This window comes from Cibotium barometz, chromosome 57, assembly GCF_041138505.1.
Source record: "Cibotium barometz isolate CiBa-2024 chromosome 57, ASM4113850v1, whole genome shotgun sequence".
In the NCBI taxonomy this organism is placed as follows: Eukaryota; Viridiplantae; Streptophyta; class Polypodiopsida; order Cyatheales; family Cibotiaceae; genus Cibotium; species Cibotium barometz.
The window spans coordinates 1,923,438-2,067,616 of record NC_141102.1 but is presented as its reverse complement, the minus strand read 5'-3'; the positions used below and the strand labels follow the sequence as shown (position 1 = coordinate 2,067,616).

The 144,179-nt window shown below is 41.1% G+C and overlaps 1 protein-coding gene across 1 annotated transcript; it reads right to left on the bottom strand.

Annotated features, from left to right (window-relative positions):
- Window positions 1–93,854: 93,854 nt before the first annotated feature.
- Window positions 93,855–141,945, bottom strand: LOC147606319 (uncharacterized). The gene is made up of 4 exons (XM_086791738.1): window positions 141,636–141,945; window positions 141,231–141,549; window positions 140,832–140,991; window positions 93,855–94,395 (listed from the first exon to the last, which is right to left on the bottom strand). The coding sequence occupies exons 1-4, from the start codon at window positions 141,891–141,893 to the stop codon at window positions 93,942–93,944; spliced, it is 1,191 nt and encodes a 396-aa protein (XP_086647864.1). The 5' UTR covers window positions 141,894–141,945; the 3' UTR covers window positions 93,855–93,941.
- Window positions 141,946–144,179: the final 2,234 nt, after the last annotated feature.

The window sequence follows — 144,179 nt, the reverse complement described above, 5'->3', positions numbered from 1 at the left end:
CTTTGCCATTTGCAACATTCCACAATCCTTTCTTCATTTTATTTTAGTTTACCAAGTGTAGAAATTAAAGTGAATTTTATTTTAGTTTACCAAGTGTAGAAATTCTGGCCTTCAAACTTATCTATCTTCATTGAATAAGCCATTTAGGGAAGGTCTTACCTTTGGGATGTATACCCAAAAAGTAGTGTCTAGTCCCTTTACAGATTTAATGGGTGGCAAAAATAAACTAGAATGCACCTTCACCATACATATGGATCTTACTGTTAAAAAATTCACTTAAACCCATAGCTCTTGTATAACCATAGTAGTGTGGCTTATTTTTTATCTTTGTGATCTTCTTTTTAATGTAATTATTATTTGATGACTCACTTGAGCTTGGTATTTTGAGGATGCAATGAAAGAAGAGTGTAAATGAGCTACCAAGTTAAAGAGCAAATGTAATGTGAGCTGATAGAAGAATGTAACAACTCCCTAATGGCATGAATGTTTGAACTACCAATGTTTCCAATTAGATGAGATTAGGCTCTATTTAGCCTTGATTAGTAATTTTAATCCTTTGTTATAAATTAGAAAACAGAGCCACTTTAGAGGATCCAATTGATGAGGTTAGAGGAGGGAGCTGAAAGCTTCTAGGGTATTGAGTAGCAACAATGAGTTAATCTTGGTTTGAGTCCATTAAACAAGACATTGAGCAATTGCAACAAGGATTAAAGTGATTTTTATCAAAGCTTCTCCCTGACTGTAATAGCACTATCTAGCGATGTTTTTACTAAGATCTGACCACACATGCATGTTTATTATGTGCCAAAACCCCCAAGGCTACCTTGAATTAGAAAAAATGATGTGTAGCCTCTGATTTTAGGGTTTTCCCAAATCTGCAAGTTGCTTGTGCGCAGACTTTCCCACCGTGATGCACCATGCCTTTTGTTGATTCCTCTAGTTCGTCTGTGCAGCTTTGAGTTAGGAACAAGGTGAGTCAAGTGATTTCTCAAGTGGTGGTGTGTAGAGGGAGTGATTAAGCCTCCACTGTAATAGATGGGTATGGCACAAAGAGGAAATAAGGTAAAAACTTGATTAAACCAATGATGATGTTACTTGAGATAATGATAAGAATAATGTAGGTAGGATTCATGATCCTAATGGATCTAATACCAAATGATGAATTCATGGAGGCTCATAGTGATCAAGGAGCAACATTATAAAGTATAATGATCTTGATGGCTCTAATACCAAATGATGAATTCATGGAGGCTCACAGTGATCAAGGAACAACATTATAAAGTATAATGATGAGCTTAAGCTAGAGATATTAAGACATGGATTAATTTACTCACAAGAGTGATTAGCATAATTATGCACACATTGTATTAATCAACTTGCCTCTTAAATAGGCTTCAAGTGTACATAGATTCATAATCATGCACACATTGTATTAATCAACTTGCCTCTTAACAAGTGTACATAGATTCATAAAGAGAACTCGTACACATGATCTAAGGAAGCATCTCCTACATCTTCTCCTAAACCTCCTCCGTAAATCCTAGAATCTCTCCACCTCTTCATAACTTATGAGCTTTATTATTTCACTCATCTACTGGTGCATTTACATGGATTAAATAGTGTTGAACCTTAGTCCCTTGTCCCCTAATGTCATATAGGATATTTTGGTGTATTTAATCCAACAGAGTGAAGTGTGCAAAGGTAATTCAATCAAAAGGGAGCTAGCCTTAAAGCCATGCCAAGCTTGAGTAGGATGTAGTCATAGAGATGTAGATTCAAACTTAAAGCATTTTAGCTTAAGGAGGCTTGAACCATGGAGAGTGAGTAGACAACACTTATGGTTGATACACATAGTTCAACATGAGAAAAAGGAGTCAGCTTGAAGCTCCATAAAACATTGATGTTGGAAAGTAAGCACATTCACAAAATAGTAGAAAGAGCTACTGTCAAAAGAACAAGAGCTAAAGGCTATGAGTAGTAGAAGTAGGCAGACTATGGAGACAAGATGGCTAGCAGAAGGTAATGTAGTTGGTCGTAGAAGATCTGAAGTAAAGAAGAGAGGTGACAATGGCTCGTTGATGTAACATGCCCAACTTCACTAATAATATATGTCCATTTAATATATGAAATTATGGTCCTTTTTATAGTATAAAATTAACATTTTACTAATTGAGCTATTTCTACTTGGAATCTTAAAATTATGAGTGCAAATTTGAAATCTACGTGCAACTTTACCCCAATATAGGATTTATAGCACTCAAAATGGACATCGAAATAAGCCTCTACATAATTTTTTAGTTAAATTATGATAAACTTCCAACCTTAATAAATGCATGTTCGGGTGTCCGATTGACAAACAAATTGCATCCCTACGACCAGGAAAACACCTCGGACAATTTCAATGAAAATTTTTTTGGCAACCGTTAGACGCGCTCGCACGAATATCGAGGTCGGTGTCCCAAAAAAGGGATCCTTGAGCCAAAAAGATGCTTCCTTGGGAAACGTGTATCAAAGGACCTTACCCTAGACTATACACATACCAAGGTGCCCACACATGGACCAAAAACAAGCTGCCCTAGCGTATCTCCACTGGCCCATCGCCATGTGGACACCCATGTAACCATTGCCCTGGAAGGTACATGCTTACCCCACCTTTGGCCCATGTGGACACCCATGTGGACACCCATGTAACCATTGCCCTGGAAGGTACATGCTTACCCCACCTTTGGCCCACTTGCAAGCACCACTCTTTCTACAACCCATGCAACCATAGACTGACACACGTTCACCGTACACCATCCTTCCCACCCCTCTTTGCTCTCTCTCGTACCCATACCAGACCCTATATAAGCCCTAGCTCCCTTCTCTATGCCCAATAGCCACCTCCGACAGCTCTCTACAGTCAAGCTCTGTACCCAACATCCCTCTCCAAGCAAGCTCTCTTTGAGCATTCCTCTCCAGCTAAGCTCGCATAGCCAACCCTCCTACACTCCTCTCCCCCCCGTCATGTGAATAGACTTAAGGGGAGAACCCTTTTCCTCCCCCCAACCCTCTGGTTTAGTTTCCAACCTTGCTCTTAACTTAAGGACACTCTACTTTTTGCCTCCCCATATAAAGATACTTAAGCAAGCACACAACGGGTGAGTTTTTTTACTCATAAAGTGAGCAAACGGACTCCAAATTGCAATCTATGTGGAGCGTTGTGTTCGTAATTGTGCGAGCCACGAGAGAGTGGATAGTATGGTTCCTCTTCGAGGATGCCAAAATGCTTCCTCGAGAAGTGTGCACGTCAACGACACAAAGGGAATACTCTGAACGTGGCCCCAACTCTTTCCTTGGGAGTCCCTCATGGAGGAAATGGCCACGTTAGCTTAAAAATCATTTAAAAAGAGGTTTTTGGATTAATCCTTGATGTTAGCATTAATTAAGAAAGATAAAGGATGCTACATTTTTTCCTTGTTTTTAAAATATTAAATTTCTTGTAGAATTGTTACTTTCTCGAAAAGATAATGTGGTTTCTCATATCTTATGAGATTAGGTTAAACTATTGTATTGCTATCTTGCTTAAATTAAAGTACAGGTACATCTTCTCCCCACCTTGATGCTAACCGTGTTCCTATGCTTTTGTAACCAGGCGTCACCCTAAATAAAACCCTAAGGAGCAATCTTACAAGAAGCCCTAGCTAAATAATCCCAACTACAGCCAAGGTCGGCCGACCAACCTCTTTGTTCCCCACACATATATTGCCTTTACTAGAGAGGCCCTTGCGTGCTTCCATTGCAATGATTGCGGGGTAGTATCCATTCATTTCTTTCTCGAAGGTGTTTACGAAAATTAAACTTGGATTAAAAACCAACTAGGAAAATGGTTGTAGAGCTAGCTAATGAGAAGGAAGTAGTATCTCACCACACTGTAGAAAACCTTAATTTTGAATTGGGTAGTAAACAAACTCATGGGCATTTTAGAGTCCTGCCACTAGGCATTTAGGATGGGATCCTTGGGATGGACTGGTTAGTCGCAAACAATGCTAGTATTCAATGTAACCAGGGGAGTATCACTTTTAAAAATGCGCACAATCAAGTATTACTAGTTCAGGGGAAGACATGTAAACCCAAGTCTAGGGTAGTCAAAGCAAAACATCTTCTCAAGGGGGCACATAAGGGACAACAAGTTTTCCTTGGTGGCAAGCTCAACAAAGCTGCTGAACCCAGTAAAGAATTAGATCCCTCTTGGCTTTGACATCTTTCCTTAATGAGATTATAGGACTACCACCCCCTCGAGAAGTCGACCATGAGATCGAGCTAATTCCTGGTGCTCAACCTATATCCAAAAGACCCTATAAGATATCTCTCCTTGAAGCCATTGAGCTCAAGGAGCAAATTTTCCAACTCATTGAGCAAGTATTTGTATGCCCCAGTAGCTCTCCTTGGGGAGCATCCATTCTTTTCCAAAAGAAGAAGGACAGCACTCTTTGTCTCTGCATAGATTATCAAGGGCTCAATCAAGTCACTATCAAGAACAAGTAAAGTACCCTATCCCTTGCATTGACGAGCTTCTTGATAGGCTTCATGGAGCCAAGGTTTTCTCTAAGATAGATTTAAGGTCTTTCTACTATTAGATCAGAGTCAAGGAAGCAGATATATCTAAGATAGCTTTTAATACCCGTTATGGCTACTATGAGTTTACTATGATGTCATTCCGGTTAACCAATGCTCTTTCCAACTTTCAACAGCCTAATGCAAGATATATTCCATCCCTACTTGGGACGAGTTTGTTCTTGTCTTTTTTGATGACATTCTAATCTACTTCAAGTCAGTGGAAGAGCATGAGGAGCATGTGTGTAGAGTTCTGCAAATTGTTACATAGACATAAATTCTATGCCAAGAAAAGTAAATGTACCTTCTTTACTCACTAGATTGAGTATCTAGGATTCATTATCTCCCAAGATGGTATCTCAATAGATCTCAACAAGGTCAAAGATATACTAGAATGGCCACCCCCTAATTCAATCTGCAAAGTTCATAGATTTTGGGAATCATAGATTACTCCCGGGTAGCTGCACCCTTGATCGATCTTCTTTAAGAGGGATTGCAAAGTATGGTTGCCAATCCATCAAGTCAGCTTTGATCAGCTCAGAGCCATCATTACCTCAACACCAGTCCTAAAACTTCCTGTTTTCACCAAGGAATTTGAGGTGATTACTAATGCCAGTAGTCTAGCAATTGGTGGTTTCTTAGCCCAAGAAGGAAGATCGTGGCTTATACTTCAAGCTAAAGCAACATGAGGCCAACTATGCCACCCATGATTCGGAACTCTTATCGTTTGTTCATTGCCTCAAGTTATTCCGACATTACCTCTTGGGGCTCAAGTTCCAACTTGTAACTAACCACCCACAAGAGTCTAAAGTGGATCTTCACCCAGCCTAACCTCAATATGAGGTAGAGAAGACGGGTTGAAATCCTACAAGAATATGATTTCAACATCAAATTCTGCCCTAGGAAGGATAATGTGGTAGCAAACACACTTAGCCGTCGTCGCAAATCTTTCTTGAGTGAAATTTATATAAGAAGTCTCATTTTTTTATCCTAACTACCGAAGGATGATGAACTTAGTCGAAGAAGGGGGGCATTTAGAGAAAGAGAAAAATCTAATCAAGGGTTACTTCACCCACGATGGGTGCATCTACTTTAATCACAGGCTATGTATTCCTACGAAACCTTCTCTAAAGAAGTTAATTCTCCACGGAGCTCATGATAGCCCCATCATAGGACACCTAGGCTATGCAAAGACCTTGAATGCTCTAAGGAGGAGCTATCATTAGGCATGCTTGAAGAATGATATCCTTCGATACTTGAAGCAATGTCTCTCATGTCACAAGATAAAAACTGAAAGATTCATGATGCCTGGAAAGCTTCAACCCTTGGATATTCCTCAAATGAAGTGGGAATGCATTAGTATGAATTTTGTCACAAGTCTCCCCACTATACAAGGAGGATATGATTCCATTTTGGTAGTGGTGGACTTACTCACCAAAGTAGCTCATCTTATACCAGCAAAGAAAACCTTCAAAGCTTTTGATGTTGCTCGACTATTCATCAAGGAGGTCTTCAAGCTTTATGGTTTATTGAAAAGGATAGTTAGCGCGATCGGGACTTTGACTTCACTTTAAAATTCTGGAAGTCCTTATTTCAGGCCTTGGGTACTCAACTTTGCTTCAATACAACTTGCCATCCAGATTGATGGCCAGACTGAGAGAGTCAACCAAGTAATTGAGGACATTCTCAGAGCATACTGCACGTGAGAGCCAAGAAGATGGATTTAATACCTTTCTCTAGTAAAATTTACCTATAATATATCTTATCATCAGAGCATAGGGATGTTACCATTTATGGCACTCTATGAGCAGGAATGTTTATCTCCACTAAATTTCTCTGATCCAACCTTAAGAGTTGAAGCCTCTAGAAAAATGCTCAAGGAGATGGAAGATCAAACCAAGGTAGATCTAAAAAGATCCAAAAAGATATTAAAGCTGCTCAAGAATGACAAAAACATTACGCCAACACAAGGAGGTCTAAAAGGATCTTCACGGAAGGAGAAAAAATTCTTCTGCAACAAGTACGACGACCCAAGTGTAGCTCTTTATCACTTGGGAAATATAAGAAACTCAACCCAATATATTGTGGGCCCTATAACATCATCAAAAGTGTCTGTGGTGCAGAAGTGCCTATAAGTTACAGCTCCCAGCCCATGTTAAGGTCCACAATGTATTTCATGTAAGCTTGTTGAAGCCTTATACCCAGTCTCGATCATATTCTTGATGATGAGCAAGTTGTAATCCCAACTCAAGGAGTCCTTGAGTTGCAACCTAGTAGAATCATAGATTCTAGAGAAAGGCAGCTTCATAATCGAGCCCTTATAGAACATTTAGTGCAATGGAAAGACTATGAAGAGGATGCAACTTGGAAAGATGAAGCCACACTCTTAAGAGAATCACCCCAAATTCATGACGAGATGAGAACATGTCAATTTCTTTAAGGGAGAAAGGATGTAGCATGCCCATCTTCTAATAATATATGTCCATTTAATAAATGAAATTATGGTCCTTTTTATAATGTTAAAATCATCATTTTAATAATTGAACTTTTTGTACTTTGAATCTTAAAATTTTGAGTCTAAATTTGAAATCTACATGCAGTTTTACCCTAATATAATACAGCACTAAAAACGGATACCAAATTAAGCCTCTACATAAATTTTTTAGTTAAATTATGGTAAGCTTCCGACCTTAATAAATGCCTGTCCGGGTGTCTGATTGACAAACGGATTGCTCCCTTGCTACAACCAAGAATACACCTTGGATAATTTTACCGAAAATGAATTCAGCAACCCGCCATCGGATGTGCCGACGTGCATATCAAGACTGGTGTCCCAAAAAAAGGAGTCCCTATCCCAAAAAGATGCATCCTTGGGAAACGTGCATCAAAGGACCTTACCTTGGACCGTACGCATACCAAGGCACCCACACATGGACCAAAAACTGGCTGGCCTAGCATATGGTCTCTATTGGCCACGTGGGGCACTGCCCTAGAAGGTACATGCGTACCCCTTTCCACCCTCTTTTCTCTCTCCCATACCCGTACTACCAGGCCGCCCTATATGAGCCCCCCTAGCCCCAGCACCCCATGCCCACAACAAGTGCCTCTGTGTGTGGAGGCTCTCCCCAACAGCTCTCTACACCCAAGCTCTATCCATCAGCCCTCTCCAACCAAGATCTGTCTAGCAGCCCTCTCGAAGCAAGCTCTCACAAAACCAGCCCTCTTGCCTTGTGGAGGGTGTTCTACACTGCTCTCCCCCTTGTGTAAATAGACTTAAGGGGAGAACCCTTCTCCTCCCCCTCTACTTCCCCCCCCCCCATTATAAAGAGACTTAAGCAAGCATGCTTCTACTCTAAGGGATGGTTCCATGAGTGAGTTTTTTGCTTATAAAGTGAGCAAACAGACTCCTAATTGCAATCTGTCTCTGGAGTGTTGAGTTTGTAATTGCACAAGGTATGAGAGAGTGGACAATATGGTTCCTCCTCGAAGATGCCAAATGCTACCTCGGGAAGCATGCACATGACAATGACTTAAGAGGGAATGCTACCTCGGGAAGCATGCACATGACAATGACTTAAGAGGGAATGCTCCGAATGCGACCCCAACCCTGCCCTTGGGAGTCCCTCATGGAGGAAACATGTAACATACGTGTCTTAATTGGTTACATGTAAGAAGAACATTTTATATGTTAGAAGGAGTTGTTTGGAGATAAGTCATAGTGAGTTTGAGCACAACATTGCAATTATTAGCCTCATCATAGAAAGAGTGACTAAAATTGAGATGTCTCCCTCCTTGAAATTGCCAAAGCACTAGGAGGATTCTCTGAAAAAAAATTAATTCTCTGTAAAAATTATTAGCCTCCTCGGAAAAAGAGCAAGACTAAAATTGAGATTCTTCCTTGAATTCCCCAAATCACTAGGAGGATTCTCTATTAAAAAAATTAATTCTATAACATAGTTATAAAAGTTCTAAATTATTGCCTTATGTTATTGATTATAGGACCGGATTTATTATAAATTCCCATATTGGATCTATTTTCTTTTATTATTAGTTGCAAGACCCATACATGTATATAGGCATGCTTTTTCTTTTATTACTAATTACTAGATTTGTACATGTATGCAAGCATGTTTTTAATTGCATGTGCCTGTGGAAATCATATTACGATTTTGTCATCAACTCTAACATCATTCTACTATATCTCACAAACCTTGCTTGTTGTGTTTGATTTTGATATTTATGGGCTCTTGAGATGGATCTTAAATGAAATGGATCATCTAGGCTTGGGGGTTGATTCTTACTCTTGCAATGGTTTCAAGAAAAAAAAGGATAGGTGTATATGTGAGCACGTTAATCAACATAATGATTTATCCCAAATCTTAGCTTCTTATGGTTACTCCATTTCAATTGGTATCAGAGCCCATGTGTTTTGATCCATGGTTCCATTGATTTTTGCCAATTTTTTGTTAAGACTATGGTTCTTGGACCAAATCTGAGCACAAGACCAAACCTTTTAGTGCTGTGGACCAAATTGAACTAATTAGGAGTGATTAGTGTTAATTTTTTAATAATTACATTTTTAGTGCTGTGGACCAAATTGAACTAATTAGAAGTGATTAGTGTTAATTTTTTAATAATTACATTTTTAGTGCTGTGGACCAAATTGAACTAATTAGAAGTGATTAGTGTTAATTTTTTAATAATTAAATTTTTACCTTCTCTTCTACTTTTTCTCAAGCTTTCCATGGCTAGGGTTCATCATACAGTAGCCGTTTCCACACACAACCTTGGCGCTTTGGTTGGGCACACTTTTGGCAACACATAGAGTACCATTTTGAGCTATTTTTGGGGTAGTAATTTTTTGATTTCTCTCCCTCTTCCCAAATGCTCAAGAAACCCTAGAAATTGCAACATCAAGCTTCCATAGCCAACATTGGACATCATACACATCATATACAAGTCTTGGAGCATACTTTGGGGTTTCATATGTCTACACCACCATTGTAGCAGGCGGCCATTTCAGGCTACAAAGGGTTCTGTAATCATCAAAAACTTACTTAAAATATAGCAATGGAGTTTCTCTAGCCTCTACCAACATCAAGGAACTCTGGGGAGTGTTTTAGACTTGTGAAACCTCTCCAAAACACCATGAAGGCTGAAGGTGATTTCTACCTGTAGGGGAATTCGTTTTCATCAACAACATGTCTAATGCATGTAATCACACATTCTCAAGCTTAGCAATGGTTGTTGAAGGTCAAAGTAAGTGTTCTTGGTACATTTCTTAGTGATTTTGGGGGTTTTTGGAGCTTTCTTGAAGTGGACCAAACCAGAGATTAAGCTTCACAAATCTACTCAAAGAAGAGGCTTTTTCTTCATCAACACACAAGTTTGAGGCTCTATGGTAATCATTAATTAATCTTGCTACACATTTTATTGTTGAAAATACAAGTGAATAGGGTGTGTGTGGGAACAAGCTCTTGGATAGAGGCTGTAAAAGAGAAGATGTAATTGTGAAAGAACCTGTGAAAAGGTTAGAAGAATCTACTGGGAGAGAATAATGGGTAGCATGAGGGAATTTAGGAGTGTGGAGTTATTCTGGGAGATATTCAGGGAAAAGAGAAGAGGTGGAGAGAATCAGGCAAGAGGTGGAGATATTCTGGGAGTGAATCATGGAGAAATCAATGGGATTTGATGCTTGATGTAAACTCTATAAATTGAGGCATAGCCCTAATGAGAATTTGCTGGTTTTTGAGTATCCATGCCTACATTAATCTATTTGCTAATTATTCACTAATTATGTCTTAATTATTTTTTAATCACTTTGTTAATTATGTTGATTCTAATGTTTGATCCACCATAGCTCATCATTATGCTCAAATTTCAACATGGTATGAGAGCCATGCCTAGAATCAACCAGGTTTATGAGCCCATTAGTTAATTAATTAGGATCAATTTTTAGTGAGTTTTCACTTCTCCCCTTCACCCCCAGCCAGTGGAGGATCTCTAACACCTTGCACACTCACAATTAGGGCACAAGCTTCTAGCATATCATAGCTAACCTCCTTGGCTTCAAGCCCATGAAGAAAACGCAGCAAACCGCCAACGGACGAAGGAGAATTTGACGTTTTTTCCAGCGTGTTTTTCTGAAGGGAACTGCAGATCTCTCCTTGCTCAAATCAAATCCTTCTAATTCCTCTTAGCCCAAGGGGTAATCAAGCATTCTCTACAAGCTGGTGAAGACAAAATTCAATTTCATCAAGTCTACATTGAGATCAAAGCTCTTCATCAAATCTACAGGTGACTTTGGTAAAGATTAAGCTTTCATTATTTGGTCAAATCTTGTGTTTCTTGGCTTAATCCTCTACTAGACTCATTGCTATCGATGCCTTTGAAAGCATTTGAGCTCATTTGAAGTGGAAGGCACCAGATCTAGACTCCTCGCATACTCTGTTTTCTGCACACAAACCAGAGCATTAATTTGCTAATCAGTGATTAATCAATGCTAATCACTGTATTTTGGTGCAATTGAGGGTTCAAATTAACCATTAGGTATCTGATACAGATCCCTAAAGCTTTAGATTGCAAATCGGAGTTGGTTTGATACTCCAACCATCCCGTACAAATTGGTTACCCTTAATTTAATGTAATTTCTGGTGACTTTATGCTAATAAAATTGTTGTAATCATCTATTAAATACCAGATTGAGTTGTAAAAGAGTAGACACTGCCCTTGAATCTTGAATTTGGATCAAGAGGTAAGACCTCCTTCACATCACCATGAGTTCAACACAGGAAATAGCCAAATTTAATGGGGAACAGTTTTATACATGGGCAGACAAAAACCATGTATTTGCTGATGAGGAAAAATCTGTGGGGATTAGTTGAAGGGAGAGATGAATGCCCAGAGAGAGGAGAAAATGAGTGGAAGAGTAGGAATGAAAAAGCATTGGGACTTATTGCACTCAGTTTAAATGATGAAATCATTCATCATATCACAGGGATACAGTGGGCAAAAGATGCATGGGATGAACTCAATAAATTATTTGGTACACAAGCAAAAAATTCCAAGATAAATCTGTTAATGCAATTCTACAAATTGGACATGAAGGAAAGTGAACCTTTAATCACACACTTGAACAAATATAAAAGCATTAAGCAACAGCTGGCAGCTATTGGCAAAAAGGTAGAAGATGATGAAGCATTAGTTGTACTTCTGAAGAGTGTGGACAAAGGAGATTATGAAAACATTGTAGCAACACTAAAGAATGTACCTGAATTGAAGATACATGAGATATAATGTACCTGAATTGAAGATACATGAGATAGAAGCAGCTCTACTAGAGCAAGAGAGCAGAGGCAAAGAGAAGAAAGGGCTCGACTCAACAGCAGGAGAGGAAAAAGCATTCTTCACCCGAGGAGGATTCTCTCGAGGACGAGGACGAGGAAGAGACAGAGTAGGAGGGAGGACCTTCACTTGCCACAAATGTGGAAAGCCAGGACACATGGCGAGAGACTGCTACAGCAAACCCAGTGAAGAAGGAACGACATCGGCAAACTTCATGGAGGCTCCAAGGGAAGTGGAGTCGGATCATCTTTTCTGAGAGAGAGAGAGAGAGAGAGAGAGAGAGAGAGAGAGAGAGAGACCCCAAAACCCAATGTAACCTGCCCCAATAAAGTAAAACCACCTCTGAGCCACCGATGATGTAGGCCAAGTGGTAGATGTATGTGTGAGCACTTTAGTCAAGGTCGCGGGCACTTATAGTAGCCTTGGACACATAGAGAGAGAGAGAGTGTCAAGGACTATGGAGTTTAGGGACTTGAGGCACTGGTCGCGGGCTATCAAGTAAGAGGGAAACTTGATACAGGGTCCGTTGAAAATACAAGTGAATAGGGTGTGTGTGGGAACAAGCTCTTGGATAGAGGCTGTAAAAGAGAAGATGTAATTGTGAAAGAACCTGTGAAAAGGTTAGAAGAATCTACTGGGAGAGAATAATGGGTAGCATGAGGGAATTTAGGAGTGTGGAGTTATTCTAGGAGATATTCAGGGAAAAGAGAAGAGGTGGAGAGAATCAGGCAAGAGGTGGAGATATTCTGGGAGTGAATCATGGAGAAATCAATGGCATTTGATGCTTGATGTAAACTCTATAAATTGAGGCATAGCCCTAATGAGAATTTGCTGGTTTTTGAGTATCCATGTCTACATTAATCTATTTGCTAATTATTCACTAATTACATCTTAATCATTTCTTAATCACTTTGTTAATTATGTTGATTCTAGTATTTGATCCACCATAGCTCATCATTATGCTCAAATTTTAACATTTATTGCATTAGTTGATTGATTTCTTGAGTTACTTGAATCCATTATCAAGATTTAGGGTTTCCCTTAAAGAAATCTTAATCTCATGGATATTAATCTTAATCCAAAAAAATCATGGAAGCCACATCATGGACCTTATGCATGTGAAATGGCTTCAATTTGCTATTGATCAAGCCATAGATAAATAGGTTATAGTTTTTTTAGAGATATTACAATCTGTTATCAAGTATTGGATGGTTTCAATGATTCCATACATGCCATTGTAAATGCTACATGCATGATTTCAAGCTAATGGGATGTGTTGCCGCGATCATTAGCTATCATTAGAGAAGAGTATATAATTATTGATGCTTCTTGAATTTGTTATGCCTTGGTGAGGAACTTGTTTGATTCTCTTTGGTGAGGAACTTGTTTGATTCTCTTTGGTTGGATGACTATTGCAAGCCTTGGAGCAAAGGGTTTTGATGAAGAAAGGGTCCAAGGAGCATAATACAAACATGATTACATGCTAAAGTTGTAATGTACATGAGCATGAGTATATGCTTGGAATTGTAAGCCATCAAACACTCTACTCTCTTTACATTGTTAGATTCTCAATCAAATTGTATAAGTTCATTCTAAACAAGCACTAGAATGGAGAGGCCAAGGGGGAGCATGGCTTGAACTCTCCTTGTTCATGAGTGCTTTTGGAAAAGTGGCAAGGAGAGGGATTAGGTACTTGGTGATCAAGACATAGCCTCAACCCTTGCCATTGGATTTCAAACTCTGGTAAGGGAGTGAGAAGGCTTGGCCAGGAGATTAGCGCCACAAGCAAAAGCTCTCCATAGACTTGCTACATCGAATCAAATGGGAAATGGTCTTTTGCATACAAGTGACAATGATTTGAAATGCAATTGACAATCAATGGGATTTTGCAAGGATGCATAGTTGGAATTATTGGGCACATTGGTATTGATATAGTGATTGAGATTGGCTCATAAATGCACCAAGGTCGTGCAAAATTTTGGTCAAAATTCCTTGGATGGATGCTAATTGGATGCATATTGATGCTAATTGGATGCATATTGATGCTTTAGATACACCGAGATGCAAACATACATTGATTTGCAAGTTGGTTGGTTGCACGGTTGACAATTTGACATAATCTACAGTTTTAAGAAAAGTGTGATTCAAGATGAGAGGTTTTGAATTGAACCTAAATTAAATATTAGGGGTTATTCCACACCATTAGGGCTTCCCAGAGAGGCCTAGAACACCATTAGGGCTTCCCAGAGAGGCCTAGAACACCCCGTTTGGTTTTCGGGTTAAGGAGTTACGCCCATTTCTCTACCGCATACGCTATTTAGACAGAATTTGAACCAAGTCTCGAATCATAAATTTGGCTTCACCATTGTGTTTCCCACTTGCCAAATACCTCAACTACCAAGTTTCAACTCATTTGGGGCATTGGAGTGCAAGCGGTGGACCAAACTATCACTATTTGACTTGTAGAAAAAAGTCAAAAATAGAGGCATATAGAGGGTTGAGTGAACCAAAATTGACATGGTAGGCTTACCCCTTATCCTAAGAATACCCAAATTCGACACTCCTATGTCACCCTATTGAAAATTTACCAAAACAGCTCCATTATGGCACCGGTAAGCCGAGAGGTAGACCTAGAAAGCTAACATTGACAATGGAGGATATGGAAGGAGAGGAATTGATGGAGCAAGGCACTATGGACACAATGGAAGAGCTTGAAGACCAAATGGTTGGGGGAAGCACTTATAAAAATGCCTCTTAATCTATGGGTTAAACAAGGGAGTTGAAGCGGATACTAATGTGGGAAGTGCCCATAAGTACACCTCTCAAAGTTCACAAGCCATTTCAAATCATACTCTCTTGGAATTGCTTGTGAATAAACTTGATTTTAAGCCACTCTCATGGATAGATTGGATATCAAACCTTGAATTTAAAGTTTGAGTCTATGACACTACCAAAATGGGAGCCATTGTGAAGAGCAATTGGGTCAATCCATGAATCAACACCATGAAGAAGCTATTTTGAGCATAGAATTGGTGGGGTTCATGAGGGCAAGCAACCTATGCATGAAGTTCTTTATCAAGGGAGGTAAACAAGCTATGCAAGAGGCTTCTATGTGAAGACCCCTTCATTTGGATTTATGATGGATGCTAGGAGACCTCTCATAAAAGATTTATGACCTTCTTAACTAGAGGATCTTGGTTAGTTGGCCAAACCATATAGAAAAGCCTTGTAACTATGTTTTGGGTATTGTGGGTCACTTACTCCCAAGCGACCTAGTGTGGAAAAAGGGTAAGAACTATAAAAGCCAATTTCTCTTATTTGTAACTCATTCTCCCACTTGTGCAATAGAAGCAGAGTGTTCTCTCTCCCTCTTGCAACTCTAATCTAGCATGTGTGGTGTGCTTAGGGTTGTTGAGATTCAAGCTCGATGTCAGTGTGAGCCAGCTATGCTATGTGCTGGCAGATTAGGTAGGAACATGTGTGAGACATAAATGACCGCGTTCCAGCTGGTCATAGTGTGTGGACATTAGCTAGGGTTAGTAGAGTGTGGACATAAATGACCGCGTTCCAGCTGGTCATAGTGTGTGGACATTAGCTAGGGTTAGTAGAGTGTGGACACAACTCATTGTGTGTTGTGTGGATTATGGATTAGTGCATTATGCTTTGTGTGAGAGTGGACATGGCTTCCCTCTATGGTTAGGGTTTGCAATATACATTAGGGTTTGCTCCTGTGTGTGTGTGTCCTCCCCCTCTACCGTTCTTTCAACATGGTATCAGAGCCTTGTGCTGTTTATTAGGGTTTATGAGTGAGTGAGTGAAGAGGGAGAAGAAGCTGTGAAGAGAAGCTGTGAAGCTTGCCATTGGAGCTGTGAAGCTTGGAGCACACCAAATACTATCAGATCTGAGAGCTTGGCCTACTACCGGGTAAGGTCTTCTAAATATCCTTGGGTCTCCTCGGTGGCAAAAAATAAAAAAACTACACTGTTTCCTCTGTTCTGGCTGCGCCGCCTGCAAATGAGGGGTTTGGGAGTGGTGGTGATGCTAATTGATGATGACTATGTGGTGGCCACTATGGTGGAAATTATGCACAACATGGTGGAAACTATGCATCAAGCAGTAATGATGGCACTGCAAATCATTTGTTTGCCATGAAGCATGTTGTGGATTCTATGACGACAAATGCTGAGAATGATGACACATGGTATACGGACTCAGGAGCATCAAACCATATGACATGTCATGGTGAATGGTTTGAGCATATGAAGCCTATGGATGTGAAAGGCTATGTGGAAACAAGTGATGATACCCAGCATGTCATTACACATATTGGAAGTGTACCATTGGTCATGCATAATGGTCAAACAAAGTCTATGTCTGATGTGCTATACGTGCCTTCTATCACAAAGAGCTTGGCCTCAGTTGGTCAAATGGTGGAACAGGGATTACAGGTTTGTTTCAACGAGCATGGATGCTTCGTTGAAGATTTTAAACATAGATGTAGAGTCATTGCTAAAGGAAAGAAAGAAGGCAGATTGTTTAAGCTGTGGATGCTGGAATTCTTGAGCTAAAATCAGCCATGTTCTCAAAGAGCAGGAATGTGGTACAGGACATTGATATGTGGCATAAGAGGATTGGACATGTCAATATACAGAGATTAAAGAACAAGCAAACAAGAGGCATTGTCAATGGATTGCCTAGGTTCAAATATGATGGACATATGCATGTTTGTGAAGCCTGTCAGTTTGCAAAGCAGGCAAGGTTGAGGTTTCCTAGAGAAGGAAATATGAGTAACAGGCCACTTGAGATAGTACACAGTGATGTATGGGGTCCTGCACAAAACCCATCTATCAAAGGCAGTTTATACTATGTTACATTCATAAATGATTTCAGCAGGATGACATGGATATACTTTCTCAAAGAGAAGAGTGAAGTGTTGGAAAAGTTCATGGATTTCAAAGCTTTTGTAGAAAAGCAATATGGCTGTTGGATTAAATGTCTGAGGACAGATGGAGGTGGTGAATACACCTCAAAGGCTTTTGAGCATTTCTTGAGGAAGCATGGAATAAGAAGACAATTGACTTGCAGGTATACACCTCAGCAGAATGGTGTGGCTGAGAGAAAGAATAGAGTCATATGTGAAGTGGCTAGGGCGATGCTCAATGAAAAGAGCATGCCAGATTACTATTGGGCAGAAGCATGTGCTACTGCAGTGTATATATTGAACAAAACACCTACAGCAGCCATTCATGGAAGCATGCCAGAGATGTGGCTTACAGGTTACAGGCCAGACATTGGACACCTCAAAGTTTTTGGATGCATAGCTTATGTACATGTGCGTGATGAAAGAAGAAGGAAGTTGGATCCTAAGGCAGAGAAATGTGTATTTGTTGGATATGCACAGGATCGAAAGGCATACAAATGTTATAATCCACAAACTAGACAAGTGGTCATCTCACGAGATGTGGTCTTTGATGAGCTTACTAGTTGGTACAAAGCAAAAGATGAGGGAGTCATTGAGTCACTTGAGGCTGATGTGCCTGTGAACTTGCCACCACAAGCAAGTTCTAGTTCTACTACTATGTCTGGGCCAGCAGAGCAGAAGCTGAGAGTAGCAGTGTACGTCCATGGTCAGAACGTTTGAGGCATGAGAGTGTGAGCACTGGGAGTAGTGCTATGGACAAAGGAAAGAAGAAGGTCGAAGGAATTGGAATCACAGGTTATGAGTCATCTAGTTCAGAGAGTTTGGATGAGGAGCTTGGCATACCTGTTTTACACACACCTGGTGCTAGGCAGGATAGATATGTGCCACCACATGCTAGAGTTACAGGTGTACAGAGTGACCCGCATGCATTGCACGGAGATCCCAGAGAGTTAGATATCCTGTTGACAGGTTGACATATAGAGATTTTGCTATGCACTATGCATATATGACATCTATGGTGAAGCATGTGGAACCTACATACTATACAGAGGCTATTGGAGAGCATGTATGGGAGAAAGCAATGGATGTAGAGATGGATGCATTGGTCCATAATGATACATGGGATTTGGTTGCATTACCAAAGGACAAGAATGCTATTGGATGTAAATGGGTTTACAAAGTGAAGTGCAAATCTGATGGTTCTATTGAAAGACATAAAGCAAGATTGGTAGCAAAGGGTTATGCACAGACCCAAGGATTGGACTATGATGAGACGTTTAGTCCAGTGGCTAAGATGGGCACAGTGAGAGCAGTCATTGCTATGGCTGCAGCTAATGGCTGGGAAATGCATCAGATGGATGTCAAGAATGCATTTCTAAATGGAGAACTACAAGAGGAAGTGTATATGGCACAGCCAGAAGGGTATGTACACCCTAGATATCCCACTCACGTATGCACAGCCAGAACGGTATGTACACCCTAGATACCCACTCACGTATGCAGATATCCCACTCACGTATGCAGATTGAAAAAGGCATTGTATGGTCTAGATATCCCACTCACGTATGCAGATTGAAAAAGGCATTGTATGGTCTAAAGCAAGCACCTCGTGCTTGGAGTGATAAGATGAGCAGATATCTTATCTCACTTGGTTTTCAGATTTCTACAGCAGATTCTTCACTCTATGTGAAGAAGACAGAGCATGGGATTGTTTTACTAGGATGACTTGATTATCACAGGTGATCATGGTGCAGATGTGATGCATGTCAAGAAAGCTTTGAGTGGGCAATTTGACATGAAAGATCTTGGTGAGTTGAGATACTTCCTTGGAATTGAAGTGGTAAAAGATCATGCAGGTACATTGTTAGTACAGCGCCAATATGCATTGGATATGTTGGCAAAGTATGGCATGACAGGGTGTAAGCCTATGAGTACACCTTTGGAGCAAAATGTGAAGTTGCGGGCTGATTATGGCGAGGAATTGGATGATCCTTCTATGTACAGGAAGATGGTTGGTAGTCTCATATACATGACTATCACACGCCTGGATTTGAGTTATGCTGTGGGGCTAGTAAGCCAGTTTATGCAGAGCCCCAGGAAACCACATTTGGATGCAGTGAGACGCATCATGAGATATGTGAAGACCACAGCACATTATGGTCTATTTTATGAGAGTGGTAAAAGCTTGGACATACATGGCTACACAGATGCTAATTGGGCAGGTAGCGCATATGACAAGAGGTCTACTAGTGGATATGCTTTTACACTTGGAAGTGCCATGGTGAGTTGGAGTAGCAACTTGCAAGAAGCAACCTACAGTTGCTTTATCCAGTATAGAGGCTGAGTAGAGGGGTGCAGCCATTGCTACTTGTGAGGCTATATGGTTAAAGAGTCTCTTGACAGATTTATGTGAGCCTATTGATGGCAAAGTTGTCATTCATTGTGACAACATGAGCAGTATACAATTGGCAAAGAATCCAGTGTTTCATGCGAGGACCAAACACATAGAGGTCCATTATCACTTTGTCAGAGAGAAGGTGCTGGATGGTACAGTTGATCTTCAGTATGTGAAGACTGGCAAAGTTGTCATTCATTGTGACAATATGAGCAGTATACAATTGGCAAAGAATCCAGTGTTTCATGCGAGGACCAAACACATAGAGGTCCATTATCACTTTGTCAGAGAGAAGGTGCTGGATGGTACAGTTGATCTTCAGTATGTGAAGACTGATGAGCAGGTGGCTAATATCTTCACAAAGCCACTTAGTAGGGAGAAGTTTGAGTACTTCCGGACTATGTTGGGAGTGCATGGGATGAGCTTGAGGGGGAGTGTTGAGAGTCTTGATATCCCAAGCTCATCTACATCTTCATCGACAGTACATCATGAGCTTGAGAGGGGCTGTTGAGATTCAAGCTCGATGTCAGTGTGAGCCAGCTATGCTATGTGCTGGCAGATTAGGTAGGAACATGTGTGAGACATAAATGACCGCGTTCCAGCTGGTCATAGTGTGTGGACATTAGCTAGGGTTAGTAGAGTGTGGACACAACTCATTTGTGTGTTGTGTGGATTATGGATTAGTGCATTATGCTTTGTGTGAGAGTGGACATGGCTTCCCTCTATGGTTAGGGTTTGCAATATACATTAGGGTTTGCTCCTGTGTGTGTGTCTCCTCCCCCTCTACCGTTCTTTCAACAAGGGTTAGGGTTTGGGAGTGATTAGTGCTAATCACTTGTTCTCTCTTGCTTCCCTCTTGCTTGAGTGATTAGGCTACCAACGCAATTATCTTTCGTGGAGATCCGACATGATCTTCACAAGAGAGGTTGCATCACCCATTAGATAAGAGCAACTGCCTCAGTGTGACAACAAGTGTGGGAGGATGGTGGTGAGTGACGAGCGGCTACGGTGGAGCTCTTGAGCCTAGCTCAAGCTCGGTGGATAGGCAACTTCCCATGACATGTTAGGGTAGGGTTTCTTTAACATCTTTGGCATAGCTACCAGGGAGCGCCAATCCACTACTTGTCACAACCATCTTTGATTTGAATCCGACAGAGTCTTCATAGCCCGATGCTAGGTAAGCTCTTTGGTATAGGGTTTTTTAATGTATTTTGATGTTTTGTATGGTTGTTTTTGTTGTTATTTATGCATAGTTTTGTGGTAGGATTACTATAAGTTTGAGTGAAAAAACTTGAGATTTGGGTGATTGGAGAGCCTAATCACACGAGGGTTTTTACTTAAACCTAGATTATTTTTCTTAGTTTTTAGCTTAATCTTATTTCTTTTTCTTAATTACTTTGCATAGGTAGGTTAACATTGTTAGATAGAACCCTAATCCATCAAAAAATAAAAAAAGCCATAAACTATGTCTTACTTTTTACTAATTATCACTAATCTACTAGTTAGTGGGATTATTAAACTTAAAGAGAGCAAAAAATTAAAAAATTGAGCCTAGTTTCTTGTAATTTGAATAATTGGAGTGGCATTAATATTCTAAACACTTGCCTTGATCCAAATCCATGTTTAGTCCACTCCCATTAGGTCTTAATTAGCAAGAATTAGCATTAATTAGGTCTCATTTGCCTAATTTTCTCTCTTTTGAGTGCATTAATTAGAGACCTAATTAGTGAGATTAATTAGAGATGATCACATCATTAGATTAGCCTAAACATTGCTAATACATTTATCAAATCCTCGTCTCTAAACTCCTCACCATTAAGGAGTAATTAGAGAGCAAAGAAGAGGGTTAAAATGTGATTAATAGTGAGATTAAGAAGAATTAATCTTTAGTTAAGTTAGAGTGCCTCTAAATTAGTCAAAAGCCACTAATTTAGAGGTAGCCTCTAACTTTCGCCTTTTCCACTTACCTTGCATTAATGAGGGGATCTTAGTTGTCTCCCACTCACTTCCCTTCAAATTTGAAATTCAAATTTTAAGCTTGCCCACGATCGTTCACACCTAAGGCCAAAAGCGTACGCTCCTAAGCATACGAACGTATTGTCCCAAAAAAGAAAAAAAATTACCACGGTTGTACCTTCCTAAGTGTACGACCGTACCCAACCTAAAGCATACGGGCGTACCGTCCTAAGCATACGAGCATACCTTCCCCCAAAAGTTTTAAGCATGTGGCCGTATACAAACCTAAAGTGTACGGCCATATCTTCCTAAGTGTACGTGCATACCTTCCCCCAAAAAACTTTTTTCTAAATTTTTATTGCCACGATCGTACCTTCCTTAAGCGTATGGCCATACCAACCTAAAGCGTACGATCGTACCTTCCTAAGCGTACGGATGTACCATCCAAAAAAACTTATTAAAAAATTTACCACCATGGGCATACCTTCTTAAGCGTATGGTCAACATAAACCTGAAGCATACGGCCGTACCCACCTAAAGCGTACGTGCGTACCTTCCTAAGCTTATGGACATACCTTTCTTGAAAAAAAATCAAATTTTTTTTCAAAATTTCCAAATCTTTAGTGGTGCTTATGGTCTACCTCCCTGCGTTCATGGGTCCGCGTGTGCACTGTTAAAGCTTTTCTAAGCTTCTTCGCACACCATGGACACCTTTAGGTCATGGTTACATACCCCCAGTGCCTCCATTCCATTCGGCAGCACCTCGATCACCATTGCACATTCACATGTGGTCGCCACGCCAAACATGTTTAGCCGTGAGGGCAAAACGATTTATAAAGAGCCCTCATCTATTGGGGCTCCTTCATATATACACCTCGATGTAGATAGATGCCTCGAGCATGCTCACGTACCTTCTTCTCTATCCACGGATCTATTTCCACCCCCACCCTTGCGCCACCTCCCCTTGAACCACAACTCGACATTTCAAGCTTAGCACAAGCTCTAGGAAGGGGAGTGGCACAACACTTACACCCACAATTTTTAAACTTCTGTCGAAATTCCATGGAGTTGGATACCCCGTATTCGACATAGAGGTCTTTAACCAAAATTTTTAGGCATTTGAAATTTGAAATCCATCTCCTTAGACTCAGCCTGAAAGCAAGGGCGGTGCAATGGTTCCAATCCTTGGACCCTCAGCACAAAAGCGCTTTCAAAGTAGTGCGAGAGGCCTTCATTCTTGGCTTTGTACCCTATGGGCCCAAATGGAGCCCCATCATCCAATTGTTTCGATTGGAATAAAAACCAGAGGAAACCTCACGTGACTATATCACACACATCAAGCACCTTGATTTGCGTTGCGAAGAAAGGAAAAATTTGAGTGACAAGAACTTAATGGATCGTTTTCTCTTGGGCTTGCACACCAAAGGAAACCTTATGTGACTACATCACACACATCAAGTACCCATATTCGCATTGCGCGAAGAAAGGAAAAAATTGAGTGACAAGAACTTAATGGATCGTTTCCTCTTGGGCTTCAACAATCCAAGACTTCATGACCACATGTTGATCAAGGATCCCTCTAGCTTTGATCATGCCTACAAATGGGCGATTTTTCTTGATGACAACATGCGAGAAGCTATTCTGTGCACACAATTGGCCACCGCGCAATGACAACCCAAAGCTCATTTGTAACATTACCTTCATCTCCTCCCGGGCACCACCCCCAACTAGCCACTCACACATAGCACCACCGTGACCTTCTCTAGTGCTCATATTTCCATTCCAACCATTGCCTCTCCCAACAAACCCCATTGCTCATGGAAAGATTCAAACCAGGTCCATTGTTAAACCTCTCGAGCCCACACGCTCTGCCACCCCTATGGCACCCATAACACATCATCTCCCTTTTCCAGTGCCTCATATAGACCCTAAACCAATCGTGCACACTATAGGTGCGCACACCCACACACGGAAACCACCTCTTCTGTGTTTCCTTTGCCAAGGACCCCATAAAGTGGCTGAATTTCCTCAAAAGAAATGCCTGCCCGTGACACCACAATGTCAAGGATTTCTCTTTGCAATCAGTTTCTCACTCTATAGTCGAAGGCATGCCATCCCTCAACGTGTTTAGCGTTCAACATGGGAAGATCTCCACCATTGTCCCATTGAATGTCATCACATGGTGCAGGCCAAGCTAAAGAAGGCCACATCCCAAAAGAAACAACACTCTAAGCACATCAGCCAAGGTGACAATCGGGTTAGCATCTACAATGGCTCAACAAAGACCACATCCTCCTCCTCTAGGAGCGATGATCATGCCAAAATGCCACTCCCCCATGCAGCCCCACAAAAACTCACCAAACAAAAAAAATAATTAGCCATATATCCCAATGCCATCCTCGAGAAACGTATTCACGAGGACCATGCACTAGTAGAGAATTACCAGGCTCAAATACAATCGCCCCTTGTTTTTGCGACCTTTGACCCAGTACCTAAGTGCACACCGTCCCCCATAGAACTTGAACTTTCACACCAGGTAAGGTAAGAGACCTCTCTTATTCTCAAAGCTAAGGAACTCGGAGCACAAGTAGTTCCATGCGTGTTGCCTCCTTATCCCTCCAGAATTCCACCCTCACCACTTGCTAACTAACACCATTATTTGACTAACCCTTCTTCATCATACCACCTACTTGGATACTAGTCATTAAGTATTCCATGCTAGTCTACTCATTCAAGTACTCTAACTCCTCTAATGAGGATGTCCAACTGCAAAGGCGACAAAAAAGATAAACACCAAAAACAAAATAAAGTGTACTATTGGGCACATACAAGAAAGAAAACTCATAAGAGCCCATCTGACTAGCGCCAGTACTCCACTAACTTCTTTCCATCTTACTGATTCCCCCACCCGCCCTCATTTTCGGAGAGGCAGGAGAACCAACCAAGTGCAACACTTCCCCGCGTGCCTTGACAACCTCTTATTGATCATGAGGACACAATTGAGTTCAGGAAGCGGAGTATGTTAACCACATATTGGTTAACAAAATTCCTATGACAACTATGTCGGTACACTTATGTAATGGGCGCCGGTATTATATTGTAAATCCCATCATTTGATGAGGAAAACACCCTAAAGACTCTCCCAAGTATTAAGCTTTGATGGATAGACAAGAGGATCTTGGTCAGTTGGATAAACAATAGAGAAAAGCCTTGTAAATATGTTTTGGGTGCCCCGCACTTACACTCATCACACGACCTAGTGGGAAAAGGCTTAGAACTATAAAAGCCAATTTCTCTTGTTTGTAACTCATTCTCCCATTTGTACAATAAAAGTGGAGTGTTCTCTCTCCCTCTCTCTTGCAACTCTGATCTAGCATGTGTGGTATGCTTAGGGTTAGGGTTTGGGAGTGATTAGTGCTAAACACTTGTTCTCTCTTGCTTGCCTAGTGTTTCCTCTCTCCCTCTTTCTTGAGTGATTAGGCTACCAATGCGATCATCTTCCGCGGAGATCCCACATGATCTTTGCAAGAGAGGTTACATCACCCGTTGGATTAGAGCAACTGCCTCAGTGTGACAACAAGTGTGGGAGGATAGCAGAATGAGCGGCGATGACGAGTGGCTACGGTGGAGCTCCTAAGCCTAGCTCGAGCTTGGCGAATAGGCAACTTCCCATGACACGCTAGCGTAGGGTTTCCTTAACAAAGGGTCTATGTTTCAAATGCAAAGAAAGGTGGTCACATGGGAACAAATGCAAGTCAAAGAAGGTTGTGGCCACTATGATCCTCATGGATGAGGATGAAGATGCCAACGAGGATTACTCCTTCATACAAAAAGATGGGGAATTTTCTTTTGATCCCGGTAGAGGAGACAAAAGGAATGTGTTAAATGCATTAATTTCAGCAAGTATATGCTCTATTTCTCAAGGGCTAATGGCAAGTTGCAGGAGCCCAAATGCTCTATGTTTGGTTGGATCCCAGTGGAGGAGACAAAGGGAATATGTTAAATGTAGAAATTTCAGCAAGTATATGCTCTATTTCTCAAGATTTAATGGTAGGTTGTTGCAAGAGCCCAAATACTCTATGTTTGGTTAGATCCATCAATAGGAGAGTTATGCATATATTAATGGATTTTGGAAGAACCCACCATAGCTTCATCAATTCTAAATCCATTAACTCTCTCAAGCTTGCTCCAGTGGAACTACCCACTATAACCTTTCAAGTGTAAGTAGCCAATGGAGAAAATGTTAAGACTAGTTTGGCATGTCCTTCTATTGAGATGGTGTTATCTCCATCATATACTGGGAAGGGTGGCTTGGTAGTGTTGGAGATGGGTCCTATCGATTGATTGTGGGGTGTGGATTGGTTATTATCGCTTGGGGATTTCCACATGAACCTTCAAACAAGGGATTATGTGTTTCATGCATCATGGACATTAAGTGTTGTTGGTTGGAAATCATTCACAAAGAAGCTCTCTTTGATCACCCCAAAGCAACTTAAGAGGGAAATTAAGACTCTTGGCACTATTTATGTGTTGCATCTTGCTCAAGAAGGGATGGAAAGCAGTGGTGGGGACAATATGTGGACAAAGATATGGCAACCCTTCTTAAGGACTTTGAAGATATTTTTCAAGTGCCAAAGAGTTTGCCTCCTAAGAGAGAGATTGATCATACCATTGTTCTTGAACTAAATGCAAAGGCCATCACAAGCCTCCCTATCTTTTGTCCAAGGTGGAAAGAGAGGAAGTGGCAAAGAAAGTGCAAGATTTGCTTTCTATGGGTCTTATTCAACCCTCACAGTCTCCATTTGCTTCTCTCGTTCTATTGGTAAAGAAGAAGGATGGGTCCTTTCGTATGTGCATTGATTATCGTGACTTGAATAAAGTCAGTATCAACAATAGGTACCCCATTCCACATATTGATGATCTCTTGGATGAGCTCAAGGGAGCAAGATTTTTTGCCAAGGTTAATTTAAGATTGGGATACCATAGAGGAGGGTGATGAAGAGAAGACCGCATTTAGACCAAAAGAGGGTTGTCTCACTTTATATAATGGCATGCCCTTTGGTCTTACAAATTCACCAGCCACTTTCCAAGCATTGATGAATAGGGTATTTGGCTCCTTTCTTGTTCAAGTTTGTGCTAGTGTTCTTCGACGATATATTGATTTATAGTAAGAGAAAACAAGAGCACATATCTCATGTGAAGCAAGTGCTTGAAGTGATAAGGGAGCACAAAGTATTTTCAAAAGAGAGAAAATGTTCATTCATGGTCAATGAAGTGGAATATCTTGGGCATTTGGTGGGAGAGAATGGCATAAGAGCCGATCCAAAGAACGTGGCATGTGTAAAAGATTGGCCAACACCAAGTAACTCAACTCAATTGAGAGGATTTTTGGGGTTATCTTCTTTCTATTGAAGATTCATGGAGCATTATACATCTATAGTAGCACCACTCACCAATCTTCTCAAGAGGAACACTTTCTTTTGGGATGCCTTTGCCGACAAAAGCTTCAATGAGCTCAAAGCCTTGCTTACTTTGGCCCCCATTCTTGTTTGTTCTGATTTTTCCAAGACTAGCGAATGCAAGTGGAAGAGAACTTGGGGCTGATTTGTATCAAGAGCATGGAGTCCTTACTTTGAGAGAGTATAAAGCTTACCAAAAAAGAGATGGCATTACATGTTTATGAGCAAGAGATGCTTGCTATCCTTCATGCTATTAAGAAGTGGCATCACTACTTGTATGGTTCCCACTTCAAAGTGAGAAGTGATCATAGTGTGCTGATTTTTTTTTTTGTCTCGACCAACTCTCTCTCCCAAGCAAAAGAGGTGGTTGGTCACTCTTCAAAGTTATGATTTTGAGATATCATACACTTTGGGAAAGGACAATGTAGGAAGCGGATGCATTGTCAAGAATGTGGGCTTGCACTATGGCATCAGTTATGGAGGTTTATAGTGATTGGATTAAGGGAATTCAAGCGAAATACCACCTAAATGGGATTGACGTCCACATTTATAGGAAATTATAGAAAGGTAATCATGAAGATATTCCTCATTAGCTTCAACAACCTCTTATGGTACAAGGATCAAGTGTATCTTGTTTCCTACCTCATCCTACATACCAAAGGTGCTTCATCACATGAGATCCATTCTCCACTTGTGAGTCATCTTGGTGTGTTGAAGACATATGACAAAGTGAGTAAGAGTTTCTTTTGGAAAGGCATGTGGAGGGATGTTAAGAAGTTTGTGATGGAGTGTCCTTCATGTCAAAGAAACAAGGATAGCCATCAATGACCCAGTGGTTTACTTCATGTCAAAGAAACAAGGATAGCCATCAATGACCTAGTGGTTTACTTCATCCTTTACCCATTTTGGATGGGAAATGGTGGACTCACATATCAATGGATTTCATTACAGGTCTTCCCATGCTTAATGGGTCTTCCCAAGACTAAGCATGGGTGGGATCAAATATTTGTGGTGGTTGATCGGCTTGCCAAATTAGCCTATTTTATTGCTTCCAAGGTCATATATGGAGCATTTCAAATTGCCAAGAAATTCATGAAGCATGTATTTAAGTTACATGAGTGTGTGAGTGATAGAGACACCAAGTTCATGGGGACTTTTTGGAGATCTTTATATGAGAATATGGGCACACAAATCACTCCATCTATAGCCTATCATCCTCAAGCAGATGGGCAAGCAGAGTGTACTAATAACAAGTGGCTTGAGGGGTACTTGAGACACTATTGTCATGACATACAAGCTTCATGGGATGAATGGTTGCATCTTGCTGAATTTTGTCATAATTCAAGCAAGCATTTGAGAATTGGGATGTCTCCTTTTGAGGCTTTATGGGTATCAAGTGCATATGCCATCCATAGCTTTTCAAGAAGGACAAGTTGGTTAATCCTTTAGCCAAAGATGAATTGGAAAGGATGAGATAGCTTATTCAACTTTGTAAGGACAACATGAAGAAGGTTCAAGATGTCATGAACGAGGCTAATGCAGATGAGCATAGAAGTAATGTGAAGTTTCAAGAGGGTGACTATGTGTTGTTGAAGCTTCCAAAGAGCCATCATAACATTGTCAAAAGCTCCACCAACCAAAGTTTGCTCATAGATATTATGGGCCATGTTTGGTACTCAAGAAGGTTGGTGACTTGGCCTACAAGCTTGATTTGCCCACTTCTACAAGAATCCATAATGTATTTCATGTATCCAATCTTAAGAAATTTGTGGGGCCTATACCTTAAGGGATGGAGGAGCTTCCACCCATGGATGAAGAAGGGAAGATCATATATGAGCCGAAGAGGATTGTTGGGAGGAGAACAAGAGAATTGAGGAATAGCAGCATTGAAGAATTCCTCATCAAATGGAAGCATTTACTCTTGGATAGGGCTATATGATGGCAACCACTTTCTTACGTGCAACAATGAGGTTTATCTATGGAGGGTGTTTCTTAACCATGTGGCATGCTTTTCTTTGGATTTATAAGGGTTTCATGAAGGAAGTATACATGCTAGAATTTCTTGGATAGATTTTGCAGAAGTTCATTTGAGAGCTTCTTCTCATTGATATTGGACTTCAATGGTCATCATGATGACTGTATACATTGAGGAGAATGTTGGCTACTTGATTGATGCATTTGCAGCCTATTATGAGCTCACTGAAAATTTACCAATTTATTTATTTATGGTGGCGATAAGTCAAATTTTGTTATTCATATTGTCTACTCATTTGTATAGCTTAAGCATGGTTTATATGTGCACATGCTATGTTTATTTATTTTTGAGTGTGGCAAAGGTTTGCACATTCTTTAGAGAATAACTAAATGTATTAAGAACATATTAGGGAGTTTGGGAAAATCCTATTACTTTGGAAGAAAATATTAATATACTTTTTAGTGTATCTTCAGCATACCAAATCGAAAGTTATCAATGTGGATTTAGAACCTACTCTTCAAGAGCTTTTCTAATGATATATGTTAGATGAGTTGGTTTTGACAAAAGTATATGTTACAAAATGGGAATTGGGATTTTTCTAAACCCCCTAATATGGTCTTATTGCACAAAGGTGCAAAGATATGCCTATCTATTTTTTGTAGTAAAGAATCACTAATGCAAAATGAAGCAAGATTAAGAAGCCTTAGATATGAGAAATCACCATCGATTATTACAAGATTAAGGAGATAATCTCATACAAAAGCCATGATGCCTACGTGAGTTAACCTCTCACTAAGAGGATGAAAATAGCCTTCTATAAGCCAAACTAAGAAAGACAAAGGCTCCACGAGTCCAAATGATCAAATGTCTAAAAAAATGCAATAGTGGCCCATGAGCCCCTTTTATACTTGAGCCCATGACCATAATCCCTAAATCTAACTAATCAAGTTGCTACTTCATTACAAACCATCCCTTCCCAAAAGATTTTGTCCTTAAAATCTATCATATATATACAATTATGCATCCATGAGAAGTGAAGGTTCCATCATGCCCATAAGACCATAAAAGTAATGGAAAGATCCCAAAAATAGCCATGTTGATAGCATTGTCATTGTAGAACTATATCCTCCAAGTATAAGAAACAAAATGTCCTTGGTCTTCCATATGGTCCCATCAATAAAGTCTCTAAGGAAATGATTAAGTAAGCCTTCAATCAATCTTAAAAAACTTCAACCTGCAAGCTTTAACTATCTAATGAAGAATAGCCATTATTTATCTAAATGAGCATTCTCCTTGTATGAGAGAGAAAGAGGAGAAGAGAAGAGAGAAGATGCAAGGGTTCGGTTTGGGAATATGCACTTAGTCAACCCTAAGAGGGTTAACTCCTCAATATGAAGCCACTAGGGGCTCACTCCACCACCGCTTGTGTCACCCAAGTGGAGCCTTCCTTGAGATAGGTAGAGAGAAATGAGAGAAGGAGCTATGGAAATCTCAACTCCTATCTCAATGCCTTCGTGTGTGCAAGAGAGAGAGAGAGAGAGAGAGAGAGAGAGAGAGAGAGAGAGAGAGAGAGAGAGAGAGAGAGAGAGAGAAGAGAAAGAAGAAGAAGAAGAAGAAGAATAGAAGATGGGAAGCATCACCTACAAGCACACATACACAATCAAGCAAGCATGCATCAACACACAAGCTTACCACCATAGCCACAAGTGAGCAAGAGGGGAGAAGAAGAAGACTCAATTGTGATAATGGGATTGTATCCTTTTCATATTTCATTAAGTCACTTATATACATGAGCTCTCTTTTTACAACAATGGTCACCTGCCCATTAAGGAGGGGGGATTCATTAAGCTCCCATCCCTGCGGTACAACCTATTTGTTCTCTGAAGACGTTGCGTGCAATTTATAAAGACCTCTAGCCTTGGCATGCTTTCCCGTTGATTATTGATGGCTCTAGCTCAAGATCCTGTCAGGAAAGGGATGGATGTCTGAACGGTTTAAAGAGTCAGTCTTGAAAACCGAAGTATTCGAAAAAATACCAGGGGTTTGAATCCCTCTCCATCTGTGAGTATGGTCATAAGTTAGCATTCCCACGTGGTGCGTTTTCCACCACCCTAACTTGATTTGGAGAGCGTTTTTTGAGGGCCGAGCCTGAGGGGTTGAAAGGGATCGTCGTAATTTATGATGCGTCTGGTCCAATAGGCTCCATTTCATTGAGCGAGTCATGCTTTTGGGAGAATCAAAATATACGGTGGTGTTTTAGCTTCCCCTAATTGCTACGCCATCTGAGCTTTGCTTTGCTGGAGTTCTTGTCTCTATCTAATTAACAATGAAAAAGGGTTTCTCTATCCCATTAACAATTGGAGGCCCAAAACTAGTTCTCTAGCTCTATGTATATCTAGGCTATGTAGTTCATGGCATTACACATGTGACATAAGCTCGATCATCCCATATTTTTTACAAGAAGCAATTAGCATGGTTTCGCATAAAAATAAATTACATGAAGTGTAACTGCACTTTAAGTAATGTTAACCATTATGATTAACATAGCCCCTCCCTAATTCAGGTCCGTCCTCAAAACTGGCAAAGAAAGCTCAGTTAACGGTAGTAGAGGAAGTACATGCAAGCAAAATCATACCGTGATTTGGGGTTTTGGGGGGAGCGATGGTGGAAAGCTTTGTAGCTTATCCAGAAGGCTATCTCCATCATGTCTTCCAAGCTTTGGAGGTGCCAGACATGCATCCATTGTATATATTCGTAGTAACCAAATAGTTACTTGAGTGTGGGGCCTTTGTTGATGTGGCTTCTTCATCATAGTGGTGCAAAAAGTAGGAAATTTGGCCAAGAGTGTGATGATCAGGTGGAAGAATCGGATGGTGGTGATGATGATGGTAGTGAAGTTTGGCACCTGTTCATGCCTTGGTGTTGAACATAGTTATTCAGGCGATCATGCTTCAGGCCTAAACCAAGGAAAGTTAAACCAAAGATTCAAGTTCTGCTATTGTTCATTGCGGAACAAGTCCCATGCCCATTGTCGCGATGGTAGATGGGAAGATATGCTGGGTTGATGTGGAGGTGGCATGGGGCCTTGCAATATTCTATCACAAAAGTGGGAGGCCTAAACCAAGGAAAGTTAAACCAGAGCTTCGGGTTCTGCTATTGTTCATTGCAGAACAAGTCCCATGCCCATTGTCGCGATGGTGGCAGATGGGAAGATATGCTGGGTTGATGTGAAGGTGGCATGGGGCCTTGCAGTATTCTTCCCAAATGTGAGGCTTGAGGAGAAAGGGATGCCACCAGATAGGCTATTCGCCCATAAGATTGAATGTGATGGGTCGGACGTCTGGGTTGTGCTGCATGTAGCCATATGTAGCCTCTGCATTGCCAAGGTGGGTGCTATCTTTTCCAGGCATCCTACTTGGCATCAATGTAAAGTCGAAGGACATGAATATCCATGTGGTCGGTGACCATCGTCAATGGTGCTTGTTGGAGTTGACGGCCAAGCAGGATTTGGATGCCTTATTTGAATTCTGTGCAATCTAGAGGGTCACTCCAGTTGAGGGGATTGAGTGGAGGATTTACCTCATCCTTTTTCTATGAAGCCTGGGGAGGAATTTTGCCTTCTTCCAGGGGGGGTAGGGAGGGCTGAGGATTGGGATTCTTGGTGGGGAGTGGTTTTCAATGTAGTGGGTGTGGTGCCGAGCAAGGCATTAAGAAGGGTAGGTGGGCATGCCGACGACGACGAAGGTTGATCAGGAGGAGCAGCGGGCACCCGCTAAGATAGAGGAAGGGATGTGGCAAGGGTGGCATCAGTGAAGGGGGTGGGGGTGGAAAGGGTACATGAGGTGGGGTGGTATGTGGTGAGGGAAATACGGGAAGGGTAGTTGGGAAGGAGGTTGGAGGGGGAAGCTCGTACCGAAGAGGAGGGTGGGGGAAGGGATGTTTGTGGGCACTAGTTGGGGGGTAGATTGGGTGGTGGTTGAGAGGGGAAGCCTTTGTGGTCATGGGAGCAAGGGCCGTGAGAGGTTGCTAGGGGCGAATTTGTGGGGCATGTGGGTTTCCAGAGGTGGGGGAATCTTTATTGTCATCGTCATCATTCTCTTCGTTATCATCTCCCACAAGGGCTACAACAATAGGTCTTTTGGAGAAGAAGAAGGCTTCAGCTTGTCAAGGCTCTTCGAGGTGAAATCTTGGGTGAAAGCCACATGTGAGTCATCAAGTTAGATTATGGTCATCAAGTTAGATTATGGTCATGTTGTATACTACAAGGAGACCTTGGGTGGAGTATGGTTTGATGGTGCGACAAAGAAGGGCTTTGTAGGGCATGTAAATATCTATCCATCCTTGTCGATCTAGGTAGCTAAGGGGAGTAAAGGATTTGGAGGAAGCATATATGGGTAGTACGAATAGAGGTCAGGGAGTACAGTAAGCTCAATAGAGGTGTTGGCATCTGCGTAGTCTAGGAGATGAGCCCAATTGGGAAGATTGGCAATAGTGAGAGGATGGATAGGGAGGGTAAATAGGATTGTGGGGTTGTAACATGCTCATCTTCAATAATAATATATGCCCATGAATTTATGGTCTTTTTGTGGGGTTGTAACATGCTCATCTTCAATAATAATATATGTCCATGAATTTATGGTCTTTGTGGTGTAAAAATCAACAATTTTAACAAATGAGTTGTATCCACTTAGAATCTTAGAATTTTAAGTCCAAATTCAGAATTTGCACGTAATTTACCCTAATATAGGATTTTATAGCATCCAAAACGGACGCTGGATCGAGCATATACGTAAATTTTTTAGTTATTTTCAGTTAAAATATGGTAAACTTAAACCTTAATAAATGCATGATCGGGTGTCCGATTGACAAACGGTCAACACCCCTACGACCAAGGAGACACCCCGGATATTTTCGCCAAATTTTTTTTTTCACACTGCGGGCGCTCTGACACATATCGAGGTCGATGTCCCAAATTAGGGATCCCTGTCCCAAAAAGATGTCGTACACACACTCGAGCACCCGTACAATGCCCGCGCAAGACCAAAGGCCGACCACCCTAGTGTATGGTCCACACAAACCGCCACGTGGATGCCCATGCTGCCTCTGACCCGGAAGGTACATGCGTACCATAGCTTCTGCCCATGCACAAGCACCATTCCTTTCCCCAGGCCCATGCAAGCCACAGTTCGGTGTACTTTCACCGTACACTATCCTGTGCACCCACGCTTTGCTCCCTTTCCCTGCACCCATACCCGCACCTATATACCCCCTACTCGTGTCGAGATACCCCAGCACCCTGCTCTGCCCGTACTACTCGATACTTTGCACAGTGCCCGTATCCGACAGTCTACACTCGGCACTCTGTGCAGGACTATACCCGACAACCCTTTGCACCCCTCTTCCAACAAGCCATTTTTGCCCATCTCTAAGTAAGCCCTCTGCATAATATTTCTTGCCTCCCCTCATCCTTGAGAGTAGAGTGTCCTTAGCTACTATCCCCCCCTGTGTGAATAGACTTAAGGGAGAACTCCCCCTCCTCTCCCTCTAGCTGCAACCTTCTCCCTGCAAATCCAATTTAAGGACACCTTCCCTCCCCCATTAGCAGTGACTTTAGTAAGGGCTTTTAGACTCTTTAGAGGTGGTTCACACCTAGGAGTTTTTTGCTCATAACTTGAGCAAAACGAGCTCTGATTTGTGATCCGACTAAAGTGTTAGATTCGTGGCATCATGGGCTACAAGAAGGCGGGCATAATGGCTCCTTCACAAAAGCATAAAAATATCACCTCGAGAGACGTGCACAACAATGAGTCTAGAGAGGTTGCTCCAGATGTCGCCCCATCTCTCCCCTTGGGAGCCCCAAAAAGAATTAATGACCAGGTTAGCTTGGTCATCGTCGTTTAAAAGGAAATTTAAAAAAAAAATCTTTAATGTTAATTTTAAAGAAATTAAGAAAGAAGATGCCACTTTTCTTTATACCAAATTTTTTGTGAAATTGTTGTTTTCTCAAGGAAAAGTGATGAAATCTATCATATTCTAAAGTTTAGTTTGTAAATTGATTGAGTTAAGAAGTACAAGTGTATCTTCTCCCCGCCTCGACGCTAACCTCATTTCCGTGCTTGTGTAGCCGGGCGACAACGTTATAGCGAGGCCCGAGTCGACCCAAGGTATCCCTCATACCATTGGGAGAATAAGATTTTGCTAATGGAGGTAAATATTATGATGTTGCCTAGGTCTACGGGCCCAAGCTAGTGCAGTGAATAAGCCCTCCCTAGCGCGTAGACATCCCTCTAAGGGGCGGGAGGATCAAGCGATGGAGCTTGAGAGGGCGATAGGTCGGCTTGAGTCCTCGCCAGCAGCACAGCTGGTCGACAATGAGGTGTATGGTCCCATAGGGATTGACCAGTCTATAGAGGCTGGAAGGCTGAATTCTAGATCATTGTTGGCAGAATAAAATAAAGAGCCTGGATTTGGCTATGATAAATTTTAAACATTGTATCTATTTTTTAAATCCTTTGTTGTTTGTAAACATTGTGTATCATTGATAAAGACTGTTTAAATGAACGATGTGTAAGGCCTTTAATTAAGGAACTTGTTTGTTTATGTCAAACAGTGTGGTAGGATTAATTAGAAAATAAATTGACACGTGAGTTGGGTGGAAAGTGGGAGGATGGAATTCCCTAATGGGAACATCCTATGGACGGGTGGACCCGATTAGTCGGGTGGCTTTCTAATAAATTAATTAAAGGTCTACGTTAGATAACTAAATCCCTAGGCAACCCTACTCTAGAGGACTAGGTCAGTGATGACTGTGCCTTGCTGCATAGATGAGGAAAAAAGTGTTGTTTCTAGAAGTCAAGAATAGAGTTTGCCCGAGTTAAAGTCAATCATTCTATGAGAGGTTTGATTTTAGAAATCATTTAAAAAGACCACGCTCCCCCTGCGAGATAGAACTAGGGCATACCTACAAATTGTATCCTTGTATCTTACATGGTCAAGGTGTCCACGAGTAGGAAATTATCCCAGTTAGACTTAGTAGACTATCTTAAAGGTTTCCCCTATTTAGGAAGGGGGGAACCTTACAAGGGTTGTCGAAAGAGATTTGACTCTGGAGGAAGAGATTTTGGTGATGAGGTAGAAGAGGTTAGATGCAGTGATATAGGCTCATCTCGAGAAAGATATTATGTTGGGGGGAGGTTTAGGTGGATGACTTGAAAGTTGAGTTCAATGATGTGGGCGGGATTTTGGGGTGGATACAAAGGAGTGAGCAACTTGATGGTAGCATCCATCAAGGTTTCAACCTTCCTTTTTGTTCCAATGGATGCCTGCCCTGGGGCTATTGGCTACGCTTGACTGTCTCATTCCTCAGTTACCTACAGCTGTGCATCCTTTTTCACCATGGTCTTCTCCATGACGTGTTTGTAGGCCTCAAAGGATGTTCAGATTTGATTGTAGTCATCCCAGGTGATTTGGGTGATGCGGCACATCTCTTGTGCTTTGCGTCGGGCGAGGGAGAAGTTGTTGTGGGCTAACGGCTTCTTCTTGGGCTGTGTGAAGCTTTTTGCCTCTAGATTGTCGATAACATGCAGGGCTTTGGCAAGGCTTTGCTCTCGGTCCACGAGCAAGGCTTGCATTTGGGAATTGGCATGTACAGTGGCCTAGAGGTCTTGCTGGCTTTGGATACAATCTAACCTGGCCAAGAGCATGGCCGACTGCGAGGCCATTACCTACTCATGTTGGTGCTACATGTAATTCGTCTCATGGAAGTAAGAAGCTCCCTAGCTAGGTTGGAGAAGCTACTTTGCAAAATTTGGGAGAGTGCCCTGGATACCCTTGAAAAAGGTCTGCTAGGAGCAAAAGCATCTAGCATGTACCCAATAGAATGTATCCATGGTATGGCATTGAGATGCACAAAGTGAGGTAGAGGGGCCTTCATCATCGGGGTGAGCTGGTGAGGGTGAAAGGAGGGGTTGGGCACTTGGAGTGGTGGGTGTGGAGTGGAGTAGGGTCGCTCCTCCTCTTCGGCAACTTTGCGGCATGCCTCTTCCTCTTGAGTGTCGAAGTGTTGGTGCTTAGATGGAGGAAGATTGGGGCTCATGGATCAGGTGAGGGATAGTGGTGTCTCTCTGTAAAACAGATGGACTTGGGCAACTTATCCCAACCTACTACATGGCATAAAACTTTGGTGAGTAGGGAGAAGGCTGCTCCATGCCTTGTGGGTTCGAGCATACGGCATGGAGCTCTTTGTGCAGGTACTAGACCCAATTGATGGACACACCTTGATGAACTCAGGCGAGGGTGGAGAGGTTGAAGAGCGATCTACCCAATGTGTGGTGAGGAGGAAGGAAAGAGCTTGTGTTGGCATCACCAAGTCCTGGCAGGTGATGTGCCATTCCATGTCATCTTTGGTCATGGGGCCCTGGAAAGTGTTGCACACATGCTATATGACATGGCTATAGCGCACATAGGGTTACTTAATTTTGGGGTGTTGGAGGACATCTCGGACCAAATCTAGATGAAGGTGCACTATGAGAGGAGCTTCGTTCGAGTCTAGTACCTACCCAGTTACCTGGTCGGCATTGTAAGTCTCCGATGAAGTAGAGGCAGTTGAGGAGGTCACGTCCCTAGGGCTCCATCGTGTTGGGCAAACCACTGAGCCCAATTTTCTCTATGTGTGACCCTTGCCTAGATGGGAGAGTTGGGTGGAGTGTTTGCCATATTCCTCGAATTGATGGCCGAATTGCCGTCTCTTCTTCTAGGGAGTGTGGGCGAAAACCTTGAGAGAGGAGTCAGAGTGCTCAATAGTGGCCATTGCAATAGGTGAGGAAGAGGTGACAAGAGAGCAAGGAGTCACCTGATGATGACAAGTGGGGTTGCCGAGGTAGAGGGTATATCACTGTGATGAAATCAGTTCTTATAGTAGTCATGTCCTTGGTTCCTTTCTGCACTTTCCCTTTGCCCTTATCTAGTAGAGTAGTAGTGGTAACAATTGTGCCTATCATTGGCCATTGGAAGTGTTGTGGTGCAATGGGCAAATGTGGGGTAAGATGATGTGCGTCAGTAGCTTTGGTAGCCATACCTGCCTATTGCCTTCATAGAACATATGGGCTGTCAAGAGATCCTTAGGTACCTAGTTGTGGCTTAAGGATGAGGTGGGATTTTTTGATGTCTTTGCTTTGGTGGTGGCTTTCTTCATATGTTATCATTGACCTTGTGGGTTTGTGGTTACCTTGGTAGAGGTCAACATGAGGTTTTAGTAGTTTATTTATATGTCGGAGCCTTTAAGGTCGTCGAGGGTTGAAAGGTAAGTTGGGATCTCTTGGGAATCCACATGGTAGTAGCACCCTCGTAGAGTAACCTTGTGAAATGAGGACCTTCTTGGGTACCCACCAATGAGTGTTGGTGGGTACCCACCAATGAGGACCTTCTTGGGTACCCACCAATGAGTGTTGGTGCATTGAGTAGATACCTTTGGTGCTGGGGTTTGTGCAAAGATGGTTCAGGGTAGGACCTAGTGGCAGTAGTGTTAGTCGAGTTAGCAATGTAAAAGGTATCATTAGTGTGGCTTGGTGGGTTATGGTGTTTGTCATTTTCTATGAGGCTTTGTTGGAGAGGGGATCTTGATAAAGGATTGGCCTCTTTTTTGGTGGTATGTTTTTATCTTTTTCAATGATCATGGGTGTTGGGAGTGGTGAAGAGACAGATGTATGCCTTGTGGGCGCACGAGATCCATGGCTTCGGCTGGAGCAAAAGGCGAAGATTTGACATCTCAAAATAGATTGATGACATCTCAAAATTCGAGGCAAGGTCAACCTTGAAGATTGGAATGAAATCCTTATTGGTGTCTGGTCTCACTAGCATGTCATCTACATAAAGAATGACAAGAAGTAAATCTTGTTGTCCTTTTCAACATATAAAGGTGCTTTTCATAGGACTATTTTGAAATCCCTATCGAATTAAATAAGCATGAATCTTCTGGTGCCAAGCTCTGGAAGCTTGTTTCAAACCATATAAGCTTTATCAAGCTTACATACCTTCAATTCTTGACCAAGCTGGGCAAATCCAACTAGTTGACTCACATAAACTTCTTCTTTTCGCAAGTCACCATTCTAGAACATTGTTTCGAAATCCAATTGGTGCACTTTTCATCCATGATGAGTTGCCAAAGCAATAACAAATCAGATAGTAGTCATTTGGGAAGTGGGAGCAAAAGTTTCATCATGATCAATTCTTTTTTACTGGGCATAACCTTTTTGCAACAAGTCTGGCCTAGAATCTGTCAATTAATCAATCTGCCTTTCTCTTAACTTTGAAAACCCACTTAGTAACAATAGCTTTCTTACCAAGTGGTAGATCCACTAAATCCCAAGTACTATTTTTTTTAATGGAATAAATTTCATCTTGCATGAATTTCATCCAATTTGGATTTCCTTGAGTCTCTTCAAAAGACTCGGGTTTATCTACATTTTGTAGAGAACTAAGAAGCAATATCTGTTGAAGAAATGGTTTGAGTACCAGATCTTGTTGTGCTTAGCAAAGGAGCAAACAATTTGCTATCTTGCAAGGTGCTTCTAATCTATCTAGGCATAATTCTAGATTCATTGATTGTTGATCTTTTAGCATTTAGTGTATCTTTCAGTTGATCTGAAGTTGGTATATTAATTCCTTTCCTTCTTGCAACAAACAAGGATTAATAGGCAAAATCTGTTGAGAATCAACAGAAATTGACACTAGTAATAATCCATCAAATACATTAGGAGAATTTGCATAAGCATGCTTATTGAGTTCCATCATTGGATAGACAAAATCCTATGCAAAAACGATATCCCTATTGATAATAATCTTCTTAGTAGGAGGATTGTAGAGGCAAAAACCTTTGCTTTCAGCTTTCAGTACTATAACCAATAAAAATGCATTTCACTGCCTTGTCATCAAGCTTGGTTCTGCTTTGTGTTGAGATGTGTGTACGCCAAAAAAACCAAAAACACGCATGTATTCAGACTTGGTTTTCAATTGAACCAAGCCTCATAAGGAGTGATTGTCTCATCAGGAGTGATTGAACCAAGCCTCATAAGGAGTGATTGTCTCATCACAGGAGTGATTGAACCAAGCCTCATAAGGAGTGATTGTCTTCAAAGCTTTAGTGGGGCACCTCTTCAGCACATAGGTTGCATAAAGAACTGCTTCCATCCAAAACTTATGGAAGTTGTTAACCTTTAACCATGCATCTAACCAGCTCCATAAGAATCTAACCAGCTCCATGAGAATCTTGTTGACCTTTAACCATGCATCTAACCAGCTCCATGAGAATCTTGTTGACCTTTAACCATGCATCTAACCAGCTCCATGAGAATCTTGTTTCATCTCTCAGTAACACCATTTTGTTTTAGTGTATAAAGAGTTGTATATTAATGCTTAATGCCTTTTTGTGCTAAAAAATCTTTGAATACATTGGACATATATTCTCTCCCTCTGTCTAAATGGAGAGTTTGAATTTTTATGCCAGTTTCATTTTTAACCGTAGCAACAAAGTGTTGAAAATGAGAAAATACCTCTGATTTTTCCTTCATAGAGTAAGACCAATCGTATTTACTGTAATCATCAAATGAATGAATAAAATAAAAAATTCGTGTCAAAGAAGTAGTCCTTATTGGACCACACACATCACTGTGTATGAGCTTAAATTTCTTTGAGAAAAGTTGATGAGCAAGTTTGCCAAGGATGCATCCTTCACAAACATATCTTGGTGATGGATTGAGTTGAGGAAGATCCTCTTAACATCCGATGTTGTTGCAAATGCATCAAACCACCAATAGAAGTGTGGCCAAACCTAGCATGCCACAACTTGACAACTTTCATTGTAATAGAAGTATCTGCCAAACAAGCAACATCACACTTGTCATATATGTCCAATTTGTACAAACTACTGGTGGTTAAAGATCTAGTAAGCACAATCCGTTTGTACTGTTCTTTGTCATGGACAATGCATTTATCATTATCCAATTCAAAATTAAGACTCCTCCTTGCAAGAGTGGGCACATAAAGCAAATTCTTTTTAGTACGTGGAACAAAAAGTACATTTTGAAGATAGATCCTCACCACTTGCAGTAGTGAGAACTCTCTCACTAATACCTTTGACAAGGTATGAGTCATTGTTGGCACACGTAACAGTGTGACCACTTTACGCAGTTTCCATATGTTTGACCAAATTTCTTTGAGAAATCGTGCGCTTAGAAGTATCTTTGTCAAGAAACCAACTGCGAAGACATGCATCCTATTCAAGATTATAACTATAAATAGCCATTAGCGAGAAGTCTTAATGGACAACGACATTAGCAAAGTCCTCGTTCTTGGAACTCTAATTGTCAGAGGCAGAATTGATGGAACCTTTGTTGGATTCCTTCTGCTTCTTTTCTTTATTTTGAACTTTAAAAAAGCAATTTTCAATCGCATGGTTGGGCTTTTTGCAATACCACCTTCTTTGGATGTTCGGAATCACCCTTAGTCTCCTCATAAGTTTTGTTGGAATTGGTCTTCCATTGAAATTTCTTGCCCTTATCCTTGATTGCTAAAGCTTGATCTCATTTCTAGAACTCTCAAAGACATTCTTTCTAGAGAATGTTCCTCCTATAACAATAAGCTAACAAGCTTTTGATAGGTAAGAGGGGTTGTGTTGCCTCTCAAAGAAAGCCAGAGGGAAGTATTAAAATCTAGATAGTATTCAAGCAAAGAATTAAGGGTGATGTTAATCATGTTCTTTTCAGGAATGACCTTATCAAATTGAGAAGTTCTCTCAAGTCTTGTAATTTTGTTAAATGTTCATTCATAAATCCCTTTTCTTGCATATTTTCATTATAAAGTTACCCTCAGAAGGCAATTCTTGCATCATTTTTAGCATGATACATAATTTCTAGAGAGTTCCAAGCAAGCATGAATGTTTCACAAGAGTGAATGTGCGAAAAAATAGATTGTTTAACTATCAAGGCAATCAATGCCAAAGCTTGAGCATCATGTGAATCCCATCTTCTTTGGTCAGCAGTACTTTGAAGAGCTTGTTACTAGGTCTGTTGGCCTTGACCCCTTTGAGGAGTAGCAGGAGCAATTGTGCGAGGGTAGAGGTCATCACCACTAACATGACCTTGTAAGCCTTTAGCAACAAAGAAATTTCTGACCATAAAACACTATAGGAAGTAATTCATCCCATTTAATTCATCCTCTTTGGAAAGAATACCAAACAAATCGTTTACAGAGTTGTTGGGGTCCTACCTGACTGCTAGAGAATTTGAGAAGGAAAGATGCTAAAATAAAGTCTAAAGTGATGTCAATAGCTGTTGTGGAAAGCTGCTAGAAATCATCAGTTTGGAGGCTCCGGAGACTTTGATCAGACGATAAGAGACAAAGAATCGTTGATTGGACTGCGAGAGAAATCATTGATTGGAGAAAGTGAAATCCGATGATTGTAGAAATGGACGATTGGAGAGGTACGATCGGACAATTGGACACGATTGATCAAACGATTGAAGAGTAACCGATCAGACAATTGAAAATAGAAGTTACACGATCTTAAAGTGCAATCGCATAATAGGGGCATACAACGAGTGAAAAAAGATATTCAATTAATTAATTGAGGGAACTTAATTATATAATTTGTTAAGGTTTGACCTTAGGATTAAACCTTACGTAATTAAATTTTTTAATTTTTTAATTACTGCATTTTTTTTCCAGCGGTTGCAACTGCTCAAATAGTTGCCCAATGAGATCTTCGTTTTTTTTTTTCAAGGCGTTTCTAAGGTTTCATGAAATGAAATGTTGCTTGTGGTTCCAGCAAATTATTTCGATACTTACGACAATCTGGGCTTTAGAGGGAGGGGTATGACCCTTCACGAAGATGGGCATGCAAGAGCAATCTGTAAACATGCAGAGGGCCTTTAGCATTGCCCAGCCTTAATGAGAATAGGAAATTTTAAAAAATATATGCAAGCTCGGAGAAGGTTCTTGCGCCCGCCTTAAATCGTGTAGAGAGACAACGCATGGAGGGAAGAGAGAGAGAGAGAGAGAGAGAGAGAGAGAGAGAGAGAGAGAGAGAGAGAGAGGGGGGGGGGGAGGAGGGGGGAGCACGGTAGGGGTGTTGGGGGCTGCTGGCAAGTGTAGAGAGAGAAGGAAGGGAGGTGCCTGTAGAGAAAGGGGAGGAGGAAGGAGGGAGGACCTGCAGCGTAGAGTGAGAGGCGAAGGGGAGGAAGAGGAGGAGGGGCTAATAGAGGAGAAGGAGAGTGGATGATTGCACTGTCCACGATTGCTCAGTCGAGCGATTGAAGGAGCACGTGATTGCATAGTCTGTTGGTCGAGCGATTGGACAAATGTATCTACCATGTGTCAAGATAGCATCAAACGGTGGTTTTTGATAGGGCAATTAGATGGATCTGATGAGGGACATCAATGAAATTTACAGCCTCTGTCAATCAACTGACAAACTATAGCCTCTATCAATCAACTGACAGACTACAGCGTCGGAGTTGAATTGAGCTGGCTGTAGATAGGCTGCCTCCTACACACAAATGCACCCATTTGTGTGCATGATTAGGCTATAGTCCTTGAAAAGCTCGCTACCTTAGAGTGTGTTTACACAACCGTATGCTACAGTCTACACTCTAATGGAAACCACTTGATGGTAAAAATACATGCAATGGAAAGCTTGAAACAAACAAGCTATGAAAAGCTTGGAAGCTTGAACAAAGAACCAAGAGCAAGGTTTTTCCATAGCTTGCTTTTTGGTGTTTTTCTCAAGTTTTCTAGTAAACTTTGAATGTAAGAAAAGCTGCAAACACTCACTCACTCAATGTTCACAAATGAAAGAGAACACAAGTGTAGAAGGCTAGTTCACTAGGTGTCTTGTGCAAGACGTGTATGCTCATCCCCAGGGCTAGTTTCTTAAAGGGCAACAGATAAAGAACCAATTAGAACTAGATACATGAGCTTGTGCTGTTAGTATGGGAGGAATACCTTGTGGAGGACTTAGGAGGCTGTCGGCCAGCTCATGAAGGGAATATGCTTCTGTTGGCTACAAAAGATGGATTTGTCCAAGACCTGGCCGGCAACAGGTCAACCAATCCATAAGAAAATCATGGCCCATAAAAGGGCACACTTGCTCAATGTTTTGATCATTCAGTTCGCTATGGATTGAGTTATAGAATTAGTCTTAGATTAGGTGCGTTTACTACCTTTTATGGCAACCACAGGTTGGCCAACAAATGTACACCTTTTTGTACTATATGAATATAATGAAACTAAGCTATCTCTCTCTCTTCTCTCCTTCTCTGTTGCTTGCGTTTTGCATGAAGTTTTTCCAGGATGGTGTTTAGGGTTGAAAGAAGACTCTCAGAGCTTCCACATGTGACATTGGTATCAGAGCATCACACTCAGCAAAGCTAAAGAGTGATTCAGTCCCCAGATGAAGGTGCACCGTCCAAGGAGAGGAACACAAGACATGGAAGAAGTTCCCAGGAGGTTTGGTTGGTGGTGTTCCACAAGACCCAAGGGGAATGATAGTCTTGTGAATTGGGTGCCGCTTGGGGCACACTAGGAAAGGCTTTCAGGCAACCATTCCAACGGAGGATGATTCTCCAAGGGGTGGAGTGAGAGTGCCAGAGACTCAATAGTCATGAAAAGAAGACAAGAGAAAGTGTTCAGGGACACAGTATGAAGGAAAAGGGAACATGATGGAACAGATGCATAGATCTTCATTTGACTTTGAGTTGGATTTGGAGATGGGTAGCGTTTTTAGTGAAAAGGTTGCCAGGAATGAAAGGATGACAAGTTTGGGACTCCAGGAAGAGACAAAGGGATGATGACAGTCGTCCATAAATAGAAGTTGGAATCTCGTCATCAAGTTTAGCAGAGGGGGATGTCATGTGCAAGACATGTGCATGCTCATTCCCAGGGCTAGTTCCTTGAAGGGCAACAGACAAAGAACTAGTTAGAACGAGATCCAGGAGCTTGTGTTGCTGGTATGGGTAGGAATACCTTGTGGAGGACTTAGGAAGTTGTCGGGCAGCTCATGAAGGGAATATTCTTCTATCGACTGCAGCAGCAGCAAAAGAAGGAATATTTGTCTGGGACCTGGTTGACAGCAGGTCAGCTAGTCCTTAAGGGAATTCATGGCCTATCAAAGGGCACACTTGCTCAATGTTTTGATCATTCAGTCCGCTATGGACTGAGTCATAGAATTAGGCATAGATTAGGTGCGTTTACCACCTTTTGATCGCAGACCTTTTTGTACTATATGAATATACTGAAACTCAGCTATCTATTTCTCTTCTCTCCGTCCCTCTTGCTTGCATTTTGTATTAGGTTATTCCAGGATGGTGTTTAGGACTTAAAGAAGACTCTTAGACCTTCTGCACGTGACACTAGGAGCAAGAGGTCAAGGTACAATAAAGTACGAAATGAACAGCAACCCTAAAATAAGGATGACATTGCTTATATACTAGCCAATGCTAAGGTGCCCATTCACACCTAGATGGCCATAGGGAAAAACCTAGTGGCACAAAAAGTGCCTATGGCATAAGTGCATGACCTCACAGTGTAGTACTACTACATAGTATAGTAATACTACATTTCTAACATCTCTCTCTCTCTCTCTCTCTCTCTCTCTCTCTCTCTCTCAAGAGGGCTGCAGATATGTCTGGCTACAATGCAGGAAGAGACTGAAGGCAAGGATGTGCATAATTGATGTCATGATTTTCCTAAGTTCTAACCTTAGCATTCATAATCTACAGATCCGTTTTTAATGCAACTACAACTACAACTTTAGGTGTAGCTGATATATAGTTCACATGTCACCAACTTTTTATAATCTACAGATCCGTTTTTAATGCAACTACAACTTTTAGGTGTAGCTGAAATATAGATCACATGTCACCAACTTTTCCATACTTCTATATCCTCTTGTGATGTAATGATACATATTTATGGTGGAAATAATAAAAGGTATTAGAGCACCATGTACATGAGAAATGTGCCATTTTATCGTCCTTGTTTTTAATCAACAACATCAATTGACTTTCATGTATATGCACGTTGCACGTTTAAACTCAAGCCAATCTAGCTTGGCATCAAGCCCAATTTTAAAACTTGTCACGATACTTGCCAAGGCGACACAAAGATTTGAGGGATACCTAAGGTTGTAGTCAAAGCCATCATTGGAACAATATCATCATACAACTTCTCCTTTTTGAGCCAACCATTGTACTTGCAGCAACACAGAGAGGGGGAACTCTCAAAATAAGGTTCCTGTACAGGAAGGTGTTGACCGAGCACAATTCAAAAACACCTTGAAGCTGGAACCAAGGTTTCAAAAAACTAACAATGTAATGTAGCATTGCGACTTTCATTTATAAAGGTTAAAAAAAGGGGCAAATAATGTTTAAAAATGTCACAAATAATGTTTAATTCAAATGCCCAACTGATATCATGCGTACATGTTTTGTTAACTCTGGAATTTCGAATTGTTGAAACAAATAGGGGGTGGAATGAATGGAAAGTTATAGAGCATTCTCCCCTCAGTCTCTTTCTTGGCTTTGTAGAAGTCTTCCTATCCCAGTGGCATTCAATAGGAAGGTAGGTCCAAGACTTGCAGGCTTGACCTAATACTTTTTGTTGAAGGAGATAAGGGATATGCCATTTTGGTTGGCCGCGCAATTGCCTGCAGGCGGTAGGCACTCTGTTCTCATCTAGTTTCTTCCATCCTGCTCTTTCTGCTCCAAGAGACATAAATATTGTGGTACTTGCGAATGATCCGTAATTCCAGTTTCTTGGAGAGGAGGTCTCGCTCTAGAGGTGGCCATAGCGGATGTGGTAAGTGAGGTTGTGTCCAGGGCCTCCCCACCAAACGTGCGGACATCCAACTGATCCCACCAATGGACGGATGGACTGATTTCAACTCTATTCGAGGTCGGTTGGTCTTTGAGATCATTCCCTCTTGGAAGTAGGTATGGGGTGGTGAGAAAGTGAAGGAGCTATTGGGGGGGCATGAGGGTCTACCTCCATTAGTTCAGGGTGGGGAAATTCTGTTGAGAACTTCACCAAGGGTGGGGGAAGTGAAGAAGGTGGAGAGGTTGATAGGAAGGGGTTGTGAGGGTGTGAGGTAAGTCAAGACTGAGACGGGGGAGGGGAGGTTGGGCACCTTGATATGTAGGGAGATGGGGGGTTGGTGAAGGAGAGGCTCAACCGTAGGTTCAATGGAGGCTGGTCATTATGAAGGATAGGAGAGGTGGGGTGGTGCAGAATGGAGTGGGTTGGTGAAGGACAGGCTCAACCGTAGGTTCAATGGAGGCTGGTCATTATGAAGGTGTAGGGAATGGCCATCGGGGAGGAATCCAGGAGTCAGCGCCACCTGGTGACCGGATTCCCTTAGGAATGGCCGACCCATGGCGATTCCCACTGTAATAGTCATGGGAGGCAGAGGTCAGACACTTCAGTACTATGCAATTGCAGTTACAAGTGGTAGTATTTTGTACAATTCTGGGCGCTGAGTTGGAATCATCATCTGCATTCCACATTCCCACGCAGCAGCTGCTGCATTTCGCATTCCCACTGCTGAGTTGGCAGCAGCTGATGAACTGCTGCTCTGATTCCGTTTTTAAAAGCTTGGTGATTTGACGGCTGACATCCCTCCTCTACCGACCCACGACCATGACGGGTAGGAGAGGTGGGGTGGTGCAGAATGGAGTGTGCTGGTGAAGAGGTGGGGTGTGTATCAGTGGATCTTGGGGGGAGGGGTAGCTTGGTCACGGTCGTCGAGGGTGTTGGAGGGTCTCGGTTGTTCAGGTGTGTCCTGGGTGAAAGAGTGCACAGAGCGGAAGCAAATGGACACTAAAGTGTGCTGAATAGAGAGTGCAAGAGTCTCATAAGTGAGGGAGCAAAATATGTACAAGACTGGATGAAAAGTGAGAGGCCAACCCCACCTATAAATAGGTGGGGACCCACCTATTTATAGGTGGGGAGAGCTGGCTAACTGGAGCTGAATAAGCTAGCCGACTGGGAAAATACCATACTGAATGGGAAAAATCCCAGAAAAATATGTAAAATAGGGGTGGCCAGCCCACAATCAAGGGCTATGCAAAAGGGACCAAAAGGACACCAGAAATGGGCAGAAATTAGGAATGAATGTGCTAACACCCCTCTCAGCACCAGATGGTGAACACACTCCGAGAAGCCAAAGAAGTCGTCCTTTGTCAAAGACAAAAGAATGTAGCAACAACAGGTACCAGGAAAGCTCCACAAGCGATCTCCACAACAACTCAGCTACAAAAGCAACAGAACAAGCTGCCAAGTACATTGCTCCTCTAGAAGAAAACAACCATGTAGGCTGCGTCGTGCTGCTCCAAATATCGGTGCCAAACCCAAATGTAAACACAGTGTCACAGGAATCCCTAGAAGCCTATAGCTCCAAGAAGATAATACCCTCAAAAGGAATAGAGTCCATCTGCTCCAACTCTGTACCAAGAGTAGCCAAATGTAGTACAATAGCACCCTCCTCGAAGGTCGACATCGCCAGATGTAAGAACTCAATTGCTCCCTCTGAAAACTGATGCCGAGACTCCATAGGCCCAACCAAATCCAAATCCCAAACCTTCAAGCCCTGGAAGTACCAATGTGCCCCAGGCACGGTCACGAACACACCTGACCACAATCCAGAATCCTCACATAGAGTAAGGGAAATAGAAACATTCACAGTAGTGGTAACTAAAGTAGTAGTAGCCTCCTCAATAGCAGGCTCCTCCATGGAAGGCAAAGGAACCAACAACACATCTTGGTCATTGGTTGACGAAGAAAGAATCGGAGGACGAAGCAATAGGAGACAAATCTCCCTCAGAAGCTGTGAGCAAAGATAGCCCACTGTCATCCTCAAAAACATTACCAGAGATATCATCCTGGCAAGAAGAAGTATGCACAGAAACTGAAGGCAAGGCAACAGGAGAAACAAACTCCTCAGATGCAATGAGCAAAACTAGCTCACTATCCTTCGCAGGAACATCTCCAAAAGAAGTATCCACAAGATCACTGGTTGCATAGCATCCAGAAGTAGAAACCATCTGCCGATCACTGGCATCGGTCACAAAGCAACTGCCACACATAGAAAGTAGAAGCATCACCAGGAGCATAGATGAAGTGTCGAAGAACTGAATCTTCCGTCATTCTTCCTCCATCAACACACATCCTCCGTAGAGGCAAGGTCCGCCAAGCACCAATTCTTGTACGAGAGAAACTCCATCAAACCATACTCCCTAAGAATAGAAGTAACCTGCAACTTCCATGACTGAAAGTTACCACCATCTAACTTGTCTGCCTCATCTAGGAAATAACAAGAAAGTGGTACGGGAGTCAAATCTGAAGCTGTCATCATTGATCCAATCAATAGGACTAAACCTCATAAGATAAAAATTGTCCAAATCAGAAAACGCTGATATAGGTCCCTTCCTCCCACCAAAACACAACCCTAAGAGGCTAGACAGGACCCGAAAATCCTCCGGTAGCAAAAAACGGAGAAGCTTTTGTCGACTGTACCTCCAACCTTGAGGCCACCAGAAGAGGGAAGCAAAAAAAATGTAGATTTGATATAGAGAGGAAAGGCAGCCACACAGGGCCTGGGAATATGCTGTAAGAGGGTGCAAGAGGGAAAGGCATCAACAAGGACAGTAGCTTGGGCTCTCCTCAAAAAAACGCACAATCTCAGAAGAAGAAGTTTCCTCCACAGGTATCAAGGGTGCCACCAAAGCCCGAACCACCACAATCCCCCTCTGCAAAAGGGAATGTCCTCCGGAGAGGAAAACGCAGCCAAAGAGGGGCTGTTGTCCTGAAAAAAACAGGCCGCCTAGATCGAAAACTCCAAGTAGGAATGAAACGCTGGTGAAAAATTACCTTATGGCTGCAAGCGATGAAGCCAAACTGAAGGAGAACCAACCAGCAAAAGCTGTCCACAAAACGCAGCAAGAAGAAAGCTGCAAATCTGTGAAAAACGCAGAGGATAAGGAGCTAGAAATAGGGCTAAATCTAGGGTAGCAAATGGAATCGCTGAACCGGGAGCAATGATACCATGAAAGAGTGCACAGAGCAGAAGCAAAATTTTTGGCACTAGAGTGTGCTGAATAGAGAGTGCAAGAGAGAGAGAGATATGGAGCAACTATGCTGAATATACTGAAGCAAAACAATCCCAAGCAAGAGACACAAGTAGTCTCATAAGTGAGGGAGCAAAATATGTACAAGATTGAATGAAAAGTGAGAGGCCAGCCCCACCTATTTATAGGTGGGGAGAGCTAGCCGACTAGAGCTGAATAAGCTGGTCGACTAGGAAAATACCATACAGGCTGGGAAAAATCCCAAAAAAATATGTAAAATAGAGGTGGTCAGCCCACAATCAAGGGTCATGCAAACTCAAAATAGATGAAGAGGAGCTCACAATGGCCCGACTCCATTTCCAAAAGATGGCTGAAAAGGAGGGCATCGAAGGCAACCAAAAGGCAAGCAACCAACAAGCATCCCAGTGTTAGCACATTCATCCCCAGTTTCTACCCATTTCTGGTGTCCTTTTGGTCCCTTTTGATACTCAACATGCTCGTCCTTGAAGTTGTAGGTGAGGATGTCGAACTGTAACTGGATTTTTGTGCAAACCTTGTAGTATAGAATGAGTATGCCTTTTGGAGGGTACTCTGAGATAGAGACCCAGGTGGTGGTCGTATGTTTCATTGACCAACCTATAGCCGTTTGGATGTAGCCATTGAAGGGATTGATTTAAGATTTCCTGCTTTGCCGCGTGAATAGTAGTCCTACAGACTTTCTAAGTGATAAGAAGTCTTCCTCGTCGAAGACTATGCATGTGGTGGGGACATGACACCAACTCGAGGTTCAAGATTATGAGCATGGTGGGAGAGGGGTAGGAGAGGGGAGTGTACTAAATTGAGCAACTTGCTGAGGAGTCTGAAAACATTCAGAGTTGGCAAGGGCCAAGCAGTTGAATTGGATTTAGTCGAGGATAAGGGCTTCTTTGCGGAGCTCCACGAGGGGGAAGGGGCTCGAGCCTCGGGGCGCTTGGAGGCTGCCTCCACGAGGACGTCACCCTTATCAAAGTAAGGTACTTGCTTCTTACTTGGCCTTACTATGTTTTCGGCTTTTTGTGTGGCTTCCACATGCTTGGATCGGGCTTTGAGGATGCCTTTCTAATCTAGGGACATCCTCTTCCAGCCTAGAGATACTTAAGGTTTCCAGGTAGTTGGTGTGACAACAACTGGTGTATTGTTGTCACGTGCATGCCTGTGCCATGCCTAATCCTCTACATAAACATCATTAATCCTTGATTAATCATCAGCTAAAGTCAACTTTAGGTCATCTTCATCAGTAGCATTATTTTTATCATCATCATCAACAATAGCAGCAACACATCATCATTATCAGCAGCATCATTAGCATCATCACTACCATGGAGAGCATGAGTACCTAGTCAATAGCCTCTAGAGAGCTTTTGACAGCCATCTGCTACCCAGGTAACAAGCGGGCCAACATCAGGTTGAAGACCAGCAAGTGTGGGCAGCATTCGGTTGAAGTGTAGCATTTATCAAGAAAATTCAGGAATAGGCATGTCCAAAGCTGGTTGACAGCAGCATCTGTTGTGGCCGACAAGCATCTCCAGCATAATATATAAGCAAAGTCATCATATCAAGTCATTTCATCAAGTTCAATCATCATTTCAGAAGTCTAGAAGTTAGCAGGTACATGTGGAAGTCCAAAGGTCACCCCCTAGGGGCTGACCAAGGGCTTGCATCATGTACACTCAGTCATTAACCTTTTTGTACATATAAAATACAAGAAAAACCTTGACACCAATCTCTCTCTTCTTCTCTCTTCTCCATCTTAATCATGTTTAAATCAACATCTTCTTCTTAATTAGACTTAGGAAGGCATCCGCGCATGCAACAGCGTTGAAGAGTGAAAGATATTGCCTTGTCATCTAGGAGGCTCTTCCCTTACCTCGAGCATTGCACTTTGGTGTCAAGTGGGGTTTCTATGTTTATCCGAGGGGTTTTAGTGGTTGTGAGGCCTTGTGGGTGATGCTTGAGTGGCTTCATCTCCTCTATTCAAATCATTCCTCATCAAAATTCCCAAATTGTATCACCCCTTCCGAGACCTGTGTTAAGGACATTATCAAAGTCCTTGAGGTTGGCATGGAATCCTCCTCTGGTCTAGGGGTGGGTAATCACATGATCACTTGAAGTCGTCTCTACTCTTGTGCCAGTTCCTGTGCCTCATCCTGTGTAGCATCCCGTGTAGCAGCATCTATAGGAAAGAGTCCTTCGATTATAGAACTTCCCATATAGCTTTGAGGGAGAGGCCAAGTGTAGGTGGTGGGAGCTCAAGCCATCTGGGTTCATGATGATAGAGTACTCGAGTGAGCATATAGCCATCAGGTTTCTTCGTTTGGGGTAGCTCACGGATTGATGTTTATGGATGTAGCTCTCCACCTTGGTGTCCACCATTCTTGCCATGGAGCAGACTCCGCACTTGTACCTTGTCGCTGACCACCATTCTTGCCAGGGTGCAAACTCTGCACTTGTTGTACCTTGGTGTAAAAGTGCAAAGACTCCACACTTTGTTGTACCTTGTTGGGCACTCCAGATGCATGTAGAGCGTCATCTTGAGCAGGAAGCACTGGCCTCCTGATGCTCATCCACTCTACCTAGGTATCTATTTCAGTAGGGTACTTAGTGGTCCTCGTGTACTACTGCTTGTAGGGCATATCTACCTTGGGTAGGTTTAGGGCTTCATCCAGACATCCTGGTTGGTGGGCCCTTTGATGCTACTTGCCTTGTTGTGAGTGCTGAAAAGAGGTGATATACTAAGCGCACCTAGAAAAATACGTTTCCCAGGATGGCAAATTGATGAGCGCTCCCAGTCCAACACGTCCCGTGTATGGATGTTTCTCTGATTGTAAAAGGCGTAGCAGTTAGAAGTGTGGTAGGTTGCCCCGTAAGTGTGGTAGCATATTGACTACTAAGTGGATCACGGAACCATTTACGAAGTCGAGGTTTCCCTTAAGGAGGAGTGCTCCTTGTAGGGCTAGTGGGGTACATGCTTTCCTCTTATTAAGGGGTGTCAGTGTCTCTAATGTCCTCTAATGTTGATAGTGTCCCCCGAGTCACTATACTTGGCCATGGCAAGTGGAGAAGAGAGGCCAAAAGGCTACGCTAGAAAAAAGGGCAAGCGTTTGGATGCAAGCTTTAGAATGACGTGAAAATGACATGAGAGGAGCGCCTTTTTATAGTTTTTCAGGAATGACACGGTGGAGATTCTGAAATGATATTGGATACCACAGCAAATCATTCATGGAGCTATGGAGGATGGTTGAGTGTGTGAGTAGGAGATGAAGCATGAGGGGAAGGGAAGAGGAGATGGACCTCAAGCCATGGTAACGAAGTACAAGGGTTAGAGAGAGTATGAGAGAGCAAGATTGCACCACACAAGATTGATTGTATTATGATAATAGTTCCACCATGTACAATGTTTACACTTGACTAGACTCCAAACTAACTCTGAAATACCCAACAAACTCCCCTTCTCAGTGATGGTGGAGTTGCATGCATAACCTTCTATCCTGTACTCCAACACAACCAAAGAAACAAGACATGGTCCCCGCCGCTTCAAATTCAAAGGCTAGTGAGCATCATGGCCGAAAAGCAAGTGAGCATGGCTCAAAAGGCTCAGAGGCTCAAGAAGCATGGGTCAGAGGCTTAACGAGCATGGTATTTGTGAAAGACTCAGAGCTCAAGTCTTGCTCAAGGGACAAAGACAACCTACATCGGCATACCAAACAACCCACCCCGCTCCCTGCCCCCTTGCCTAAAGCAAGGGCAAAAAGGGAATTAAGGGGAGGAGCCTTTTATACCAAAATATAAAACTCAGATTTCTGGGGACAACCTGGGCTCAAACATTAAAAAAAAAACTAAAGATTGAGGACCATCTTTTTGTTTCCAAGACTTTCATGGGCAAGTGTGGGAGGAGTACTTGCAAGGAGCAGATGGTGCTTGTAGTACAGATGATTGAAGTCCTTTTTGGCACGATGGTGGCTACGGCAGAGGACTCGAGTGAAGAAAAGAGTTTTATGACATATGTAAGTTGTTGCAGATTCCGGTGGAGTTGAGGAGCAAAATCCTTGAGACCGAGCGTCGGAAGTGTGATGGTGTGGAGGAGCGCCAATCAACAGGAGCATTTTTCTTTACCGCGTATGTTGTCAGAAAACGTTGTTGCTGTTGGCGGCAAACCATCGGTGAGGAGGCAGGCTTTGGAAGAGCACGCAAGACAACCCTAAGGAGGCGGCTGAAAGTGCTGCTTACAAGGCTAAAAAACATACCATGTGTAGCTTTCTATAGTGCATAGTATTGGATTAGAGGAAGCATAGGCAACGTGGGGCACTGCCAGGATTAGTGGCGGTGGCAGCAGCATCAGAAGTGGCGGCTTGTAGCATCAAAATGCAGATCTATTTGATGATGATAACGACAGCTCAATTCAGCAAACAAGAAGGATGAATGGAAGAAAAAACACAGGCTGGCAAGAATCACTCATTTACCTTTACTCTGCTTTCTTATCCTTGAACTTATTATCGAACCACTCCTTGTGTCATAGTTTCTCAACGATCATCTCGTAAGATGCACACTTTGCTACTTTCTAAAATGTCATGCCAAGTGTGACTCTTGATGCAATACATGCATATGGATGTGGAGGATGTAACCTTGGGTCAAATTATGCACACTTGAGGATTGTCGGGAAAATTTGACTACAGATAGGTTGAGGGTAAAAGTGAAATTCAATCCTAAATCTTTTGAACCAATTTAAAATGCTTTGGGGTGTCTGATAGCTATTAAGCCTTCAGTCCTAAATCTTATGGGCCAATTTGAAATGCTTTGGGGTGTTTGATAGCTATTGAGCCCTCAAATAATATGTTGGAAGGATAGTCAATTTGGACATCTTCTACCACACTATTTTTCTAGCCAGCAAGCTAAAAATGTTGGCCCGGTCAAAAATGCTTAAGGTTGATGGAAAAGTGATTGCATAGCTTGAAAGTACACATTACAAGATTTCCAACAAGCCTGAATTGAAGTTGATTTTCCAAGTCAAATTTGACATAATTGACTGCTATGGGGACCCCCGATTCAATAAAAATAGTCTAGATTGAATTGAATTTGCTTGGTGGATTGGATTATGCATATTAAAAGCGTGATCGCCTCATTTGGATACCATTTGGTTGGTCAAAAAGTCAAGTTGATTTTCAGCCGTGCAATCAAAATAGAGAGGTATTAAGATTTGACTTTTGGTCAATTTGATCATGTATGTCTGTTCTACATCCAAAGACCTTTCCATCAAGCTAAAGTTCATCCAAATCAAGCAAGTGGAGGTGCCCTAACCAACATAGACCCACTTTCCAAAGATGTCAAAAACACTCTAGATTGAATTGAATTTGCTTGGTGGGTTAGATTATGCATATTATTAAAAGCTTGATCACCTCATTTGGATACCATTTGGTTGGTCAAAAAGTCAAGTTGACTTTCAACCGCACAATTAAAACAGAGGGCCATAACTTGCCTTAAGGCAAGTTGTAGTGTTGCTATCTTTACATCTCAGTCAATGTGACACCTGTGTGGCACATCCATCCCCTTCCAAGGTGGATTTCTTCTTACATTGTCCCTACATGCATGACATAAAACTTTCCTTCCAAGGGGTTATTCCCAATGTGAAATAGAATTATAATAACACCTAGGCACAATTATAATAACACCTAGGCACTCAACACAATTTAAACCATCGGTAGTGATAGTGGCTGGGGTGTGGAGTAAAGTTGGTTGACCGCCGAGAGAGTCCCACTTGTCGTAGGACATCAATTTATGATTAGCGCTCATGTCTACTAGTGCTAGCTTTTGGGTAAAGCTTGTCAATGTGGTCATTCCTAACCATAAACGGGCAAGTTTAACTTCCCAATCCTCTTCTAAGTCCAATACATGAGCCATGTTCATAAAGATTTGATTTCCTCTAAGTTTCGCTTGCCTTTTCTTGGCTTCTCTTTGTGCAGTCTTTTTCATTTCATTATGTTTTTATTTTTTCTCCTTTTTGAGGTGAATTTTCTTCAACAAGGCGTTTTGAATGAGTGGTTGTAGTAGTGTTGCAATTTGCTACCATTAAAATAACCCGTCCTTTTAATGTCATCGCGAGTGTTTCAATGCGTACAGTGCCCTGTGGAGTTATTTTGGTTACTAGGAAGGATCCTCGTACTCTATATTTAAGCTTATTTTTGTGGTTTTTTGTGCTATAAAGAGGGACCTTGTCCCCCTCATTCATCTCTTTGTCTTTAAGTTGGTCTCATCAAACCATTGCTTGTGCCTTAGTTTTTCTACAATCATGTCATACACAACTCTTAGATGATTTTATCGAGTTTCTCAAGCTCAAAGAGTTGATTGCTCAAAACATTGCCAATGAGCCTTTCCTATACTGCAACCCTTGAGGTTGGCACCAAGAATTCCATAGACCTGACCTCTTAAGTTCCATATGTTAAGCTAAAGGGTGTGGTGTTAATGGCCACTTTGTATGCTGAGCAATAAGCCCAGAGTGCAGCCGACAACTTATGTTCCTAGTCACGACTCGCCTCTAAAGGCTTGGTTAAGATGGCACATGGATTTTTGTTAGTGCCTTCTACTTGGCCATTATCTTGGGGCTAATAGGATTAAGATTTATGGTGTGTGACCAAGAATTCTTGTAGTGACAATCATATTACCTCATTTAGGAAATGGGTACCATTATCACTAGACAAGCTCAAGAGGACACCCAAATCGAGTGATCACACACTCATATCAGAATTTAGTCATGGACTTTGCGTTAGCTTTCCTTGTGGCTCGAGATTTGACCCATTTTGTGCAATAGTCCATTAACTCTATAATACACCAAGTTTGGGTGTGTCAGGTAGCCATCCTAATGGGACCGATAAAATTGATACCCCATTTCTCAAATGGTTGCAAGGACATGATGGGATAGAGAAGCATCCTATCCTTATTATACAAAATTGCGGTCCATTGACATTCATCACATTGTTTGACATATTCGACCACGTCTCCAAATAAGGTTTGCTGAAAACAATATGACAAAATATTATGTGTGACATTGGGGATAAGGGCATACGGTTCATAGGTATTATAGCCATCTTATACTTGGTGGACTATGGTCAAATGCGGATCTAAATCAGATCAAGTGGAGGAGGATCTTACTTTCCCTCAAATCTAGGCAAGTGCTCACTTCAAGGGCTTCTTAGGGTTTTACTTAAGGGTTAATCATTCCCTAATCACTTGTACTCCAACCTATATAAGAGGCTCACATCTAATGAAAGAGTACAACACTCTTATTCTCTCTCACACACTCATTATGATGTCATTATTTTGCTATTAGTCTTAGTATCATGTGATTAATCTTAATCATCTTGCTTAGTACTAATGAGTTTAATCACCATTTAGAATCCACCATGATTTCTAACATGGTATCAGAGCCATGGCTACAATAATTAAAGTTTATTTTTACATTGATTAGCATTCTTAGGAGATTAGAGTCTTTGTTGATTTGGCCATCTCTCTAGGGTTTTTATTAGCATTTTTTTAGAGAAAATCAGAATCATCTCATTACAGAGAAGAAATCACAAACTCATAGAAGCTATAGAGCTCAGACAAAGAGCCTTTGCAAGTAGCAGACAAGCATGTCAATTGGCCCCAAACAATAAAGAGAAGCTCGGATTTAGTTGACAGCAACATAACAAAGTGAAGAGAAGAGAGGCGGCCCAGTTATCAACGTTTAGAAGAAAAGCACATGCATAAGGCAATACAAGTAGAGAAAGAAGAGGGTGGTTGTTATCATCAACAAGAAGCAAGTCATCGCACAAACAGGCACGGAGCAAAAGCACAATAGCATCTCCTAGGCAGCATCGCGACCTCCAGCAAGGCAAAACACAAAAGCAAGATTCTTCAGCTCGTATGGGTAACAAACTAGAACAGGCATCCCGCTTCAGCTTTGCGTACAGGATAACAAAGAGACGGAGTGAGCTTTGATGATGTTGCTCGATTTTGAGCCTATGAGAGGCACCGTTGATCTACACTTTTCAGACGGCTTAGATTTGTTTTATGCGCGGGTGTCTCATGCGAGCGAGAGAGAGAGAGAGAGAGAGAGAGAACGAGTAAAGCAGAGGAGCAGTCGAGCAGTCTTTGTTTGGAAGGATTAAACCCGAAGGGTTGAAGAGAGGTGTTCACATGGGTTTATTAAAAATAAATAAATTTAAAGCTATGGGGTTCCACACGAGCATTAACAAAACCCATCCATCTAAAGCCTTCAATTGTAAAAGGCATGCCTCATCATCATGCACATGCATATATCTAAATTCTTTTGCAATGCCACCAACATCACCATGGATCTTCTCCAGATTGTCATCAAATCTCATGGACTTCATATGCATGTTCATCATTATCATCATTGCCTTTGCATATTAGACCAAAAATCAATTTCCTTGTAACCCCTTGAAATATAAAAGGTTTTCCATCATACATCCATGCTTGTTCACACCAAGTCTTAAAAGCCCAACACAAAAGGTGTTCGTCGCCGCAAAGGAATTTATGAGCTTGTATGCATCATGTAAATCATTGATCATGCTCATTAATCCGTTATACAAGGGCAAGACACTGGTCAATAAATAAGGCTAAGACCCCCTTATACATATTTGTTGCATTATCTTTTGAAAGGGTTGGACATCATTATCATGTAAGGCTTTATAAACACATTGAAAAAATGTTTTATCTTTGCCTACATGGATTTCATAACACAATGAAATCAAGGATGAATACCAAGAGCTACATCAATAAGATCAAGAGCTACATCAACATAAAGAAGATCAAGAGCTACATCAACAAGATCAAGACCTAGGAGGAAGCATCTTCAAGCAAGGAAGAAGAATCCTCATCTGAGGCCATCTACATTAAGGATAAATGGGCTTCATAGACTAGCTAGGGCCTGCCTACCTGTAGTCACCCCTCTATCCTAAGCAAAATGTAACATAACTAGAATCCTAACATCTATCTCATCAACTTTTGGCATTGTAAACCACCATGAGTAAGACCTATGGTGCACTTGGATGGTCATCATAACCAGAGTTGTAAACGGTAACTAGAGCTAGCATTGTCATCTTAGTAGCCCCCATGGATATTTTGTTGAGGGAGGGTGTTGAAACTAATACACCAAAATATTACATATGACATTGGGGATAAGGGCATATGGTTCATAGGTTTCATAGTCATCTTATACTTGGTAGACTATGGTCAAATGAGGATCTAAATCAGCATATTCTATGCGCCTAGAGTGGAGAAGGATCTTGCTTTCTCTCAAATCTAGGTGCCTAATTAAGTGGAGGAGCATCTTTCTTTCCCTCAAATCTAAGCAAGTGCTTACTTCAAGGGTTTCTTAGGGTTTTTCTCAAGGGTTAATCATTCCCTAATCACCTGTACTCCAACCTATATAAGAGACTCACATCTAATGAAAGAGTGCAACACTCTTATTCTCTTTCACACATTGTCATTATGTTGTCATTAGTCTTAGTATCATGTGATTAATATTAATTATCTTTCTTAGTTACTAATGAGTCAATCACCATGAATTTAATCACCATTTGGAATCCACGATGATTTCTAACAAGGTTGGCTACCATAAGCCTATCACAGGAGAATCTTTCGAACAACGGTATATGCTGCTTATTGCAACCCCAGAGTGGGCTTGTTCCAAAATAGAGACGTATTCATCCTCATGGATGCCTTGTCTCTAATTATTTTGTCTTTTCCTTGTTTGTACAATTTCCCCATGATTAATTGATAGGGGGCAGCCCTCTTGATAAGGCATCTTGTTCAATCCTTATAAATCAAAATTTTGGTGGGTAGGCCATTAGCTAGAAAATGTGTAGCTTCCTCTCCCCATTCAGGAATAAAGCATAGTTGGAACAGGGGGAGCATCTAGCAAGTCATCATCAACTCCCATTGGAGGTTCTCCGTGGAATGCACAACATGTGGTCGGCCAGTACATGTTGGGTACCTTTACGTACCATGATAGTAAAATCAAACTCTAGCAGAATTAGGAGCCATCTAGTGATCTTGCTCATGGGTGCAAGGTTTATTCATCACCAGATAAAGAAGAGCTTGATGGTCTACAAAGAAAACAAATTTGGTCAAAAGGTAATGACGAAACTTTTTGACTGTATAGACCATGGCCAACCCTTCTCTTTCTATGGTGGTGTAATTTCATTCTGTTTCGTTTAATTAACAACTAGAAAAGCTAAAAGGGTGCTATGTTCTGAGACAATGTGTCCTAAGATCACTCCATGCCAAACCCAAAACTGGCATTTCAAAGGGTAAAGAGAGATTTTGTAGAGTCGACATATCTCTAGTACTTCTCTTAAACACCATGGATGTGCTCTCCATATAGAATTGACACAGAGGTCGTCCATAAAGACTTCAAGGAATTTTCATAGATACTCCTTGTATATTGTACACATTAGGCATTGGAAGGTTCCTAGGGCATTGGTAAAACCGAACGGCATGACACGGTATGCATATGTGCCCCATTCAAAACGGAGAAAAGTTGTTTTATGTTGATCTTTTGGGTCTATCTGCACTTGGCTGTAGCCAAAAAACTGTCAAGGAAGCTGTAGGCCTCCTTTCCTATCACACGCTCCAACACATGTTTTGTGAAAGATAATGGATAGTGATCTCGTATGGTGGCGGCATTGACCTTCTTGAGGTCCACACACACTCTCACTTTTCTATTCTTCTTGGGTACATACTATCACGGATGAGTGAGACCCATTCGATGTGCTCTATTTTGTAGATGAATCCGACATCTATGAGTCAATTGCTTTCTTCACAGACCATCTTGGAGTACTTAGGACTCTCTACTTTACTCTCCTGGCCCCTTCCACCATGGGGATGGTGTGTTTGACCACTTCAGGAGGTACTCCTTTCATTTCAGTGTATTTCTAAGTGAAGCAATCTTGGAATTAAATGAGGAGGTCAATAAGGTCCCTCTCTTCTTATGTGGAGAGGTCTTCCCCAATATAGATAGGTTTTGGATCTTCCCTTGGACCTACCAGGTTGATCTTCTTAACCTTGGTCAGCAGACCATCATAAGACGTTCTAGGATTTCCATCATAGATTCTTTGGGCCTTTTTGTATTGTACAAAGTGGTCTCCCACCTTGTAGACTCTGAAGTGTTTAGGGACTTGTTTGTTCTCGTCTGTTTTAGCACTTTCCTCATCCATTATTTTTTTGGCCTCTCTCTTGGCTTGCACCAACATTTTGTTTTGTGTTTTATGAGTAGAGCAACAGAGTTTTTGGGGTTTTGATTATGAGTCAAGTGACTCTTCTCTCTTAGTGGTTACATTATTAATCAAAATGGGAAACTCATCGAGCTCCTTTTGCTAAACCTGGCGCAGAAGATGGAATGTGCATTAAACAACCTCTACATACCTCAACCAGAGTGTTCTTCCAATTCTATTGGGAAGATGTAAGCTTTCTTTCCCTTGAAATCATTTGTTCTAAGAGTCTTATGGGTGGATTTTCCCCATAACGGTCTTACTTCTTTCGTGCCCATGGGTTCATGGTTTGTTAGCACAATGGGCATGCACATTGCTTTAGCATGTAGAGAGATGTAATTTCTTGCCTATCTGCCATTGCAAATCTTGCACCTGTGCGTTTCAAAAGTATATCCATGGTAGCAAGGATGTGCATCTAGTTCTTAGAGTCTTCCGACCCTAGAAGAGGTGCAAATTCCATGCTATCCCTTTCATCTTCCAATGTTTTGTGGCATGGTTAACACAAATGTACTATTGTGGATCTAGCAGTAGTCACTAAATCTTCTACCAAGGGTCCACCCTTTATTGGATGGATCTTTAAAGTGTGTAGGTTTACCTTTAGCATTCAGTCTTTTTTCCCAATGTAGATGTGATCCATGTTCCAATCATGCATGGATCATCTTGGTTTCTCTCATAAAAGGTTGTCCTAGGATGTAATCATAGGAAACTGGCGCTAGCCAAAGTTTATCACCACAAAAGTGTGTCAAAAATTGGTTGCAAGAATTTTAATCTTCAAATCCCATAGAAGACCTATGGGCTTCACGGTGGCTCCATGAGCTAGTTTCACAATCAATGTCGTGTCATCCATAGGAGGTTTTCCCCCATTTTTTTGAGCATTTATTGGTAACAATGCTCACTCTTGCACCACCATCTAGGATGGCGGTGACTTAAAGCTCATTAAAATCTAGGGGTAGTGCTGTGTTGAGTTCATCTCCTTCAAAATACTGCCCTAACTTATTCACCCATGCTGTAGGAACGCATGCGATTCCATTTGGTTTTATGTATCCTTCATCATTGAAATCATCGAGACTTCCTGTTTCTACCTACTCCTCCATTCCAGATCCAATCCTTCCTTCCATCCAATCCTTCAAGTCCTTCCAGCCATAGACTCGAGCTACCTTGAAGTAAGGTGCCAATGTAAATGTGGACTTGTGAAGATAGAAAGGAAGAGAGACTAGCAATGTCTCTTGGAACAGGGGTGGGCTCGCGAATCTGGTGATCCCTCTTCATGCTAAAGCTTCTCAAAGCATAGGGTATAGGGATATGAACATCAATGTCCAATTTTCTTGGGCAGTCATCCCTTAGATTTTTAAGAAAAGCAACAAAACAAGATCCACCTGATGCAGAACTATTATTGGTTTTGGTTTAACTTCTTGAGGGAGATCCTCAAAGAGTACTTGGTAGTTAAGGCTTATGTTAAGCTCCTGGGCTTCATCAATTGGTCTTATGTTAGGCATAGAGGAACTTCTGCCAGCTTGAACTACCTGAGGTTTCGCCTCCAATCAAGCTTGATATTCCTTGATCCTGAGCGACCTTCAGCCTACCCTTCTCCTCAATTAGGTTTGGATATTCATCCAACTTCCTGGGTAGCTGATTGGGATCTATCTGCTCCCTTGTTTAAGGGGCGGATGGTAGTATCTTCTCTAGTGATAGCATTACATAGGTGGTCATTTAGACATACCACTCAAGTCTCACCCCCATGGTGTTACTGCTAGTAGGTATATAGGATGCATGTGCTCATCCTCCATCACGTAATGACTTAGGATTTGCGGGGGTGGGCTACTCGGTTCAAGGGGCTCGAACACGGTGTTGTTAGTCACCTCTTCCTCTTCACCTTCTTTAAAAAAAAGTTGCCAAGGTCAACTAGTGAACAAGGATCACTCGAGGTAACGAAGGTTATGGTGGAAGGACTAGAGGTGGCAAGGGTACTTTGGGTATCCTAAGGATTTCTCATTGGGCCACTTCATGGCCAAATTGAGGTGCATTGTGCAGTGCTGGTGGTGGCAAAGCCAGCAGTTGCCTCGAATTAGCCATGAAGGCTTACAGTAGAGGCCTGGCTTGAGCAGCCCTTTAGTGGTGGCAGTTTGATGTTTTGTGATTGCTTTCTCTTGGCAATAAGCACAGTAGAGAGTTAGTCTGGGTCTCAAATGTGGACACTCCATACTAGTGTGGTTTGCTTGGCAAATCGGGCACACCACACTAGTTCTCTATTGGGATAAAGATGAGGTTGGCTGACCTGGTCTCATCGACCTTGACCTATTCTCCAATGGTGGGTATTTGTTGCATCAATGTAGTTGCTAGTTGCTCCACATGTTGTCTTGAAGAGGATTCCTTCCCTTTCCCTTCATATTTTGTACTTGCGGTTTTGAAGGAAGCTTCAGAAGTGCCCTTGTGCAATTCTTGGGAAAAGTTTCCTTGAAATTATTTTTGTAATCCATGGCGCTTCCCCAACATTTCACAAACGAGGTGTGTCTAAGAGAATATAGAGAATTATGCAAGGCTACATCTTCAAGTCCCTCTAGGAATTGACTAATCAGTATTTTATCAAAGAAATTGACCCTATCATCAGCAAGAGTAAAGATATCTTACGCAGTTGATATAGTCCTAAATGGATTCTCCCTCCTACTTCACATTATGCAACTGTTCAACCGGACTCCATCAAGTTTCCTATCTTGAATATTGTAATTTGAAAGCCCCTTTCAAGGCATCAAAGGTAGCCTTGTCTTCTGTTTTTAGTGATCGAAACCACTATCCCACTTTTCCATCGACAAAGGCACTCACCTTAACTTGACCTTCCACATGGCCAAATGCTTCATAGATATCGTTAAAACATCTCCAGATTAGGTATGGGATCCCCAGACCCATCGAAGTTAGTGATGAGTTTGGAGATCTGGGCTAGTTTGTTCCTTTCTCGTCCTGTTCATTGCATTAGCTGGGCAAGTGTTGGTGGTATGATTCTTGAAGCTATCCCCTCCCTATTTCTATGGCTAATGTCAACATTTCGGGTGTCAACCCTATCGCGCAGCTGGTGCAAGTGGAGGTGGAGGTATAATGGGTGGGGATTTGAAGCATGGAGGGTAGTATCCCATTTGTGGACTATGCCCCAGCGGTGGGCCGGTGTGCGCTCCATAGAGATCTATATGGTATCCAAGATACACCCCACGAGGTGGATAGTTATTATACATGGCTACGGTGTGTTGGTTGGGATGCTCTGGGTGTGGTCAAGAGGTTTCAGGGCCTCGGTGAGTTGGTTCTTGACCTAGGTTTAGCACTGGTCTAAGTTCTTGAAATGAGTATGTCGACATGGTAGTCGAGTATAGCTCCCCAGATGATGGGATTGGTTTGAATTAGATTATCTAGGCCATGTCCCACCTCCGGTCTCAGATCTATCGGGGCTGGGAAAATTCTCTCAGGTTGATGGTCCATGCTCTTTTCCCTAGGATGAGGCTCTTTTGATTGTGTGTTTCCTAGGACAAAGTTTCTTAGTTTCGAGGCAAGACTCCTCTATGAATGTGCAGGGCATCCTAGGGCTTGCTCTTGAGACACTAGTCTATCCATACACTAGATAACCAATCCTCTTATCTCCAAGTCAGGGGTGGTTTGTCCCGTGCTTAGGTTCTCTTCACTTTCATTGGTGCTGTCAAAGACCAATACTATTTGACTCCACGTGGTGTTGACTGAAGGGTCAAATCTAGCAACAAGCGATTATGCATAGGAGGGTTTGATAATATCAAATAAGGGGTTGTTTTACACTAGTTTCCTTAAGCATAGGTGCATGAATGTATTGAGTGAAGGTGAAGAATCACACTCTGGCACATGGATAACAAGCGATTATGCATAGGAGGGTTTGATAATATCAAATAAGGGGTTGTTTTACACTAGTTTCCTTAAGCATAGGTGCATGAATGTATTGAGTGAAGGTGAAGAATCACACTCTGGCACATGGATATTTTCGCCCACTTGAGGTTAGGAATGGTCGTTCGTTCATAAAGGAACAAACGACGTCCGTTTGTTGTGTAAGTACGGGCATGGCTTAACTAGAGCTATGATCGCTTGTTGTCTCAAGTGCGATCGTGGATTGGAAACAGGCACGGTCATTCCTTAATAGAGAAACGAACCTTTGGACGTCAAGGAGGTGCAGCTGTGGCTAGATCGAAGAACGGGTGTTCTTGCACAGAGGAATGGGCGCTCAATTTTAGGAAGGTGCGACTATGGGTAATGTTAGAAAAAGGACATTCACTGGTGGGGGGAACGGTCATGGACTTGTAAAGGTATGGCCGTTCACTCATCATAGAGGAACGGGTGTTCATCTGTGAAGGTACAGACGTTCATTAAAATTCATTAAAATAGACTAGTAGGCAGGCATCTTAACTGCATCAAAATGATGTATCTCTGATAGTCGCCTCTAAATATTCTCCTGACAGAGTTGGTAGAAAGGTGACTTAACTGCACCGAAATGACGTATCTCTGACAGTCGCCTCTAAATATTCTCTTGACAGAGTCAGCTACACAACATTAATGCTCTTTTAATGTCCATTACTTTCGTTTTTATGAAATAGATTTGGAGAGCTCCAACTAGAAGTGAATGAGTGTGGCTAAAGAAGGTACGATTGTACTTTTGTGAAGTGAACAGGCATTCACTTCTCATAAATGCAACCCGAAAGTGAGTTGCGCCCAATTTTCTCTTGGTTTTTCCCAGATTTTTTTCCCTTAGTGAATGATTTTTTAAGGTTTTCTTTTTATGCATAGCTTAGGCTAGTCCCAAGCTACCTAATGATGCAAGGAAAGCCTAGTTTAACCTAATAACCTAGGATTAATGATGTGATTAAGCTAACATGCATTTCTTCTCTCTACTTGAAGAAAGAACCAAAAATCAATGGAATCAAATTAGGGCACTTACTAGTAGCTAGCTTCAGCCTTTGATGTAGTCTCCAAAGCTTTCTCAAAATTTCTTCAAAAACCCTTGTAGTACTAGTTCTAGTTGTGTTTGAAGCCCATAAACATATGATTAGCAATTATCATCATACATTAATCTCACCTTTTCCAAACTAGCTTTTGTGATGCACCTAAAGCCAGATCTAATAATGGTGGCATTTTTTCCAGATCTAATAATGGTGGCATTTTTTCACAATTTTAATGCCTGCAAGCGGATTTGCAGCCATCGAAAACACCCAAAGTTGAGTCAGATTGAGCCGATTTCGCTATGTTGAAGCGCTGGATTGTTTTCTTCAAAAAATGCAAGCCTCATTTAATTTGTGAATTTCGCCCTACATGGGTGTGTGATTTTTTCCCAATTGAAGCAACATGCCAAGGCACCCTTGAGTTCAAATCAAGATTTAAGTGTTAGTTTGAACAATTATTGGCTCTCTAAGGAGCAATCAAAGCTCCATTGAGCAAGGGTTGTGGAGAAGATGACCTAGACGTGAAGAAATGGTGAGAAAATGATTACTACTAATCAAGATTAGGGTATGTGGTAAGATGAAGCTAATGATGCTAAAAGAAAGTGGAGTAGATGATAAGCATAGCATAAAAACTAAGAATCATGCTCTGATACCATGTTAGCAATCATAGGAGATCAACCACACAGAGCTATGGAGAATGAAATCTCTCCAAGGTTGAAGAAGAGAGAGAAGAGGAAGCTTGAGCACACAAGAGAGAGAAAATTGGACATGAGATGATTGAACCACCACGTAAAATACCCTTTTATAGATATCAAACCCTATCTTTTAACTCTAATTAAGAGATTGTTCACACCAAGTTGGCTATAGATCTAATGACCGGATGCCCATATCCCCAATGTCACATGGAATTTTGGTGTATTTCTAACAATATACCTACAAATTGTGGATTGATCATATACCCACAAGATAAGAGAAAGGTAAGTGCACTCCACTTGGTTAGTCTTGTGCTAATGAGTGTGGTGTATTTGGGCTTTCCAATCCCTCTCGGGTCCGAGCTAAAAGAAACTTTTCTTTACTAATATATAAGTCTTTACATACCCGACGTGTCCTAATATAGGGCTATCATTAGCCTCACCCAATATTCTTCTCTTCAAATCTTCACCTGGCAAGAACACATAGCTAGTTATTGAAGTGTAAGCATTTATCTTCTAACCTGTATCCTTGAATTTTCTTCATCTCCCATCTTTCTCTCTTTCTTAAGCAAGGCATGATAGGGATAAAGAATTCATCTAATCTAAAATTTTCCTTGATTTCAGCGTACTGATGGAAATCATAGTTATCGTAAGGAGGCTTTTTTAGTGAGTGCATCTATGACCACATTCTTCTTCCTTGATCTATACTTAAGCTCAAAGTCAAACTCTTGAAGAGTCTACATCCACCTTCTTTGCCTCATATTGAGATCACTTTTTGAGTGAAGATCCATTTTAAGCTCTTATAATCAGTTAACAAGGTGATTTTTTTGCCCAAAAAGATAATATTGCCAAAGCTTTAAAGCATGCAGTATTGCAAGTAGCTCTAAGTAATGGACAACATAATTTCTCTCAACTTTCAGGATTCATATGCTATGGGGCATCCCACCTACATTAGGATTCCACCAATAAGAAAATCTACTAGTATCAATGATAGTTTCAAAAGGTTTTCCAAACTATGGAAGCTTTAAAACATGATTTGTTATAGTAGCTTATCAAAGGCACTTTGGCACATAGGGATCCATCAAAACGGAGCATCCTTCTTGAGAATTATAGTTAAGGGAGAAGAAATTTTGGCATATCGATGGATGGAAAGTTGATACCATCTTGTTAAGCCTAAAAATCCCCCAACTTCCTTTAGTGTGTTTGGCTCAAGCCAATCTCAATAACAAGTTGCACCTTTGTTGAGTCAGCTAAAATTCTATCTTTTGACACTATAAACCCTAAATATTCAAATATGATCAGTAAATAAGGTACACTTACTCTTACTCTTCTTAGTAGTAAAAAGTTTGTGCTTCTTGAGGGTCTTCAAAATATGATCAGTAAATAAGGTACACTTACTCCTCTTAGTAAAAAGTTTGTGCTTCTTGAGGGCCTCAAACTTTTTGCACATGCTTCTCATGGTTAGCAACATTTTTAGGTCATCAAAGAAAACCAAAACAAAATCATCCAAGTGCTCTATGAACATCTCTTGCATTAACCGATTGAAGCTAGTGGAGGTATTTGTTAATTTGAATGGCATTACTGTAAATTCTAAACGTCCATATCACGGGTATTAAAGGTATTCTTGGGAATATCCTCCTCCTTAATCCTAATTTGATATTATCATGAGTGAAGTCCCCCATGGGGATACACTGGGTCAAACAAAGCCCTACTCCAAAACTTATCATCTCAATTATTCTTTGTACTCCATCCTTCTTTTAGAAAAACACAGGTACACCCCATGGGGATACACTGGGTTGAAAAAAGGCCTCCTCTAAAAGTTATCCCAATTTTTCTTTGAGCTCAATTATTTAAAGAATGACCATCTTATACACCCTCTTAATAGTGGTTGACTAAGATCCACACGTATTAACCTAATCTCATGATCTAATTCATGAGTTAAAGGCATTTCAATCAAGTGGTCCTGAAGAAATACATCGTCATATTTACTCAACCATTTGGGTTCCTTGGCATATTTACTCAACCATTTGGGTTCCTTGGCATCAAATTCCTTGCCTATAAGATTTAGCGTAATAATATAAATTGCAAGTTTCTTCATGAGTCCCTTCAATAGCTCAGATGCCTTTACAAGTTGTAAGGCAGGAGCTCCAGTTACTCTAATTCCTTGGCATTAGATTCCTTCCTATAGGATTTAGCTTGATAGTATAAATTACAAGTCTCTTCATCAGTCCATCCCTTCAATAGCTTAGATGTGTTTACAAGTTATATGGTAGGAGCTCTAATTATTATAATTCCTTGCACCTTGTTCCCATGAAGATTCATGAAAGATAGTTCCTTTATGGCAATGGATGTTAGCTTGATTTTGGGTAAGCTAATCCATCCTAAGAATTCCATCATATACTCCCAAGGGAAAAATTCTAAACTTACGCTCGTCAGGTTTCCATCTAGAGAGAATGAATCGTGTCGATCTCATGGGGCAGAGAAAAGAATTTTTCCACTAGTCAATTCTACTTGCATTAGTTTACCTTTACTTTGATCAATTACTAATTTATACAGGCATCCAAGAAAAAGGAATGAATGAGTGCTTTCCAAATCAACCAAAAGCCTAAAATTCTTACCTTGGTAAATTTTTGGGTCTAGATTATCGAAAACCTTTGACCCTAATGCTTAATGGCAGCATGAATCTTGCCTCTCTCCTCTTCCTCCTAATGGATTTAGATGCAGCTGACAAAGTTGGAAATTGTCTTCTTTGATTTTGAGGTGAGGGTCCTTGATTACTATGCACTAAAGGTTACAAATCTTTGGTATCAGGCACTTGTAGCACTTGAATCTAGAAAAGTGATAACAATAGGAGAGCTTAAGCAATCACTCATAATATGTCCCAATTGCTAGCATCTATAGATTTTTTGTTCTTTCCTAAGTTGGTTTTTCATTTTTGATGGCAATTTAGAATAGGAATCATGTCCCCTATGTCGTTTAGTTTATGAGCCTTGACTCCAATCTTGTCCTCGACTCAATTCGAAGCGACGTAGGCAAATTTCTGCGCTGAATAAGAAACGGGCTGTGCTGATGGTGGCGATTCAAAATTCGCTGAGCTGCATCAAAATTAGGCGATGAGCTTGGAGTTGTAGCATGCGTGGGAGCTAAGCTAAGATCCTATATCAAAAGATTAGGGTTTCATCCACTCAGGTGCACACATGGAATCAAACTACAGCATGTGGTTCAAACTGAGAAAAACTGGCTATGGTGATTAAGAAATTGATTAAGGTTTTTGCTAATAAACTAAGCCTAATTGAGTCAAGCTCTGATACCAAATGTTGGATATGATAACTAAGCTATGAAGATTGATCAAAACATACTCAAGGTGGATCAAAGATTGTACAAGACATCATGAATATGAGGGACAAAATTGGTATATACAGAAAATTGATATGAGATTAACACCACAAGAAGACACTAATTGTGATTAGACATGAACCAAACTTATATAATCACTTGATCACGACTTGTACCTTATTTAGAGACTCCTCTACCCTATTTTTAGTTGCATGAGTTGCATGAACAACATGCACCAACCATTTGTAGGCTTTACACACCAACCACTGACCACTAGCCTATAAACCACATATTAATTTGGACTAAGGAGTTGGGATTACATTTATCCAACAATAATACTCCTTACAACTAAGGAATAGGTTGCAGCCATTACTCTATTAGTGGCCATATGTTGGAATGCAACCTAAATAACATTGTTTTTTAGTGGAAGGCAAGTTCTCGGCCATCATTTTACATTTTTATTTACACATTATTACTTAAAACTAAAGATAAGTTTGTAAACATGGAAAATAAAACAACCTCTCTTTGTTCCAAAGGATTTATTTTGGGACAATGAGGTTTGCCATTAGGCCATCAATGCTCAAGTCTTTCTCTCATGGATTAGCGATACATATGAGTAGACATGCCATGATAAACGTGCTCAGAAGCATGACTAGAGCAGTCATAATCCTATGATGGGGGATAAATCTTCTAATATTACTATACATCTGGCAATGAACCCTAAGACCATGATGTAGAGGTCCATAAAGTGCTACCCCTCTTACAACATCCAATCTTATGAGTATCATTACAAGAGCAATGTTCTCTGACAACCTCTCATTCTGGTTGTAGAGTGTTGTGATCCAATGTCTCACGGCGGCGAGAAATATGTCGTGACTCTACCATGGTCAAAAAATTAGATATGCTTGAAAAATTTCCCACCAAGGCAACTCGGTTTGAATGTCAAGTTGACTCTACACTCCATTCCTACTTAAGCTTTAGAGTTGGTGTTAGAGGTATGGCTTTGGGTCTCTACACCCATTTACATTTTACATTCAAGTGTGCATTTACGGAGGTCCGAGACATGAGTTTTTTTTATCTTGGCACCCAAATGTAAGGGTTTCCTTCATAGAATCCTTGTGCTTCTAACCATTTTGTTGGGATCCAATGAAGTGTAAACTTCTGGGATGGTACTGGGTACTTAGGCACCTGGATCTTTTTGGCTCAAATAGTGAGGTTTTTGGGACCCAACTAAACGATTTCCCTTTGTAGATGCCCTCGGCTTCCAACTGACAAGGATCTGATGGGGCTCAGGGTTTGGGTAAAAATCTATTTCTTGGGGTTCTTGCTTGGCAAATCTCTACTCATGGTTAGGATTTTGGCTACACGGTGGCCTACTGCTTCTAGGTCTTTGCATGGGTGTCGTACTTTATCTAGGGTACCCAGCCAAAAGCTCTTAATTTTTTACATCTTAAAGGATGCCCAAAGGTTTAGCTATTCTTGTCGTTAAGCTTGACCACGAGGCTCGTGCCTACTACGAGTGGTGGGCTTCCCCAAGCCTGCCCCAACAATCCTTAGTGATTATGTTGACACCAACACCACCATCCAAGATTTCAGAGACCGTCGTTGCTTTATAAATGATACACATGTCAATGCACTACTTCTTCACTCTAGACTCATTTTCATGTCATGAAAATCAAGTGCTTTTCACACATGAGAATGCAAAGCGTTCTCATGGGTGTTAAAATGGACCCACTAAATTTCCTTATCCACTTCTTTATTATTTTGCAACCAACCCACTTCCCAAAGCTAGGATTATGATCTTGCATCTAAAGTATGGGTTCACTAACTTTCATAATCATGAAAATCAAGCTTGGGATTTTCTCATGAAAACAACTTTCACAGTCATGAAAATGTAGGATTTTCATGACCTGAAGATCACTGAAGGGCTTTTTAATGCTTATGTTATTTTTTTCCAAGTCTTTTTGGGTAAAATTTCACCTAATTTCAAGCACTTCTATATTTCACGACTATAAAAATCATTTTTATGGAACCCATGAAAATGATTCGCATGTGAGCTCCTTCTAGATAATGTTGTCTAGATAAGGTTCCAATTTTAGGAAAACTTGGAAGAAATGATATGATTTCATGGCATAAAAAAGTTTTTCATGACCACGAAAACGCAAATTTTGGTTCTTTTGCATGAAAATGCAGACTCCAACATAATTGAACTTTAGAGTGTTTTTGAGCATCTTTCCTTTTCTAAAAGATCCAGATTGAGCCTCTTGGGCATGAATTTTTAGAATTTTCCACACTACAATGAAACCCAATTCAAACTAATTATGTAAATTTTGAGTTTCTTTAAAGAAAATAGTTAAAACATAAAAACCTACTTCCTCACATGGAAATTTGTAGTATTAAAAAATGCACAATTTAAGCAACAAACAAGTGATTTGCACTCCTCAAAGTTTCCCAAAAAAAAGTACTTATAACCGAAATATTTCCACAAGAATTCAAAAAACAACTCAATTTCTCATCTCTCTTTCCTTCACCCAAACCTTTTCTGCTTCTCAACCACTCAATACCGCTCAAAGAACAATGGCATAGGGAAAAGTGGAGCTGCATTAGTGAGGTGAGAATCAAGAGAAGTGTGAAAGGAGCACAATGGCTCCCTGGCAGTGTGTCACAAATTGTATATTAGTTTTTAGCCTAGCCTAGAACTCTACTCAGTCATAGGTAAGTTATGGAGAACTTATGTTGCTCTCGAGCTCCAATATCTTGAAGTCCTGAAGCTACTCAATTGTGGTTAAAGCTCCACTCTCTCCGAATGTCCCTTCCAAGCTGTCATTGGAAGTTGCTTCCACACTTAAAGGCATGAGAATCATTCTCACTCTAGGATGAAAAGATCAATGTCACCATTTAACCACTTGGGATAGTTTTTTTTATGTTGGTAATAAATTCATTGGAGAGTTATATCTTCCTTGCATATCATCTATTTTCATGGTTTAAAGCTTTTGAAGGCTACAAAGGTCTTTAGTCCAAGAGACTATCCACTTGGTACGCCTAGTTGCTTTTCCATGTGGGTGTGCCAATTTTGGATAAAGAACTTGCTATAAAAAAGAGACTTGCTTTTCCAAAGGTATTTAGTCTAAGAGATTATCCACTTGTATGCATGATCGCTTCTCCATGGGCACCATTTTTAGATAAAGAACTTGTTAGAAAAAAATGGATGTTCAATGAATGTTGATATATGTAAGGTACAACATGAAGGTTTCATAATAAAGAGAACATGCCCAGGACATAGTATGGCTTGGCCATTTTGTGGACATGATGTTGAATGGGATCCATCTTTTGGTGAGATAAAAAAGCTAAGGTATACATGCTTGATTATAAGCATAGTTAATTGTTCAATGTTTCTCAAAGATGAATTGTATAAGTCTAATTATTGTAATAAACTATCCTTGGAGTCATTCAATAAGCTCATGACTCTCTCATACAATGGTGCAAAATATGCATTAGAGGTGAATTGGGATGCTACATGGGATGATCAAAGTCCTATAATCCCTAAACCCTAAACTAAAAAATTCCACTGCAATCCTTAAACCGTAAACCCATAATTGAAAAAGAGGATTTCAGTTATGGGTGTGTGAGTTCACATTGATTCTATAAAACCAATTTGTGGAGGACCTCAACCTAACCCATAAGAATGATGGGGTTAGTTTGAGTCCATGGAACTAGTCAAAGTTGATAAAGGATTTAAACACTAGAAAACGAGGGCATGGACCCAAGTTGGGGGTACTTTCCAAACCTAGAGATCAAACTTGTATATGTAATCTCACAAACTTGGGAAAATCTAGGAATCAGCTTTAAATTATAGAAGCCTTTAGTGGAGTTAAGGTAGAACAATCCCCTTCATAATTGAAGAATAAGACGTCGTGTTAAGCCCAAGGGAGCCACCAATGCCTCTTATTTGTGAGTTATAAGGTGGATATTTATGTAATATGACCTAAACATTTAGTCAAATTAGTTGTGTATGAAAGACCAAAAGCCTATACCACAATGGAACGAACTGATGATATAGTTATGAATTTTGTGAGTGCTTAAGGACCCCCTAAGTGCAGTCAAATAGAAGCAAAAATTTGGTTGATCTCTAAATAAGACTTTTAATGGAAATCCTTCAAGGCTTAAAGTCCAACAATGAATAGATTAGAGGATTAGAGTCCCTTATGGTTCATTAGAGAAGTAGTAAAAGAAATGACCTTATTTCTAGAGAGATATGGGACATAAATCTATGATATGGTTTTAACCTTAGTCTTGACCTTAGTCTCAACTTTAGTGATATCAGAAAGGTTATTCATTCTGAAAATAAGGATAAGGACTCTCAATAGAATAAAGTAATCTCAAGGAATTAGAATTTTTTTGTGAAATGGAAGAGGCCTCATGTGGACTATGCAACTAGAGGATTTGCGAGTCAGAGTTGAAACCTAAGGACTATGGATGTCTCATTGGATTTATGATGGCTTGATGTTTCCCTTTGTATTTTTTGTGAATTGTTGATGTGGACACCTATCAAGGTACCACATAAGTGCATGGTTTATCGTGTGGATGTCACTCAAGCGATGAATATCATCTCACGAAGATGGTTTCTCGAGACCTTAACCCATCTCAATCAAACATGGGTGTGCTCCCGATACAGTCATTTTGTGATGGACAAGGGGCAGCTCTGGTTATACTAGGCAAGGCATGTTAAAGAGTCGGACATGCACGTTAGTTTCATATGGCTCTTGACATGCTGATACCCTTTCTTATGCTATAATCAAGGCTACCTAAGGATAACTACTTATAGGTAATTACACATATTCTTGACTTCATTGTACCCATAGTTTTTACTAAATTTAAGTTTGGGGATTTTTGGGTATAGTATTGTTCCAATAAATTACTATAGATTTAAAATTAAAAATATTAACTCATGAGAATAGGTTAATTAACATTAATGTGCATGTGCACCCCCTACCCCCACGTACACGTAGTGTGCATAACCATTATTTAATCTTTTATTCTCATCCCAAGGATTCCTTAAATAAGACCTAAGTCAAGGATTAACTCTAGGATAACAATCTATTTACAAATTGTATTTTAGAGATTAAAAAAAAACTCTAGAGAAATCTTCTCTCTCTAGAATTATGTTATTTTTACCTATGGTCTCTAAAGTCATTTCCTAAGGGTCTTACACCAACAATTCAATGCATTTATGTGAAATAAAAACCTCTACTTAAATTAATAAAATTTACCCTTATGTGAAATTAGACATTACGCACATGCACACTAGGTGTATGTGAGGGGCGTGGGGTGCACATGCACATTAAGGTTAATTATTTTAATCTCATGAGTTAATATTTTTTACTTTAAATTTAGGGTAATTTGATGAAATAACACTATACCCAAAAATGCCCAAACTTCATTTGGTAAAAACTAGGGGTACAATTAAGTCAAGAATATATCTAATTATCTCTATGTAGTTTTATACTAAGGCATCCTTGATCAATTAATACATCATAAGATTTTTTTGAATCCAAGCTAATTTAATAGAATAAGCTAATGTTTATCCTTTTGGACCATTCAATTGAATTCACTCAATGTCTAATGGTGAAATGAGGCATAGGTCATAATAAAATAACCATTTCCTTTTCTTTGGTTATTTACAGAGAATTAAATAATAGAGAAAATTTGTATGTTTCACTAAATAATGATCATTTGAATTGAAACTTGACAAGGTATAATTTGTACTCTAAATTTTAAAATTGAATCAAGATATGAAACTTACACATACATGGGATGTGTAGATGTATTATAGAGTTGGTGTAGAGCTCCCACTTGCATAAGAGATCCATGAGTTTTTAACCTTAAAGTTAGTACCAAATATGCCCAAATGTAATGTACACTAGCTCGATTAATTAGGCTGCAGGGTACTATGGCATGCAAGGTACTTGTAGTACTGCTGTAAGGCTAAATAAAGGTAAAATTACAGCATATATCCCTCCAAGAGTGAGGCATGGGAAAAAAGAAAGGGGATGGCCCTAATTTATAACCTAGACAAGCCTTCATGGATGCATAACTACCCTTAAAAACAGTGGTTGATCTAGCCCACCATGTAAGGTTTATTGTGTGCAACTAGGGTGAAATGTCGGCTCATCCTCACGGTTGATTTTAACTCAAGATCTTGTGGGCTAGGCTTGAGTTAATTGTGGGCTAGACTAAGGCTTGAGATATGCATGAGTTCCCTTTTTTTGAATTGAACTAATAGAGGTATACACGTATACACGACACCCAAGTTTGGTGGAGACTACTTACCATTTACCACTCCCATTTAATACCCATGGTTTCATGCTTTCCATGTTATGAATCCACCCTTGGTTTCCACCATACCATGGTTTTGCAGCCTTAGTCTATTTAGCCTTTGTAAATTTAATTTGCTAATGTGCACACACCTTGCCTAAGGTGAATTATAATTATTTTCTTAGGAATAACGATCATATTTTTAGCTGGATATTTAGACTAGGGTAATTGACATGTGCTCAACTCATTTTTGGGGTCTATTTTTCTAAATTCCTTCCTCTTCAATTTATTACCGAGGTTGCACCACATGTACACATGCTCCCAAGGCTCAATTTGTTTTTTATGGCTTAAAAATCCTTCGTTTATCTACTACAATTTATTTTTATATGCTAAATAATTTACTTACAAAGCTTTAAGAAGTATTTACATCAATGAAACATAACGTTATTTGTATTTTTTCTCTATAACATTATTTATATTTTCTCTCTCTATCTACAACAACACATAGTTTAATGATTTTTTGCATTAATAAAGTATAGGGTAAGATGGATCTTACATTCTCCCCCACTTAAAGAATCGAGATATCTTCATCTCTTACATTAAGTCCTACTCTTTCTCCCATGTAGGATCTTCTACTAGAAAGAAATTCCACTTGATTAAATACTCTTATAATATCCTATTCTTTAGAGGTTTTTCTCTAACATTCATAAATATGTCAAGTTCCAATTCTAATGTCCAAAAGTTCCTTAGATTATAACTCTATTTGACCTTGAACTAGCATAGTTACATCCTCTAAGATGTGACTAGGATCTGGGATACACTTAATAAGCTGACATGAAAGACATTGTGGATTCAAAGATGTGATAGAAGAAGAAATTCGTAACTTCTCTTGGGTCAAACACAAAGAAACATCATGTCTCCTTCATCAAACTCTCTCAAAGATCTCTTCAAATAGGCATACTACTTCTGCTTGTCTTGAGTAGCTTTGATATCTATCTTATGGCCTACATGATGATCCATCTCATTCAACATTTGCTTTAAGACCTTAGCTCTAATCAATGGATCTGACCAATTTAAGGGTGTAAGACATTCTTGCCGAAATAATGCCTTAAATGGACTCATACCAATACGTCAATGGTGAGAAGTATTATAGGCAATTAACCATCTCTTCATCTTGTGGCCACATAAAGCTCTGAAGGTGTCTTCATCAATTAATAACTTGCTTGACTCTCTCTATCTAATAGTCTAATTCAGGGTGATAGGTTATGCTAAGTCAAGTGAAGTCCCTACTACTTCAAAGAAAGATGTCCAAAATCGAGAAGTGAATTTGGCATCTTTGTCAATGACGATTTTGGGAGGCAATTAGTGAAGTTAAAAAATTTGACATAGAAATACTTTGGCAATGTCCAATGAGTACAGGTTTTCTTTATTGGAAATAGATGTGTGACTTCCACTACGAATATGGAATCATAGCCTACGTGGTAGACCAATGATAAAGTTATTTCTCTGTTCTTATTTAATTAGATTAGCCTTTTTTCTTCAAGATTTAATTTGGTCTAATCCTTTATATCTAAGGATGGGGATTCCACTTATTTATAAATTGGCCCTAAGTTTCTTTTCAATTTGTCTAAAATTATGACTCTGTATCACCCTAAAAATCCCACCTTCTTAGACTAAGATTTTCTCTCTCTAGATTTAGGCTGAGGTCCAATTCATCATTTCTAGCCCTTGTTTTAGATGGGGAGAGTCCTCTAAATTGATTTATAAAGCAAGGGTTAACATCAAAAAGTTAACACTCTAATCACAATCCCATTCTAGAGAGATATAAGAGTTCTAGAGAAATCTCCTCTCTCAAAGATGGGGTTAGGCTAAGTCTATGGAACTAGTTAAAGTTGATAAAGGATTTAAACACTAGAAAGTAGGCATATGGACCTTGGTTGTGAGTGCTTTCTAAACCTAGAGGCCAAAGTTGTTTTAAACTTAGGAACCTAGGAAAATATACGAGTTAGCTTTAGATTGTAGAAGTCTTTAACAGAGTTAACGTAGACCAATCCCCTTCATAATCGAAGAATAAGACATCATGTGGAGCTATCGATGCCTCTTATTTGTGAGAATTATAAGGTGGATATTTACTTCAGGAATCGTACTCAATTCCTACCGTAGGGTCTATTGAAAAATAAGCAACATATAGGAAAAGCTATTAGATTACAAATGAGGGGATATTGGCATATGGCCCCAAGAGTGAGTCTCTCTACCCTTAGTCTTTTGGGCTGGGATTATTCTCTATTATTAAGGGGTAGGGGTCACATTTGGTAATCAGAGCATGATTTTTGAAAATGAAACTTACAGTACTTTTTACCGGGCTTATTTTCTCAGATGGCATAGCAAATGACTCGATCATATCTCTCTAGGATACTTGGTTTATCTGGGGAAGCTAATATGATAGCCGTTGTTCTGTATTCAAGCATTTACTATCAAACTATAGTGAGCAGGGCGGCATGAGAGGCTTGCTCTATCTTGGCATTTTGAGGAGTTGTACTTTCCAACCTCAGTTGAGTGTGGTAGAATTAATAGTTTAAACACACACAACACCATCATCGCTTACTGCAATCATGATATGATGATTCGGGAGAATGTCTCTTTATCTATGATCTATTTTAGGATGAGGATGATAGCCCAACTTAAGTTTTATAAGCCTATTCCTAGGAGCTTTAGGACTTTTAGACGAGTTTATCATGTTCTAAGTTTCTTTTTTTCCTAACCCAAGATTTTTTCCCCTGTTTCTATGACAGCATTACAAGGAGAGAGTATCGTGGGGCCATCTAGATGAGGGAGAGCTCATGAGAGGGTAGAGAAGCAAGATTGATGAGATTTAAATTAATATCTTTATACATAATAAAGCTTTTGTGATGGAATAAAAATGTTATCCTCTTAACCTTATTAAGTTATCAGATATTCAAAGCTTTAAATGATTATACAAATTCTGAGAAAAAATAATCTTTTTCAGAGCAACCATGAGCCGATTCGAGAAATCTACCCAAAATGTGGTGTCCATTGTTGTATGAGTTAGACAACAATATCCATGAAGCCTTTCATAAATCATAACCTACCCCATTTTTTCAGGCGAAGGGAACAATCTTGTTGAGGTTGTAGTATGAAACTGGGTAGATGCTATGGATGAGTAATTTTACATAGCGGGCTATAAGGAGTATTAAAATGGCCTTATCATGTTTTAAGATTATTGGAACAACTCAATTCTGTTGGAAGAATCATGTGGAAGAAAATCATCTCAATCGCGGGACTAGAGAATGTGCAAGGCAAAAAGAAGCAGAAGTAGAGGATCTAACAAGGATTTTTAAGGGACATGTCCACAAAGGGATTGCAACAACTCTGAAGGGACAGAAGTTGCTTTCAGTGCTAGCTAATGAATCAAATTATAAAGAGCTTGAGTGCTTATGTGAATATGTTGATGTGTTTTTAGATTTCCCCCTATTCATGAAGTGGATCACAAAATTGAGCTAAATTGAGTTGATACCAAGTGCACAACCTACTGCAAAATTGAGCTGGATTCCAAGTGCACAGCCTACTACAAAGAGGTTGTTCTCGAGGTAATTGAGCTTAAGGAGCAAGTGAGGTAGCTCTTGGAGCAAAAAAATTTCCAATTGAGGTACCTCTTGGAGCATAGAAGTTTGTCCAATTCCAACAACCTAGTGCATCTCATACGGGTGCTCCCGTGCTTTTTTGTAATAAGAAGAATGATATCTTAAGGTTATGTATTGATCTCAGCGAGGATTGAATCAGTTAAAAACTAAAAATAAGTACTTGATCCCTAGGATAGATGAGCTTTCGGATAGTCTCTATGGTACTTAGATAGTCACAAAGATTGATCTAAATTTGGGTACTATTATAGATCAAAATTAAGGAGGAGAAAGACATTTTAAAGACCATCTTCAATACAAGATATGGACATTATGAGTTCACATGCCCTTTGGCCTTACAAATGCTCCTGTCACTTTCATTGGCCTAATGCAAGAAATTTTTAGAGAACATTTGGAAGATTTTGTTCTTGTGTTCTTTGATGATATCTTGGTCTATTCAAAGAATATTGTCAAAGCATGTTCGTAATGTTTAGAGATTCTATGAAATAATAGTTTCTTTGTCAAAAAGAGTAAATACCCCTTCTTCATTGATCGCATTGAATATCTAGGATTCATTATTTCAAAGAAGGGAATCTCAGCTCTACTAATACAAAATTGGCCAGAGATAACGACTTTGAAAGAAGTTTGAGGGATTCTTGGTTTGATAGGATGGTACCATACATTTATTCATAGATATGCCAAGACTGCCTTCCCCCCTTGACAACATTTTTCTCAAGAAGGACGTGTCTTTCAAATGGACTCCAATGTGTTAGAGCACCTTTGACAAACTCAAAGTTGCCTTGGTAAAACTAACCCAATACTAAAATTGCCACAGTTTGGCAAAGCCTTTGAGGTTATTAGTGATATAAGTGGGTTTTTAATTAGAGGTATTCTTATACAATAAGGTCAACTTAGCTGATGAGTCTCTAAAGTTAAAGCCTCATGAGAGGAATTATTTAGTTTATGACCTAGAACTTTTAGTTGTTACTCATGCATTGAAATTGTAGAGGCACTACTTGCTTGGGTAGAGAATCACTCTGGTGATAGACCATAAAGGTCTGCAAATGGATATTTTCCCGAAAGGATCTCAACATGTATCAAAGGAGATGGATGGAGACTCTGTAAGAATTTGACTTTGAGATAAAGTATGGGTATGGGAAGAAGAATGTAGTCATTGATGCCCTTACTCAAAAAGTTTCTTTGTTAACAATAACTATGATCTCCAACCCCTTGCATGTTGAGATGAAAGAGAAAATTGTAATAGATGATTTCTTCGCTCCAATTATCACCCTATACATGTTGTTAATACATGAAAGAAAGACTCCTCAAGAGTCAAGAAAAGTTTAAGGATAGAAAGTTGAAGATGGTTGTTTATATTTTAATAGTTGCGTGTGTCTCTCAAAGGAGTGATATCAAAAAAAGAATCTTAGTCGAAGCTCAATCATGTATGGCTTACATGTCAGAAGATTAAGGTTAAAAGAGTAAAAATACCTGGAAAGTTACATCCTTTCCACATTTCACAAATGAAGTGAAAATGTGTAAGCATGGAATTTATCACTAGTCTATCACCAGTACATGCAGGCTATGAATAGTGGTAGATAGGTTGACTACATTCACGCATCCAATTCCAGTAAAGAAAAACTTTATAACATTGGATATTGCCAAAGTATTTCTGTGTGAACTATTTCAACTTCACAAATTGCCTTGTAGAATTGTCAGTGTGACAAAGGTGCCAAATTCACTTCTCGATTTTGTACATCTTTCTTTAAAGAAATAGTAGGGACTTCACTTGACCTTAGCACAACCTATCACCTTAAATTAGATGGTGAGACAGAGAGAGTCAACAGTCAAGTTATTAAGACACCCTCAGAGACTTCTCTGGCTTTCTGTGATGACTGCAGCCAAAGACATGGTTGAATTATCTTCATCTAGTGGAATTTGCCTATAATACTGATCATTGTATTAGTATAAGCTCATTTAAGGCATTGTATGGGCAAGAATGTCTTACACCCTTGAATTGTTGAGATCCATTGATCAGAATGGAGGCCTCATAGCATGCTGAATGAGATGGATCATTAGATGCAGTCCATAAAGAAAGATATCAAAGCTGCTCAAGACAGGCAAAAGTAGTATGCCGATCCAAATAGATCTTCTAAAGAATTTGATAAAGGAGGTATGGTGTTTCTTCGTGTTTGACCTAAGAGAAGTTCTCTCTCCCTGGGAAAGTACAAGAAGTTATCACCAAGGTATTATGAACCATATGTCATTACTCAAAGGATTAGGGAGCATGTTTATGAACTTCTTCTTTCTTCACGTCTTCAAATCCATAATGTCTTTCATGTCAGCTTATTAAAGAATTATATCCTAGATCCTAGTCACACCTTAGAGGACGATCAAGTAACTAAGCTAGTTTAAGGTCAAATAGAGTTGGAACCTAAGGAAGTTCTGGATGTTATAGAAAACCCTCCAAGGAACATGATATTGGGAGAGTATTTAATCAAGTGGTGGTTCTTTCTAATAGAAAATGCTACCATAGAAGAAGGACGTAATCTAAGACTAACCCTAGTTGATGAGATGAGTACATCTTAATTCTTTAAGTGGGGGAGAATGTAAGATCCCTCTCTATAAATGCAAAAAATCATTAAACTATGTGTTGTGTTCGAAAGAGAGAAAATGGGAATAATGTTGTGTTCTATGATAATAAAGATGTGAATACTTCTCAAAGATTTTTAAGACCAATGCTATATTCCCTATTGTACATCTTTAAGGGTGGCATAAGTGATGCGGTTAGGTGACCAAGAGTCCTTGGACTATCACCTGTTAAAATTGGTAAAATTGGACAAGGAAAGACTAATGGCTCTCCAAATTCTACAGGCTATGTAGAGGCATCGAAAAGAATGGTATGATCATCACCATATGAAAATTTGTACATTTAAAGAAGGAGATTTAGTATTGGTTTATGATAGTAGGTTTTATAAGTTTCTAGGTAAGCTAAAAGATAGATGGTTAGGACCTTTTAGGGTAATATAAGTCTTTGATAATGGTCCCTTAAGTATACATGATTCATGAACCTTTTAGAATTAATGGGTTAAGGGTTAAATCTTATGTAGTTTGAGATTAATGTGGTAATTAAAATGCTAATTTAAGGATATTAAAAGTAAAGGAGAGCATAGTATAGGGATTCATGGTTTTAATTTATGAGGTTTTCTATGTGGTGTTTGAAATGGGAGGAGCAAATATTTTTGATGGATTTCACGTAGACAGACACGAGGACATTTAAAGAAGGAGATTTAAAGAAGGATTTCACGTGGACAGACACGAGTACATTTAAAGAAGGAGATTTAGTATTGGTTTATGATAGTAGGTATTATAAGTTTCTAGGTAAGCTAAAAAATAGATGGTTAGGACCTTTTAGGGTAATATAAGTATTTGATAATGGTCCCTTAAGTATACATGATTCATGAACCTTTTAGAATTAATGGGTTAAGGGTTAAATCTTATCTAGTTTGAGATTAATGTGGTAATTAAAATGCTAATTTAAGGATATTAAAAGTAGAGGAGAGCATAGTATAGGGATTCATAGTTTTAATTTATAAGGTTTTCTATGTGGTGTTTGAAATGGGAGGAGCAAATATTTTTGATGGATTTCACGTGGACAGACACGAGTACACGAGTGTTGGGGACAAGGATAGTGAGTAGAGTTTTCACCAGACATTTCAGCATACCATCACTTCATGGTCATTCTTGATATCTTTATGCTCAAGTGAGGTGAGATCTATTGTCACAGACATCTTTTGTAGTTTTATTTTATTTTTAGTTCCATCATATTACACCTAGTGATGTGTGATCATAGAATGTTCAATGTAGCATCTTTCTTATGCTAGTTGTGTCACATGTATTTTAAGAGATATGGTACTTGCCTTGTTAGAGCACTATTAGGGATAACTCCTCAGAGACATGATGAGGAAAGTGTTTTCTCCCTAGTAGGAGGTCCTTTTTAGATGAGGATTGAGGGTCTAGAGAGTTAGAGGCTGAACATTGGAGGCCCCCTTCTTTTTACGAGATATTATTACCTCCTGCTTGTCTTTTTTCGACTAGAGTGCTAGATGAGACCGATAGTATTAGTGGGGGTCGGTGTATTTAGAGAATTTACCTATAGTATCTATGGCTTTTTATAGCTTTGAGATAGTGGAGCCCTTGAGTGAGAATGACCTTATGTATTCCTTTGGGCTCTAGGGTGATTGGGAGTGAGAGATTGTAACATTTGGGCTCTAGGGTGATGAGGAGTGAGAGATTGTAGCATTCATGAACATGTTAGAGGAATATGAGGTTATAGAGAAGGACTTTAGTGAGAGTTCTAGTGTTTTAGATATGTTTGAGAGTGAGTTAATACATTGATGGAGTCTTTAGATTTTAGTTTCTTTCTTTGTTAGGTGTGATAGTTATAGGGTAGTGTTTGGTGTGATAGTTTCTTTGTTAGGTGTAATAGTTATAGGGTAGTGTTTGGTGTGATAGTTTCTTTGTTAGGTGTGATAGTTATAGGGTAGTGTTTGGTTGTTTTTCTTTCTTATTATCCAATGTTTTAAAAAATATTAAAACCAATATTTTTTAAAAAATAGAGTAGGATGATCTTATTATCCTATGTAGTATTGGAGAATATGAGAGCAGGTAATGCAACGTCAAGAACTTGGAAGTTGTGGTATACAAAAGATGGGTTAAAGATTTTAACGAACGAACGATCATGTGTATTCAAACCTTAATTGTTGTTTGTCGTGTTAAAGTGCTATTTAAAAAATGAATGGTTAAAGAGTGTGTGAGTGTACATGGGGGGGGAAGACTGAATAAAATGTGCGAGTGAGAGGAAGTGTGGATAATTGTTGACAAGGGCATAATTTGTTTACATTCCCTAATAGTTTGCTAGTTATATGAATTCTAAAGCTTGACCTTTCTTAGGAATTGAGTAGTTCTAGCGATATGTCAAGGGAGTATGCCAAGCTACGTAAGTCATGTCTTGATTGGGACTATCTTTGGACTTTATATTCTAGCTTTATAAATACATGTGAGTAGAAGGAGAACGACCTTTTAGAAAACACACACACACGAAAAACGACCAAGAAGATAACCATTGCCATGTGATATTCTTAGTAAGTTTCTAAGAACAACCTTGGCAGTGACGTTGAGGCCTGGAGCCGACACCTTGGTTTTCCTTGGGGTGGGACCTTGTGTCTGTTTATATTATAATTTAAAAAAATTGTATTAATAAAAAGTTGAGGTAAAAATCATTACTGTATTCTAGGAGGTTTTTTGTGGTTTTTAGATTCTCTATGGAGGAGGTCTTTAAGCCATTGCCTTGGTCTCCATGGGGTGGTACCTTAAGTATTTTTTTTTAAAATGTGATGTGGCAGAGGGGAGTTTCACAAAGTTAAATACCAGTGAGAGAAATAATAAATAATTTTTAGAAGTCTAATTACGTAGTAATCTTAATTGTGGAATTAGAATATATAGTTTAGAGATTAGTTCTAGGACGAAATATTGTGCTAGAGACTAAGGTCATAATTGTAGACATGTTCGTGAGTAGTGCTTAAGTATGAGGTGAATCTACCTTGGTTTTTAAAGAGGGTTAGTTCTAATTTTTTTCTTATTAGGCATGCCTGTATGGATATTGGCCTAATTATGCAAATTTAACCCTGTCATTTCGGTGAGGAAGTGATAATGATTAATGAATGCATGTTTAAATGAGGTGTTTCTAAAGTTTAGTTTCATTTTGGATATCTCATTAATGATAGTTTGGTGCTCGTGGAGGAAAAAAGGAGAGAGGGAGAGCTGATCTTGAGGAGTTTGGGTGCATGAGAGCTTGCTTGCTTTTGTTGATCTTCAACCTATTATCTATCATGAATAGCCTTCATATATTCATTCTCTTTCATGAATTCTCTCATCTTAGGGTAATTAAGGGGTGATTAGTGATTAGAGAGAGAGGATTTTCTCATTGGATGCAAATGGAGCAAAGAAAGATGAAGTTCAGACCCTAGGACGCTTGGCAACGCATTTGCGAACAACCATGTAACTAAAGTTAAAGAATTCTTGAGGTGTTCCTCCATAATTACACAAGAAATGAATATAAGTAGTGAATATTAAGAGATCTTAAGGTAATCATTCATAATTATGCAAGAAATGAACATAACTAGTGAATTTTAAGAGATCTTAAGGTAATCCTTCATAATTATGCAAGAAATGACCATAATTAGTGAATATTAAGAAATCTAATGAAAGATTGAATAACAAAGCTAGATCATATTAAGAATGATTGAATACATGCTCTGTATCTCAACGTAAGCATGATTAGAGGCTTAATTAATCAACTTTATTAAGTCTGGCTACATATCAATTAACAAAGGAAGTGTATGTTTTAATCATGATCTTTGACATGCTATTCAAAAGAGAGAAATAACACGGTTAAAAAGCTTATTTTTTATTTTTCATAATTAGAGATAAATTTTAAGAATACACTATTTTTTTATAATTCTTTCAAGAAACATATTTACTTGATGAAATCAATGATGAGGAATGGATCAAATGTGTGTTTTAGTGTGGTTGGTTAGAACCGTATTAAGAGAGCTATTTAAGAGTAATTCTTGGCTAGTTAGAACCCTATTTTAAAATAGCTATTTAAGAGTAGAGTATTCTTAAATAGCTAGAGAAAGGGTAATTACATCGTAATTATGGTCTAGTTGCTTCCAAATGTTTCATTTACATGTAGTCCAAAGAACTATCTTTAATTAAATTACTCCTCACATACATTTAATAGAACTCCCCGATTTTCTTTTAGGATAATGCTTAAACACGTAGGGAGGACACAACCACTTTCAGATATCAGTCTCCAGGAGCTTCCACATGCTCCCCACTATTTAAACCAAAGGCAATTACTCTTCCTTAATGGGAAAAAGTATAGTGAGAAGATCGAGGGATCCTCGTACTACGAACCTACTTACAAATAACCACTCCTAGTCTACCATAAACTCTATCCTAAACGGATCTCAATAAAGCTCTATCACTTATATTTCCCTAGCATAATCAGTTACACAATCATTCAAGCACTAGGAATAACCCCATGCTACTCAAATGATAACACATTTTATTTCAATATCATGTATAACATTTATTTCATGAAGCACATATATAAAGAACACATTATTTAACACTTGTACTTCAGTCACACACTCTTTATGTTAAAACAAACACCTTTCTTTTTTAGTCATACATATATTCTCACTAGATATTCAATTATTAGACCTTAAATATTCCTTAGTTTATGACCATTTTACAAAGCAATCACCTCCAAACAAAATCCATTCAACCTAATATTTCTAAGGTTAAAAGAACACATAAAATAAGCAACTTCACTTCACAAAGCACTCCCAATTCCTTCTCTATTTTCAACTAATTACCCACTACGAATTCCTTCATTAAGGCCACTTTACAATGGAAGTATACTTTAGACTCATTATTTCAGGAATTTCTTTTACACAAATATTTGTCACAAAAAATAAAGATTAGTTTTTTCCAAATTATCCCCAAGTGCTCTTTCCATACCGATTTATTAATTTTCCAAAGACACTAAAAAATAAAGAAAAATAAAAAATATTTATTAAAAAGTTATCTAAATTTTTAAATCATCACACTGTACTTTCATGTCAAGAAAATATATCTTTAAATTTTTTATTATTAAAATTTATTCATTAATTTTTTTTTTACTTTTCTTATTTCTAGCTTCTAAAATTACTATAAAAATATTAAAATAACAAAATAAACTTTCATCATTGACTCTCGAAAAATTTTAAACAAAACCACATTTAAGCACACATTTGATTCATTCTTTATCACAGATTTCATCAATTAAGTGTGTTTCTTGAAATAATTATCAAAAAATAGTGTATTTTGATCATTCATCTTTAATTATAGCAAATGATTCTAATAATTACAAAAAAAAACACATGCAACTAGAATTAATTAAGTTGGTTAATTAATCATGTTTAATTTGAGATGCAAAGCATGAATTCAATCATTCTTAGTATAATCTAACTCTGTTATTCAGTACTCATTAAATCATGCATTAGATTACCTCAAGAATTCTTCAACTTTGGTTGCATAGTTGATAGCGAATGCATTGCCAAGCCTCCTAGGGTCTGAACTTCATCTTCTTTGCTCCATTTGCATCCATTGAGAAAATTCTCTCTCCCTAATCACTAATCACCCCTTAATTATACTAATATAAGAGATTTCATGATATAGAATGAATAGATTAAGGCTAATGATGATAGATAATAGGTTGAAGATTAGCAAGCAAGCCCTCATGTAGCCAAACTCCTCAAGACCATCTCCCTCTCTCCATTTTTCCTCCATGCCTCCTTTCTTGGCAATAACATCCCAAATTCACATGAAATGATAAGTCTCTTCATATTTACTCATGCCTTTTTACATCTCCTATGTTCAGGCAGCCCAAATTTGGTCCTAAATTCTAAAAATAGATTATAAATGATATATCTATGTGCTCCCACTAGCTCCCCATAAATTCTAGATCTCGGCACATGACTCAGCAACATATGTAGTGTCAACCCATAAATTATAAATTGATAAAATATTGGTTCCTCCGTACATCAAATTTACTAATAATGACTAGTACACTCTTACATAGGTTTAAAATTCTATGTTTGGGAAATCCCCAATAATTTTAAAAATAGTTAATTTTTTTGCTCAAAATAGACTATTTACCACTAAAAATAAGCTTTAAAATAACCAATTGAAAGCCATAAATCAGGATTATATGAAGGATTTTGTTCTAGACTTCTTTGATGATAGCTTGATCTATTCTAAAAATGATGCCAACCATGAGAAACATGTGCCTAACTTTTAGAGACCCTCAGGAAGTACAAACTTTCGGTTAAAGAAGAGTAATTTTACCTTCTTTACTAATTTGTATTGAATATTTAGGGTCCATAGTATCAAAGGATGGAATTTCAGTTAACTCGGCAAAGGTGCAAGAGCTATTATTGATTGGCCAGAGCTAAAGCTAATAAAGGAAGTTAGGGGATATTTAGTTTTAACATGATGGTATTATATTTTTATCCACCAATATGCCAAGATTTCTCCTCCCTTAACTGCACTTCTCAAGAAGGATACTCCATTTTTCGAAGGACCAGAGCACCTTTGATAATTAAAGGTTGTGTTAGTAACAAATCCTTTTCTTACCAAAGTTTGGCAAGCCTTTTGAAGTAATCATTGATTATGCCATTGGATTTAGTATTGTGGAGTTTTACTGCAGGCAGACACCCTATAGAATATGAATCCCAAAAGTTGAGGCCACACGAGAGAAATTATGTTTTCCATGGCTTAGAGCTGCTTGTAGTAGTGCATGCTTTAAAGCTTTGGCCACGTTATCTTCTTGGGTAGAAATTCACTTTAGTAAATTGTGATCATAAGAGCTTAGAGTGGATATTCACTCAGAGTGATCTCAATATAAGGCAAAGAAGATGGATGCATACTCTCCAAGAGTTAAACATTGAGATTAAGTGTAGATCAGGGAAGGAAACATGGTCGCAAATGTGATTTAGCAAATCCCTTACCTGCTACTGAAATCATGGGAAAATTTGGATTAGATTAATTATTTGTCCTTATCATTGCATTACTTAAGCAGGAGCAAGATATCCCAGGAGATGAATAAACTTCAAGAATACAGGTCAGAAGATGACTACTTGTACTTCAACAATTGTTCTCAAAAGAAGGAGATTTGAAGAGAAGAATATTGAGTGAGGCTTATGACAGCCCCATAGTAGTAGGACACCCTGTATGTAAAGACTTACATATCAATAAAGAAAAGTTTCTTTTAGCCCAGACTCCGGATGTATTGCAGTGAGTCCATCAATGCTTAACATGCCAAAAGGTCAAGGCCAAAAGAGTAAAATTACCAAGAAAGTTGCATCCCTTTGGACATCCCATTTATGCACTCATAATTAGTTTGGCTTTTTGAAGAAAACAAGGAGAGTGTTACGAGGACTAGTTTTAGTTCATTGGCTTTGATGTGGCGTACTCCCATTGGCAAGAGAGCCGCACTAAAGCTAGTCTACAAGTAAATACAATCTCAACCACCCACCTAAAAAATAACTCACACCCACCACCTCAAAGAAGAACACAAGAAAAGTGTTTTGAATGACTAGTTTTAGTTCACTTTCTCTTATATGGCTCACCCCTATTGGTAAAAAGCAATATGTTTATTCTACAACTAAATGCAATCTTCCAACATGTCATTTTTGGCATTGGAGGTGGCCTGAATGAAAGTAATATAACATGACTTTGCAAAAAACCACCATAAACCACAAACCACAAACCACTCACCTCATCATCAACCATAAAAGGAATATAACATGACTTCACAAATAGTAACCATAAACCATAACCACTCTTACTTGAAAGTGTTTTATCATCATAGAGATGGACCAAGATTTAAGGGGTCATTATTGTTTGGCATTACCTCTTGACCAAGATTTAAGGGTGACATTAGGGGCATGAGTATGGTAAAGGGCACACATGACTTTTGGGTGGACAATGATTTAGCTAGTAATATAGTCTTGTATAGTCTTCGCAAAAACATAAACCATAAAAACTTTTAGAGTTAAATAAGGAAGAAAGAATACAAAACAAATGGTGTATGTAGTGAGTTCATGCCTCCACACTAAATAGCAGACCCTTTGGTAATCCATGAAGCTCACATTATAATATCACAATAGAGATGACCAAGTGAGGATTTTTTGTCCTTGTGGACCCCTAAATCTCCATGCTAAAATTTTCACAACATGAATGACAATATGTAATCATTGTCAACCATTGTGCACTCTTCCAAAGCCATCATAAAGTTAATTAACTCCTTGAATCTCTTGTCAAAGTATTTAGGGTTCAGAGTAAGTGTTGTTTGCAAACCCCCTCATATGCACGCTACTGACATTAACCTTTAAGAGTGCCATATTGTCAAAGCCTATATTCCCTCTTTTTTGAATGTTCTCTAATTTTACTAAGATTGAGAATAAAATGGAAGACTAAAATAAATGACCAAGTAGAAATGAAACAAAGAAGAACAATGACAATTGAAATCAATTAACAATTTTTTTATGCTAGGGGTTTGAGAAGGCGAAAACAAAATAGAAATAGCTCATGTGACAAGGATATACCTCTTTCTTTATCTCAACTAGAAAGCAATGATGTTTGCTACTCTGAACCAAGTCTAACTACCTTGTTCCCATTGAGGAGTCTATTAAAGCCTCTAAGTTGTGCCCTTATGTTATGTATACAAATCTTTTTTGAACTATGGATACACACCCTCACCTCTCAATTAATCCACCAGGAGTAATTTCCAATCTCCAACTTGGATAATCCCTAGTTCTAGTAAGGTTGCCTAAAATTTTAAAAGTATATAGAATCAACAAACATTGTTTTCAACCCATACCATACATTTCGAGAAAGTAAGAATGGATTGCTTAACATTCTTTTCATACTTACTTTTTGTCTTTTTACTAATGAAATTCCAACAACTTGGAGATCCCCTTCTTAAGTAAATAGAAAGTGTATGTAATTCCAAGTTACATAAATTAGGTATAATGTTCATTACTAAGGCATCACACAACAATGCATTATGGCTCATTAACATATAGAGAACCCACTTGGCAATCTACGTACTCTCTCTTAGGCATCATGTGTCTTGAGATTATATATCATTTTGGATTCATGATGTAATCATTATCGGAGATCTTTATGAAATTTGTCCACTTTAAGACCTCTTTACCTTTCAACCATAGAAAGATGATTTGAGTTATGTAGCAAAAAATTTATGGCAAGATAAAATCAAATGCTTAAGTTGATTCAATCCATTTATTAAGAGAACAAGACTATATTTGAAACATCATAAATTTGGAGATGGAACATTCTCACAAAATTGCCTTGATTTTCTAAACTCATCTTGCATTACTTGCAGTATAGGCTATCATTAGATACTGCACATCTTCTCTTCACCAATATAGTATCTAGTACAATCGTTCTCAATCAAGTTCAAGGTGAAAAAAGCAATTGACATGACATTTGAAACATGCCATGCTTGTGTGCAACTCCATATAGCAAACATTTTAAAACATGTAGATTGGTATAACTCTCCAACTTAAGAAAAATGCATTGGTTGAGCTATGCACTGCAAATTTGATATTGTGATGGATGAATGAATGTGCCAAAGGTGTATTCACATCGGGAACAATCCAACAACATACATAAATTACTTGGATAGGTTTCGCACCTTCAAAAATATAACCTAAGATCACTTTGTACTAAAATATAACCTAAAATAACTTTGTACTGAAATAACCTAAGATCACTTTATACAACACATAATCGTCGATCATTGAATCAACATATGTTCATCAATCCAAGCAGAATGAAATCACATATTATGTGCTTTACAAGAGACACAAGTCACATACCTCGATAGAAAACAAAATAATGGCGGCTTATTTTGTATAAATTAAAATTGTAGATATCAAATAATAGTTGCTTCTTCAATAATGATACTAAATCTATGTGTGCAAAAGTTTGGCGTTTCGAATACATAATTAAATTGTGTGTATGTTGAAGCCGTGTTTTTGTGGGTGAGAAAGATGTTTTGGACTTTAGGATTGAACATAATTTTGAGATAAGTTGGCCTTGTATAGCAACATTTAAGGCTTACAGCATGCTGTTAGGCGTATTATTAATCTCACCATAGAAATCTATGAAAAGCCAATTATTTATTGGACTGAGCACGTTGTGTTGCAAGAAGCAGCAGAGGCACGCACTTCCTGCCCGTTGGCCCACAGCACTTTGGCTGAGATAGGATAATTGGTTCTTCAAATGGAGCACCGCCTTAGGAAAGCCCCTAATGAGCATGAAAGTTGCAGATGTCTTATTAGCCTGCTTCACTGATTGGAACCTCCAGCTGGTTGCCTGGCAGGTTTCAAGATGAATTGTTTTTCTCTGGACGATTCTCCATCACAAACTTCCCACCCGGTACCGGTTAGACAACCATGCTCCCCCTCAAAGACATAATGTCCATCATCACAAATTTTAGAACACACACATCATATGCATGCACGTGTGTGTGTGTGTGTGTGTGTTATTGCGTGTGCGCGCGTTAGTGTGTGTGTGTTATGTAGGTACTTCAGAAAAGAGACTAATTTCTCCATGTCGATTTTGATGAATATATAAAACTTGTTAAAGTGGTTGCGTAAATATCTTTCTATATGCACATTGGAGTTCTAGGACCTAACCACGTTGGGTTTTACTTGTTGCAAGAGATGACTAGATGATTTTGAAGAGTTTAAGTATGGGAGTGGGAACCTCAAAGAGTCCTAGCTTGATGCAGTTCATTGGCAATGCTCCATTAATGATAGTCTCACAAGGGATTGGGTATACGTGAAGAGGACACATATGTCTAAGCTGGTAGAGCTCTAGCCAAGGTTGCATGCTTTCCAACTCAAAGAGTGGCTTACTATGGATTCAATTTGGGTCACCAGGCAGTGAGGCACTAGCCATACCCTGAAATGTCCTTGTTGTTGTTGCTTTTGATGGATCTGTGTTTCAAGGTTTTGTTTGACAAGTACTTGGTCACACTCAGTGAAGAGTTAATCTTATCAAGAACTCTAGGTTAGAAAATTTACCAGCTTAGGAGTGTTTCACCTAGGGCAATGCTTGACTGGAAGGCCTCTATTGGCCCCTATGAGCTTTTACTTCTTTTACAAGAAAGCACTTGCTGAATTAAGAAGAAAAGCCTAGAAATGCTTTACTCAATTCACAACAAATAAAAACAATAGGAGCCAATCTATTGACAGCAATAGTACATTTCAGATTCACAGAAGATCCATCGGTAAATGCCATGGTTGATGCACTTACAGATCAATAAGGAAACCAAACAACTCTTCAGAAACTGTGTCAGGATACTCTTCTTGTGGAAGCAAGGCACCCTCTACTTCTACATACTTGGACACCCCCTTGGCACCATTCAAGGATTCCATCTCTGCTTTTGATCGCCTTGGAGCTTTAGTGGCTGCTAGCACTACTATGGGCACTTTCCCTTCCAGATCTGCAAAAAGAGACAAAAACTCCTCTCTTGTTTTCACAGGGTCCAGCATCCCCGTCAAAAAGGCTGCAGGAGCAAACCTTGCACCTTCACGCTTTGTCAGTGCAAGCCTTCTCTCTAGCAAGGAAGGAGTTACATTATCAGGATCTGCATAAACATGAGAAAGGTACTGCTCCCGAATGTTCTTGGGGCTGCTCACCATAAAATTATACATCATCCAGCCAACTCCAGGAGCTTGAAGAGAGTTTCGTAACATACTATACCTGCCAAATTAAGAAGAAGAACGCAAAATTAGATTTATTTTACATTCTAGTAACATGGTTGAATACAACTAACACTTTCCATGAGTTCTATACTGCAGACATCCTAATATTTGTTCATGTGTGCAGTCCCCAGCCCTCTCCACACTCTGCGAGCTGCAAAGAATTCCCTGCCTCCCATAGGTGCCATCCCACATCCTGCAGTCAGACCACACCGATAGGCCTTGCCCTCCTTCAATCCTCCAAGCCCTGTCCTTAGGCTATCCATCACTGCTAGCTCCTCCCTTCAGCAAAGTGACACCGCGAAGCGATTCCTACTAACCAAACTAGTACTTGACAGAGGAAAGGCTCCAATTGATAACCTTATGAAATTAACACCTGCAGTTTCCGTGTTAGAGAAAAGCATGAGCCTTGGCGTGTCCACAATTCCAAATTCAGACCCACCTTTTCTCTATGCGTGCATGCAATTTATTAAGTCCGTAGGCTCCAAGACAGCCTACCTTGCTTCGTGTCAAAGCCTCTTGTAATGGAATGAAGATGAGCTGAGTAACGTCAAGTTACAAACTGTATCAAGCTTAAAGCTTTTCCAAAAGCTTCAAACTTGTCTCTTGGAAGAGCCTTAGTAAAGCTATATTCCACGTTATCCTGAGCTGGACATCTCTTGGAAGAGCCTTAGTAAAGCTGTATTCCACGTTATCCAGAGCTGGACAATAGATGAGGTTGATGTCGCCTGCACGAAGTCTCTCTCGCATAGCGATAATGAACTTCTATGTGCTTTGTACATGCATGAGCAACGGCAATAGCACTCTCACTATTTGTGAGAATAGGTACTGCACCACTTTGACTATTCTCCATGTCTGTCAACAATCTCTTCAACCATATGCATTCTGAAGATTGCTCTGTACTCATGTTAACCACATTGGCTAACATTACCCCAAACACGAAGCAACACCTTTGAGCCATATTTTTTGTACCGCACAATGCGCTTCATGTAAAATGATTATGGGAAATTTCTAAGCTTACGACTCGTGTAATGAGAGTAATGTTAAGACCCTTGCATTCTTCCTCTTCTTCTACCTATCTTGCAAATCGGTCATCTTTGACACCACTGCTGGGGAAGCGCCTTTGCTTAGGACTCCCTTGCTATACTTTGCATTTGGAGTATTGACATAAGTCCAGTTGGAATGTAAATCCACCGGTTGATAGTATTTAACTCTTGTTTGTTGTTTGTTGTTTGTTGTTTGTTTTTTGGTTTATTTGTTTACCTTGGTGCAATGAAGCATGGAGCAACCCTTCAAGCTCGAGTTGCATGATTACAAGTAAGTGATCTATTCCATTCCTATTGATTCATGCTCTTTCCTTCTTGCATTTGCAAGTTTCTGAGTTTTTTATCCTTTAGAAGTTAATCTTACCATTAATCTTTGTGGAAAATCCATTAGGTTGCTTTGATCATATCATTAGATAGGTTAGGAAAAGCTAAAGCATCCTATCAAATCAAAAATCAAAAACATGCACCATAAAGGAGAAATTTGAGAAGAAAACTTGAATTTTTTGACCAGAACACACAAAATTGCTCTCTAGTTTGCCTGCCTACGTGCTCGACTAGCCTGTGAACGCACGTTCACAAGTCTCATTCGAAAAATCTGCACAATATTCTTCTCATAAATTATCATAATGATAAAAACAGTTGAAAACTGACCATCACGTGGTCCAGACTCCACCATTGCAAGTGACTCATCTATCAGAATTGCGTACACATGCCATAGTGGAAACGCACGTTCTCAAGTCCACAGACACCTAGCTACGCACGTTCGCAAGTCTCCACGCACGTTCCTATCTTTCCTAGCCACACACATTCACAAGAACTGGCTATGCACGTTCACAGATCCCCACACAAGTTCCCAACTCACCTAGCCACGCCCAAGTGAAAACGCGCGTTCTCAACCATTGCCCATTAAGAGCATCCATTCCAGCCAAAGAGTATAAATCAAATACAAGCCTTAACTTGCTACACATCAAGGATGAGCTATTATAAATGGTTCCTCTCAATGTGATGACTAGAATGCAAAATAGGAGCAATGCCCCTGCACATCATGAAGCTAGACAAGCTTCAACTTTCCATACTCAAAGGACAAAAAAAAAAGCCCGAGTCTTGCCAACAGTCGAATATGCTAGAATCGCCCCTAAGACCAGAAGACGAAGGTCCAAGAAGATAGGACAAGGAAAAGATCGCGTAACGAAGGGTTTGTGGAGCATCTTCACCAGCGATCGGTTGAGCATCTTCACCTATGCCTCCTGTGCCTTGCGCATGCGTGCGTGTATGTGTGTGGTCGGCCTCAGCAGAGGACCACCATCAACCGACAGTCGTCGCCATCAGCAGACAATCATTGCATTAAGCAAATAGTCATTGCCCTCAGCAGACAGTCGCCAACAACAGGCCACTCAACAGAGATACGGCAGTGATCATCATCCGCTTGCAGCATCACCTGTGTAGTAGCGCAGTGCAACTTGCCAAGTCGTCGTTTGTATTGCTCAACATTTCCTTTGCTCTTTATTTGCAGGAAGTCTTCGACAGCTTGCCCTTTGGTATATAGTGTGTGTGTTTTATTCGAGATGGCCTCTAAACCTTTGTATTCTGAAGTTGCTTCTCCAAAACCCATTGCATATGACAAAAGAGCAGATAATATCTCCAAACGTCCCAAGTTTCCAGCACATCAAGCGGACCCTTTTGTATGTGAAAATCCAATGCTTTAAACTTTCACATATATTTTGATGATGGATTTTCAAACATTAAAAATGCTTGGGAGGATGCACCGCCTCCGGAATTCCATGGGTGGCAATTCCAGCGCAGGCTTTGTATGCACCTGTGATGAATCTCGCTCATAAAGCAATAGTTCTTTTTTTCTCCTGTTGTGCCAGATGTAGGACAATTGTTGAAAGCACTATTGGGAGGTTGTTTTGTGCATGATTGTTACATAGTGTATCGTGGTTTTTATGAGGATCGTTTTCACACGATCCACTATGGTTGTTACATAGTGGATCGTGGTTTTTATGAGGTCATTTTCACACATCCCAAATACAAGCAAATGTTGCTAGAAAAATCTATGTTGTTTTATGGTCAACAACTTGTTCATGTTTATCCATGGTAATGACTACCAAAGCCTCACAAGGCATAAATGCCTGTCTAGGTTGAAGTCAACCATCTTCCTCTATATTGTCAATCAACATTACCTTACTTGGCTCAGTCACTTGGTAAAGTGGTATGTCCGCCCTGTTCATATGGCAATGTCCAGAAATTCTGCATTTTATGGGACATAGACAGACCTACTCCAGAATGTGTGGCTATGGATATTCACAAGGGATGCCAACCCAAGAGGGTTTTTTCCAGCTTAAATGGGGGAGGTTTGCTGGTTCATGTTTTGCTTGTGGTAAATTTGGACATATGCAATCTCAGTGTCATTCAGTTTTATACCAAACCCCTAAGACAACTATGCCTTCGAAATCACCTCAACCAACAGTGAATGCACAACAGAACAAGGGGAAAACTATAGTGCAGCAACAAAATGCTTTAGTTGATAAGAGTAAAGCCAAAGTAACACTTGTCCCTTGCCTCAGAAAGTCAAAGAAAAGAAAGATTTGAGATCTTGGTAGACACCTAAAAGAATGGTGAAACCAAGAACTCTGGTAGTTCGAAATTAGACAAGGGGTCTAATGTTGCTGGTACATCCTCGTCTGGTCCTCGTTTCATACACAATGTCTCGAGAGTGGGTAAAATGTGGAATGTGGTTATGAATGGTCACTCTCTTCAAGAGCAAACAGATGCAATCTTTAAGCCTTTTGCGGCAAATATAGATGAACATTTTGACAATGATATTTCTCAATTTCCAGATAGTGGCGGGCAGGCAAGGAATCGGGCCCCAATCTCTAACATGCACATGGATTCTTGATGGCCTTACATCACAACCCTGTTATTGTAAATATGCAGATGGATTTTTGATGCCCTTACATCACAACCCTGTTATTGTAAATATGCTTTACCTATAATATCCAAGGCCTCTTCAGGTTAGACAAACGGAGGCTTTTATGGGATTACATAATGTCATAAACTAGGGCGTAGTTATACAGAATTTAATACTGAAATCACAAGATTTATCATCCTTTGATCACTGCCATATCCCACATACATAGCCATAACAATTGATTATACAATGTGGAAGTACTGAAAAGAAATGATATTGCACTAGGGACCAAAAGATGGGCTGGTCCCCCCCCCCCCCCCTTTGAAGGATATGTATTGCCTTAAGGGAGTAAGAATTTTACATGTACATAAAACGGGTGGATTGGCCCAACCATACACCACCGTTTCTTCCAAAATGATTGAATATGAAAACAACTTACAAACGCTATACTTGCCTACAAGTAGCCCAGCTACAAGTTAGCAATATGGTGCCCAACACCCTTCACCAAGATTCCCCAGCAAACCCGGTTTCTTCAAATGTAGCTTAACTTCAATAAAATCAACCACCTAATGGCTGAAAATCAGCCTTGGGAGAATGCCCAGCACTTTCCAAGGGTTCTCCCGCATAGAACTTGTAGCAACTGGATCCAAGATGATCCTTCCACAGCTTCAATCTTGGAAATAGTCTTCTTCTTCTTCTTCTAGCTTGAATGGAGACTTTCAATTCTGAAAATCAGAATTCAGCCAGCTTCTAAGTGTTTTGGGGAAATAAAAACACTATGGTATGGCTGGAAAAATACTCTAGAATAAGTGCATTAGATAGAGCAATAAACCAAGGCCAAGAAGTACTCTTGAATGAGGCTGGAAATCTGAATTTTTAGAGTTCTATTCAGCCTAGAAGAAGGAAGAGGAGGAGTGGAGGTTACTACTCATGAAAAGATGTGGTAGGGAGAGCTTTGTGCAAGACTTTTGGATCAAATAATGGCTATTAGCAAAGTAGCAACTCGTGACTCTTTTGGAGAAAAGTGAGCTTGCATGGCACACTTCTAGATGTATGAAAAGATAAAGAATTGCATGATGCATGCATGTAACTGAAAAAGCTTGCATGTCACATGCATGGGGGTTTTTGGCCATGCATGTCGCATGCATGAGGATTTCTGGCCATTCATGTCGCATGTATGGGGGTTTCTAACTATGCATGACTATGCATGTTACATGCATGAGGGTTTCTGACTATGCATGTCGCATGCATGGAGGTTTCTCATCATGGAGAAGAAGTTTATCAACAATACTTAGCTAGACTGTCATGCATGCATGCATGTATGCATGCATAGAGATAGAAAACCCGCATAAGAGTGGACTGTTTTCAAAATGTCAATTATTCCTCTACAAATCCATCAATACAAGTTAATTGAAGACAGGTTATGCAACATACTAACCCATGGGTGCAATCCAAGCATCCCCAGATCCATGAGCAATAAAATACAAGCATTATCCAAGCAAACAAAGCAATACATGCAAATAAAAATAAGCCATGCACACAAATGTACGCATTTAAACACATATTTTAGAAGAAACCCCATCTATTTATATGAACTTGATATTTACAAGGGCTATGGTATTTGGCTCTCCAAGATCCATCAAATATCCATGGCATTATGTATTGCATTTGGTTCTTCTTTAAATGCTTAACATGCGTCTATGCAGCCAGGATCTCGTAGATACAGCTAGCATACACATACATGGGAAGCTTAACCATAAACATTCCATGGCTACATGTAGTGTCCAACACCCATCTCCATAGATAATAGAGAATTTACAATATGAATCCCGAGAAATTAGGGAGTAGTTACATTCTCCCCGGCTTCTAAACAATTATCCTCAACTGAAAAGCTTCCAAATAGTTGTTGAGGAGATCCGGGTATTCTTTAAGATCTTGTTCTTGCATCCACCTTGAATCCATAGAGAAATAGTTCTTGAATTTAACCAAATATTTGCGTATGACCTTGCCTCCCTTAAGCTTACGCTCTTGATGGAAGACAATCTATTCTGGTTGAAGCACCTCTTCTAAATCATCCACTTCTGGTGGATCTTCTGTAACTGGTTGAGAAGGTGGAGTTCCAATATATGGTTTCAACAGGCTGATGTGGAAAGCATTATGTATCTTCCAATGATTGGGCAAAGCCAACCTAAAAGCCACTTCATTAATCTTTTGAATAACCTAAAATGAACCATAATACCTATTGGCAAGTTTGAGAGCCTTACTTCTTGTCCTGGCCTCTTGCGGAGACGCGCCTGTTCAAACTTGAGAAGAAGCCAATCCTGCTCTTTGATGTCCATATGATGCCGATGCCGATCGGCAGCTTTCTTGTGCTTTGCTTGAGACCGTTGTATGGCTGCCCGAACTTGTGCATACACAGTATCGAGATCTCTAACTTATTCATCAACAGCAAAAAACTCATCCATAGTGCGAAGGATGGGTGGAAGTATTACCTTGCCATAGATAACCTCAAATGGAGCTTTGCCAGTGGAGGAATGGACTGTGCAAACTCAACCAAGGGTAAATACTTCTCCCATGCTGCCTTTTGATCAGAAACATAGCATTTGAGTAGATCGAGGACCACTGAATTTGTTATTTCAGTTTGCCCATCTGTTTGGGGATGATAGGCAGAAGAGAAATTGAGCTTAGTACCCATATTGTCAAAGAGAGCTCTCCAAAATAAGCTTGTAGTCCTTGGATCTCTCTCTCCCACAATGGACTTAGGCATTCCATGATGTTTAAAAACATGAAAAAGAAAAAGTCAAGCCATATGATTGGGCTTGATAGTCTTTCTTACGGGAATAAAATGAGCTTGCTTACTAAAGCGATCAATAGTAGTCCAAGAAAAAGTCGAGCCATATGATTGGGCTTGATAGTCTTTCTTACAGGAATAAAATGAGCTTGCTTACTAAAGCGATCAATAATAGTCCAAATAGCATTATTACTATAAGCAGATCGAGGAAGATCTGTGATAAAATCCATTGCTATGCTATCCCAAGGTGCTTGAGGGATAGGCAAAGGCTGAAGTAAACCAGGCAACTTATGCCTATCATACTTAACTTTCTGGCAGACCACACACTCATGAACATATTTTTCTATATCAGCCCGCATAGAAGGCCAATAGAAATATCTTTCCAAAGCTTGAGTAGTGGGCAAAATTGTTGGGTAGGAGGGAAGCTAGCCTGCACACGCACACACACACAACCTCAAGCACAGAGAAACATGAGTGATGGAAAAGATGTACTCAATAATGATATGAAATGAAAGTACAAGTGAGTACTAAAAGGCCTAGGGCTAAGTGCCCAACACATAAGTGTGTTCACACGGGGAAAAAACCTGTGTCCAATCACAGGGAAAAAGTGCCCGTGAGTAAGCTGGGTTCACACCTGAACTAGCCGAGAGTGGACATGACCAACAAACCCCCCTCAAGTGAATGGTGTGAACGGATGGCAGCAGGGTGATAAAGCTGTGAATGCTGCCCTGCACTATGCTCCACAGTAAGAGTGAACTGCAGTGCCAATGGGAAAAGCAAGCACTATATGACGAGGAAAAGGAGAATCCCCAATGTCATAGTGCTAATGCTAGAGCACAGTAGTACATAAACGCATCACCTGAAATGCATGGCAAAGATCATGTGGACATCAACTGCATCAAATCAAGAGGCATCACATAATACCCCCCTGAAGGCAAGCATCCAAATGCCAAGCTGAACTGCATGTAATCCACATCAATGCTCTGTAACTGCACCAGTGATAAGCATAAGAAGAGGTAGCAGATATACGCATGTGTAAAGGCAACAGGATCCAGAAGTCATGCCTGTGAGACATGCAATGTAAGCTGGAAGTGGGAAACTCATCAATGGAGGATCCGATGAGGAAAAATCAGCAATGGTTCAGCAATGGGAAAAGCTGAAAATGGGGAGAAAAAGTGGGGGCTCGAGGCGAGCATCAGCCAATGCTATGAGAGGATAGGTAAACTCTCAGCGATGCAATGATCAGTGGCATGTATGGCAAGTGTAAAGATGCATAATCCCAAAATGAATAATATACATGTGACATTTCAAAACCATGAGAGCAAGCCCACACTGGCCAAGTGTGTAGAAGGCACTCCCAGTAAACATCACATGTGAGAAAGTGACAATGTGTCAACACTATAGAAACAATCCCGTTGCAAGGGAAAAAAGCATAAAAGGCATCTCCAGTAGACATCACATAAGAGAAAGCGTCTAGCATAGACCAACATAAGGGTCAACAAGCATAAGTGACCATGAGGCATCACCATCTGCATGTGGGTAAGTAAAATCCCCCCTTGAAATGCATCTGCCAGACAATGCATACCATGGAGTACAAACTATAGAGCATAGTCATCAAAAGCAACGGCATCAGAAGACATCTCTGTAGGCGATGAAGATGTAAGGGTCAAGGCTGACACATGTGTAGCCAAATTGGCCTGATCTGCACCTGTGGAAGAAGATGCCAGCTTCTTCTTTTTTTCACTCTCAATACGCTTCCTGCATTCCTCTATGTTGTGCCCTGTTTTCCTGCAATAGTTACAATGCTTTTTCTTTTCAGGCTTGTCCTCTGTCTTGGGAGGATCCGATGGGCTACGTTTAGGCCTAGATCTATTCCCACGAAAGGGAGCAGCCATTGCTAGCTCAGCAAACATCATGTTGTTCTTGTTGGAACGAGATTTCTCTTCACTGAGCAAGAGAGTCACAAGGTTGTCATAAGTGACCACATTAGGTGCATTGCCAACCAACAACCGCAAAGTAGTGCCAAATGTCTGATAAGAGTCAGGCAAATTACGCAGAACTATCTGAACAAGATAGCCATCTGTCAAGACCTCATCAATGTTAATGAGCTGCTCTCGTAAGTCTTTCACATGCGTAAGGTATTGATCGATAGAGTCACCTTCAAGCATGCGGTCAGTCTCAAGCTTGCCCCAAAGGTAAGCTACACGAGCCTCATTGCGACCTGAATACAACGCCGCCAAGGTATCCCAAGCACCCTTTGCAGCAGTGGTGCAGGAACGAATGTGCGAAATGGTATGCTTGCGGCACGAGAGAGCAATCAACGCATGAGCCTGAGCATCCCTAGCATCCCAAGTACGTTGCTGCTCAGTAGGAGGTGAACCTGCAGGAGGGTGAGCAAGAATTACTTCACCTTCCGTTGGAGCAGGTGCAAGAGGATGCTCCTCAGTGCCATCATCCACATACAGCCATACATTCTTGGCAACCAAAACATGATGCATCATATAAGCCCACATAGGATAGTTATCCCCATTGAGCTTGTCCTCTTGAGATAGCATTCCAAAGAGGTCATTATTATTGTTGGCCATGATAACACAGCAAATCTGTCACAAGTCACCACGAGTAGGCAATGCCCAGCAAAACTGTAAGAATGCAGGAGATAAATAGCAGGATAATCAATGGACTGAAAGGGAACTCCTTCACCACGAGAAATACATATGCATGTTCCAAATCTGCAAGTGTACTGCACGATGATGCAAATCTGTCAAAGTGTCCACAATGGCATACATATACTGCAGCAAACCACAAATGTATACATGTGCCGTGAAAAACACAATCAACGGACACCTGTAAGAGCTGCAAGTGCACAAATCCTGGTAAAATCAAAGGTAAATTGGTTGAATGCTCCAAAAATGGACTCAACGTAGAAAAGCCCTAATTTTTAGGTAGCCAATTAGACCAAATCTGAACCGGATCTGCACTGTAAATCTGCTAAAGCAATTGTCACCTGTACCAAATGCTGTAATGTCCTAAAAAATTGGGAGAAATGTCCCAATGCCAAGTAAATGTGACTGTAATACCCAAAATGTCTGCAAATGTCTATAATAGACTTGCAAATAGTGCCAATTTTTGCAAAATCTCCAATTTTTGCATACATAAATGCACAAATCTCATGGAAATCAATGCCAAGAAGGAGCAATGTGACAAATGTGAAATTAATTTTGAAAAGCCCCAAATTTGGCTGTCACAAATCTGTTCAATGTTGCGATTTCTATTGAGAAAATGCCCAAATGTCAAGGTATACTTCCTCTAAAGCACCTGCACCTGTAAATCCCTTAGATAAACCTATAAATCCGGCCAATTTCTGCAAAAAAATCCCCAAAACTGAGTACAATTATTGTAATAGCTGTGGAATCAAAAGGAAAAGGACCAAAAGCTGCAAATTTAGGCTTAGTGTTGAATTGCCCCAAAATTTAGCAGGTAAAATGGACCAATTTGATTTTGAAGTGGAAAAATGTTTGCAGGTGGTCAAAATCGGTAGGTAGGTTTAGGGCGGCGCCAGATCCAGGACGGGCAGCGCAGATCTGAGCCAAGGCGACGCAGATCTGGTGAAGTGCAGGTACAAACGGGTGGCGCTGGGCAACGAGGGCAGTGCGACAGGCGACGCTTCGGCGTAGGTACAGTCGACGGGTGGCGCGGACCTGACAGGCACCGAACAGCAGCGGATCTGAATGCAACGACGGCTCACGGCAACAGCGGCTGTGAGGGTGACGATAGAGGTGGCGCACATCACAGATCTAACAGGTGTCGGCGACGGCGACGGCGGCGGCATCGTACAACAGCGTACAGGCGGCGTCGTACAGTAGCAGGTCGTGAGCAACGTACGGACGGACTGTTGCAGCAAGTACGGGCAGTACAGGTCGCCAACAGCAGGGAAGAGAAAACACGACTGTTTTTTTTTTAATAAGAGAGAGTGTGGCGTGTAAAGTGTGCAATAGGCTGAAGCACAAGGCTGAAGGGTAGCAGGTGGGTAAACCCTAACCCTAATGTTTGGGGGCAGCAAGGTGTAACCCTAACCCTAACCCTAACCAGGCTCTGATACCAATGTTGGGTAGGAGGGAAGCTAGTCTGCACACACACACACACACACAACCTCAAGCACAGAGAAACGTGAGAGTGCTGGAAAAGATGTACTCAATAATGATATGAAATGAAAGTACAAGTAAAGTACTAAAAGGCCTATGGTTAAGTGCCCAACACACATAAGTGTGTTCACACAGGGAAAAAACCTGTGTCCGGTCACAAGGAAAAAGTGCCCATGAGTAAGCTGGGTTCACACCTGAACTAGCTGGGAGTGGACATGACCAACAAAAATACCTCTGTGACCTGCATAGGGAGGTGCATGTGCTTCATCCATGACCTTTTGACGAAGCTGCTTGACTACACAAATGGCTTGATGGTGATATAAATAATCATCCTTGATGGAGAAAGGATGGACTGATTTTGCAGCCTGTATATCAGCCCATATCTCTTTGAAATCTTCATCAGTATTATACATTTGAGGCATAGATGAAAGGTCCTCATGATAGGCAGTGGTGATAGCATTCACCTTGGGCCTACGAGATAATGCATCAACTACTGAATTATTATTTCCAAAAGTGTGAAGAATCTGAAAATGAAACATGGAAAGAAAATTAGCCCACCGCATCTGCTTCTCTGAGAGTTTTCTCTGTGTGAGAAAGTGCCGAGACTCTGATGATCTGTTTTGACCATAAATTCAGCACCTAAGAGATAGTACTTCCATATGGTTAAAGCATGAATCACAGCCATTAATTCTCTCATAGATGGTACTATGCGTCTCTGTATCTTGCAATCTTCGACTTTCAAAAGCCACAGCATAGCCTTGTTGATTTGGCACTGCTCCTATGCAATCACTACTTGCATCACATTCTACAACAAAGGATTTATGCAAATCTGGTACAATAAGAACTAGCCATTGACTAATGGCATCCTTTAGCTTCTGAAAAGCTATCTTTTGTCTAATACCCCAAACAAAAGCAATCTTCTTCTTTGTAAGATCATGCAATGGACCAACCAAAGGAGTAAAATGCTTAATGAACCTACGATAATATGAACATAAACCAAGAAATCTTCTGACTTCATGCACAGAAGTCAAGTCAGGCCAATCAACAATAGCTTGAATCTTGGTAGGGTCCATGTGTACACCGTCCTTAGAAACAATATGGCCAAGATAATGAATTTCAGCCAAGAAAAAATCACTCTTTTTGGGATTGATATAAAGTTTATGCTTGCGGAACTCTTCAAAAACAATAGCCAAATGGTGCTTGTGTTCCTTCTCGGATTTGGAGAAAACTAGCACATCATCAAAGAAAACTCCTGAAAACATTATGTGATTTCTAAAAATACGATACATCATGCGATTAAAAGCAGTAGGAGCATTGGTAAGACCAAAAGGCATCACTAAATACTCATACAATCCAAATGTAGTCCTGAAGGCTGTCTTATGTACATCTTGAGGAGCAGCTCTTATTTGGTGGTAGCCACTTTTTAAATCAATGCGGCTGAGAACAGATGCCCCTTAGAGTTTATCCAAGATATCATCAATTCTCGGTATTGGAAACCAATTCTTGATGGTTATCTTATTCAAGGCCCTGTAGTCAATGAACATTCTATAGGAACCATCTTTCTTTTGTATCAACAAAAAGGGTGAGCAATAAGGTGATGAGCTGGGTTGTATCAAACCCTTCTCAAGAAGATCATTGACTTGTGTCATGATTTCTTCTTGTTGACTTGCCCTCACCCTATAAGGGGGCTGATTTGGAGGTGAGCTCCCAGGAATCAAATCAATGCGATGATCCTCTAGACGCTGTAGGGGAAGTTGCTTAGGCAAAGCATCTGCAAAACAATCTTCATAGTGATATAAAAAATTTATCCTAGACTTATCTAGATGTGTCATGCTTTCATCTTTAGATCTAATTTTCTCTTTGACAAAAACCAAGTACGAAGAAAGACTTCTTTATTTGCTTTTTAATGGCCTACAACAGGAATAGTTGCACCAATAGTGCCTACATGAATACAATACTACTTGCCCTTATGAGTAAAGGTAAGCGGAAGTCTAAAACTGGAAGCATGCGAAAAAGCCAGGGCATGCCAAGTAAAACATCACATCCCGAAGAAGTAGGACCTATGAGGAACTCCTCATGATCACCATAGTAGCCAATTTGAATGCGAAGCTTGCCAACCACTGGCATTACATGTGCATTCAATCCTGCAAAAGCAAACTCTGCATGCATACTCAAACCCAACTGGTCAAGATGCAATTTAAGTGCTTCTGCCATCTCGATAGAAATGAAATTGTCAATAGAACCCGGATCAAACAAAAACAAAGCATTTTTATCTTGCAATTTATCCCAAGCCTTTAGCAAAGTGCGGCTATTTGGATCAACTGAGATATTGCCTTGAACATCTGGTACTGCATTAGAAGAGGGTGGGGCTACATGGGTGCCTTCATCATTAATAAGTTGAGGACATTCCCTCTTCATATGGTCTTTGCTACCACATTGAAAACATTTATCTTGCTCCCGGTACTCCTTAAGTTGTTCAGAACTAAGGCAGTTTGATTTGTTTTTACCCCCCGGCTTCTTTTTGTCAATCCCCTTCTTCTTTTGCTCTCTTTCTCCACTTCTAGCTTGCTGCCCACCCTTGGACAGATCTTGATTTGCCGTCTATTTAGCTTTATACGAGCTAAACTCTTGCTTTTTGGGGGTGCCTTTTGAATGCAAACTTTCGACAATAATTGCCGACTCCATCATGTGTTGTAAAGTCCTATTAGAATAGAGTTTTAGGCTCATTCTAATAATAGATTGGAGACCACTTTCAAACTTCCGCATCTTCTCATCATTAGCAATCTTCATAAAGGGGGTTACTTTAAGCAAAACAGCCCAAAACTTATCTACATATGTAGACACACTTTCATGCTCTTTTTGTGACAACCAATCCCACTCTTTTTGTGACAACCAATCCCACTCTTTCTTTACATCTTTCTTAAAGTCAGGTGGAAGAAACTGCTCATAAAACTGAATTTTAAAGTCTTCGCAAGACTTTGGATCCTTGTTCTCAAGAATCTTGGCCAGCCACCAATTGCTAGCACTATCCTTCAAATACATGCCCACATGACGAAGTTTAGACTTCTCAGTAAAATTGTCATTCACAAATGCAACCTCAAACTATCTAATAAAAGAAAGAGCTTTAGTAATATCCCGTTTACCATTATAAGATTCAAACTTAACATCTTTATCCCCAACCTTGAAAGTCTTCAATCTCTTTGAGGGCTTTTCAGTGGGAGAAGGAGAACGGGCTTTGGGTTTAGCATGGCTTTTGTGATGGCGAGAATGGCTTTTACGAGGAGAAGAACTGTGGCTAGGTAAAGGAGAACTATTATGGGCATGAGAGTGAGAGCGGATATGGGATCTTGAAGAGGCTTCTTGAGAGGCATAAAGTGTTGGCTCTCTATGCCTCTTCTTCAGAGACTCACGAGTATGCTGAATTTCTGGGATGGCCAAAATAGACTTCAATTCAGTCACTTCGGACTGTAATTGCTGCAACATAACCTCACTATGATGTGGAGAACTGCTCATGATGGCTGTTGGAGTTGCCCTTCCCTCAACAGAGCAAGGGAACACAACTCAAAAAATACTGTCAAAGCTGTCCAAAACAATACTTTGCTTGCAACTCAATTCTATATACCCAAGACCAGTCTCTACTTGCGTCTAAATATGATACCGAATAGACCGCAAGGGTACAACAATGTCCCTACAGGACAGGAGGGCCACAAGGTCTTTCCAACACGCTCACTTTCACCAAAACTGTTGGTACCTCCTTTCGGAGTGTGACAATAAGACGAGGGCTACCTTAGAATCCCAACCTTCCCTCACGGATAATGACTCCTCCACGGTCTTATCCAGTATCATAAAAAGATTTATGCAAAGTAAGAGAACCGAAGCTCTGATACCACTGTCACAAACAGGGGCATGGTTATACAGAATTTAATATTGAAATCACAAGATTTATACTTCTTAGCCTTTGTTTATTGCTCTATCTAATGCACTTATTCTAAAGTATTTTTCCAGCCATACCATAGTGTTTTTATTTCCCCAAAATACTTAAAAGCTAGCTGAATTCTGATTTTCAAAATTGAAAGTCTCCATTCAAGCTAGAAGAAGAAGAAGAAGACTATTTCCAAGATTGAAGCTGTGGAAGATCATCTTGGATCCGGTTGCTACAAGTTCTGTGTGGGAGAACCCTTGGAAAGTGCTGGGCATTCTCCTAAGGCTAATTTTCAGCCATTAGGTGGTTGATTTTATTGAAGTTCAGCTACATTTGAAGAAACCGGGATTGCTGGGCAATCTTGGTGAAGGGTGTTGGGCACCATATTGCTAACTTGTAGCTGGGCTACTTGTAGACAAGTGTAGCTTTTGTAAGTTGTTTTCATATTCAATCATTTTGGAAGAAACAATGGTATATGGCTGGGCCAATCCACCCGTTTTATGTACTTGTAAAATTCTTACTCCCTTAAGGCAAAACATATCCTTCAAGGGGGGGGGAGGACCCAGTCCATCTTCTGGTCCCTAGTGCATTATCATTTCTTTTCAATACTTCCACATTGTATAATCAATTGTTATGGCTATGTATGTGGGATATGGCAGTGATCAAAGGATGACTCTTGAATGAGGCTGGAAATCTGAATTTATAGAGTTCTATTCAGCCTAGAAGAAGGCGCCTAGATGAAGAGGAGGAGTGGAGGTTACTGCTCATGAAAAGATGTGGTAGGGAGAGCTTTGTGCAAGACTTTTGGATCAAAGAATGGCTATTAGCAAAGTAGCAACTCGTGACTCTTTTGGAGAAAAGTGAGCTTGCATGCTGTACTTTTAAGAAAAGTAAGCTTGCATGGCACACTTTTAGATGTATGAAAAGATAAAGCATTGCATGATGCATGCATGTAGCTAAAAAAGCTTGCATGTCGCATGCATGGGGGTTTTTGGCCATGCATGTCACATGCATGAGGATTTCTAGCAACGCATGTCGCATGTATGGGAGTTTCTAACTATGCATGTCGCATATGGGGGTTTCTAACTATGCATGACTATGCATGTCACATGCATGAGGGTTTCTGACTATGCATGATGCATGCATGGAGGTTTCTCATCATGGAGAAGAAGTTTATCAACAATACTTATAGCTAGATAACATAAGAGTGGACTGCCTTCAAAATGTCAATTATTCCTGCACAAATCCATCAATACAAGTTAATTGAAGACAGGTTATGCAACATACTAACCCATGGGTGCAATCCAAGCGTCCCCAGATCCATGAGCTTCTCATGCAATAAAATACAAGCATTGTCCAAGCAAACAAAATAATACACGCAAATAAAAATAAGCCATGCACACAAATGTATGCATTTAAACACATATTTTGGAAGAAACCCCATCTATTTATATGAACTTGATATTTACAAGGAATATGGTATTTGGCTCTCCAAGATCCATCAAATATCCATGGCATTATGTATTGCATTTGGTTCTCCAAGATTCATCAAATGCTTGACATGCTTCTATGCACCCAAGATCTCGTAGATACACCTACCATACACATACATGGGAAGCTTAACCATAAACATTCCATGGCTACATGTAGTGTCCAATACCCATGTCCATAGATAATAGAGAATTTACAATATGAATCCCAAGAAATTAGGAAGTAGTTACACATAAATAAAAATCAGCCAAACTTCAATAATGGAAATTATCTACCTAGCCGTTGCATGTTAGATTAAGAATTGTGCAATCCGTTTTAATGGCTTATATTCAGTTTCACTTGCCTCTTATTACCTGGTCTTTGGCAGATTTGGATAGTTTCATGTTTGCAGCATTAGCATGTTTGTGGCGTACTAAGGTGGACAGAAAACCCATTAGGCTACCTTTAAAAAAAAGCATTTGGTCTATACTCCAAAATGCATGATGGCCTCAATATACTAAATATACACTTTCATGTTATTGCTAGGAAAGCTTCTCTTCTTTTGAGTTTCTTGGAGCAAAAACAGCCCTGGACTTAATGTTAACAAGTCTTGTTGCAACAATGAAAACTCCAACCTTTGGGCATTGGATGATTACTTATGCTGAGGTTATATTTGGATGCTTAGAGGGGCGCATTCCTGGATGCCCGTTTTCCACGAAATTAATTCAAGACTAGTAGACTCTGACGGCTCAAAAGAAATGGTCTGGTAGACCACCTGATCAAGGCAACTCCCTTCGCAGAGAGAGCATTCATTGGAGTCATGCATTTCAACGGCCTCTTGCTCTTTTACAGGTGAGAAAGTTTTATTTCCTTTCTACCAAAGCAGTCAGATATGTTGAGGATGTGGTGAATGATAGGGGCTATGTTCTTTCTTTTCCACAAGCTATGACACTTTATGTCAAATCCCCAAAGATCTCCTCGTGATCGTTCCTGGTACTAGACTCGAATCCTATAAAACAAACGAACAAACAAGGGGGTGCAGGCCTGACTCACCTCCCAACCATGACAGCCGTGGGCAAGCCCACAGTCTTGGCTGTCCCCACCAAGCCACGAGCTGAGCTAACTAGGTTGACGTACCGACCAATCTCCTCCTCACGACGTCCCATAGCGCCACGAAGCTGCCCTTGCGGGCCTCGAGATTGCTGTCGTCCTCGGCTGCGTAAAGCAGGTGCACGTCTGCACTAGATCCAGGCTCCAAGACCATAGAGCTCTCACAAACTCGCGAGACTCTCTATATCCCAATAACTAACCTTGGCCACCCTTTTATAGGCTCTTGGCAGGTCATCAGGCGTCCACACTTGGGCGCCCGCCCGTCCATACTTGGGTGCCCGCCCGTTAGTATATCCCTAACTCAGCTCGTCAATCAGCCTGCCTAGCTCCAAGCTTCCCCAAGCCTCGAAACTAGTCTTGCGTGCGTGTAGCACACAGTAGATACACACTGTGCACATGACATACTCCCCTTCCTCTAAGAGCTCACTCCTGAGCTCACTAAAAAGCCAGGGTAATCTCTCTAAAGAGTAGTCAATGTCTCCCATGTAGCGTCCTCCTAAACACGATCCTTCCACTTGATCTTGTATTTTGTGATAAGCGTATTACGCAATCTTCTTTCACAAAATCCACGAATCTTTTCAGGTTCGTGCGGAACAAATGTCATGTCCTCGACATATATAATTTCTTGAGGAGTAACTAACTGATCTGTTCCACCCAATACTTCCTTAAGTCTACTGACATGAAATACAGGATGAACTTTCACATGAGAAGGCAAATCCAATTCATATGCAACTGAACCAATCCGTCGTGTAATACGAAATGGTCCACAGTATTTAGGAGATAATTTCGGAGATCGACCTGTCCGTAAAGTCTCGGAATCTTTCGGAACTCGCAAATACACCATCGTTTCTTCAGAGAACTCTTTGGGTGAACGATGTCTGTTAGAATAAAATCTGTCTCGGTCTTGAGCACTTCTAATAGATTCCTTCGCAACTTGTAACATTTCCTGCATATCTTGCAAAAAATTACGTGCTGCATCATGCTGAAGTCCTGAGAATCCTACTGTAACAGGTGATCTAGGTTGAAAACCATACATAAGCATGAAAGGACTAAAACCTGTACTCGTATGCTTTAGTACTGTTATATGCAAATTCTAACATAGGAAGATAATCCTCCCATGAACTCTATCTTTTGGATACATATGCTCGAAGCATATCCTCCAAAATCTGATTCACTCTTTCAATCTGGCCATCAAAATTGAGGATGATCAGAGAAACTCAAATTCAAAGTTGTTTCCAACTTCTCAAAAACAAGTTTCCAAAATTCACTCGTAAACTTAGAGTCTCTATCACTGACTATGTCCTACGGTAACCCGTACAGTCTAAACAATTGCTCGATAAACTGCCGTGCTAATTGCGTAGCTGTAAGAGTCTTCCGGGTCGGTAAAAATCTAGCCATTTTTGTCAAGCAATCTACCACAATCCAAATAGAATCGTGGCCTTGATGTGTTCTTGGCAATCCGGTAATAAAATCCATGGAAATACTTTCCCATTTATTACCTGGAATTTGCAAAGGATGCAACAACCCAACCTGTCTAAAGCGTTCAGCTTTATTTGCCTGACAAATTTGACACTTGAGAACATAATCTTCTACATACCCTTTCATCTTTGGCCAATAAAAAGTGTGTTTCACTAACGATAGTGTCCTGTGTACCCCAAGGTGTCCAGCAGAAGGGGCGTCGTGACACTCCTTAAGAATCTTGGACCTAATGTCCGAGATCTGTGGTACACAAATTTTGTCATTACAGAATAGTAAACCATTCCGAATCATCCACTGGCCTCCTGCAGCCTGAATGCTAGACTGCTCAATCATTGAGTCTTGGTCAATCAATGAGCTCATGTCCTGGCCAAAATGAACCAAAATAACTATCAGTCCTGCAAAGCCCTCTCAATGACTGAAATAAGTCGGTAGAAATCTCGGTGAACGACAAAGAATTCACCTCTCTAATTCGACTAAGCGCATCTGCAACACTATTCATGGACTCTTTCCGATAACGGGTCTCAAAATCAAAATCTTGCATTAACTCCGCCCAACTTCCTTCCTCTCAAATCATCCGCATCACACACATACTTGATTGACTGATGATCAGTCAACACCACAAACTTGGAGCCATATAAATAATGTCTCCAAACCTTGAGAGCATGAATCACAGCATAAAGCTCCTTCTCAAGGATTGGCCAACGAGATTGAGTGTCGTCTAGCTTTTTTCAAAAGCAACCAATCTACCATCTTGAAATAGAGCAGCCTCGATAGCATGGTCACTAGCATCAGTTTCAAGAACATAAGGCCGACTAGGATCAGGTAATGCTAAGATAGGTGCTTCCTTGACTTTATCTTTCAAAAGTCTAAAGGCCATATCCAAATCGTTATTCCAAGTGATAGGCTTATTTGACTTACGTCCACGACCTTTCAATAAGTCGGTCATCGGTAGTGTGAGCTGAGAGTACTCCCGCACAGATTTCCGAAGAAAAACTACAAAACCGAGAAAAGAACGAAGTTGTTTCACTGTTCACAGTATAGGCCAGTCCTTTACCTTCTGAACTCGGTCATAGTCAATGCTCAATCCATCTCGAGTGATCTTGTGTCCCAAATAAATGATGTCGGTCATAAAGAACTCACATTTACTTAACTTAGCATATAGTCGATTCTGTCTTAAAATAGATAAGACAATCGTGAGGTGTCTGACATAATCCTCAAGAGTATGACTATATATCAAAATATCATCCAAGAACACCACCACAAATTTCCCCAAATGTTCACGAAAACGATCGTTCATCATTTGCTGGAAAGTGGCTCGAGCATTGGTTAACCCAAAAGGTAATACGAGAAACTCGTGATGGCCATACCTAGTCCGAAAGGCGGTTCTTTCGACATGCCTTTCATGAATACGTATCTGGTGATAGCCAGTACGTAAATCTATCTTCGTGAAATATTTCGCTCCTGCTAACCGGTCAATCAGGTCATCTGATCTAGGGAGAGGATAACGGTTCTTAATGGTCAGCTTGTTCAATCTCTTGTAATCTATACACATTCTCCAGGTATTGTCCTTCTTTCTCCTAAGCAACACAGGTGCACCCCAAGGTGATTTACTTGGACGGATCTGGCCCATCTTCAAATAATCTTCGAGTTGTTTAGCCAACTCATCTTCCTCAGCTTGGCTCATCCTGTAAGATGGAATACTGACACGATGAGCACCAGGGATTAAGTCAATACGATGATCTACTGCCCGTTCAGATAGTAAACCCGATGGCAGTTCCCTAGGTTTGTAGTTAACAAAGTTGTGTGAGCTGCCAGGGTCTAGAAGAATGTGAATCTTATGGCCATTCACTTCTCCATAAACTCGGAGAAGATCATGCAAGCCAAATACTTTAGAATTGAACAGACAATCAAAACAAGTACTAGGGCGAGAAAGTACAGTAATTGACGTACCTGTCAAAGACAACTAGTTAGCCGTCTTTGGCTTGGGTCTTGCGTTTGTCTTGGCACCCTTTTGCTTCGGGCACTCGTTACGCATGTGTCCTTTTTCTTCGCAGATAAAACAACGTCCTTCCTTCTTGAGCTTTAAAGCCCTAAGGAGTCGTTTCTTCTTCGCTGAAGTCGAACTTGAATTCTTCGAAGGTTGGTCCGAAGACTTTCCTTCAGTCGTGTTAGCCATAGATGCGGAGAACTTTCTTTTATGCTTGTTTCCTTGCTCGGTAACGGGTTTCGACTTGGAAGAGACCATTGTATCATCATAGATACGAGCTGAATGAATGGCCTCGTCCAATGTTTTACATTTGTTATTTTTAACCTGTAAACGGTATGAGTCTGGTAAACCAACTACGAAGAACCCCAAAAGAGTAGTGGGATCCATCTTTGTAGCTTTCATCTGCAAGTCCCTAAACTTCTGGAGGTAGACCTCATAAGTGAGGTGTTGCAAGGTCATGGTCAAAGCTGAAAACCGGACAACAACATCATAATTGTCCTCTTTCTTGAGGAATTCTTTTTTGAAGACGTCTTCGAATTGTGCCCAAGTTATTGGCTTAGGGTTGAGTTCCTTCCACCAAAGCAAAGCTTTGCCGGACAGGAAACCTGCTGCTAACTGGATCTTTTTTCCATCATCATATGGATGAAACTGAAAGTGAACTTGCCACTTATGTAGCCAAGTGTCCACGATCTCCTTTGTGCGCTGCTTTTGCTCGCCCCCGAACGGTTCCGGAGTAATGTTGGGGCCTAAAGCAGAAGCCAAGGTATCCATACCCGATAGAGTAGAGAGGGTAGTGGTCAAAAGAGCGATGGAGTTTTGCAAAGCTTGCATTTGGGCTGCGATTTGTGCCTGACATTCCGTTGAAGAAGCTTCAAGAGCTACTTTGAACTCTTGGAAATCTGATTTTGATACATAATCGTCAAAAAGATCGGCATCGGTATCTTCCGTAGTAGCTGGCAAGCCTTCGCGTTCCACAAGGGGCTCCAACTCTGATTCTTGGGTCAACATCGTGAAGAGGGTAAGTGGAGAGAAAATTCGATCTTTGCACAATGAAAGTGCAAGGGAACTTGAGAGCTTGAGAGCTTGAAAACTTGAGAGATGTGTGGCAAGAAGTCCACTTAAGGGGTTTATATAGATATCCCCAAAAGCTAAAAATCCCCAAAAGCTATCTTTAGCTTTTGCTTTGTGTTTTTATATATATATATATATATATATATATATATTCTATTGCCTTAAAAAAAATAAAACACCTTAAAACCTTGGAAGAGGGGTTTTTAAACTTTTTTTTAAAAAAATTAAACTAAAAAAAGCGAAAGCCCAAAAAAAAACGAGTGCTTTCCTTGTTTTTTTTTTGGCTTCCCTCCTGGATTAGAGCCGCCAGCTACCTGCAGGCGTCACACGTGCAGTTGTCGCCTCACGTACTGTCGACACCGCCTGTATGAAGGTCGCCTCACGTACCGCCGGCGCCGCCTCACCTACGCTAGCTCGCCTACGTAGGCCTGCCGGCCTAGCCTGGGCGCCTGCCCGCCTGGCCTAGGCGCCTAGGCACCAGCCCGCCTGGCCGAAGCGCTGCATAGGCTTGGCTGCCTAGCCGCCTGGCTACGCAAGCCTATGTGCCCGCCTGCAGGGTCGCCTACAGAGGCTTGGCCTACTGCCAGCCTGGCCGCCTGCATAGGCATGGCTACCTACACCCTTTGCCTACACGTTCGGGAAGCCCTTGACCAGCACGAGTATGCGATCCAGCAAAGCCGATCCATCACTTCTCTCTCTCTCTCTCTCTCTCTCTCTCTCTCTCTCTCTCTCTCTCGTTAATCGAAAAGCAAACTTGCTTTTTTTTCTGTTTTCTCTCTCTGCAGTAATCTCTCCTCTTCTTTGCAAAGCAAACAACCCTTCTTAGACTACCACCTCCCATCAACATGGGTTTCTTTGATGAAAAAAAACACATACTTAATCTGAAAACCACAGTATGCACAGAAAAAACAGCAAGCTTTTTTTTTAACACATACCTTTCTTCGACCTCATCTGCTCTACCTACCGACTTGCTCGTTCACGAGGCATGCTCTGATACCACTGTCAAATCCCCACGGATCTCCTCGTGATCGTTCCTAGTACTAGACTCGAATCCTGCAAACAAACGAACAAAAAACAAGGGGGTGCAGGCCTGACTCACCTCCCAACCATGACAGCCGTGGGCAAGCCCACAGTCTTGGCTGTCCCCACCAAGCCACGAGCTGAGCTAACTAGGTTGACGTATCGACTAATCTCCTCCTCACGACGTCCCATACCGCCACGAAGCTGCCCTTGCGGGCCTCGAGATTGCTGTCGGCCTCGGCTGCGTAAAGCAGGTACACGTCTGCACTAGATCCAGGCTCCAAGATCATAGAGCTCTCACAAACTCGCGAGACTCTCTATATCCCAATAACTAACCTTGGCCACCCTTTTATAGGCTCTTGGCCGGTCATCGGGCATCCACACTTGGGCGCCCGCCCGTCCATACTTGGGTGCCCGCCCGTTAGTATATCCCTAACTCAGCTCGTCAATCAGCCTGCCTAGCTCCAAGATTGATTGTAAAGTGTCATGTGCACAATGTGTATCTATCGTGTGCTACACGCACGCAAGACTAGTTTCGAGGCTTGGGGAAGCTAGGTCTACATCATAGAGCAATATTGTTAGCATATTCATCCCCATATTTTGCCCATGTATTGTGCCCACATTTGATCCCCTTTATGGCCCTTGATTGTGGGCTGGCCACCCCTATATTCACCCTTTTTTTCCCCATTTTTTCTAGTATTTTTCCCAGGTCCGGTGATGCTCCTCCAATCGGCCAGCTCCTTTTTCTCCAATCGGCCAGATCTTCTGTTCTGGTCGGCCAGTCCCTCATGACCTATATATAGGTGGGCTAGCCTCTTCACTTTTCATAGCTTGGTCATCTTTTGTATCCCTCACTTATGAGACCTTTATGTCTCTTGCTCGGGATTGATTTCACTGCAGTATATTCAGCTTATTAGCTTCATCTCTCTCTCTCTCTCTCTCTCTCTCTCTCTCTCTCTCTCTCTCTCTCTCTCTTGCGCATCTCAAATCGGCACACTCTAGTGCTCATCTTGCTTCCGCTCTGTGCACTCTTTCATGGTATCATCGCTCTAGGTTCAGAGTTTACTCTGCTGCCCCAGTTTCTGCCCTGTTTTCAGCACCTTCTCTCTTGCGTTTTTTTTCTCAATTCTACTACTGGTCAGTCTGCCCTCTTCCAGGCGCTTCACCATTGCAGATTTGTGGATGTTTCAGGGCAGCAGTACTATATGTGCTGAGTTTCATCTTCTACAGGTTTTTTGCAGAAGTTTGTTTGCTGATTTGAGGCTTGGTGGCATCCGGTACCTGTGGTGTACACTTCTTCTTATGAAATTGTTCATTTTTCTTGAGGAGAGCTTGAGTTATAGTGAGGGATGTCCTAGTTGATGCCTTTCCCTCTTGCACCTTGTTACAGCATATTCTCAGGCCCTATGTGGCTTCCCTCTTCTAGTGGCCTCAAGGTTGCAAGTACAGTAGAAAGCAGTTTCTACATTTTTTGCTACAAGAGGATTTTCGGGTGCTGTCCAGCCTGTTAGGGCTGCGTTTTGGTGGGAGGAAGGGACCTACATCAGCGTTTTCTGATTTGGGCAGTTTTGAGCTTATGAGGTTTGGTCCTAATGGTTGGATCACCAATGACAGTTTCAGATTTGGCTCCCGTACCACTTTCTTGTTATTACCTAGATATGGAAGACAAGTTGGATGGTGGTTACTTTCAGTCATGGAAGTTGCAAGTTACTTCTATTCTCAGAGAGTATGGTTTGATGGAGTTTCTCTCGTACAAGAATTGGTCCTTACCGGACCTTGCCTCTGTGGAGGATGTCTGTCGTCGGTGGAGGAAGACTAATGGATAGATCTATGGCTCTCTCCTCCTGAATTGTCACGGTTCGGTTCTTTGACACTTCATCTATGCTCTTGATGATGCTTATGTGTGGCAGTTGCTTTGTGACTTGTACGGTGATGCCAGTGATCGGCAGATGGTTTCTGCTTCTGGGTGATATGCAGCCAGTGATCTTGTGGACACTTCTTTTGGAGATGTTCCTACAGTGAAGGACAGTGGGCTAGCTTTCCCCACAGCTTTTGAGGGGGATTTGTCTCATGTTGCTTCGCCTCCGACTCTTTCTTCGACAACCAATGATGACCAAGATGAGTTGCCGGTCCCTTTGCCTTCTATGGAGGAGCCTACTTCTACGATGTGTAATGCTATTGAGGAGGCTATTACTACAGTTACCACTACAATGAATGTACATGTTTCCCTTTCTCTACGTGAGGAATCTACTTTAGCTCTGAGTGATGCTATTGATGAGACCACTCGACTGCATAGATATGCTTCTTCAATGTTGTAGGATACTGGATTGGTTTGGAGGTGGTGCTTTCAGACTTGGTGGGATTTTGGATTGTGGTCACGAGTGTCGGAGATCATGCCTAGGGCACAGTGGTGCTTCTAGAGATTGAAGGATTGGGATTTGGATTTGGTTGGGCTTGTGGAGTCCCAACATCAGTTTTCAGAGGGGGCAGTTGAGTTCTTACATCTGGTGATGCCAACCTTCAAGGAGGGTGCTATTGTACAGCATTGGGCTACTCTTGGTACAGAGTTGGAGCAGACAGACTCTATTTCTTCTAAGGGTATTTTCTTCTTGGAGCTGCAAGCTTCTAGGGATTTCTTTGACTGTGGCACTGTGTTTACATTTGGGTTTGGCACCATTATTTGGAGCAGCACGACGCAGCCTACTTGGTTGTTTTCTTCCAGAGGAGCGGTGTACCTAGCAGCTTGTTCTTTTGCTTTTGTAGTTGAGTTGCTAAGGAGATTGCTTGTGGAGCTTTCCTAGTACCTCTTGCTGCATTCATTTGTCTTTGACAAAGGACGACTTCTTCAACTTCTCGGAGTTTGTTCAGCATCTGGTGCTGAGAGGGGGTGTTAGCATATTCATCCCCATATTCTGCCCATGTATTGCGCCCACATTTGATCCCTTTTATGGCCCTTGGCCACCCCTATTTTTTTCCCATTTTTCTTGGTATTTTTCCAAGGTTGGGTGATGCTCCTCCTGTAACATGCGGAAGCTCTGGGGGTCTTCTTTCAGCCCTAAACACTACTGAGAACATGCTGATGCAAAAACGCAGACAGAAGGGAGAGTAGAGAGAGAGAGAGAGAGAGAGATATGCTGGAAATTCAGTATATTTCATATGGTACAAAAAGGTACCCTAATCTACAGCCATAGACTGCCTTACATAAAAGGTGGAATACACCAAAATATGTCCTACTCTAGGACCCAACTCAAAGGGAGTTGAATGACTAACTCAATAAGCATACACGCCTATTTATAGGCTCTTTGACTTCTTGGAGTGCTGGCCGACCAGCAGTCAACCAACCGACTGGTCATATAATCCACAAAAGCTACGCCATCTGAACTTCTTGCCATGTAATGATGCACTTTCAGCTAACCCTGCTGTGTGCAGCCGACAGCATCCCTAGAACAGCCGACAGAGCCTCCTGTGCAGCCGACAGAGCCTTCCATCTTTTCCATGCCTTGCTCCAAGTCCAACACTGGCCCAAAACTGTCGCATGCTCCTAAATTTGGTTCTATCTGATTCTTAAGTCCTTCTTTATCTGTTACCCTTCAGGACTAGCCTCAGAGAATGTCCATGGCAAATCTTGCACATGACACCTCCAATCGGCCAGCTCTTTTTTCTCGAGTCGGCCAAGTCTTATGTTCCAGTCAGCCAGTCCCTCATGACCTATATATAGGTGGACTAGCCTCTTTTGGTCATCTTTTCTATTCCTCACTTATGAGACCTTTATGTCTCTTGCTCGGGATTGCTTTCATTGTAGTATATTCAGCTTATTAGCTTCATATCTCTCTCTCTCTCTTGCACATCTCAGATCAGCACACTCTAGTGCTCATCTTGCTTCCACTATGTGCACTCTTTCAAAAATGGCGAACTATAGCTTCTTTACTTCATGATTTTCAACCTGTACCTCCTCTAGAATTGAGTCATAACCTGAACGATTGGATATTGGTGGGTCAAAATGCAGGCTTCCGTGCAGTGCCCTTTCTTGCAATCTGACTGCAGCCAGTGCATACAAATTGCTTCTTCCTCCACCTTGGATACAGGATCATGGAAACTCACTATGGCACATTAACAAGCCTTCTCGATGGTGGAGGGGGTGTCATGACCCTGTGAAATTGATGCAGCATAAGTGTGAGCATGGTGGTCAATGAGTAATTTATATATTTAAATGTTCATATTTGGGTGCCCGGACAAAAAGGAAACATGTGTGGACAACCCCAAGTGTGAAGGGAACAAAGGAATTAAAACTTAAAAGGTTTTATAACCTTTGGTGAGGATTTATACCCTTTGGTGGCCCCTAAGCTATTTATGGAGGCTACACTACTTTTGGGTGGACACGTCTCTTTCCAGCTCATGCTTTTTGGAAAAAAGGGGCTGGCGAGCAACACTTGATGCTGGCTTTGGAAAACAGCTGCAGAAAGGGAGGGGCCGGCTGATGCTACAGGCGTAGGTGCTTTTTACTCTCTCCCTAGCGACTCCCTGGCGACAGTCCGGCTGGAGGGAAAGTGGGCTAGATTGCTCACGGGCTCGACAGAGGGGCAGGGGCGGCAGCATGCTGGCTGGCAGATAGCAAGTGGCGCATAAAGGTTGCACAACAGGGTTGGCGGGCTGTTTAAAGGCAGCGAACAGAAGTTGAACAGCAGGCCTGTGGCGGGTTGCTTGTAGGCGGCGCACAGAAGCTGAACCGCCTTCTCTCTCTGTCACCAGCCTGGACATTTCCCAGTCTGAAAGGGGTCTGGTGGACTCCAGGATGTTTAAATATTTGGAAAGTACAAGCTTTGGGAATGGGGGATTATCCTAGAATACAAAGGACCACACTCCTAAAATTTAGGAGAGTTGCTATTTTTGGCCCGACTCCGATGGAAATTCTATTCGTGTCATTACATCTGGAATTAAGCAGATACCAAGAGTTGGCAAAGTGCCTATGACAGAACGTCTATCAGTTGGGATATTTTTAGAGGTAAAGATTATGGAAGGACCCATCTCTTAGATTGGGACATGTGGCAAGAAAGTGGACCAAAGTGAGACAAGTGGCCTGACACTTGTTATAAAGTGGATCAAAGTGAGACAAGTGGCCTCACACTTGTCACTTCAGCTATTGTGTGGCTCCCACTTGTCATTGTAGCCTTCTCTTGCCATTTTAGCTCATGGGAGGCCCAAATCTATAAATTGGAGCCCTCTCTCTTCATTAAGAGAGGCTCTCTTGCTGCACACTAGCCTCTACCACCGTTGAAGGCTTCTCTAATGATGGCTACTCTCTTTCTCTCTCACTTGAAGGCTGCCCATGAAGAATACCGGCTGTATGGGACTCTTTTGGAGGCTTCCATCGCAAAGAAATACTGAAGGCAAGGGTATTCAATCATTTATTATGATTTCTAGCCATTGTATGTGTTGTACCAGCATTTGTACTTGCTGTACCTGCTGTACCAGCCACCGTACCGGCTGTACCAGCCACTGTACTTGCTATACTTGCTGTACCAACCACCGTACCAGCCACTGTACCTGCTATACCAGCCATTGTACTTGCTGTACCAGCCATTGTACCTACTATGCCGGCTGAATGGAGAGTTGTACTTGCTGTACTAGCTCTATTGCATGAAGACCCGTGGTTTTTGGGGAAGAATCAGTACCCACACGGAGGTATATGGATTATATTGTTGGCTCGGCATTTCTACAGCCTATGTTCCGGCTTGGTTGCCTTGTGTTGGGCTGTGTTATGGCATTTGTATATGGATAATCCGGCATCTCCCGTGGGGAGAGTAAGGCCCTCAAAGCTTGTACATGATATTATTCTCCTTGGGTAATAAAATACTCCAAGGGGGGGTCGGCCCATTCCGGCCTCTATGCAGTGTCACTCGTGCAAGCTCCATTTGCAGCATTTGTGGATGTTTTGTCCAGCTTTATGTTTTATGCAAAGTGATGATGGATATGTGTTAAGGCTGTGGCCATGTTTAAATGTTTTAATATGCATTGATGGTATCAACAAGTGTGTCAAAGGCCCTGGTCCCCCGGGCACCCGCCGCCGCGAGTTACATTGGTATCAGAGCATAGGCTTTCTTGGAAGCGGAGGCTTCCTTCTATCAATAAGGAAGAGAAAAGATCTCAAGTGGGGACCACACTTACCATCATTGCTGTTAAGCATGGCTAGCCGCTTCATAGCTTATAAAGCAAGAGCATGAGCAATAGTCAGCTTGTTGATCTAAGGATTTAAGAATTCACAAAATGTATCTTGGAAGTATGGAGTTGGCTTTATGTGCACACGTTTAGCACTCTTTCCATATGGGTATTGCGGATTATATTATCAAGCTTAAAGGCAAGCTATATGGAGAATCTATATCTCGAGATATCTTAAGGATATGGTGAGGAGATATTTCTTTTGGCTTCATGACCAACCTGGCAAAGAAAAGCTAAGTATACTTTGAGTTTGCAAAGTTGGTGCGTTGGCTATTTACTATGAAGTGTTTTTGATGTTCACTAACCCTTGTATAGCTATGCAGGGAGAAAGGTGTTGTTGTTTGCCTTGAGATGGTTTCAGGGAAACATTGTTTATGGCTCCCTTTAATGGGATAAATTCTTTTCATGGCTCTCTTTATTGGGATGGATTATCTATGGAGATTTCTTTCTTGGACCAGATTTATGTAGATATTGGGCTTCACAAGCAATTTTTATGGACAAATCTGTCCGAGTTTATAGAGAAGAAATCTTTGGATATCTCATGGATATGATGCTTTTATGGATAAAGTCCACCTCTACTCTAAGGTGTGTGGTTAGCACGGAGTATGTGGTAAGAGTTATGGTATACAAGGATTATGGTATACAAGTGTATGGATTCCTGGACTTCTTTTCTAGGAATTTGGATCCATCCTCAGGTTTATGGATTATGTTTATGGCTCCCTTTTACTGGGATGGATTATTCTTTTTGACTCCCTTTATTTGGGATGCATTGGACTTATGGAACTCATGATTCACATACCCTGTGTAGTGTTCTCTTGTCCTACGTGCTCTCTTGAAGATTGTTTCTACCATGTGAGGGTGGAGCAGATGGAAAGGAACATGGGCACTTCAAAGGGTAGTGACAAGCACAACATACCCTGTGTAGTGTTCTCTTGTCCTACGTGCTCTCTTGAAGATTGTTTCTACCATGTGTGGGTGGAACAATAGAGAGCAGATGGAAGGGAACATGGGCACTTGAGAGGGTAGTGTGAGTTGGTGGCCGAAATGCCTATAAACTATGTGTAGCAGAAATGCGTATGGAACACCAGGTTATCTATGCCTGCGAGTGATTGTTTTCAGGACTCCTTGTTTAGCCGCCCTGTGTAGTATTTCTCTTGTCCTAAGCGCTCTTCAAGATGTTGCTACCTTACTTGGTAGAACATAAGAGCCAATGGTAGAGAATATGGACACTGAAGTCGGGCCGGGCGTCAAGGCAGCTCCTTGGTGATCTACATCGACATACCATTGTTTTCTAAATGCTGAATTTCATATGCATTGGCATGGAGGATTTGGCAATGGATGCCCGTGAAGCTATGTATGGAATTTCTCCAATAGTGATACAATTTACTCAAGGGAGGGGTCGGCCGTTCCGGCTCATTGTGTGTCTCTTGTAAGCCCACCTCTCATCCAAGGTGTGTGGTCAGAGTACCAACACGGAGTGCAAGTGGTAAAGTGGACATGACGGGACTTATGTCTATGCCAAGGGTCATGTGGACCGATGTCTTGTTGGCAGGAGACTCATTTTGTCTCGCCCATTTACTTGGGACATGGATTATGATATCTGGACTTATGGGACTGTTTTGTCTCGCCCATTTACTTGGGACATGGATTCTTCAGTTATATTGGATTTTTGAGACTCTCTCGTCTTGCCCAATCGATGGGACGTGATTATATCTTGAATATATCGCTTAAAGCTTAAAGTTGCAGACAACTTTTAAGAAGTTGGGGAGGATGTCACCAGCCTGGACATTTCCCAGTCTGAAAGGGGTCTGGTGGACTCCAAGATGTTTAAATATTTGGAAAGTACAAGCTTTGGGAATGGGGGATTATCCTAGAATACAAAGGACCACACTCCTAAAATTTAGGAGAGTTGCTATTTTTGGCCCGACTCCGATGGAAATTCTGTTCGCGTCATTACATCTGGAATTGAGCAGATACCAAGAGTTGGCAAAGTGCCTATGACATAATGTCTACCAGTTGGGATATTTTTAGAGATAAAGATTATGGAAGGACCCATCTCTTAGATTGGGACATGTGGCAAGAAAGTGGACCAAAGTGAGACAAGTGGCCTGACACTTGTTATAAAGTGGATCAAAGTGAGACAAGTGGCCTCACACTTGTCACTTCAGCTATTGTGTGGCTCCCACTTGTCATTGTAGCCTTCTCTTGCCATTTTAGCTCATGGGAGGCCCAAATCTATAAATTGGAGCCCCTTCATTAAGAGAGGCTCTCTTGCTGCACACTAGCCTCTACCACCGTTGAAGGCTTCTCTAATGATGGCTACTCTCTTTCTCTCTCACTTGAAGGCTGCCCATGAAGAATACCGGCTGTATGGGACTGTTTTGGAGGTTTCCATCGCGAAGAAATACTGAAGGCAAGGGTATTCAATCATTTATTATGATTTCTAGCCACATTTGTACTTGCTATACCTGCTATACCAGCCACCGTACCGGCTGTACCAGCCACTGTACTTGCTGTACCTGCTGTACCAGCCACCGTACCGGCTGTACCAGCCACTGTACCTGCTGTACCAGCCATTGTACCTGTTGTACCGGCTGAATGGAGAGTTGTACTTGCTGTACTAGCTCTATTGCATGAAGACCTGTGATTTTTGGGGAAGAATCAGTACCCACACGGAGGTATATGGATTATATTGTTGGCTCGGCATTTCTACAGCCTATGTTCCGGCTTGGTTGCCTTGTGTTGGGCTGTGTTATGGCATTTGTATATGGATAATCTGGCATCTCCTGTGGGGAGAGTAAGGCCCTCAAAGCTTGTACATGATATTATTCTCCTTGGGTAATAAAATACTCCAAGGGGGGGAGTCGGCCCATTCCGGCCTCTATGCAGTGTCACTCGTGCAAGCTCCATTTGCAGCATTTGTGGATGTTTTGTCCAGCTTTATGTTTTATGCAAAGTGATGATGGATATGTGTTAAGGCTGTGGCCATGTTTAAATGTTTTAATATGCATTGATGGTATCAACAAGTGTGTCAAAGGCCCTAGTCCCCCGGGCACCCGCCGTCGCGAGTTACACTCTCTATCTCCCTCTCTTGCTTGGAAAGCTAATGCATTTGGGCAGACTGTAGGCAGCACAGTCGACGGTTTATCTCTCTCTTTCTCTCTGTGGAGGAAGGTGGCACAAGGATTGCAGGTTTCTCTCTCTCTCTTTGCGAGCAGGTGGGACTGCAGGTAGTGTATAATCGAGTCTCTCTTTTCACTGGCTCGTGACTGTCTCGGAGTTGTTTCTCTGGCCCTTTGTGAGAGGAAGGGTTTGACAGTTCAGAGGGTAGAAACAGGGCAAGATTGTAGACTGATTTGGAAGAGTTTGTGGACTGTTTTCATGGCTAAGTTTGTGGCTATGTGCATGGTTCAATCAGATGCATATTCAAGGCCTCATGGATGCACTGACTTAGCAGATTAGAGGAGATAACAGTGTGGTGTTCTTGGGACACAAAGCTGTGTGTAACTCTCTGACTCTTTTGACCTTGGAGATCTTCCCTTGCACCAGCTACACGTGTTCTTTGATTGTTTTTTAATTTTAGTTGTCTCATAGTTGGACACTTAGGCTTGTAACTTACCTCATGTTTTCTGTATTCTGACTGTGGATTTTCTCCTCCACTTGGAGATTTCCCACTAGTAATGTAACGTATTACAAAAAAAAGAAAGACCGCGTGACAGTTCAAGAGGGATCAAGCGAGGATACAATTTCCAACATTTCTTCATCCTCTTGAGAGAGAAAAGAGGATCTTACAAACTAGTCATAGACCCTAACAACCTACCTAAGAAGCTGACAGAATACCCCAATCCGGGCAAGCTAGAAGTAGCCCAAGAACTGTTAAGGGCATGCCAAGCACAAATGGACGGTGACATGAGTCCTAACCTTAGTATGGGTGACACAGAGCTCCCTGGCTTCTGCACCTTGGCACAAAATAGGGGAAGACCACTTGGACGGCCAAATGGTGACATCTCCCCTAGCTTCTAAATAGTTGACCTCAACTGAAAAGCCTCCAAATACGCTTGAAGAAGATGTGGGTAACCTTTGAAGTGGCCTTCATCAATCCATTTTGTGTCGATAGGCAATTAGTTCTTGAACTTCACAAGGTATCGCTCGAAAAACTTACTAACAAGTAACTCTCTTCTTGTGAAACACAATGTACTCATGTTGAAGAACTCTCTAACTCATCAACCTCTAGCAACTCTTCTGTGTGACAGGCTCTTTTGGCTCTAGCCCCACATACTTCCGCAATAGACTCACATGAAAGCATTGTGAATCCTCCAATGCTCAGCACCGGAAGCCAAAAAGCAACCTCATTGATCTACTTGATCATCTTAAAAGGTCCGTACTACCTGGTAGAGAGCTTAGGGCATGCTCCCTCCTTTCCTGGCCTCTTATTGAGTCTTGCTTTCTCAAATTTCAGTAATACCCAATCATTCTCTTTGATGTCATATGCTTGTCAACAATCCTCTTATGCTTATCTTGTGATTGTCCATCCACACTTGTGCAAAGGCAGCATCAAGATCTCTGACATACTCATCAACTACAACGGTCTCATGCTTAGTGCGTAGGATGGATGGCAATATCACCTTGCCATAAACAATCTTAAACGGGACCTTTCACGTGGTGTTTACCGGTAGTAGATACTTCTCCCAAGCTATTTTCTGATCTACAACATAGCATTTAAGCCTTAAGGAAATCCAACACAACTGAATTTGCAACCTCACTGTCACTATTTGGCCCTCCTAGCTCTATTTCACATGATGGAACCCTTGTCCGGACACCAGACAGGAGGAAAAAGGCATAGGGACACGGACCATAAGGAGTGCACACGGAAAAGCACCATTTTTGGTCAAAAAGCAAAGAAAAAGCAAAAAGTCAAACTGGGTTGACCGCAAGCCAAGAGCACCACTGGCAAGAGGAGACTAAGCCAGACCAAAAAGCTAAAAGCCGCTTTTTTAAAAAGCAGCTCTAGGAAAAAAAAGCAAGGCCCTGAAGCCAAAAAAGCAAAGCACAAGAACTTTGGGAAAAGCTGGCCATATTTGAGCAATAATTTATTATTAAAAACTAAAAGAGTAAAAGGCAAATGCAAAAGCATGGATAAGCTTTTGGCAAAAAGCAAGGCCCTCTTCAACTATAAAAAGGCTTGAACCTCTCTTGTAGCACCAGAAACAAGATCGTCAAGTGTGTGTGAACATCATCTTCATCATTATCATCATCATCATCAAGGTGAGTAAGATTATCATCGTTGAAGATTTGTCGTTCGTCATCATCTCTTTCATCAATTTGAACGTGGAGGCAGGGAGAACCTTCATCGTTGGCATCATCAGCAAAGTGCGCCGCTAGCTGCGTCTACAAACTGCCTCAACTAACGGCTACTGCTGCTGCTGTTTTCTGTGCGCCAACCGTCACCATCATCTGAGCCGCCATCTATTGTACTTTGCGACACCTTGTAACAACCGCATGTGTGCCGCCTTCCGCCAACACTGCCAACCAGTGCTAGTCCCTTTGCACCATCTGTTGTTGTGCGTTGCCCAACGCTATTGCCAAATTGCCAGCTGCCTTCATAACCAGAGCAGTTGCCAGTCATCTCCGCCACCTACAGCAACTAGTGCTACCTGTACCCACTGTTGTTCTTGCCTCTGTGCGCCGCCCGCGCTAGCCAGCCAACCACTGCTTATGTGACTGGCTGCACCACTTGCGCCAACCATCACTGCTTCCTACTGTGCGCTAGCGACCACAAGAGCCAACAGTTGGCTGTGCCTCCTAGTTGCACCAGCCGCCGCCTGGTCACTACTGCCATACGCTACCTGCAAACACATCAAGTTTATCAAGGATGTCATCTATGCATGGGATCTTGATAGTAAGCATGTTTAAAGCCAAGTAATCCACACGCGCGGAAGAAACCATCCTTCTGCACTAGCAAGACAGGTGAATAGGATAGCGAGGAGCTTGGCTGAACCAAACCTTGGTCCAATAATTCGGTTACCTGCTTCATAATCCCTTCTTCATGTGCTCATATTTTCAGCCTTCCCTCCACTCTTTACATCATTTGATGCGAGAAACTGGAGAAAAGCATGCAACACAAGGTGACCCACATGTGCTCCACGCACGAAAGATGAAGAGCCCTCCCGATGGGCTAGCCGCCTTCAGTTAGTTTCATCACCTCCCGAGGACAAGTGATCTAAGGTCCCCCCTTTTATGGGCAAAAAAATCACCAAAGTGCTTTTTCCTTTAAAAAAAATTTAGGCCTCTTTTCGCTGTGCATTAAAAACTCCCCCCCCCCCCCCCCCTCTTGGCATTTTAGAAAAGACAGCCCATGCTTTTTTATAACAAAAATAGCACTGGCATTTTTGTTTTTTTTTTTTAGCCACCCTCCATGGATGGCGTAAAGCGCCCTTCTGCAGAACTGCAGGTCGGCAACAGCCTGCCATCCACGTCTCTCTCTCTCTCTCTCTCTCTCTCTCTCTCTCCAACCTGTCCGTCAGGCTGCCCTTCTGCGCCTGCCTGCCACCTGCTGGCCTGATTCAGACTCTGTATGGCTTGTTTCAAGGCCTGTACAGCCCTTTCCGCATGTGCTATATGGCTGCATACCTGCACAAACAACAGTTTACGTGACCAGATTCTTGCATAGAGAGTGCCCCTGCTACAACCCTGTACATGATCCTCTACTATGCACACCTAGCTGCTATGGTGTTTACCCATGCTAGTCGAGCACACAAACACCATGGGAAAAACAGACATAACCTGCTGCAACACTAACAAATCAGAGAAAGAACTATGGCTTTAGAGATTTCCAGCACAATTATCACATGCATACGAATCCCCCCTTTCTCCCCCTTCTCTCAAAATCCAGATGAATCCTATCCCGCCAGTAAAACCCTAAAAAAGCACCTACTTCTTGGCAAATTAAAACACCGATATGGTGACCAAGAGATACCTGGATTGGGCGACCTTCAAGAACACAAACGAAGATACTTTCTTATTTTTCCTCAGAATCCTTTTTGCTCTCATTACTCCTACTACCACTTGTTAGAGTTTCTAGATCAAATGAAGCCATAGTTATATCTGCAAGAGCGTTGTTTGCAAAAGCCATCCACCATTGTCTTAGGGTAGCTGATGTTGGCTTGTCAGCTTAGTCTAGAATCATCAAGAGTGCTCTGAACTCAACATCATAGTCTTCTATGGGTCTTTTCTTTTATGAGTCTTTGCAGCTTCACCAAGTTCCAACACCATCTGTTGTGGTTGCTTGTCCTTCCAAAATCTCATCATCAGTAGTAGGCACTCTTGAACACTCTTGAGCTCGACGTCTGAAAGCACTCTAGAGGTTCAATCATGTGACGTGAGGGTTATGAATGTTGGGTTTTATGCTGTGTATGTACCCAGAGGAGTGCTAGTGATCATCAGTAGGTTACTGGGGCACTTTTTACTTCAGTTAGTGGAGGTTTTTTCCCCCAGTTCAGTTCAGTTTCACTTATATGCAGTTTATAAGTGTTTTGGTCCACCCGGCACATTTATGACCGGACATGTGAACACTTATCCTTTAGGGGTCACTATCATGTGGCTTGTACTTGATTTTTATTATTCATTGAAGAGTACAGCAGTCGTGTTCACTCCTTCACCTTGGTTTCCACGCCTGTTTGCTTTCTGTAAACCCTAACCCTAACCCTGTTTTGTCTTCAATTGGTATCAGAGCCATTGAAGCTTTGCCTTTGCCCATTGCTGTACACATTTATCTTTATCAACTGCCCGTACATCTGACCCGTACATCATACGTACACTGCCTGCGCTCAACACTACCCGTACACCAAGCCTGCGCCGCCTTCAGCTCTACGTGTGCGCCACCTGCCCGTGTCTAGTCGCCTCCAGTTGGCCTTCAGCCCGTACACCTGTGCGCCGTCAGATCTACTCTGCGCCTGCTGCCCGTACCTGGTCGCCTTCAGTCGGGTACTGCATTAGTCAGTACGCCGCCTATAACTTGAGCGCACGTGTACAGCGCACGTGTACTAGCCACCGTACGCCTACGCCTTCAGCGCCAACAGTACTACAAGTCGCCGCCTGCAGACCCGACAGTGCCTACTGTCACTTGCGCAGCCATACGCCTTCAGCGCTGACTGAACCTGCAGTACTGTGGTCGCCTCAGAATCCGTACTGTACCTGCTTGCTTACAGAGGACTGGTTTCGTAAAGTACCTGCACAGTACAACAGTCTACGAGTACATCAATCATCTCTTATCTCAGCTGGTAAGCATTACAGGTTTTGAGTTTTGGGCATTTTTATTTTTCTCTGTGAAAAATATACAGGCACAACAGGCAGTTTTTCTAGCAAGAAAAATATACAGGTTTTCAGCACAGTTTGGGTGCAGCCAATTAGGGCATTTTTGGGGCATTTTGGCATTGTGTACGCCATTTGCTGCTCTACTCAGTCATTGGTGCATTGAGCTGCACATTCAGAGGATTGAGAGTGCAGGCAGATTTGGGTGAACTGTATTCAGTGGAGTACAGTTGTTATCGGGGTTTTTTGCTATTGGGTTTTTTGGTAAACAGGTACAACATTGTGCGTAAAGCATAATGGCAAATCAACAGCAAAGTGATGTATTCACATATTTGTCTAAGGAAGACAAATTGGATGGCACGAACTACTCCTTGTGGAGTTTTATGCTGAAAAATGTGCTCGTGGCTAAAGGTCTTTGGGATTTTGTTAGTGGTGATGAACCACGTCCAGGTCCATTGGCTCCAGAGACTCCTCCCCAAGGGGGTGCTCGTGGACGAGGACAACAGTTACAGGCTCTAGGACAGCCATTGCCTGTTCAGAGAACAAATGCTCAAAAGACATGGGATGCCAGGGATGCACAAGCTTTGTCACTCATTGCTTTGTCAGTTCAGAGGTCCATTATACCTCATATTCGTTCAGCTGGCTCTTCACAGAATGCATGGGTGACTTTGGAGCAGATGTATGCTGCTCGTAATGAGGCTAGGATCTCATTTTTGAAAAGAGAGCTGGAAAATCAGAAAATGAATGAAGGAGATGATATGTCTAGCCACTTAAACAAGCTGCAGGATTTGAGAGAGCAACTCATCAATGTGGATGAGATTATTCCTGAGACACAGCTTGTGTCCACCATCTTGCACTCTTTGCCAAGATCTTACTTGGCTTTCCATACCTCTTTGAACCTCAGCATGAGGAATGCTGTTGAACCCCTCAAGTATCAGGAACTTGTTGCTCTCTTACTACAAGAGGAGCAAATGAGGAAGAATATGAATATGAACACAAATGCTGAACAAGCATTTACTGCAGGTCAAAAAGGAAAAGGAAAATCTCAGCCAAAGAGTGCAAATCAAAATTCAGGTGATGGTGGTTCTTCACAGGATACCAAGAAAGGTGATGGACAGCCCAAGAAGAAGGGCAAATGTCATTACTGTAAGAAGCCAGGTCACTACATCACGGAATGTAGGAAGAGGATTGCCAAAGAGAAGGCAAAGGAAGCTGGGATGTCTGTTAATGATGCTCCTAAAGCTCCTCCAGAGACTGCTTCTTTTGTTGAGGACAGGGATTACTGTTTTTTTACATGCAGCTATGATGCCTCTTGGTCTTCACAGGCACTCAGTTTGACAGAGCATGCATGTACTTGATATTTTGATAGTGGTGCCTCAAAGCATATCACATCTCGCAGGGATTTGTTTAGTCATGTTGGCCCTGCCCCTGTTGGCAAAACTGTTCAGTGTGCCAACAATGCTTCATATCCAGTGTGTGGCATTGGGGAGATTCAGCTTACAGCCATTGATGGCTCCATTCTCCGCCTTACAGATGCCTTATATGTACCAGGGATAAAGAAGAATTTGTTGTCCATTTCTTCTTTAGCACATTGTGGAATGCAAGTCCATTTTGATGATGATAAATGCATGGTCAGAGACAAAGCAAATGCCTTGACCTTGATGCTTACTGGTACATTATGTCATGGACTTTATGAGTTGGATGCATTTCAGCCAGTGGATCAGTCTGCTTATCATGCATTCACTCTTACTCCAGCTATGGTTGATGCCGAGTTATGGCATGCTCGCATGGGGCATGTAAATTTTGGTAGTCTTATGCTTATGCAGCGACATAATATGTTTACAGATCTACCTCTCATGGAGAAGCCTCCAGATCACATTTGTGAAGGATGTATTTTGGGAAAAATGCACAGGTTTTCCTTCCCACGTGATCAGGCTCTAAGAGCAACTGCAAAGTTGCAACTTATACACAGTGATCTTTGTGGACCCATGCAGACGAAGTCATTAGGTGGTTGCTTTTATTTTGCAACATTTATTGATGACTTCTCTCGTATATGCTGGGTCTATCCTTTGACACAGAAATCACAGGTATATGATGCATTTTTGGCCTTTGTAGCACTTGCTGAAACAGAGTCAGGATGCAAGGTGAAGACTCTCCGTTCTGACCGAGGGGGGGAATATATGTCACATGTGCTGAATTCCTTTCTTGGGAGTAGAGGTATAAAACATCAGTATACTACTCCTTACACTCCACAGCAGAATGGGGTTGCAGAAAGGAAAAATCGGTCACTCATGGAGATGGCCAGATGTATGCTAAAGGCAAAAAGACTACCACATATCTTTTGGGCGGAAGCAGTAATGTGTGCTTGTCATATTTTAAATCGATGTCCCACAAAGGCATTGGTTTCTATTACTCCTTTTGAGGCTTGGCATGGCCGCAAGCCTTCTGTATCGCATTTTCGTATCTTTGGGTGTCTTGCTTATGCACACATACCCAAAGAGTTGAGGAGGAAGCTTGATGATAAAGCCACAAAATGCATTTTTGTTGGGTATAGCCGTGAGAGCAAGGGCTACAGGTTATATGACCCACTATCCAGGAAGATATTCATCAGTCGGGATGTGATTTTTGATGAAAAATCAGAATTATCCATGGCTGGTTATGAGGCAAATCAGGCTGAAAATGATGTGTTTGAAGGTCTTCTACCCATGGAGTTTCATTCCACAGTTGGTGATCCAACTCATGAGGGTACTGGACAGCCAGCAAATGATGTAGGTGGTGCAGAAATTCAACAGCCAAATCAGCCAGAAGTTGAACCAAATATGGGACAGCAGGCACCACAGGTCAGACATATACCTAGATGGTATTTGAGGACATTACAGGACAGCCATTTAGAGGGTCCTCTTGCTGGTCGTACTCGTAGGGAGACAAGGACCAATGAGCATGCACACATCATGGATTTGAATCTGGTTATGGCAGCCAGTTTACAGGATGATGATGAGCCTGATTCATTTGTGGATGCACGAGATAATGTGCATTGGAACAAAGCCATGCAGAATGAAATTGATTCTATTAAAAAGAATCAAACATGGGATTTGGTTGATCTGCCCAAAGGCAAGAAAGCCATTGGTACTAAATGGGTCTATAAGTTGAAAAGACATGCAGATGGATCCATTGACAGGTACAAAGCCCGTCTAGTTGCAAAGGGCTATGCACAGAAGAAGGGCATTGATTATGAGGAGACATTTGCTCCTACATCCCGTATGTCGGTCATTGCATTGGCTGCACATCGTGGTTGGGTTGTTCACCAGTTGGACATAAAGACTGCATTCCTACATGGGGACCTCGAGGAGGAAGTTTATGTATTTCAGCCCATGGGATTTGCAGAACATGGTCATGAGGGGAAAGTATGCAGGCTGAAAAAGGCCTTGTATGGTTTGAAACAAGCTCCACGAGCTTGGTATGCAAAAATAGATGCTTTTCTACTCACTCAGGGATTTGTGAACAGTCCATCAGAGGCCACTTTGTATGTGAAGAAAGAAGAGACAGATCTGCTGGTCATCAGTCTTTATGTGGATGATCTCTTGCTCATGGGATCAAATGATGACAAAATTGCAGCATTTAAGGAGATACTGCAACAGACATTTGACATGTCTGACTTGGGTCTTGTACATTACTATTTGGGCATACAGTTTGTGCAGGATAACAGAGGCATTGGGTTGTTGCAATCACGTTATGTTGCTAAACTTCTGGAGAAGTTTAAATTTCAGGATCGCAAGCCTATTAGTACTCCTATGGAGCCTGGGATGAAACTGTCACTACAAGATGACAGTGTTTCCTTTGATGCCACTACATATGCTCAGGCTGTTGGGTGCCTCATTTACTTGTGTAATACAAGGCCAGATATTCAGTATGCAGTCTCTCAGTTGAGCAGATTCATGCACAGCCCACGGTTGTCACATTGGCAAGCTGTGAAGCGTGTATTCCGTTATTTGCAGGGTACCTTGTCTCTTGGGTTGCTTTATCCTGAGGGGGGTGACATGCAGTTACATGCTTACAGTGATTCAGATTGGGCTGGTGATTTTGATACCAGACATTCCACTAGTGGGAATTGTTTCTTCCTTGGCGCTTCATGCATTTCTTGGCTAAGCAAGAAGCAGACCACAGTGGCCACTTCATCTTGTGAGGCAGAGTACAGAGCAGCCTACACTACTACTGTTGAGTGTGTTTGGCTGCGTCGTCTTATGACTGATATGGATATTTCAGTGGAGGAGCCTACACCTATCTATAATGATAGTCAGAGTGCCATTGCTGTGGCCAGGAATCCTGTGTTTCATGCTCGCACGAAACACATTGAGATTCACTATCATTTTGTTCGGGAGAGACTCCAGGCAGGAGATATCAGTCTGATCTACTGTCCTACAGATCAGAATGTGGCAGACATCTTCACCAAGGCATTACCACGTCCGAAATTTGAAGCATTCCGCAATGCTTTGAATTTGTTTCCTTTTGGTGGATGATGTACAGTGATCACATATCACTCCAGGGGGGTTTGTTGGGTTTTATGCTGTGTATGTACCCAGAGGAGTGCTAGTGATCATCAGTAGGTTACTGGGGCACTTTTTACTTCAGTTAGTGGAGGTTTTTTCCCCCAGTTCAGTTCAGTTTCACTTATATGCAGTTTATAAGTGTTTTGGTCCACCCGGCACATTTATGGCCGGACATGTGAACACTTATCCTTTAGGGGTCACTATCATGTGGCTTGTACTTGATTTTTATTATTCATTGAAGAGTACAGCAGTCGTGTTCACTCCTTCACCTTGGTTTCCACGCCTGTTTGCTTTCTGTAAACCCTAACCCTAACCCTGTTTTGTCTTCAATGAACCCACCATGGTAGCCAAAATATATTTTTCCATATTGGTTGCCTTTGAGTTTGATAATAAGATCCATAAATCAAGCAAAATAGCCAATTCTATATAGAAGAGAATACAAGCAATCAAGCCAAATCCACGATTCCAAAATAGATTCTAAGAATCCATAAATCACATTTTCTTTTGCACATGCCTTGATGCATGACTGCTCCCATAAGTGGATAGGCCGGGTGTATTTAACCACACTAATAGCCTGTGTTTATGTCCCAACACGATCGTCTTCACACGAGTGAAAAAGCCAATGCTCTGATACCAATGTAACTTCCGAAGCGCGGTGCGCAGGGGTTTGCAAAACACTTATGACTATTAAATTAAACACTGAAATTGGCCACAGCCTTAAACATATGCCACTTAATCCACAGAACTGTAAAACAGAGATGTGCGCAGCTAACACTGCATAGAAGTCCGAATGGACCGACCCCACCCCCTTGGAGTATTTTATTTCCCAAGGAGAAAATATCATGTACAAGCTTTGAGAGCCTTACTCTCCCCACGGGAGATGCCGGATTATCCATATACAAATGCCATAACACAACCAACACGAGGCAGCCATAAAGTTCAACCAGTACACAGGCTCTAGAAATGCCGAGCCAACAATATAAAACATATACCTCCGTGTGTGTACTAATTCTTCCCCAAAAACCACGGGTCTTCATGCAATAGAGCTCGTACAACAAATACAACTCTCCATTCAGCCAATACAACAAGTACAATGGCTAGTACAACAAGTACAATGGCTAGTATAGCAAGTACAAGGGTTGGTACAAGTACAAGGGCTAGTACAACTGGTACAATGGCTGCTACAATAGATACAAGGGCTAGTACAAGCGATACAATGGACGGTACAACAACTACAGTGGCTGAAAATCATAATAAAATGATTAAGTATCATTGCCTTCAGTATTTCTTTGCAATGGAAGCCTTCAAAACAGTCGCGCCAACAGCCAGTATACTTCATGGGCAGCCTTCAAGAGAGAGAGAAAGAGAGCAGCCATCATTAGGGCAGCCTCTAACGGTGGTAAAGGCTAGTGTGCAGCAAAAGAGCCTCCTCCAAATGAGGAGAAAGGGCTCCAATTTATAGATCTGGGCCTCCCATGAGCTAAAATGGCAAGAGAAGGCTATAATGACAACTAGAGAGCCACACAATAGCTGAAGTGACAAGTGTAAGGCCACTTGTCTCACCTTGATCCTGTCACGTGCACGCCCGTGCCATGGCATAAACCTTAGCATGAACATCACTAATCCTTGATTAAAGTATCATTTAAGGACATCATCAGTGTCATTAGCATAGGCAGCATCATCTTCATCAACATTACCATCACCATCAGCATTAGAAGAACCATCTTCACCATCAGCATTACCATCACCATTAGCATTAGAAGAACCATCTTCACCATCAGCATCATCTCAGCATGACAATCCATGAAGGAGGGTATGGGGCTTGGGGGCTCCATACTGCAATCGGCTAAGTGACCAACAGGTGTGGACAGGGCAGAAAGTACAAACGCAACATTTATGATATACGTGTCCAACAGAAGTGGCCGACAGCATTATATGCTGGCCAACTACAGCCTTGGCATAATATATAAGCATTGCGTCATTTTCAGCAAAAGATAAGTCATTTATTCAACCATCATTCATCCATGGCAATAGTAGAGCATAAGTAGAAGGGCTAAGGGTCAGCCTATGCCTAAATCATGTACAAGCATCAGTTACCTTTTGTACCATAGTAATAAAGAAAACATGACATCTAATCTCTCTCCTCTGTCTTAATCATAAGCTAATTAGCATCAATGTTCTTAAGTATGCTTAGGGCTGCGGATCACTACAGCAAGGCTTCCGCACATGCAACATTGGTATCAGAGCATTCAGGCTCAACCCACTAACCTATGTCCGAAGGAATGTGCACAATTCAAATAGGAAGGATGAGCAAGGTAGTAGATGGAGTGGTCTGCAAACAGGCAAAGCTAGAGGAAGTAGTCCCTGAGGGTAGGTATGCATACCCAGTACCTCAGTAAGCCCTCAAATCAGTTCCAAAGGCCTAGCAACAGGCATGGTCAGTTCCGACAGGTGACTCACCGCTATGTCAAGGTTAAGGGAAGACAAGCATGGGAACAACAACGAACACATGCTCAGTTCTTCATCAAAGACTTGGAGTGAAGGTGCTCAAACCAAATCAAAGTCAGTAGAAGTCAAAGTCAATAAGCAGTAGCAGTTCAGCAGAAGTCAAGGGAGGAAGGATGACAGAGTCTCCACCCCGTCATCAAGTTTACTAGAAGGGAATGTCACATGCACAATACATTCAATTGATTCCTAGTCCTTCAACTCAAGTTGCAACAAAACCAATGAAAAGACGTGATTCCACAATAGACCTACTTTAGTGAAGAAACCTTCAATTGCACACTTGAAGAGCTTTGGGTGTGAATGCTTTGTACATAGGCTAAATGCTTGAAGAAAGGAGCCACAAATACATTTTCTTGGTTTCTGGTGTCCGTTTAAAGGGTTAGAACCTCCACAACCCTTAGGCAAAGGTAATTATTATAAGACCTTAATGTTGTATTCCAAGCATTGGATAGAAGATGGCTTTTTCTCTCCTCCATGAAAAATTAACACAAATATCACTAGCTTTAGCATGGGATCCCTCTCATACTCATGGAAGTCAGCCTCCAAATACATTTTCTTGGTTTATGGTTTCCGTTTAAAGGGTTATAACCTCCACAACCCTTAGGCAAAGGTAATTATTATAAGACCTTAATGTTGTATTCCAAGCATTGGATAGAAGATGGCTTTTTCTCTCCTCAATGAAAAATTAACACAAATATCACTAGCTTTAGCATGGGATCCCTCTCATACTCATGGAAGTCAGCCTCCATTGTGTCCATAGGAGGACTTGAAGAGCCTACCATACCACAATATGATAAGTATGTATATGTAGCTTCTAGATGGAACAGAAATCATGGCTATTAAGGATGCTCCACCATCTATTTGTATTTCTAGAAGAATAGAGGAATATAGGAGGGCTCATGGGAATCTTGTGGACTATGCTCCCTCCAATACTCATAGAAGTCAGCCTACACCGTGTCCAAAGGAGGTCGAATTTCAAGAAACAAACCAAGAGCCTACAATACCACAAACAAATGGACTATTCCCTAAGTGGTATAGCTAGCTTCTAGATGAACAAAGATCACGTGTATGGAGGATGTGTCATATTCTATAGAGGAATATAGGAGTGCTAAAGGAAATCTTGTGAACTATGCAGTTATGAGAGGTATTCTTGATTCAAGAAACCACTACTCATTCAGTCACAAGAGAAGATGGCTCCATTTTAAAGAACCACAACTGGGACCTTGTAGATTGCGCTCTGAAATGCAAAAACATGGGTTTGAGGGCCAAGAGCGATAACTTAAGTGTGGTGTGTTTTCCAGGCAAAGGGCAACACTTGCAGACTCTTGCAAATGTGTGGACCTGTATTTCAAAATTTAGTCTCAGTCCAAGGTGTAGATTTTAGTCTTAGCATTTTTAACAGCCTCAAATTCTTTTGGCAACCTCCAAGGCCGCCTATTCCAACAGATTCCCTTGCCCACAAGAGAGACTTCCACAACCCTCTTCAGCAGGTTTCCCTTTCAGCTCCCCAGCTAGCAGTCTGCTTTGCACAACTCTCTGCCTCTCCAGTCAAGGAAGCTGGCAACAAAGGTTGCAGCAAGCATGGCACCTCCTTCTCCAATGGTAGCCTGAGCACATCTCAGCTTGTAACCTCCAATTACAGGCACTTGAAAAAGCTCCTTCAAATAATTTCTTCCTTTAGCATCATGTGTCTACATAACCTTGATCTGGCAAGAGATCAAGACACACTGAACTTTACAAATATTTTGCTTGTGAATGAACGAATTCCTTTGCAGTCAATTCCATGTAGTTGTTTGTAGCTACATGCCTCTGCTTTTCAAAAGACCATAACTCCTATAGAGACAAAAACTAATCCATGACATTAAAAAAACCAGTGAAATTGCAAAAGAAATCTTCATGAGAAAGCCAACCTTGTTTCCATGTCATTCGTTCGACCAAAAACTATAGGCATTGGGCCAGCCCAGGTAGGAGCCACAGCTGCAATGGCTCGAGCCTTGATCAAGTCTTTTCTTACTGCACGAACAGCCAGGCTTGCTGCATGACCGCCTCCAACAATTATTGGAGGCTCCTCTGTCCATCACCGTGCCCAATTATTACACTGGTCGACACAATGATTTCCATTCCAAATTCTAAAATTGAGAGCTGAGTGGCAAAATCCAAAATTGAGAACTAATGATTGTAAAGCCTACGAGGTTAGTCCTACACCAGAAACCGTCTCTCTATATGGGATGGTTCGTTATTTTGATCAGTCGTTCGTTGGTACGAGCAACGCCCATCACAATTTAAAAGATTCGAGAACAGCAATTCACCAGACACACTAAGGGGGCCGTCCGCGGCGGTGACGAAATCTACAAGGAAGGCTTCCAGATTATCCGCTGTGTAATCCATCCGGGGCCTGTCGGAAAGCCCAAATCCAGGCCAGTCCACTATAAAAATGCGCCACCGTGATCCGTCGCGGCTTACCAGATTCTGAGCAACAGCACGCCACTCCTCGGTGGTACTCACATCTGAGATCGTTGGAAGGAAGAGGAGGTTTCGCAAGGGCCCAGAGCCATCGCCCACATGCTCTTCGTAGAACACGTTCAGATTCGAGCCCCACTTCTTCCAAGTCCAGGTTCCTGTTCGGGGCTGCACAGCACAATCAGGGACAGAGAAAGACTGAGGATCCGGTACGATGATCAGCGGATATGGAGGAGGAAGGAAGCATCGCGTACCTTGATTGGTAGAGGCGGTGGCGGCTGTGCTTCTACAAGGGCGGCCTGGGCCCAGACCGCAGAACCGTTGTGGCGATCTGCGCCCTTGTTTAGCGTTGAGGGGGGAAAGGTGGAGGGAAGGCCCAGTACGCGAAGAGGGCGTAGAAATGTGCAGCGCAACCATCCAGTAGCAGCACTAGTAGTGGTTGAGCTAAGTAATGGCAAGGGCTCCCTGAGAGCTAACCCATCAGCGGGCACACAGCGAAGGGTCGTCGCCATGGGGCAGCTCGCCTTGTACTCCACGAGATATTATTTATATAATTGCAGCGAGAAAGAATATATATATATATATATATAGAGAGAGAGAGAGAGAGAGAGAGAGCGCGAGATCCTCTTTTTTTTTTTTTTTCAAAGGAACAAGTGGAGACTCTAAGTCGCATCCTGGACAGTGGTGAACACCGCTCCATCTTGTGGAGCGCAGCGGAGAATCTAACTCGCATTCCGGACAGTGTGAACACCGCTCCATCTTTTGCCGTTTGATGCTCTAGTTTCTTTCTTGAGTGTTGTGTTTCCTCTTCCAACCATTGGTTGTTGCTCAAAAAGAAAATTGTTTAGACTCTACCATCCGGCCACAAAGCAGATTTTGGTTAGTAGAGATATTTTGTTTGTTGAGAACTCAAATATTTTGTTTGTTGAGAACTCAGTTCATTCCATGCTTTTATACAAAAAAACAACAAAATGTATGCCCACAATATATCTTCGATACACTCTTACCTTTGTCCTCCCCTCGTAAAATGTCGAGCAAATGAATACTCAACAAGGTACTACAAATCAAGTCAAACCGGCTGAAAATCAACTCAAATTTCAGCCCACAAATTAGCTTATTGATAAGGCAATTATGGATGATGCAAGGGATGAGGAAAGGGCAGCCATATAGGCATCCAAGAGTATGCCAAAATGGTTGGTGCAGACGTTACAGAACCATAAATTATCTACTCCTTTACCTAGTAGGACATGTGCAGATTCTCATCTCTTATTCTTTTATAGATCATGCTCTCATTGCCAGTATATGCAATGAAGAACGGGTTTCCTTTGTGGGAAGCACAAGAAAAGGATCATTGAATGCAAGCCGAGTATGAATTAATCCTCAAAAATGACACTTGGTATTTAGCAAATTAACCTTATGGTAAAATGACCATTTCACGAAATGGGTTTACAAGCTTAAGCGTAAAGCTGATGGTAGAGTTAACCACCGCTACTACAAGGCAAGGCTTGTTGCAAAGGGTTATGTGCGAGAGAAAAACATAGATTATGATGAGACCTTTATGTGCGAGAGAAATAATACACCCACATCTCATATGACTATGATAAGGTGTATTATTTCATTGATTGTGCATCATCGTTGGAAACATTAGCTAGTGGATATCAAGACTTAGTGATTTGCATGAGGAGATATATGTATCTCAGCCTCATGGTTTTGTTGAGAAGGGATAGGAGTCTAAAGTATGTAGGTTAAGAAAAGCTTTATATGGCCTTAAGCAGGCTCCCAAAGCATGGTATTAAAAGATAAATGCATACTTGGTTGCCAATGGTTTCAATTATCCAACTCAACACATGGTATGAGAAGATAAATACATACTTGGTTGCAAATGGTTTCAATAGTCCAACTCATATGTAAAAATGAGTAAAGATTATTTTTTGGTCATCATTTTATATGTTGAGGTGAAGATTTTAGCCTTCAAGGTCGAATTACATGTGTCATTTGAGATGATAGATTTGGGCTTCTTCCATTATTATCTGGGCATACAATTTATGTAGCGCAATGATGGTATTGTGATGTTATAGTCAAAGTACATATGGAGGTTGCTTACACAATTTGGTCTTGAAGACTGTAAGCTTATTGCCACACCAGTTGATACAGGTGCTAGGCTTAATCTCCCCAGGATATAGGTGAACCATTTAATGCATTACTTCATTAGTAGAGTAGGCTATTGGATGTCTCATATATCTATGTAATACAAGGCCAGACATTCAGTTTGGGGTCTCCCAGTTGATTGCATTTATGCATCAGTCCAAAAGTAAGTATTGGCAAGCTACCCAACAAGTATTTATATATTTATAGGGCACTAAGTCCCTTGGCCTATTCTATGCTAATAAGGAGGTGATTTTTAGTTACATGTTTTAAGAGTTTTTAAGTAGGCTAGATATTATGACATGGGAGTGTCATAACATCCAGAGTTTTTTATTCGGTTGGATGTTATGACATGGGAGTGTCATAAAACCCAGAGTTTTTTATTCAGTTGGATGTTATGACACGCGAGTGTCATAACATCGAGAGTTTTCAATTGGTTAGATGTTATGAGACGCAAGGGTGTCAAAGTTTTCGATTGGGCTAAATGTTATGACATGTGAGTGTACACTAGTGGCTTTTGCTTTTATCTTGGTGATTCATGTATATCATGGCTTAGTAAGAAGTAGCCGCCACTTCGAGCTATGAAGTTGAGTACAAGGCAGCTTTTACAACGACTATGGGAGTTTGTATGGCTTAGATGTCTTTTAGTAGAT

Coding starts and splice junctions, on each gene's coding strand:
- LOC147606319 (XM_086791738.1), bottom strand. CDS start 141,893: ATGGCGACGACCCTTCGCTGTGTGCCCGCTGATGGGTTAGCTCTCAGG. Junction 141,550..141,635: donor CACCGCCTCTACCAATCAAG/GTACGCGATGCT, acceptor TGTGCTGTGCAG/CCCCGAACAGGAACCTGGAC. Junction 94,396..140,831: donor ACGAATGACATGGAAACAAG/GTTGGCTTTCTC, acceptor TTAATTTGGCAG/GTATAGTATGTTACGAAACT.